Source organism: Chrysoperla carnea, chromosome 2 (assembly GCF_905475395.1).
Source record: "Chrysoperla carnea chromosome 2, inChrCarn1.1, whole genome shotgun sequence".
In the NCBI taxonomy this organism is placed as follows: Eukaryota; Metazoa; Arthropoda; class Insecta; order Neuroptera; family Chrysopidae; genus Chrysoperla; species Chrysoperla carnea.
The window spans coordinates 34,006,723-34,129,806 of NC_058338.1; the positions used below are offsets into that span (position 1 = coordinate 34,006,723).

Genomic DNA, 123,084 nt, shown 5'->3' on the forward strand with positions numbered 1-123,084 from the left:
CGATTCCCGCCGTCGCAACAAAATTAATTTAATTAATAGTTGTGATGAGCTGGTGTAGTGAATGGTATATGCATGAAGGAGGTGCACTCAGCCTCTGAAATTGAGGAGCTGATAAGTGAATATATGGTATCACAATGGCATCTATAGCCTGAGTGTGTGCTTCGTGGACAGCCAATATAACCTAACCTAACCTAACCTAACCCAATTAGGAGTTTTCATATTTTGCTTATTTCTAAAGATTTACAAAAAACAAATTTAGTTTCATATCCGTGTAGTGATAGCTCTACACTGCACTTATCTTTGTTTCATCTGAAGTGATAAAATAAACTTAGTCATCATCTCAATTTGAAAATTAATCAACAAAGTAGAATTATTATTTTTGATTTTACGATTGAACAGATTCAAGGACTGTTCAAATAATTTAAATATGCTCTATTTCTTGGAGTCCCAGTGTATTTAATAAAAGTGTACATATGGATAAATCAAAACGAAACAATTATTTTCTCTTGATAAGTACTTAAAGTTAGAATCATCAATATTTGATTGAATTATAATAATATTTTAAATTTATTATTATTTATTATTTAATTTAAAAAGTTTCATAAAATAAATAAACACAATTATTATTATTGTATCAATTTTATAAATCTTTATTTATTATTTTCTTAGTTTTTAATTTTCTTTTTTGTAATGGGTTATACTGAGCAATTCACAAATTGGTAAGAAGGTTATATAATAATTTATACAGGTTTATAAAATTGACGAACAGATGTCCATTGCCAAATTATTGAAGCTATTATTAACCCTCAGGCATCACGTCAGAAATAAGGATAATTTAACCCGGTAGTACTCCCGTCAACCGTTTGGTAGTCATCGTTTGGCACATGCGTCAAATATTTTTCACGATAATGTTTTTTAATTTAATGAGTAAGAAACAGAACATATCGGAAACAGAAGGAACTTGAATACGATACGCATTCCAGTTTTGACAAAATTAATTATTATTGAAAGTATAATGTAACAGTCCAAGGTCCCTAAATGTATTGAGCAGAGAAAAACAACATGGTTGCTGTATTGTAATTGAAACAATAAAAGTATAGTATTTGATCGTCTGGAGTTCGTGAAGGAAAATTTTTTAAGCTTTCTTTATGAATTGAAAAAATCAGAGCTAGGAGTTTTGGGATTCTAGAAATGTCTGGCAATTTTAGTTTCAGTAAGGCAAAGGGGGAGAAAGTGATTTATCTCTATATTCGTTTCAAGAATACTAATTTTGATTCTCAGGTAGGGCAACCCGTTGGAATGGTGGTTTTCAAAATAAAGGTAAGTTCCATTATTGTTATTTATTTCAAGATATTAGAAACCCTAAAAGCAACGTTGAAATTAAAAATAGTTTTTATAAATAAATCATCAAATGAGTAATTATAAATAATAGTTTAAAAAAAAACTTAAAAACATGCTTTTGTAACTAGTTGAACTAAAAGATAAAAAATGATTTCTTTAAATTCAAAAAATCATTTTATCGTAAAAAAGACTGGGGTACCACATTTCAATTCTTGTAAATATTTTATAGGCAAATGTCGGTAAAAGTAAAGCCATTATAAAATATCTTAATAAGCATTCCACGCTTTTTAGTTAAAAAAGCATGATTTTTAGTTTTTTTAAATTATTATTTATTTTGTGTTTTTTATTATTTATTTATCAAAAATTCAGTATAAATATGGTGGGAGCGCAAGTAAATATATATTCAGATATGAAAATCGTTAATCCTGAAAATTCTGATCAAGATAATCAAATAAAATTATTAAATTATTCTATTTTCATCTGTCCTTGATAAATATGTAAAATTTTGAGTTTATCCGACGTTTTGAAGGGGGTCAAAATTATGTTCAAAGTTTTCGTTACATACGAACATATTAACATATTTATGAAGCTAATGAAAGCGTGTTAAAATTATATACTTTTTTTGTTTGCATACATTGCTAACATAATTCAAAATAAACTGAAAAATAAAAAGTTAATTTCAATGAATCCCATCACTAAAAGTCTTTTTCGTTTCGTGATAGATGTATCTAAACACAGACTTCTAAATTTTTATCGTTTAATTTTATAGTCCAAGTGAAGTGAATATGTCAATCAGTATCCATTAATAATAATATTATCGTAAGAATAGATTTTGTTTATATTTCAATTATAATTTTGATCATTAAAAATTATGATTGATGTTTTTAAAAATATTCAACTTTAAAATTTTAAAATAATATATTCTTTTTTATTTTTATTTGTTTATAAATAAGTCAGTCCTTCATTCAAACATCATAATGAAGCTAGTTGAATATTATTGTATAAATAAAAAAAATTAAAACATTTCACTGTTTATGTAAATTTCCGCAAAAATAATTTCAACTTCCTGCATACAGAGAAATTTTTTTCTACAAAATACCATAGTGATTGTGTACAGTTTTTTTTTTTAAATACAAATTTTATGTTATTTTTTTATTAATCTTAAAAAAACTCGCGTGATCTTTTTGCCTTTCGCTTAGTTTTCTAGATAACTGTGAAGTCGGTTTTATTTTGTTAAAAGCTTTTTTTAATTTTTGATAATATTTATAATATAATTAGAGCAAAAGATATAATCAGGATTTTCAATGCACTTATGTTAAATAATACCAATAATTGGCAGTTTATAGGCTTTGACACAATGTAAAGTTAATTTGAGGTAAATATCCTACTTTTAAACCTATCAATATGTATATTCACTTGATATAATTATCTATATTTCTAAGCCATGTGAATTAAAACTAATTAAATATTCCAAATCTAATAACTAGAATGATAGATATACAGAATGTACCGAAATATCTCAGTTTTGTTTTTAGTTTATGTTAAAAGAAAAGTTGACAGGGAAAAATTACTTTTTACTTTTCAGATATTGAAAATTTTAAGTACTTCCAATCCTCGAAGAAAGTTGAAAAACTTCAACCACCAAGAAGAAAAGTTTATTTGTATTTTCATATTTAATATGTGTAAGGTCTTGAATATTGTATTGTTCAGAAAGTTAATTTAGAAAAAGTGACAAGATATCAAAAAATACCAATATTTTTCAAAAAAATGACCATTTTTTGTAAAAATTATCGAAAAACGAATACTGCAGAAATTGAGTGAAAAGTACTTGTATTGAGTTCCTTTTGCTAACAATATTAGATGAAGGGGGGAATGTACCTGTGGTACTACAAGACAGATATGGTCTGAGTACAATCGCTGGCGTTCCGAAGATCTTATATCACTTCCAAGGGCCTCTGTTCGCAAAGCTGTTGCGGCTATTACAGGACACTGGTTGGGCGGCAGGCATGCCTGTGGTGAGTGGTAAGGAGGAGGAGACGACAATATCTCATCTTCTCTGTCACTGCCCAGCTCTTTTCATGAGGAGATGGACTTACTCAAGCCAACCTCTCTTTGACGACCTCTCCGACCTAAAGTCCGTCGACGTTAAAGTTCTCCTCGTGTTCTTAAACAGCTCCAAATGAATCATGGAGTAGTGGCCGGGACCCTATGGTTTAAGTGTGTCACACCCCAGGACAGTCATTCTAACCTAATCTAACCTAGTTACTTTTAAGATGCTTTTATAGCTTTTTATTTCTGTTGTTTTATTACACCCGGTATATTTTGTTAAATTTGAATATTCAATCTCCCATATTTATAATTTGTAACAATTTTTTACTTTACGTTTATAAAGCCAATTATGTATTATTTAATATTTTGTGAGAACAAAATTGAAAAAGAAACCAAGAAGTAGTGCTTATTTATAATCGCATGATGTTAAGTATTTCAAAAATATCAATTTGGTTTCTATTTAAAGCCTTTTTTTGTATTCTCTTTACCTACATTTCTTGATATTGTAGTATTTAACATCATGAATTTACTCAAAGAGAACAAATCCCTTTAATTTCTACGAGGTTTCGTTGAAACTTCAACTTTGGTATGAAAAATAAAAAAACACTGTAAATATCGAGGAAAACACGAGGAACAGCTGTTAAAGTTATCAGCGCTATTGTACTGAGTAAAGTATTTATCACTAAATAGCGAAAGATAAGGATTTTTGGAAGGTTTCATCATATTTTTACGAATCCATTGGTATGGATTTTTAATGCAATGAAGTATTAAAAATTGAAAATGTCTTCCAGTTGAAAGCTATCTATAATTTTGCCCCCTTGGACCAATTATATTTACCATATTAAATTGGAGTTTTTGTTAAGAATTTTCTTCAAAAATAATCAAGCAAAAGTCTTTGTTCCCAAAACTAACTTAACATACTACAGCGTACGTATGCAACTTTACAAACCTTGCAGTGGCACAATAAGCAAGAATCTTGAGTGGATACCTTTTATTATTCCTTTTTGGATCAAACAATGAGATTTTTCTCGCTTTAAAAGTTTAAGCAAAAGAAAAGAAATAAGTCAAAGTTCAGTAACGCGAAAAAAAGAAATTCGATAGAAAAAACTGCACATTGCCAACAGCACAATGAAAGTCCCGATTCCATATATCCGAGAAGAATTTACATCAAAAAGAATGTTTCCAATAAGCTTCATAATTACTTTGTTTGTACTTACAAGCCAGTAAATACCCAACTTTTCTTCAGCCTTAATACCCAAATTTTACAATTCCCTTTAACGTTAAAACAATATGTTCATTATGAACAGCATAAAAATGAATTTCTTTCAAAATTAATTGTTTAATTTGAATCTATATATATTAAAAAATAAATTTTGTTACAACTCAATATATGTTTAATATAGTTCACAAATAGAATAGCAAAATATTTTTCGGAAGAAACGTATTTGCTAAAATCGGTAAAACAGACTTAAACCAATTTTGTATTTAAATATAATTGTTTTTGAATACGAAATTTTAATACATATGTACTTAATAATAGCGTAACACGCACGTAGTTAAAATAAACAATAATATTTCGGTTCCTTTTTTTTCTTTTTGGAGATTCATTTTGCAGGTGAAACTGATACAATTCAGTCTTCAATTATGTATAAAATGACTCTCAACCAATTTTATGAAGATAATTTTCTATTATTTATAATGTTAATATTTGTAAATATGTGTTTTTGTGCATTTATAAAATAACTGTTAGATTTGCATATTTAAAAAGATAAAACACAATACGCATTGATCTAAATAAACTAGAAATTTTTTCATTTTATTTGACTAACCTGTGAAAAGGAGTTTCATCCAACTTCCGTTTTTCAATAGTCGACATCCCAAAGCAGAGATTCGAAACAAAAAAAATTCGAAAATTTGAAATGGATGCCTTAATACCTATATAAATTTAAAAAAATAAAATCGAAAATAATGCTTCAATTTTTTACTTTTTTATGGCAGTATTTAGATATCCCAATAATACATAATATTTGGGGAAAACATTACCTTTTGATAGCGTACCCAATAACTTTTGTAAAACTGACTGAAAAAGTACAACAAAGCTCTCACAAAATTTAAAAATCAAATAAAAAAATAAAAAATTGAAGCCAGTAAGATTAATTCCCTTTTGCTCACCACTAAAGAAATATATAGTAAACTAGTGGACGGTCAAAACAGAAATTTGAGAAAATATGTTTCCCTATTTTTTCTATTACTGTATGTTTTTTTTTATTATTGTTCATTTAAAAACTGTTTTTCTTAGCTCTCATTTATATTTATTTACTAATTTATTTGCCGTTCTTTTCCAAGTGAATTGCGATAGATGGTTAAGTTACACTAGTAATATTTTTTGACCAAGACTTAAAATTTCAGTCATCAAAATTTATAAAAAATTAAACAATAATATAATCGAATAATTTTCAGCACTAACATTTTTTAATAATTTATGTATGCAACACTCATTGTATTAGTGTAAAACAAATAGTTCGACTTAACAAGATTGACTATGTCTATAAAGTTTGAGTAATTTTAATGCACGTACAAAAGTGAGACAAAATATTGCTTTAGGGAAAACTTTGTGTTTGCTTTAGGGAAAACTACAAAATTATTACTTGTGTAGGTACTTGGACAAAATAAATGTTTATCCAAGAAATAATTAAGTAATATATTTGATCATGGATGAGAACATCAATGAATTATTTAAAAAAAAACTTTATTCTAGTACAAAAGACGATATAAGGTAGATCGGCTTGCCTGAAAGAACCGTTCATGGAAAAAAATTGTTTAAAATTAATTTAATTAAAAATATTTATGAACATTTTTCGATTAAAAAAACTATGATAGGAGTGTTTAAAAATCAAGAAAATTTCATAAAAAATATGTCTCATCTGGTTATCAGACGTTGAAGATCGACCTTATACCGTCTCATAGACCATTTATACATTTTTTTACAAATAAATACAAAATAATTGCAAGTACAATTTTGGTTTTGATTATAATATACCATTAAGACTGTTTATATTACTTTAAAATTTAACTAAAAAGGCTACGTAATGGAATATGGTGGAAGCGCAGTGAAAAATGAGTTTGTTGGCTTTTAGAATACCAATTTTTTTAGAATACCATATTAGAATACCAATAAACATCAATGATTTTTTGAGTAACAATTAATAGACCATTGAAAATGTATATGATTATGTTTTGTAGCATCGGTGATGAAGTTTTACAAAATTTGTCTGTGCCGCTCTAACAGCCTTATTTTTAATTCGATCGAAATAAAATTTGATCATTTGATATGTTATAATTAGCAATTTTTTTATGCTAATTAGCGATTTGATGTTTATTTTTTATATTAGAAAATTTTTATAACGATTCAATTACAAGGATAAGTTTTGATATTAAATGTATAAATAGAAAAACACGGCGAAAAATCATCAAAATTAAGACCGCAAATGCTCATGGTTCTTTCTCAGCTGTAGAAAGGAAAAGTGTCAACGCATTGAATTTTTCATTACATTCAATTTATAGATTTTAAACCAAATAAGTCTTTATTACTAAAGTTAACTTTAGAATATTCGTCAAATGAATCTATTAAAATTCGTCAAACATATTAACTATACTTTCATTTTAACTTAAAATGTTTTTATGTTTGACGCAATTTTTATTTGGAACAAAAATATAACAACAAATTGAATTAAACGTGAACAAAGACAATAATAAAATAAAAATAACCATAAAACAAACACCAAGGTCTTTTATTTTATGTAAATAATAGCTCTGTCTGTCTGTACGAATGAACGCATGTTTGTTTATGTATTTAATACACTTGGTTAATTCGATTAACATTTATCACTGAACAATAATCATAATTATAAAATAACGATTTCTATTTTTCTAGATAATTTGTCAAACGTTTAATTTTGTATGAAAACAATTTTCATATCCCTTTTTTTCAATATGAAAAATTTTTCCAAGAAATTCACTTTTTTGCTTTTTTTACTAATAAATATTTTGGATATACTTCTCGAATCAATCAAATTTAGCGCAAAAATTCCCACCAAAACGCTTTTTTTCGAAAATCTTTTAACAAAACAAACAAAAAGAAAGATCCTTTAAACATATGTGTTCAACCATAAAATTTCCCGAAAAATATTTTTCTGGTCGTAAATTTCGAAAATGGAAAGTCTTCGACCATATAAGTTTATAGGATTATCATATATTTGTGCTACTTTGTTATTTTTATGCAAGGAATCTAAAAAAATAATAATTTATTTACTATTACCAAGTTAATTAAAAATTTCCCTTAACTTTAAAAAAATTTCGTAGCGCAGGAGCTGCGTTTGTTAACCAAATTCCTCAGGGATTGAATAAAAACCACATTTTTCTTAAAATCGAATACTGCATTCAAACTTTTAGATTCATTCTCTACCTAATTTTTGATATGTGAATAATTTCAAACTTATATAGGCCAATAAAATGAAATTTCAGCCTATCAAGGCTCTGCAGAAGAAGACATCTGTATTGTCTTCTATTGCCGATTTTGCAAAAAAAAATATATATATATAAATAAATACAAGTTATGGGTATCGAGCTGTGGCTTGTGGCTTAATGTTTGAGAGTACGTTAATTCCAAAAAGTTTCAGTCACACTCGATCTTATCAAATCAAGTGGATATGAAATTAGGAACTATAAATCTATAACTTGCCTTTTATCTCTTATAGTTTCTAGAAATCTCTTATAGTTTCTAGAAAAATCAGGGCATTCAAGTGCGTGATTTAGTTTCAATGGGTTTTTCGAAATAATGAAATATAGGCGGTTGCCAATTGGTATCTAGCTTTCAGTTGGTCGATTGTGTCTTATTCCAAACCATCTCTTTCTGATAATATTAAGAAGGTGGAACGGAGTGATTTTCCTATGATTATTTTCCAGTTGTTTTGTGCAGCTATAAAAAATAGATGGCTGAAAATTTGTGGATAGCTTCAAACCAACCCCATCTAAAAATCTTAAGGGGGTATCAAAAGGGGATATCAATAAATTTTTATGCTTTCATATGGCATAAATTTGATTTTCCAGTTTACTAAAACAATTTTCTTCCCTTGGCAACAAATTTTTGAAGTGAAAACTTCAAAAACTTCTGTTTTCACTTTCGTCCCCATGACTATCTTTTGTTTTATGTGTTTTGTAGTAATAGCAAAACAGTAATCTTGAGAATGTGTTTTGCAAATAGCAAAAGCGTAAACTTGCCGATGTCTTTTGGAATCTGGAACTTGCTTTGGTCGGAAATCTATATTGGACCGAAAAATTTTATAAAATCCCGAAACTTTACTTTTTTAGTGATATTTAAAATATGCAAAACGGAGATAGCAATTTAATGAAATAGCCGCGTTTTTAGTAATTTATCTAAACTGTAGTCGTGGTTTTTCTAATTCATCTATAATATTTGTATCTGGAACAATTCTCTTAGTCATCAGCTTCATTTATGTATCCAGCAGCTATATAAAAATATACATATTGTTTATTGAAAAAGAGGAGGTGGTAAATATTATTATAGCTACACTATAGCTACACAATGGAAGGTAACAGCAGCTAAGTACCATAGGTAAGCGCGATATGCTGAGGTAAGTCAACTATGCAATACAAAAGGTGAGTTTAGTTTGTGTTGAACAAATATCTTGTGTAGTACATAGGTAATCGCATTCTGTTTTCATATCCATCCGATTGCTTAATAGTTCTCTGATTGGTGACTTTTAAATTTGGTATTCGAAAACATTACATGTGTTTTATTTTGTAATAAACGAAAAGTGTAATTTTTTTGGAAAGTGAATTTTGGTGCTAATTTTTAACACTTTTTAATATCAATGTTGTGTTTTTATTTTTGAGGAGATATACCAAGGTTTTATTTAAATTATTGTGAATTATTAAATAAAAATTGTTATTTTATTTTTGGAGCCTAATGTTCAAAGGTAAAATTTATTATTTGTTGTTAATCATATAATTTTTAATTAACCTTTTATTATAATATGGAAAAATAATTATTAAAATTTTCAATTTACATATGACCGTGAAACTGTTGAGTAAACTTAAATTCTTTGAAACTTGCTTACATCTTTTTCTGCTGAAAAAAGTATTATATTGGTAAAAAAGGGAAAAACTACATAAAGCATGGATCAAACGTTTATAGTTTATATGTAGGTATTTTCATACACGCGTATGCGTTAACTTTTTTCAAATTTCGAAATAATGTCTCACCATTCTCGTCGATCTATCACATTTCGAGATAGAAGAAACAACTATGAATTTTCCGGCTATTTACGAAAAATTTAAAAAAAGTCTGATTCACACTGTTGTCCGTCTTTTCTCGTAAGTTTTCGAGATTAAAAATTATAAGTAACTTTTCAACATTTATTGAATAGTCTGACCCTCATCTTTTTTTCCCTCAAAATTCTCGTTTTTAGCGACAGCACTATCTAAATGTAAAGATTTCTTAGTATATACTTTGTGATTATTTAAGTCTGACTTTGTCTAGCCAAAAGAATATCCATTGATATAATTTTGGAAGCCGAAGAATAAAATCTTTAAGCGAATAAACAATCGGCTATGAGCGTAAAACCACAAACTAATGGTCTAATAATTAAATTATAGTCCTAAAAAATTTGTCAAAGGACTCCGTACTAATCTTATTAGAATTTGATCTCAGTCAAATTTGCTCGTAAAGCAATGTTTTTGTGCTGTTGTGTGTGTAGCAACAAAATATTTTTACTTAGAGATTATTGGCATCCCCCCTGCAGCTCAGAATCAATAGGATGCCAACATTTAGAAAATTTCATTATAAGTAGCTTTGACCAAAAATTAATTCCCATAAGATTAGTGCGAGGTTCTTTAAATTTTGTAAGAACAGAGCTTTTGAAATTTTCTGGCTGTTCCAAAGGTATTAAATGTGTATTGAGTACACAGGCTGAGTTATCAATTATGAAATTTTGGATCAATGCATCTTCGTAAACAATATATGAATCGATGAAGTTTCAAATTTTCCTTTAAATAACTATATATTAACTTTAAATGGGTATGGCAGTACTACCTTGCGAAATGTATGTATTTCAATAATAACAAGGTTTAGAAAGGTATATAATTAATTTATTACAAAAAAAGTCAAAAATAGAACCGACTTTAAAAATAAGTTTTAAAGAATACAAATAGCTAAATAATCAGACAACAATCATTAAAAATAAATTATAAAACAAAACAGCCCAACACTGGCGTGGTTTTTTGCCGAAGACAAAAAGACTTATTTAAGACGGAAAATAAATTTTGGTTTTAATAAAATTTTGAGTAAATAACCAATTTTTTTTAACAGTAAAGTGCGTGCCGTCTTTTCTTAAAAGCTTTAAAATGTTCCAGAATATAAAATAACAGTTTTATTTCTAAATAGCATGTTTGTGATATATGATTGGCTTGTAATTAGTTTGCCTTTAATACCCTATTTAAATAGACCTTCTTTCCTTAAGATGAATTTCTTGGGTTTCATTTTCATTATCCAAGTAATTATGGAAACGGGTTCAAGTCCCTTTTTGTGATTCATTCATGAGGTTAGGTTAGGTTAGGATAAGTTATATTGACTGTCCACGAAGTACACACTAAGGCTATAGAGCCCATTGTGATACCATATATGTGTTTTACCGCCCTTCTGCTGATAATTTACATTTATCAGCTCCTCAATTTCAAAGGCTGAGTGCACCTCCTTCATGTATATAAACCATGCACTACACCAGAACCCGCTACCCTTAGCATACCGCGGATGGAATTGGTTACGCCTTAACCAACTGAGCTAATAGGACGACGATCTATTCATTGGTACGGTAAATAATATACCGCCGACTTAATTACACACCAGTGCTGCGTACACTTTAGTATAAATGAACTATCCTAAAAGTTTATGAGTGCCTAAAATGACATTTATTCTATTATAATTATGTCTATAGGATATGTTACAGTTAAAGCTCTTAATCGGTAAAATTTAATTTTAATCGGACATAACATATTTGGATACTTTGTATATATAATTAAGTGCGGATTGGAATTACTACGACGAAAAGAGGTCCAAAAAAATTCCTCATATCTCAAACTTTTTAGATTTTGCAAAGTCAAAATTTATTCGCTCTAACTTTGCCATATTTATCAGCAAAAAATCGATAATGTTCGATAAATGCTGTATGCGTCATTTTAGATTCTATTTTTAAAATATTTCGGTTATGTATTCTTTGTGGTTGTTATGAATGGTGGCAGATCCAATATATCTAATTCACAAAAAACGTCGGGGTTGTAGTTTTTTTAACTTTATCTGATGAAAGAAATTGCCGAGGAACTGCAAGTTAAATTATAAAATATAAAAGCCCAATATCAACAAGATTATTTGAAAGGTATAATTTGATCCACACTGCTTGCTTCTACACATTGTATCTATATGTTATGAATACGTCATTTTTATGTAATATGTAAGAAGTATGAATATTATAATAATAATTAATAGGTTTGAAAAAAATATATACATTTAAAAAAACCTTGGACAAAGTAGAATTGCATTTAATTATAGAAATAGTTATAATGATTATCAGTATTTTTTATGGAATTTCCGTTATTTTTATATTTTAATAAAAAAATTGAAAAAAAAAAACTACAATGTTATTATAAAATAAAATAATAGCTGTGCACACCGTCAAAGTTACTTAATACTTTGATAGACAATAAAGGTTGATATTTATATATGCTGCCCTAAATATCTAAACCAACTTTTAAAAAAAAACCATTTAAATGAAAATATCGAACCCATTTCAAAACTGTTTACCGCATATTTGTAAAATCCTTTAGAAACAATGAAACCTGTTTCTTTAGAATGAATTTATCTTTGACTATTTGGTGCCGATTTCTTTTAAAATCGTTTTAAAGAAATTTGTAAACTAATATACAATTATTGTTGTTGTTATTTCTAGATAAATAGGAGTTAAATGGTAAAAGTTATCATAAACAGTAATCATAGAAAATATTGCCACAAATGAAAGTTTTCTCGCTCGAAGGATATGTTTTTCTTTTTTCTCCAATTTTTAGTTCAAGAAGAAATTTATATCTAAATCTGCGTATTTTGAGGCTCAGTAAGCATCATAGAGCGTTGTACATACATTTCAGAAATACCACAAAAGTATATAAAAAAAAATTAAGAAATGGTTTTTATAGCGCCCCAGGTTGAAATCTCGCGATTGGAGGAAGTTAACTATAAATGATTGTTTTGTTTTGTTAGAAATAAGTAAGTAAGTAAGTGTGCCTTATGAAATTGTCACGACTTTAGTGTCATGATAATATTCCATATCAATATAGAATCATATATTATTTACATGTAGATGATTTTTTATTTTTAATGTATGTACACTCACTGTCAAAAAAAGTGCCATGTTATGTTATAATAGTAACACTTAGAATGTTTTAAAACGAGCATTTTTTGTGACATTGAGTATACATGTACGTTACGATACGGTACGATATCATGTATTCAATTTTTATACCATGTTTATATGAAATATTTCAAGGTATAATAAATTTAGTCCCAAGTTTGTAATGCTTAAAAATATTGATGCTACCAACAAAATTTTGGTATAGGTGTTCATAAAATCACCTAATTAATTAATCCCTTTCCGATTGTATGTCTGCAAACACGATAACTCAAAAATTGAAAATATATCAAGCTGAAATTTTTATAGCGTGCTCAGGGCGTAAATGAGCAATATAGGTAAATTGGGTGGTCCAAGAGTCGTCTTGTAAACCGTTATAGATAGAATAAAAGTTTAAATGTAAAAAATGTGCCTTATAAAAAAAAAAGAAAACAAATTTTGTTTGACAATTTTTTACGTAAACATCAGTGTTTATCTGTGAGGGCGTAAATTAGGTTAGAAACATAGTATGTATTTAATGGGAATATCAGTTATGTATGTGTGACACCACAGTCGCGTTATATATACAAGGCTGTAATCTGGGGTGGCTATCTTTCTTCACTTACATGACGTAAAAAATAAATGATAGCATAATTAACACTATCTATACACAGTATTTCAACAATTAACTCAGTCAATTGTTTGTTTTCACTTGTTATTTTTGATGTTAAGTATTTAGTTTCTAAACATGACAAACACACATAATATTAATGGTTTTGAAGTTAAAATTCTCACCTCGACAAAGACTTTAAAGTTGCAATACACAAAAATTCTCATGATTAAACTGGAAATTATATTAAAAGAACAAGGACAGAGTAACATTTTTTTATCAATTTTTTTTTTAAATTTCATTAGTAAGTGTATTTGCATTTCTATTTTAACCAAAAAATAGTCAAACCTGAACTCTATTTTAAATTTCAGATTTTGTTGTTTTAATTTTATAGCCAAATAAAGTACAAATTCAATTTGCTTTGCCTTAATTCGAAAGTCTCGACTCGAAGTGTTAATTATCCGATTAATGATTAAGACTAGCACAGCCAAACTAAGAGTATCATAAATTCTTGTATGGATCAAAAATTTTCTTTAGATGCACAACGCTGTTATACGATCAAATTTCCCAAACATATTAAACGTTAACAGCTTAAAGTTTCATTTGAAAAAATTTTACAATTAAAGTCCGAAATACAGAGTGAGTACTTATTGTCAGGGACAAATGCATAATAATAAAGATTAAATCACCTTACTGAGGTAAAACTTAGCAATGTTGAGATGAAGTTCGAGGAAACTGGAAACATTGGAGATATAAAAAGGCGTGTGTAATCATTCTAGCGTACGTTAAGACGAGAATATTGCTTCTGTGAGCGAAAGCTTATCGGAAGATTCGGAATTATCGGTTCGCTGTCGGTCATAAGTTTGGAGTCTTTCATATAGATACCTTTGTCACATTTTCCATTGGGATTTGAACTTAAGCCCATATAAATAATCAAGAATAATATGAAAAGAATCCATTTCTGCTGTCCATAGATGGCCATTTGACTGAGATCATTTAATAAAAACTAATATTACATTTTGCGTGTTTTATTTTAAATTTTAGCACTGAGTTAAGAAACCAAAATTGGATCCCCCTATATAATAATGTTTTTAAGTAAATAGTAGATGTCTACTTGATATAATAAAGCCAAGTTAAATTAAAAATACATTATTATTAAAATGTTAATACGATGTTATATTTTATACCTATTTTGTTATTAAAAATGCATTATAGATCAAAATATAATGTATATTGTTCTGTCAAAATTAAAATTTACAATTTTATTTATAATACACGATACACCGTTAATTCAAATCATTTTTATCAAATACGAATTCACTTTAAAATGCTTATTTGCTAATTTTTAATCTCAAAAATTTCGGCTGCTAGCTTTGGCGCCTAGGCGGAAAAGACACTGTTTTTTCGTTTTAAGAAGAGCAATTGCGTCAATTTATTGGTCAAATTATTTTATTTAGTGATCTTGAAATCCAAAATGTAACTAAGAGAGGAGCTGGAATTTTATAAAACCAAAAATTCCCGTCAAATTTGTTTTGATTTCATCGTAGTAAATTTCAATAAACATATTTGGATTTTGATTGCTGTTTAATTTAATGCCAACAGTCAGTCATTTCTTGAATAATAAATCAGTATAAAGTTTTTTTTTAATTTGAGAGTAGGTACTATTGTAACTTAAAGTTTACATCACATAAGATTAATATTTTAAGACATGATTTCCACATACTGTCTAAGAGAAAGGCAAATTTTCCAGAAAAACAGTAAAAAATAGTTCCAATAATTTTGGAGAAAAAGACGGGAGCTTTGAGACATTTTATTTTACCTTTAAAATATCAAATATATTTAAAATAAAATATTTCATCACATCATTGATTTTATAAAGCACTTGATTATCCGTGAGAAATTTTCGCATCCAAATGTGGAGACCACCAACTATTCACCCGGTTTACTACCAAACAAGAATAAGGCCCACAGAATTTTTTATATACAGACAATAAAAGAACGGACTAAATTTTTTGTTTATCATTTCAGATGAAGAATTTTCACTTCACGAAGAGAAGTGAAATAAACGACAGATATAAACGTTTACAATTTCTAATTAAAAAAAGAGGAAGATGCCAACTCTTGACGTCATACGTGGGTATCGCCTTAGAGATTACATATAAAACATTGTTTTGATAAAAGAAGATGGTTGTTGAAAGCTTTGAAAGAAATTTTTGATTACTTATAGCTTCTTCGTTTTTTTATCAATTTTGATATCAATTTCAAATTTTGCATTATATCAAGTTTAGTTTTATATTTTTATGCGTAATATGGCCAATTCGGCATCAGTATTATCCCCTATTTCTTACATTAAAAAAATTGAAAATTTTCAATACAAATATGTTACAAGTAGCAAGAAAAAATCAAGATTTTAGAATATATTCACTTTTCGCCGCTAGAGGGGAAAATAATCTTCAAAATAACTGTATATTCATTAAAATTTATGAAGTATCAAGGAAGATATTTCATTGATAAAAAATATATTTGAGAAATAATGGAGAGATGCTTAACCAAATCGATTATCAATCGACTATCAATAAAAATTAATTTCATTAGAAAAATATTCAAATATTTTCACACAATTTAAAATTCTAAAAAAGAAAAACATAAAAATGATTTCTTTTAAATACCACCTATCTCAAAAACATTTACTTAACTGTAAACTCGAAAAAAATATAAATAACAATACAAAAATTATCTATGTTATACTTTTATGCGTCGCTTTAAATTTTTTTAAATACAATAATTTTTATTTGCTAAATAATTATAATTATGGAATCTAGTTCATATAATCATCACCGTCCATCAAAAAATACATAAAAAAATATACATATTATTGTTATTATGTAACTTAAGTAGGTTATATTTGACTTTAATATTATAAATATATAACTGTTTGTAGCAGCAGAACGCAGCTAATATTATATACCTACAAAACAAAACTTTAAAATAATTTGTTATGCAATATCATGATTTTATTTAAGTAATTATAAATTATAATCATTCATTTTATTATTTAAATAAATATATAATATCATATATTTGTACAAAATGATTTATAACATGTGATAAATAATATTACTTTTATAGCAAGTAATATCTTAACAATGACATATCGCTAACAATTTTATAAGAAATCCATTGGAAATTTATCATGTAAATAAACTTTCAAGATTGGTATTGGTGTTGACTTCTGACAAAAATTTTCTTTAGACAAATCAATAACTTAAGACCTGAGAACGACTTTTTATAGAACTAAAATGTTGAAAATCCTGTACTTAGGGATGATTGTGAAATATCTGCAATAGTTAAAAATTATCATCCTTCCTTCATACCATGAGTTTCTCAATTTCAAAATATGAAAATGCACGTCGAATAGTAGAAACGTTGCGTTGTTGATCGAACGAATAAAAAATTCAGATATGATGCCATTTGCCCAAGCTACGCTCATGTGTTATTCTGAAATATGAGCTATATTGCTGTACAGTTTCATTAAAAACCATTCGCTTGTTTTAGCGTGAAAGCGTAACAAACAAACAAACAAACACCCCTACTTTCGCATTTATAATATATTGAGATTTTTGGATGTTTCAAATTTTATTTAATAGCGTGAATTTTTTTATTTATATAAAGCCTTTATTGTCTATTTTTGGATACATTCTTCCCTAAGTACCTATATGCCTAAGAAATTTTTGTTCCAAAAATAAGTTTCTTAAATCATGAAAAACTCTCGTGATTATATCTCAGAGAAAGTTAAACGGGCTTTGATATGAACCTTTCAATGCTTCAAATGTTTGTATCCTTAAATTTTGCGCTTTTTAAAACCTTGCAATACTTCAAATAATGATAATTTCAACAAAAGTTAACGAATTACCGTAATATTTTGGTCCATATCCAAAATGAAGATTAATGGTCAACCTGTTTCTTGTTTTACATCGTTGTTTTCGTTCTAATACATTTGATCATTTATGATGTTAGATGAATCATCTTGTACTTATAACAAAAAACAATTTGTTACTATATTTTAATTTATAAGAATCTTTTTCTATTTATCTAAGGTATTATTTTCAATCAAATAACTGTTCAATCTTCAATTATAAAATTATATCAGTAACCTCATTATTATATCATCTGCAGTATTTACATCTATTTTGAGTTATAAATCTTGTTATTTCACACAATTTCAAATTATAATCAATTTCCAACAAAGTTTTATTCTTTGTAACTCTTAAATTAAGTGTCTACTAATTTTGGTGTTAATGGTCATAAATTCAAGCCCTATATATGGGGAGGATATATGTTCGGTTACAAAAAGTCTTAATTATTTGGATCAGGAACAATGAAAAAGTTTTTTTTTCATGTTAAAGGTATGAAACTATCGTGCATTAAGTCAAGAATTTCTGTGGGCGTAGTCTTTATAAACACTAGAGTTAGGGCAATATTCAGAAAGCTGCTATTTTCAAATTAAAATTGGGAAAAAATTTTTTATTCTAATAAGAACATTAATCGAAACTCCGACCCTGTAGTCCAACAAATAGATATAAATAATTTTGTTTTAGGTTCAAATAGCTTAGTTCTAGATTGAGTAAATGAAAAAAATAAAAATGGTCTTTTTTTTCTTGGTCTTTCTTACAAAATTTCTTAGTAGTTTCAAATTTTCATGCAAAATTGTATATAGAATATTATAGAAAAATAAACATGATACAAAGAACTTAAGTATAATCTGAAACGAAATATCACATTGATTATCGATTTGACGCTAGTGTCGTTGATTTGCTGAATCCATTCAAGTGTGTTTTTAATTGATAGACAAAAAAAAGTATGTCTGGTGGTTCCATGAACTGTCACAAATCAAAGATTTTTACTTCATATTTTTTATTTTAATTATCTTTTGTTTCAATTCAAACAAAAGCAATGCAGCAAAATAATTACTGAAATATTTGAAGGTAACGTGATTATATAATCAATATTTAATATTTAATTATTATAAAAAAATTCAATAATGTTATAATAATATTAGCGCAAAGTACAAAATTATTATTTTGAAAAAATTCGAATTTTTTGATCAGCTTTAAGTACTTTTGAGATTTTATCTCTAGACGCTTAGTTTTCGAAAAAAAAATTGAAAAAAAATGCAATATTCGATTTTGAGAAAATCAATCTCTGAGGGAATTTGCTTAGCTAACGCAGCTCCTGCGCTACGAATTTTTCTTTTCTTCATAGCCGATTGTAGGAGTTCAAGTCTCATATGCACTACCAAAGCAAACACACTTTACCCAAAATAAACTAATAAAAGACAATCTTTTCTAATTTATACTAGGTAATAAAATTTAAACACATGACATTACACATCACCTACATTTTTGAATATTGCTGTATATTATTAGTCAATAAGTTTAAATATACGAATATAACGAAATCTTTATACCTACTATACGCTATTTGAAGCAGATACGTTCTTGAAAGATTAATTACAGGGTTAGTTAATAATATTTATAAATTATCATTTCGTTCTTTTAAATAAGTAGAACAATTTGTGAATTAAATGTTAAATATTTCAAAAATTAAATTAAGAAATTTTTGTCGGTTCTTTAATTTTTAATACATAATGTTTATATTAAATTAAGTTTTCAAACAAAAGTTATTTTTTTATAAGAAACATTTTTTATGCTAAAATATTTGTTCTATCTCAAACGGTTTACAAGATGGGTCTCACGGACCCAAGAACCAATTGGCCCAATTAACCTATGTTGCTCATTTACGAATTCAAACTCACCTTTTACGTCTTTACTACTTTATTCAAATTTCAACTTGATGCCTCGTTTCGTTTTTGAATTATTTTCCTGACAGATAGACATACAACCAGAAATGGGATAATTAGGTAATTTTATGAACGCCTGTACCAAAATTTTGATCGTACCATTAATATTTTAAAGCATTATAAACTTGAGACTAAAATTATTATACCTTGATATATATTTCACATATACAGACTATAAAATTCTCATGGGTTTTAGAAGTACTAGTAGACCACAAATTATTCCAAACATGGTGGAAAAATAAAGTTGAACCGTATATGTGGGATCTAGACTAATGCGTTTGCAAGTATTAAGACGAAGAAAATTGTTTCATTAAAACTTTTTGATGGCATGTATGAGAGACTAATGAAAACTAGAAGCTTTAGTAGCATGAGCGACACTAGTAAACTTTATATTAGCTCCTATTTTTTGTATCCTGACATCAAAATAATCCTCATCTATAAGAATTCTCAAGCCAGCTATAAGCTTTACATTGTAATCTTGAAATAAATTAGCCTTTCAAATAGTAAAAATTCAGAATTTTTGTCTAAAGGTTTTTGAAGTTATTTTTGTAGAGATATCCACAGTGTATGTATTTTGGACATCCATAAACTTTTTTTTTAACTTTACGATAAAAGTTTTATTTTTACTAAAAACATAACGGTGAATTCTACCAGTTGTTTGTTGTATTTGATGCATGTTGCGCGCATTCATTGTTTAAAGTGAGCTAAGTAAAGAAGACTGCTATTTTTAATAACATTATATGGTATAATACTTGACTTAAAAGACTTGTCGTCTGTATAGTAGGCATTTCTTTATTATTACCTCCATATATAAATTATAAGGTGGTTTTTTAATACATCATAAATTAGTTCCAAAAATACAAGCTATAATGAATTTCGAATAATAGAAAAATGAATGGTTTAAATAAACCTGGCTCAATTCATTTAGAAAAATGAAATGGTAAAATAATTGGGGAATTCAAAAGAACAAGGTCAACTCAAATATTTCAATTTCAATTAAAATATTTCCAAAAATTTGTTCCAAAAATGATAGCTCTCTAAGTATCCTTTTCATTTCATCTGATGTCCTTAACCATCACTTTGATATTGATTTAAGAAGGAGTGTTATAAGTTTAAAGTGTTTATCTGTGCGTTTGTGTGTTTCTCAGTGGAATCGTAGCCCCGAAACGGTCGAACTGAATTGATTGGAAATATTTTATAGCCAAGTTTCGAAAAATCGGTTCACAAGGAACAAGTCGCATTTGTCGGGGGTTTTTTAAATTTTGTAATTTTCGCTTGCTGTATTATCTGCCATTTGCTGAAGTCCTACTCTTATAGCTTGAAACATCCTGTATATGGAGGTGTGGTGACGTTCACACTTCATTTTATAAATATATATATAAACTACCTTACACACTACACTACATTATAAGTATTTTAGTTAAGCTTCGTTGAACGTAAGTTAATAATAACTGATGTAAATAACTATAAGAGTAACAATGGTAGGTAGTGTAGTAATGGTAATGGAAGGTATTACAAGTAGGTACAACAAAAACAAAGCAACATTACATAAAAATACCTACTATACTTGTACCTACCTGATCCATTGGTAAAATAATAACTTTATAATTACGTTTATTATAATTACGAATAATTATCTTAACTGTAGATTATAATATTATTTATTTTATATCAGCGCGGTTGTGTGAAAAAATCAACATTGTGACACTCAAGAATGTACCTACTACAATCAATAAATAGCTTTTGAAACTTTGTTCCTTATCGCACGATATTTGTTTGCTGGTCGAGAGTTAAAACCAAAAACCGGCATCTAGGTTACCTACGAAACCAAAATTTTTTCAATCGATTCAGGTTGCTAAGAATTTTGAGAAAATGCAAAAGTCTTTTTATAGCTGTCAATTTGTATTTTTGATCAAAATTTTATGTTTTATCATTTAAAAAAATTGGGTTGTAAAAGTTATCAGAAGTTTGCATTTTTTATGTTATGTCATAATAAATATCCCAATCGCTTAGTAATGAACTCACATATTGTGTTGACTACTAAAACAGAAATATATCTTTTTTAAACTAATACTACAATTATTTCATATAGTAAAAACTAAAAATAGCTATAAAATTAAATTTTTTAAAGAATCGAAGAAGTATTTGACTTCTAAAATTAATACCTTAAATTTTCAGAAAATCATCTTGTAAATAAAAAAAGTAAGCGCTACATTTAAAAGTACGAAAGGAATATAGTTCCTACCGGATGTAGAAACCCATTGCAAGTAGCTTCAACTAGTAGTTTTGTGAAACATTTTCAAAAAAAGAAAAACCAAAATTAAGGAAAACACTTTCGAGAATTTTCGAGATATATAAAAACGTGGACGTTAAAAACGAAAAATAACTTTCGTTGGTAAAACGAACTAAACAAAAATAAAAACAAGCTGTCAAATTGTAATTTTTAGTTTCAAAACACATTTTTAGGAAAGCGAGTAATTTTTTTAAATCAAACTATAAAAGTTTTTCCCGTAAATCAATAAATCTTTCTATATTTTAAATTAAATTTCTCCGTTATTTAAAATAGTTTAGAAATAAACTGCTATCAATTTTTCATTGATCTAATATTAATGATATATAAGGAAATTAAATTAGATAAACACTTTTCAACAAAAAACAAATCAGTCCTATGGCTATTTGTAGTATAATTAACTTTTTTATAAAGTTGTTTTAAAGTAGTTATTACTTATAACCAATAATAATTATTATTATTAATATTAATATAATAATAAATATGTATTTAATTTATTGTGTTTAACATTTGCATATCGTGTCATCGGATGTGTCATCAATGTAATCACGTATTACAAGTAATTCTTTTTACTTGTAAGTACTTATTGTCAATATTATCATTATTTTATATTTAAATTGCTATAAGGTAGATAAATATTGCTAATTTTAATTCAAACCATTTATTTATAAAACCACAATTATTCACTCATATAGTTGCACATTTTTCACGTATTTAACACTTTACGTTTTGCATAACTCTTATTTTATTTATAAAAGAGGATTCGCAAAATAATGAAAACAAAATTATTGTTTCTTTTAAGTATATTATATCTTTTATCCTGATTATAAGCCAAATTTCGAAAACCATTTTAAACAATGTAGATTTTTTTGATGATTTTTGAAAAAAGTAATCCAAGTAAAATTGATCTATTTGAAGGCGGGGGGGAGGCATCTCATGAGGTCATTAATTTGCAAGATCTTTTGGTCATCAACATAAAAGTTTTTCTATAATAAATAAATTCGCAATACATAGTCGGTGTGGTACTGAAGCCGTGCGAGTGTGACCCCTGTAGTCCACATGACTAACAAAAGTCTTGTTAGTCTTCATAGATTATTCTTCGAACATGTAATGCACTTTATGCTGAAGTTATCTCCATAGATAAATGATGTGTTTTATCTACTTTTCAGATTCTGTTTATTTAGTTTTTTCAGTTTTTCTATTATCATTAAAAAACGACTCAACTAATTCTAAGCGATTACTCGTCGAAAAAGCTCGGTCATGTGTTAATGTCATAACTGGTTCGTGAGATAATCGAGGCGAAAGAATCCGAACGAACATACGAACATACGAACATACGCACATACGTACACACACACACACACAGACATCACATTGAAAAGGTTTGATTCGGATATCGCGGCCTTGAAATCGACCCCATTACATTAACTTCTCCTGAGAAGTTAAAAACAACTTTTTGCGGAATCATTTGTTCATCAATCTTACAATTTCCATAGAAATATAAGTGCAAAAATTTACCTGTACTGGTTTGAATCTAATGAATTATGTAGAGATTTGACGATGAATAACAGTAAGCACCGGGAAATATAAAAGATACGATTTTCTATATTATAAATAAGTCTATCACCCTTATTAATACGTACGCTTCGATTCTTTAGTTTTCATTTTGGACTGCTTAATTTAATTCATCAAAATTTTGTCTGAGATTTAAATATTAAGTTATCAATAAAATATGGTATCGTAACATAATTTAAATAACCATGGAATGTGTGCATTCGAAAAAGAAAAGTGTTTCAATATTTAACAACATCCTTTTATTTTAAATAAATCCGCTAAAGATTAAATATTAACAAAATGAATATTATATTTAAATTTTTGTTCACTTCACAAAATTTAATAATATATTTTCAAGAATATTTAAATATTTTCAAGTATAAGGTATTCATGTCAGATTGTATGACAAAGTAACTAAAAATAACAATGATTAATGAATAAACTTGCGGATTAAAGTAATTTTTTTTTTCTTTAAACATAAAATTTAATTTTAAAGTTAAGATCGTACAATATCTACATAATATTCAGTTTAAGGCCAATATAATCTACTAAAAATAGAATGTACTAAACCATAGCCTCGTTAAGTTGTAATCCTATAAGTAAGTCAAAAGCAGACTCCATAAGTCGTTTTGTTTGTAAAATATGATCACGCCTTTCTAAGTCAAAATTTACGAAATTAAATCCTCTGTATCTTGAACTACTTGTTAAGTCAAAAAGTCATGAGCTCGAAATTTTTGCATTTCTTTTGAAGTTTAACCTGTCGAAAAAAATCATAGTGAATTGAAAAAGGAGTCAATCAAATGAGTTACCACTCGACTAAACCATATACAGCAAATCAATAATAATTTCTTACAAAAGATCAATAAAAGGATAATTCAATGATAAATTAAATTTTAAAATTTTTTATATTGAGTTCAATTTTATAGCTTAACATATGGGGGAATTATGTGGTTTGCGCACTAGACTATTTTAATCATATACGCAATACAAATTACAGATTTAAAAGAAAGTTATTTTTTAAATTTTATATATAAAAAGACTTAAATTTGACTAGATGTAATAATTAAATGCATTTTATGTATATAAATATACCTATATTATATAATGCCAGGTAATCGTTATATATTAATATTTATAATATTACCTATGAACTTACCTGATTGTGTTTTATAAAATACCACAAAAACCACAAAATAGAAAATATTCTTTATCTACCTACTTAAATGAGTTTGAAGTCTGGACAGTGTTTTATAAACAATAAAGAAATATTTATTATTTGTTTGAATATTTATAATATTATAGAATGTTATAATATTCAATTTCGATCATTTGCCATAATTCAAAGCGTTGTTGTGCCTTTTGTTGCCCAATAATTTGCCATTCTTTTCATTATTATACAGATAAATGCTTATATAAGTCAATATTTCATATATCAGCATTTTATGTTGCCCCAAATGCGTTATTAGAGCTAACCTTGACTAAAAATACTATAATTATTACACTTTTCTAATAATTACACAGGCAGCTTCTGTTTTTATTATACCTTTCTCGCTAGGAGTAGAAATAAAAAGGTAGTATCTGCTAAAAATTAAGCTTGTAATCTGTAACAAATTAAGTCGGAAACATATGGAAAACTTTCTTATTATTTGTTTTATGGAAGAAAAGTTATTCTGGATAAAAAGTTCTGCATGGCCTAAGAAGCAAAATGAAATAATAAGATACCAATTTTTTTACTTTACTTTTATTCGAACACGAGGTTAGCCGAAAGAATTCAATTTTGCTCAGTAGTTCTATTATCTTGTACAATATTGACATCCTTTATTAATAAAAATTTATCTTAATTGAAAATTACGATCAGATATCCAATATTATCATGATCAACCATTGATCATAAAAAACAGATTTTGTTATTTTTACTAAATTTTTTCTTGACATTTTTCTGTGTATTAGCATTGAAAATTTATGCCTACAGGTCGATATTTAATCTAGGATGCATTGACAAATTCTGTGAAGTATCAATAGACCTTTTAATCGATTTGTTTTTTTCTTTCGGACAGTTGTAAAAAAACTATTCAACCTAAGAAAGTTAAGTATATTTTATCTTTTTCAAGCAGCGCTTTTCAGCGCAACTATTACATTGTAATCATCCTTTAAGTTTCTTGTATTTATTTTACCAAGAACGGCATTTGTATAAGTAAATTTCTATAATCCATAAAAATTAATTGCAAATAAGTAAGAATATCGTATTGCATGTAAGTAGATTAATATCTGAGATGAAAGTGCAATTTTTATAGATATTTAATTACAAAAAAGTCATCAATTCTTACTATTAAAATGGAAAAGTAAGATCATTAATAATTTGCTTTTAATAACATTCAATGTAGTTTTCTACATATAAGCATATACAGGGTACGTCCTTTTATCAAGTATCATCTTTCATGAAGGAGAGAAAAATATATTCAACAAATTTTAATATTTACCATCTAAAATTACAAGTGAAAACAAACAATTGACTGAGTTAATTTTTGAAATACCATGTATAGACAGTGTTGATGACGTTTGTTTTTTTATGTCACGTAAGTAAAGAAATATAGCCACTCTTATAGCCGCACACACATAAATGATAATATCTGGATGACCAAGCTCTGCTCGGTATTCTTAAAAAGACACAAATTTTATCACTAATAGAAGACCGTTTTAAATGTCTCCACACAAATACCAATTTGAATGTCCCGGTAATGTATTTTATTTCATTAACTACGATATACACCAATAGATGTCAGGAAGAGTTATAATTTGCATTGTATTTCATTAACTACGATATACACCAATAGATGTCAGGAAGAGTCATATTTTGCGATGTATGTTTCAGTTTTTCATGAAAAAACAAATAAAACGACGTTTTTTTTTAAAATGAAACCTTGTTAGATCGACTTATCGCCCCAAAAAACCCCTACATACTCATTTTCATGAAAATCGATGGAGCCATTTCCAAGATCGTTGATATATATATATATATATATATATATATATATATATATATATATATATATATATATATACAAGAATTGCTCGTTTAAATATATAAGATTCCGATATAATACATACTATAAAATTTGCGCCTTCGCGGGTGAAAAGCGGGTAATCAGTTTTCGGGTAATAACATCTATATCTCCGTGGTATAAACAAGCAAAAAACCATAGAACATAAAACTTTAGCCTAGTTTAACTCTAGTTTATAAATCAATTAATAAATTTTCCTTTTTTGAAATAAAAACCTCGTGTCCAAGCTTGTAGATTCCAAAAAACAAAAAAAATTCCTAGAAAAAATTTCGGAAAAAAATGCCCGCCTTTTTCTGATACACGAATCTTTATATTTTTTTTAAACGTATCTTATTTATAAAAATAATACAAGCACTGATATTCAACACTCTCTATATAGGGTATCTCAATATCCCAAGTCAATTATTGTTTATTTTCACTTCTTTAGTTTTTCTAATAAATTTTTTTCATGCTATCAAAAACTTGGAGAAAACTTCTTATACTCATTTCTTATATGCAAATATTGACAATAATGACCGCGTAGATCGAATCACTGCGGAGATATTTGAAGATAAGTTCCATCAAAATATAAAATGACTGAGAGGTATTTCAATGTGTCTACGTATAATAAAAGCTGAAAACCATTATTTACTCATACCATTTGCGACATGCGGTAAAATCCTCTTTTCCTGATAATTTTGTAACAATATGCCTAAATTTTACAAATACATTTTTAAACGAAAGGCATTTAGTCAAAAATTAATAAAATTTGAAGGTAGGTATAGACGAAAAAAAAAAAGATCTCCACTCAAGTTTTTACTTTGGAGGGAACCAAGATGCCAATAATGGTAAATCAATGCAATGTGAGATTGTGGCGTTCACACCAGTTTTTGATTTTTTTTCATGAACATATTGGAATTCCATCAAATATAATAAAGAAATATTTATAAATATTTTATATAAACTTTATATAATGCATTTAAATGTTTCTATTGAAACGTGTCCGGTATATTTAATTACAATTTGTGTATAAAACACATTTTTTTCTTATTAAGTACCTACAATAACTGCTATTTATTATTCATACGACATTTTTTATTCATAAAGGTATTGTTTAAGTTTATTATGATGAATCATAAGTTGAATATGTTCAAGTGTTGCTTGCATTTGCTATGACAATAATATAATAATATGAGGCACGTTAAGAAAATCCCAAAATATTTTTTCTTATTTGTTAAGAAAAAATTGAAATCTTTGAACCTGTTCGGCATAATAAATAGAAATGACTCAAGTTTGTGGTAGGCTTACATTTGGAAAGAATAACAAATTAATTAAGATTAAAAGAGTAAAAGATATGAGAAAGACTGAAATCCGTTTCTTATAAATAAAACTTCTAGATGTTATAAAAAGTCGAATAATATGAAAAGAAACACTTGAATTCGAGCTATGAATTTGTTTTTAAATAATAAAAATAATTTATAATTTATTTTATATTATGACTATAAAATGCCAAAGTTACACTTCATGAATAAAATTTTATTTTAATTTTACTTTTTAAAAACATGCTGGTGCAGAAAGTATTTTGTAACCTTGGCCATTCGACATGTATGGTTATTTAAATAAAAAAGTCAATTGACAACAACAAAAAATATTATTTTAAATATTCAATCTATCCTTGGATACTAATCAACTATTAATCTAACGGTGTATTTATTATTATTAGTTAATTCTGTATGTCACATTCTAAAAATATTGATTAGAATGAATGTCTTTTTAAAAAAATTATTTTTCTAAAACAAAATTATTACAAGGTATTATTTTTTGTTGTTGTGATTTTATCTTTTTTTTTCTTGGTCATGGTTCGGAAAAATTAAGATTTTTTTTTATAGAGTTATGAATGCTGATCAAAGTGAAAGGTATCACTGTTCTTAAAATATCAAAGTTTGGTCAATCGAAAATGATAGTCTAATAGATACAGAAAGAAATTTTTAAATACGAGATTGTATTTTTCCATTACTTTTGTAAGGGCGAATTCAGATATTTGTTAATTAAAAAAAAGCTGTCTTTGTTGTTTAAAAAAACGTATGTTTGGTTCCACACCAATTAGAAAGCTAAATAGAAAAGTTTCAAGATTGAAAAAGTTTTATTCGTTTATAAAAATAAAAATCGAAAATATTGGTAAATAAACGTTAAAATTAATAGAAATATTACTAACTCATAAATCAGGAAAATTAATAAGCTAATGCCGACTTTATTAAGCTATTTCAATTATCAAATATTTCACGCTTTAAATATTCTTCAACTTTGTAAATCATAGCCTCTACGTGATTATTGAATGATGTTTGAGAGTAAAAATATTAGAGCAAAGAAATAATCTTAGTAAGTTTCATCATATTATCTATCACAAGTTATTTTAATTGACTGAGTACGACTTATAAAAAAGTATACGAAAATTTACAAAGTTTACATTTTTTTGCTCACACCCTTACTCTCGATAATGAGAGAAATTCACACAATTTCTGAAGGGCTTGAAAAAAAATATATTAAAAAAAACTGTAGATATGTTGGAAGTTCATAGTTCGAAAATAGATAGAATTATATGAAGGTAGAAAAAGTTACAACCGCATATATGATTTGAAAAATAAAAGTTATTTATTAAAGAAAATTGAAAAAAATACACTCGAACCCGGACTTCTTGGATTCATGTCAAGAAGTCCGGGTTGGAGTCCTGATTCGAGTTTTTCAATTCTCTTTAATTATGATTACTAGACAAGATATTTGTCAATATTTAGTTGACGCTGTATGTATCATATTAAAAATCATCAATTATAATCGAGAGACCATGATGTAAATGAATATCGTATACATGATTAAAAGTAAAGAAAAACAAAAAGTAATAAAATTTATTTATGTTTTTAATCGATCGTGAGGAAAATGTTTATAACTCGAATGCTGACGGTTTAATCACAGACATCAAATATAAATTATTTGTTGAATTACCTAAAAATAATTTCATCGCTTTCATCGGCAACTATTTTTGAATTTTTCAAGGTGTTGGGCAGAGGCCATTTATTTCACATGCAACAAATGAAAAGCACTTTCTACAAGGATACATTCAAATAACAACTGATGAAATTAATCAACGATTTTAATCATTTCCTGGTGATGTTGTTATATCTTGAAACAATAAGAAATAATATCTTAATTTCTCATCAAAAATTTGAATTAAAAAACTACTAAAAAAAACAACTACATTTATTAATTTAGAAGATAATTCTTTTTGTTTTCCCAAATTAAATATGTATAATAATTTTTATAATTTCTTTTTTACTGTCTGTTTTGTGCAAGAAAATTAATAAATTTTTAACAATAGTCATTAATATAATTAATAAATTAAATTAATTTTTCATATTAAAACAATAGCTTTAAATTGTTTAATAGCTTAAGATTGTTTAAATTATTTAAATACTTATTTTTTACTGCGTATTTCGAAAGTAAAATTAAAATTCAATAGATTTCAAAAAAACAATTTTTTTTAAATGTCTACGAGATTGGTTGTCTTCTGGTTTTGCTAATAAATAATTTTTTTTTTTGCTATCTAGCTAAACTTGAATAAAATAATCTTCTTCTTTTTCCATTAGAAACAAGTTTTTACAAAAATATAATGACCATGAGATAATATTGTTATTTCTGAGCGAATTTGAGTTAGTTTAAAAATACAGTATACTTAGAACGTAGTGCGTAGGTTTACTAAATTGTAGACGTGAATTATAACAAAGTTTTTAAAGAATTTTGTGTCAATCTATGTTTTAAACTGCTGGCGTAGACGTTGAAAGGTAATTATAAAAATTAAAGTTTCTTGATTTATGTTTGGAGGAATTATGACTTTATAATCCAAATTAATCGAAACTAAGTTAACCTTTCGACCAAAAATTTTCAATTAATAACCATGAAAATTTAACAAAATTCGAATCGGAAAATAAAGAGTATAGCAAGATAGTATTCGTTTCATCACTTTTACCTAGCTGAAGGTATTTTATCTACGCCCGTGAGGTAAGAAGTACTTTTCTCACTTTTCTCACGCATTGGAAAAATTATTCATTACCGAACGAGTGTGGTAATAATTTTTCTTAGAATTCATCCTTCTATCGATTTCCGTTGCCATTTTCAACATAAATTTTTCCACCCCCGAGAAGGTGTGGCTCCCACCTCTTGGGCAAGATCGCACTTTTGTTTTTAACTTTAAGTATGCTTTAAACAAAGCAGTCGAACAGTTTTTAAAAAGATTCGTTGACTATCCCTGGAATTAGAGGTATAATTCTAACGGATCTCCACTATTAGTAAACAGAATATTTTTCTAGAATAAATTCATTTATTTCGCATAAATCAATTATTAAGTTTAGGGTAAAGTCTAATTTTCATGAATGTTCACATGCACAATGTGTCATAGATATTTTTTTAAATGAATAATAATAAAACGTCGCGTCGGTATTCTATGAAATAATATTGATGAATGATGAGTAATGATTTTACCAACCATTAAATTTTACGTATTAAGAAGTGAAGTATTTACTTTTCTTAATTACTAATAATAATTCATATTAGGTATATGTAATGAAATGTATTCTACGAAGTCGCACCTGTGTTTTCAAGTTGAATTTTATGTGGAATATTTAAAATTCTTTGTCGAATAACTCTAATTCTGTCAATCTCTCATATTTAGTTACTGAATATTTTTATGGTAACTATAAACTTAGTCTACTTTAACACACTTTTATTATACCATGTATAAGAAATATACCAAGGTATACTAAGTTTAGTCCCAAGTTTGTAACGCTTGAAAATATTGATACTATGAACAAAATTTAGGTACAGGTGTTCATAAAATCACCTAAATAGCCCATTTCTGGTTGTCTGTCTGTCTGTCTGTCATCACGATTGCTAAAAAACGAAAATAGATATCAAATTTTTATAGCGTGCTTAGGAAGTAAAAAGTGAGGTCGAGTTCGTAAATGAACAACATAGGCCAATCGGGTCTTGGGTCCATAGGACCCATCTTGTAAACCGTTAGAGATAGAACAAAAGTTTAAATGTAAAAAATGTGCCTTATAAAAAAATAAACAACTTATATTTTTTCGTAAACATCACTGTTTAGCCGTGAGGGCGCAAATTAGGCATAAATTGTATAGTATGTTTTATATGGGAATATCAGTTATGTATGTGTGACATTTATGTATGTATAATGTGATAGAGTAATCAACATTGCTATACATGGTATTTAAACAATTTACTCAGTCAATTGTTTGTTTGCACTTGTTAAGTTTTAAATTAAGTTTTCGCCTGCTTTCGTGTAGCAAATTTTACATTATTACGATAATAAGTACATTCTTACTGTATCGTCTACATGATTTCATTTTCTTGAGCGGTTTTCTTCATAATTTTAAAATTTAGTATTAAAAAACGAAGAAAAGCCAATTTATTAACATGTGTTTAACATTGAATTTTACCGTAAAATTAAAAAATTACAACATGCTCGAATAAATGATGAAATTTGTTCATTCCATAATATAATTGAACCCAAAGTCGAAAATCGGTAATCTCGAATTTTCCAAAAAATTAATACTTTTCTAAATGTGACAAACAGACCATATAAAGAGAAAACAAGTCAGTTTCTCCCTCGAATTATAAAATATATTGAACATTGAAGAACGGAGAAAACAAGTACTCTCCTTCCTTAGGTTATAAAACATATCGAGCATTGAAGTCTCCATGCTAAGGATATAGGTATTTGATAGATTTTTAACAATACTCAAAAATAAGGTGGTAGCTTCATATATTTCTTTATAGATCTTGTAATTTTAACTGATACTCGAACTTTAAAGATATACTTTTGTTCTCATAATCAGGAATATGCCGTAGGATTTTCCGTGGAAATAATATTGAAAATGAAGAAATGTTGCTCTTTGGAAAATTCATTTCAATATTACACTTCATTTTATGGTAAAGGTGTTACAAATGGAACAATTTTAAAATAATAGAAGCGATATCATTAATGAAATTTTAAGATATTTCGATACTGTAAAAATGAAAATAATACCAAAAATTTGAAACTTATTTATCAATTAATAATCTTTTTATACGCCTTATGTGAAAAATTCATATCGATTCTCTGTACTGTTTAGGAGAAATTAACTAATTCAATGTTTTTACAAAAAAAAAGTTTTATCATTTTTATGCACAGTTCTTAATTTTGGTATGATTTTAAAGCTTAAAACTTGAAGAATGATAAAAGTTTTTTTATGTAAATGGTAAAATTTTAAAAAGGACTTATTGACTAAAAAGCCAACGTTTATTACGAATTCTTCATATACGACCATGTAAAATTGGCTGTTTTAAATAGTAAATTTATTGTAAACAGTATGGAAAATCGACTTGAAATTTTTTATAAAGAATAAATATTAAATACTTATTAATTGACACATAAAATTTCAGTTTTTTTATGATACTCTCGTGTTGGTATCGAAACACCTTAAATGGCAGGGTGAATTTTTCTTACTGACTTAATTACGGTATTCATTTGATAACTATCTAAAACAACACTCGATCAAAATTCTCTTTTAAATCTCTCGAGCGGTCGCAATTTAAGAGTTGAATAAAATTTGGTAAGAAGAAGAGTTTTGATATTTTAAAAGTCAAGGTCGTTAATGAGAAAAATCGAACTATAAACCAGTGGGAAGGTGCACAATGCACAAAATTTTAAATTTAAAAAAAAAAAAATATTTTTGTATTTTTTATTCAGTTCTAAGCAAAAAGGTACTATTATGATTTTTTCTCTGGGCGATTAGTTTTCGAAATATTAATTCTTGAAAAATTAAAAATGCAATATTCGATTTTAAGAAAAAAAAAAATTTTTTTTTTCAATCTTGAATGAATTCCCTTAGCTAACGCAGCTCCTGTGCTACGAATGTTTTTTTATTCATGTTTACATATTATACATTTACAAACCTAATATCCATCCATAATCTTTATAACACACATTTGTGTTGTTTTTGTTGTATTTATTTTATAAATAAACGGAAATGAGGTAATTTTTGTTCATTGTGTGTAGGTTACATATATGTACATTTACAGGAAATACAGTATATTTGTATTAAAAAATCTGTATATGTAATATATGCTGTAGTACCTACTCTTAACTCAAATTTCATTAACCGACTTCTAACAAAAAAGGAGGAGGTTATCAATTCGACTGTATTTTTTTTAAATGTTTGTTACTTCAGAATTTTCAACTGGGTGAACCGTTTTTGATGATTCTTTATCTATTTGAAAGCTGGTGCTTCTCGTGTAGTCCAATTATTTTGGTCCAGTTCTGGCAACGGCATCCATAATAAAGCCATAAAAGTCTTAAAATTGCATTGCATTTGCAAGTATGCACAACAAGAGGACGAATAACTCAGTATCACGCCAACCGATTTCGATGATTCTTTTTTTAGTGACAAATAAGTAAGTGTACTTCAGATTCACTGAAAATCACAAAATAAAAAAAAAAACTTTTAACAGAAAGAAAACCGACTTCAGAAGAAAAACTTTTCCAAAACAAATTTATATGCACTAAGATGTAAAAAACTAACATATAATGTAGTAAAATTATTGTTATTTTTGGAGTCAGTGTCAGCCAAGCTAATGTAGCAACCTGTTCTGTCAGAGTTGTTTTCTTGCTGACACCGTCTTCAAAAATAACAATAATTTTAACTACATCATGATCCTTATTTTTTTACATTTTAGTGCATATTAAATTGTTTTGGAAGTTTTTCTTTTGAAGTCGGTGTTCTTTTTGTTAAAAGGTTTTTTTTTAATATTATTATTATATGTTTTTAAAAACGGTAGTTTTTTTTTATATGAACGGGATGGGGACGAACCGTTTGTTTATTTATTCTCTAAATACGACAATCAAGTCTAACCTAACATATTGTTTGTATCAATTTTATTTTAGTATTCTGAAAAAATATTTTTTATTGCAGTCAATAAATATTTAGAGAGATATAAGCAAAAATAAAATTATTTGTTTAAATATTTAAAAATAATCAATTTGAGATGCAAAATATTTAAGTAATGTTTGTTTTGTAATAAAAATTTAGAAACTCTAGCCGGGCATGTGCAAACGTGACTTACAGAAGTCCCTCGGACTCCTAGCCTAACATAAGAGTAAGACAGGGACAATCTAACCAGTGAAAACTAAAAATACGAGTAAATAGAGAGACAACATTTTTTTTCTACCTATCTCATTGCTATTAGAGAAACTGAGATAGGTAGAAGAGTCGTATACCCGTCTCAACAAATACACCGCTGGAAATTATTGTTTGACTTCATTACGCTTAGTCTTATGACTGTTTTTCTTCTCGAAAATGGTCGTTAGTCAGACTTTGTATTTCAGGGGGTACGGACTATTTCATGAATGAGCCTTAAATTGACGGATTTCTGTTTCTTGTTATTTTAACTGGATAAATGATTTAGATAAGAAATACAAAAACTATTTTTCTCGACGATTTGATTTAATAAAAGACAATTTTTAGACTCCCATATATCATATCATTCTATTTAGGGTTTTCCTTGTTTATGTTCTTATCTTTTTTATCCGACTCCAAAAATAACAATAATTTTAACTACATTATATTAGTCTTATTTTTTACTTTTTAGTGCATAGATGAATTTGTTTAGGAATAGGAATGATTGTTTTTTTAAGTCGGTTTTCTTTTTGTTAAAAGTTTTTTTTAATTTGCGTTTTTTAGTGAATCTGAAGTACACTAACTAATTTATCACTAAAAAAAGATCGAAATCGATTGATATTCTTTTGAGTTATTCGTCCATTTGACGCAAACATACTAAATGCAAATTTAAGACTTATATGGTTTTCTCATGGATTCCATTGTACGAACTGGACCAAATTGTAATGGGACCACACGAGAGCACCAGCTTTCAAATAAAAATGAATCATCAAAATCGGTTCACCCAGTTGAAAGTTCTGAGGAAAGAAACATAAAAAAATATAGTCGAAGCAAGAACCTTCTCCTTTTTTGAAGTTGGTTGAAAATATGATAAAAACTACTTTGAATTTGGTATTTATATAAATGAAATATTAGTTCAAATTAGGAAGATTAATTTATTTAATTTTAACATTGATTAATTGTATTTAACTTTGATTAATTTTATTTATTTAATTTAACTTTGATTAAAACATAATAATATTAATAATACTTTTATGTAAATGATTCACAGCCATTATCTAAAAACATATTGCAAAATTTAAAAATACATTAGTAAAAAAAGGTAATAATAATTACCATAATTATATTTTAACCAGATAAAATCATTAAATTAACACTTTCGTTAGTTCAAATATCCGTTGACAATAATTATACTTATTTATTATTACAAAAATTCATAGACATTGTATATTTTAATAGAGAGTTTTAACACTATTCAAAATATAATCCTGAAAATTGTCTTCATTTTCCTTCTTTTCTTAATTTAGTGAATTGTAAAAGATGAGAGCTTTACTGATACAATTTGGAGGGTTTTCGTGGGATAATTGTTTTGCTCAAAGTCAAAAACAGTTACAGGGATTGCATCCATAGAGGTGCCGCTATACTTATAAGATGTAGCTTTTTGTCGATATTTCGACTTTTGAAATTATGTTGAAGACAAAAAAAAAAATGCACCGATCGAAAATTTTTTATAGTTTATTATCTTGAAATGTTTATAGTATTTTCAATGAGGCTACGTCTTGTGCTTGCGGTGCTCGATCCTCATGTAGAAGGGAGTCAGGTCCAAACCCACCCACCCACGATATTACATTTTTTTAAATTTTTTGCTTAAAAACAAAAATTAATTTTCATAAATATCTGTATAATTTATGGCGGAAATAACCTAGTTCCTACCGGGTTTCCCACGATACTTTTTGCTGTGTTACTTGAATTAGTTTGATTATGCTTTTGCTATTAAAATCAGGGATATTATGTTAAATTAGTGTCGATTAATGAATGGATTTCGTTGCTATATTTCAAACGAATGGATGATATATTTTAGGCAAATTCCATCGACATAGGATTCGCAACTACATTTGAAAAAAAATTTGATTAGACCTTTGAAGATCATTAGTTTTTTATGATCGTGCTGAGATATGATGAATGATAAAAATGTGAAAATGTTGATAAAAAACCGAAAAAGTTTCGGTTTTATAACAGAAATTTCTGGAATTTTGCAAATTAAACATATTCTTCAGTATAATAATTATTAAATCTTTACATATACAAGTTATGATAATAATATTTTTCCATGGTTTTACCACTATTTTTGAACTCTGTACAAAAAGTTGATACTCATTGATATCAGAATAAATAATATAAATCCAATAAGACATTAACTAACCTTCAAAATGACGCAAGTTTTAAAATCCATAAAAATTTACATAGAATTTTTTTTCATTACAGGTTTTTCAACTTAAATAATAATAATTATTTTTTCAAATGAAATAAATCACGTCACCAAAACTTTAAGCGACAAGAAGAGGACAGAAAACAGAATGATGTATAAACTAATATTTGCCAAAAAATAATCCAGTTTTTTTTGTATATATTTAGTTCTTCGACAAACTCACTTAATTGAGAAATAGAGATAGAGATACATCGTATAGATAATTTATTCATACTATTTATACAGCGAACAAGGTAAGCCCACTTAAAATTGATTTTTTTATTAAATAATTATATTCATTTGTTATAAATCGTAACAGACAGTTCGTTAAAACACTTTTATTCTACTTAGTTCAGTTAATAGACTAGACGTCATGTAATTGTGTTTGAGATTATTACTTCCATTACTATATCAATCGGTCAATTAACTATTTATTGGTTCAGGAAAATTTAAAATAAATATATCAAGTTTAAATTATTAAATTGTCTGTATAAAATAATTAACAACTTGGAAATGTTGGAAATATTTTTTCGTTAACCATATACTTTTGGCGCAAATCGGATGTAAACATTTATCGACACATAGTTTTTTATTCGATTTTTTCAGATTATGTTTGTTTTATAAAATTTAACTTTGTATTTGAATTATTTCTCTATCTCTGATCATTACCCAGAATTTAAGCGCACTAAGAGTATATATTCTAATTTTTCCTTTCATTTTCTGCCGTATGTAATGGCTTCATGAAAAAAAGATTTTTATTTTAAAAATAATAACTATTTTACAATTTTTTATATCTTTAATCAATTAAGACCATTTTAAACCTTACTTGAGAGGTCACATCAAATTCTAGGGTGCCTTCCTCCAAGAAGAACAACTTTTACTCATTTTTTTCTAAAAAGTTTTTTCAGCTGGATTGTTAAAATGTGATACTATGATCAGTCATTTGAAAAATTTTATACAGACAGAAAGTTAATAACACAAGTCATTAACGAGATGTAAAAAAGAAAAAATGAAACATTTTCAAAATTAACTGCTAGTTTATTCAGAGCTACAGCCAAAAATATAAAAATCTGCCCCTTTTTTTTGCTATTTGCTAATAGGTATAAATAAGTAAATAAGTTTTGGGATAATTGCACTTCAAGCATCAAATTGATGACTTTTTTCTTATTTTTATAAGAAAATAATTGACTCTCCTGCACCATTTATTTTTGCCTGACACTGATATTAATTTTAAGTTAAAAATTTTACGCCAAATCTAAAATAGGGAAATTTTTCAATTTGCTCAGCGTAGTCAGCTTCCACACATATTTTTTACTTGTTGTAATTTGCAGTAAGCAAGTCCAAAAAATTTTCCATTTTCTTCATGCTTATATGGTTAGAAAAGAGTTTTTAGAATGGCACATTTGTTAGAACTTCGAAAAAGTAAATTTTTAAGCAGTATCAGTACCTTTAGTCTGACGGTATTCAAGAATTACAATTTGAAAAAATTACATTCTAATAAATTAAATAATACCTGCTTGTAATAAATAAAATAAAAGTTTGATTAATCGTTCATCTGAGGTTACGAACCGACACGACAACCAGCGCTGTGTCTATCATTTCCGTTTCAATACTTGACTTAAGCATATGATTAACATTTTTTGTGTCATTGTCTCCTATCCTATAATACAATTCAAAAAAATTTCAATATAAAAGAAAATAAAATTTACTGTATTATATCAGGGGTTTTGTAAAGTTAAAATCGACTTCTGTCGATTAAAAAACAACTTGATTGGGATTTTGGGTTTTTACACGTTCGAAAATAATTTGACGTTATTATCAATTTTTATGAATTATTTATCAAGAATTTCATTTCACATTTGGTAATAGTTTTTTTTTTATTCGTAAATCTTTTGAATGACTCATAGGAGTAGCCAGTCATTGGATCAATTAATTAATAACGGAAGTCATCTGATACATCAATTAAATGAACTTGTTTTTTTTTTATTGCAGATAATACTTAAGTAATAGACAGGCATGAGTCTTGTATATATCGGGTTTATATAAAAAATGTCAACATTATTATTAAATAAAAATTGAAAACTTGTCATAAAGATTTAAAACTGAAACTTGATATACAAATATTCTAATCACGTGCCAAAACTTTTATTACTAAAGTTACATATCACATTTTATATTGGAAGTATTAAAATGAATACGTAGGTAATCCGTACGTCATGATTAGATTCCAGACAACTAAATCTTATTATCCATAAAAAATGTTTCAGTTCACTACATATAAGGTAGAGCATAAACAAGATATATGTATTATGAAATGGGTGGTCATTGTGATATTTTAATAGTGTGTGGTCTATAAAATGGCAGAATCTAAATCGATTGTTAGTACGAGAAACAATCACTCTATATTCTTCTAAAAACAAATGAACTACGATTTAAAACACACCATGAGATCAGATTACAGGCCTTCGGACTTATTTATTTTAGAATTTACTAAAAATCTGGTCGAATTTTTAGTCTAGTCGGATTTGTTTTAAATTATTATAAAATAATGGTATCAATTAAATACAAAAGCACAAGAGCATACTTTAGTTTTTGCCAGGGATATCTAATCGAATGGTGTATGTTACAACACTGAAGACTTTTATGAAGTTGTGTTTTAAATTAAATTGATAGTAATCTTTGGAATTGAATCTTTATTAATAAGAAGTAAAATAAAGAAAAAAAAAAATCTTCAGATACTGCAGAACATAAAACGGTCTTGACTATATGATATGCATTTAAATTTCATTCATCGAATTATATTAACGATCTTTTAAGTTCAAAAACCGAATTATTATTCAATATTATTTATACCGCGTTGTTCAAACATTATTTTGTTATATCATCAATATTATTTCAAAATTGTCCATCACAAATTATTACACCATTTTAGTTCAGCTACAATTTAAAATATTATATATTAATATAATAGAATGTTATTTGCGCTTCCACCAGAATTATATGAATTTTTTAAATTGTAAAATCGTTAACTTGAAGATCCTGATTAGAATAATCTTCGATAAGTGCAAAGTCTCAATTAAATCCGATGTTTTGAAGTAACGATTCATAGATTCCGTTACATACCGAGATACTAAAAGCGTGTTAAAAAAATCTAAAATGCTCGTCTTGGTCATCGTATAGTCCATTTTATTATGAATTACGTAATATTTTGTGGCACATAAATTTTAGTTTTTTATAAACTGAGAAGCTGCTTGAATTGGTAAAATATAAAAATTACACTGTACAAATTTATATGCATTTATAATAATTATGCCTTCAAGTAATAAGCTTCATTGAAATAATAACAACACAAAATGAATTGGCAAATGTTGTTTTTATTTTTACCGACCGACCGACACTCACACAGAAGTATGGATAAAACACCTAACAGACCACAAAAAAAAATACATGTTTTCTATACAGGCAATAAAAAACTGTTTTTCATTCAGTTTGGCAATGCAAAATAAAAAATGTCTATATATAGCTGTTACTGAATACACAGTTTTTTTTTTTTAAATACAAATAAAAGGTATCATTCTGTCTGCTTGACTTTTACCACCGACCGACTGATTTCTTCTTAATCCTTTTAATTTAATAATACAAAAGATGTGATTTCATTCTTGGAATCTTAACTGCATTATGGGTTGTTCTACAGTGTAGAATCTACACTGTTTAATGAATATATAATTATAACACCATATATCCAAGTCAAAAAAGGTCGTTAAAAATTACTCCAAATCTTAGTGATAGATCTCCTTTTTGGAATTTTAGTACTAAGGCAATAAAAAAAATAAAGCATGTCTCAAGGACCCGCGCTATCGTAATGTAACATGACTTCCAGTAATTGAACTTTATGAAACCAGAAACCACGGTTTGAGTTTAGTGAAAAAATTTAAAATCTCCGCAGAGAAATTATGAGAAAGTACTCGGCATCAAGAATTTATTTGCCGTAATATTCATCTTATCTAACCTATACAAAAATACACTAGACAATTGGGTGAGGGAAAGTAAATTTGATCCCTTCACGAACGACGAACAAAAATGTCTTCATAAAATTGTGGAATGCCTAGCTTTCTCGTGTCTACCTTCGTGAGGTGTCGTTACAGCTGCTCTCTGCTGCTGCTCTAATCATATTTGTGGTCCTAGAAGAAAGACAGAAATAAGAAGAAAAATTTATCAGAGTGTAATGAGAAAGTATAATATTATTTGTCTTCGTAGGACCTTTAGTAGACCGTATAGATTTAATAATTTAACCCTTAGTTCTATAATTTTTTTCGTATTCAGAATAGGAGCGGAGAAAAAGGTTGCAAATAGGGATGAAGTAAAACGTCTACGCATATGCCATTTACTTCAACAGGTGTGATTGTCAACATGACTGATTTTCAACCGAAAATAACAACACAACTTATAATAATTAAGAATCCAACAATTGGATTCTCTCAAATATATTTGCCGACTTGGAATAACTATAAGTACATTAATAATCTATAGTAGTAACCTTTATGTGCTTGTGTTACAAATGCGGTTCATCTCACAAATTGTATTTATATTAATGTGGATCCATGTACCAAATTTACATAAAACAAGTTTAACAAAACTAATTATGTAATGAAGATGAGAAATTGAAATTAAATCATTAAAAAAAAAATAATTAAATTTTTAATACTCAACACATAAATGTATACCACTTTCGCCTCGAAGTTCTTGTGTAATACACCTACAGCTAAATAGCAGTTGATATTTATTAAATGCTGTTCTTTGTACACGTAAGATGAGAAAATTATATAGCTACTGGTGTGTATGAGTAAAAAATTTCCCATAATGTAATTCATTCTTCAAACTTTGCTTCTTTTTCCTTGTATAACAAAATTGTTCTGATATAATTGGCAACAATATTATTTTAAAACATTCTTTATTGAATATTTATTGGAAAACTTAAATTCCATTAGTTATAAACATGCATAAGTCTGTTTAACTTTATAGAAAAAGTAATGGAATCTAAAACTTTCTTTTTAAATTATGTACTTCCTAATAGTTTCTGAAAAGTAATCGCGTTGTTCAATATCGATTTACGTTAATTATATTCGGTAATCAAAAAACTTATAAACGAAATTTCAAAGAGCTTTTGTAAGGAATATATTTTTATACCCTGTAAATATGTGATATATATCAAGGTATATTAAGTTTAGGCCCAAGTTTGTATCGCTTAGAAATATTCATGCTATAAACAAATGTTTGGTATAGGTGTTCATAAAATCACCTAATAAGTCAATTTCCGGATGTCTGTCTGTCCGTCTGTGGGTACGGTAATTCAAAAACAAGAAAAGATGTATAGCTGAAATTTTATATCGTGTTCAGGGCGTAAAAATTGAGATCAAGTTCGTAAATGAACAACAATAGACCAACCAATTGGGTTTTGGATCCGTAGGACCCATCTTATAAATCGTTAGAGATAGAACAAAAGTTTGAATCTAAAAAATAAACAACTTTTGTTTGAAACATTTTTTCGTAAACATCACTGTGTATCCGTGAAGGCCAAATTAGGACAATTTGGTGTCCATTTTCTCCAAAAATATAAAAAATAGGAAGCTTACAATTTGTAAGAAACTTCAACTATCGGTCCTGTGAAGTATTTTTGAAAAACGAAAAAAAAGTGTTGAAATTGTTTTCGAAAAGTTTCGAAAACCAAATAAGCTGTGTTGATTTTTTAAACTCTTCTTTCGGTGTAAGTTGCAGAGCACCTAATTTCTGACTCTGGTGCCTAATTGGCACCTAAAAATTACCTAATTTTGGAATTTTTTTAATGCGATTTCCGTACTATGATTCGCTGGCGTAACAGAGCTGAAATTATGCAAATTTGTTCACAAAAACCGGTTACCGATGTAAATATTTAATCGCCAGGACTAGCTTTTCGGCAAATTTGAAAAACATGTATAAATAACTATATGAAATTAATTGAAATAAAATTGATTCAAAATATTTTGTTGTTGAATTATTAAAGTAAATTGATGTTCGTTGATCATCCTCCATATTAAATAAACTGAGTGGGATCTTTGTCATCAGCGTTATCCTAAGTCTCTTTGACTATATATGTATATGTGTACAGGTATTGCATGTAGTTATGTTGGTTACTTCTTACTCCACAAAGTCCATCCACATACAACTTATACTGTTTGGTTGATATTCATAGGTAAAAGGTAAACGAACTTTTATGTATAAGAATGAAGCAACAAACAACATATAAGCATTAAAAAACAAAACGAAAGAATTGAAGACGATATATAATATAAACGAAGTAAATATCTATAAAAAAAATACCTAAATATACATACATAATCATTGTTTGTGGAGTTTTTTAAATATTGAAGAAATGTTCCTTATTACTCATTTTGAGATAAACAAATTTTGGGGAGTCTGCCCAGCGAATAAAATAGCCAAATAATATATTTTGGTGGTATCTCATTAATTTGCAAAGAGTTTTCTTAAATGATTGTCGCAATTTCACTGGGCAGCGCCATTTGAAAAAAATCATTACAAACAGGGGCGTAGGAACGAAATTTTTGCTGGGTGGGCAGGTTCGAAATTTTTTTTTTGCTGGGTGGGCAGAAAGGTCAATTGTTAGTGAAAAACTATTGTTTTGCCCTTAAAATTATCCTACACGAAATTTTAATAGAGCAATAAAATTTTTAATCTCTTCAACAAAGGGGCATGGCCCACCCAGGGAAATTCCTGGGTGGGCAGCTGCCCACCCTGCCCATACGGCTCCTACGCCCCTGATTACAAATAAAAACTGAAGTAGCTACTTGAACACATATCTTGATCGAATCACATAATCCACTGCTTGTAAGATCACAAAAATAGGCTTTTATCCTTAATTTGAAAAATTGGTTTATACGTTACATTAGTATCTGATTTACCTCAAAAGAGAATTATTTAAAAAAAAAAAAAAAACAACAATTTGCATTACGTATTTTGCATTTTCAAAAACCAATTCAAATTTACTCCGAAAACATCATGGTGTCTTGAATGGCATCAGTACTTGTCATACAAGCATTTTTATGTATGCAAGTTTAATCAGTGTTAATCAAATAATCTACTTCATTCTAAGGCTTAATCTTTTATGAAAAATTGAAAAATAATTTTGTGTTTTGTTAGAAACTTTTATTGACTCGATTTATTCTTAGTGGACAAAATCCTGAAGGACAACTGAAATGTCTTATTCTGAAAGTTTGTTTTAAGTTGTTCTATAGAATTCTATAGAATTAATAATTAGAGTTCTATCAAAACTAAGTGGCACTGAACAAGAGAGAGTATAAATACGAGTGCACATACATATACATCATACACTCTCTCTTGCTCGGTGCCACTTAGTTTTGATAGAACTACCACAATTTACAGAGTTGTTTAGACATTAATTTAGAATCAGGCCTGATACAAACGGATATGGTAAAAACAGTGTACATTACCAAATATGGCCAACCCATCAAAATAAACTGCTTTGCCAAACGCAATAATGTTTATATAATGTTTTCAACCAAGAACTATGTTATACTTTTTGATAAAATCTTTTTGATTGATCAGAGTGCAGAGGGCTTTGCACGGCGGCGACAGCTATGAATGATCAGGGTATATGAAATTGTATTTAGCGTTAGTGTGCTGGCTGGATCTACAATATAGGCTATATTTTTTTTAAATTTAAAATCAAATGAAAATCAATACAAATATTTAAAAAAAATTATTCTACCAATGATTTACCCTACCTTTAAATATTTTACAAATTCTCCTTACGTTTTATTTATATGTTCGATTATATTTATTAAAAGTTATTATAGAAACGCCTAGTGGCAAATATATTGGCTATATTTTTTAAACTTATAACAAAGGATTTGTTATAAGATCGCATTCAACATAAATTATTATCAATAATATAATTTGCATTTTTTAGTACGTAAAGGGATATCGATTTTATATTTAATGCTAATTGAAGTTATATTCGGTAATAATAAATTATTTTTACATGTCTATCTTAGTAATATGAATACCTACTCTCTTATATAGATTCTGTCTACTTCAGTTAAATCCCAAAGAATTAAATGACAACAAATTACTTATATAAAGCTTTAAAAAAAGGTTAAATTTTAAAATTTGACCATCATTTTTCTTAATGCAATTTTAACAAATATAGAGAGCTTTTAACCTCCGGGAATAGCCAATCTTTCTGATTGTTTATCTGTATTTTTGCGTCGAGCAAAACGATATTCGTTTCTCCTATATTTATCTTGAATAATGTAATAGCCAGAAAACTTTTTCTAGCTTTTAAATAAGAAATTACTAAAAAAATAATCAAAGAAATCAAACGATCCTTGTCCCTGTGTGAATTGATTTCAATTGTAAAACTGAAAAATTCTGATAGTTCTGGTTAGTAGATAAAAAAATTTCCAGGGCGCAAAGTTGTAAATTAAATTTTTTTCGAAACCAACCAATAAAATGGGGTGAGTCAAATGAAAGTCACCGCTAAATTTCATTCACAAAAACATTCTGACCATAAAATTGGTGTAAATAACTTTTATTTTATTGTTAGCCCACTCCAGTGATTAGCGTATCGTTAATATAGATTTTTAAAAATTGAACAGTTTTCCATAAGATTATATGAATGTTATGTTATACATCGGCCTTCCAAATCTTAAAAAACCCCAGATTATAGGCCATTTGTACGTGAAGACTTTTGATCTACTACGATCAGATCTAAAACTGTCAGATATTAAAAATTTCAAAAAGTTTGACTTTAAAAACCAAAGCCGATGTATACAAATAAACAAGCACAGGTTTTTTCGACGGGGTTTTTATATCAAATAAGAAGGTTGGAGAAAGCAAAAACTAACCCAATTTTTAAAGTTTAGAGGTTAATTTGTGTAATATGATTCCTTAAAAATAAAAAATTAATTGATAATTCATGGCGAATTTGACATACAAACTGAAATGTTAATGTTTTTTCTCTTAATTTTATTTAATTATAGTAATTTTTTTAATTAACTGTTATCTAAACTATTAATAATATACTTTTTTTTTATCCAAAGGTATTATTAATTAATATGCTATAAAAATAAAACTTATTTTTATGATGATAAGATGATCTATTTAGGTTGGTTCATTCGAGAGATTCTTCACTTAAATTACTGTATTAAAAAAACGGGTAAGGAAATTTTCTACGTATTCTAATGAATGCGATCAAAACTGATTTAGAAAGAATTAAGAGAACATTTTTTGCATAGGAAAAATTGCAAATTAAAATCACCTGTCAGGCAATTTTAGCCCCCACCAAATTATGTCAGGCGAAGATATTTCGTTGGATTAAATATTAGACTTTAAAATGGTGTAGGTTTCAAAGTGCCTCAAGAACATTTTTTACATAGGAAAAATTGCAAATTAAAAATTTCATATCTCACTAACCCCAACCTCCCAGCCAGGCTGTCAATTTTACCATCCACACATTCGCAAGTTATCAACTTTAATATTTTCAATGTGCTTCAAATATGTACTTAAAAAAGCCACTAAGCCTTCCAGCTAAAAATGTTGTGTACAAAAAACTATTGTTAAATTTCCTATTTGCGTGTAAGAAATGTAAATTATCATGCTAGCATGTGACTAGACACATACATAGGTACTAAACATTTTAAAAATGCATTTTTCATGTTTTTTCATAATAAAATAATTATAGTGTACACAGACTTATAGTTGATATATCGTGAACAGTTTTATTTGAAGTTAATTATAATTTTTTTAGTAGACATAACCTTATTAGCCATATTGGTTATTAAAAATATTTCCATATTTGATATTTTATTACCTACATTCATACAAGGCGCCACAAAAATAATTACTGATTTATTAACCCGATCTGAGGATTTTATGTAGATATCCGTAAATTAAATCACAAATCACACCCTTGAAACATGGAACGTGAAATCGAATTACAAATTGAACCATGTACGCGAATACATGGTTCAAGGCCAAATGAATATAAGAAAAATTTAAAGCAGCGTAAAACCATTAACTTGCGTAAATTACGTATCCTTTAATCGTCAATTTCTGCCACAATAGCTCGATCTCAACGAATACATACGAACACGCTTTTACTAGCTTCAAACGCATGCTAGTATGTTAGTATGTTAGTATGTAACGGAAACTTTGAACATGATTTTGACCCCCTCCAAACCTGGATTTTTTCGAAATACTTATTAAGGACCAATGACAACCCAACTTGATCGGGATAAACTATTTCCATATCTAAAAGTATATACATTTATTTGCGCTCCCACCATATTTACACTGAATTTTTGATAAATAAATAATAGTCTATAAAACGAAATAAATAATAGTTTAAAAAAACTAAAAAACAAGTTGTAGCTGGCTGAACTAAAAGGTAGAAAATAATTTCGTTAAATTCAAAAAAATCATTTTATCGTAAAAAAGCGTGTGGCGCTTTTTGAGATATTTTATAATGACTTTCCTTTTACCAATATCTGTCTATAAAATATTTACAATAATTGAAATTTAGCAACCCCCGCTTTTTTGCGATAAAATAATTTTTTTGAATTTAAAGAAATTATTTTCTGCCTTTTAATTCAGTTACAAAAGCGTTTTTTAAAGTTTTTTTTAAACTATTATAGCAAAAACCGTGAGGTTAGCTTTTAGAAAAAAACGAAAACATAAACATTCGTAAAACTGTTATCCTTTCTAGGTATATCGAAATTTTTTTTTAATTAGTTAGGAATTTTTCTGGATTTATCAATTTATAAATTGACTAAGTTCTCGATAAACAGAATCAAAGATATTCACATCAAAATTTTGTAATGCTCGAGCTAAAATTTTGCTGTAGATATTAAAAATTATGCTTATCTTCATGCAGCATTCAATACAGAAACATCGATATTTAGTAATTTGAAGGGCAATTGAATCAAGGCATAATTGTATCTAACACTCGTTCCAATAAGGGAATCTAGTTCTGACTATTCAAGTGTTTAAAAACCAAGCATTAATTTCTGATACACCTTGTCCATGGATATATGTTACATTATCAGCATTATATTACATGCAGTTTGACTTTCTCTTTTTTCATAATAATAATAATCATCATCATAATCATAATTGTATCAACTTATTTGATATTTTATAAAAATAAATTATTAATAGACATATTATTTTAATTTATGTGTTTTAATATTGTATGTAACTGGTTTTTTTTAAACATGTTTATTTTTTAAAAACTGATTTATTAACCTTTTTTTAATGTTATAGTTAGTTTTGATTTTAAATATCAAAAAAATTGTATTGCATAAGGGATCAAGAATTTAAATATTGATTGCTTATTATATGTACTAAAAATTTATTATATATCCTGTAAAAATTTAATATATTTAAAGGTATAAAAATATATATAATAAAATAAAAAAATTTTTAATGTACCATGTTTTTTAAAACGGACTAAAAAGTATAAAATAATAAATTGCTATTCAAATAGTTGTAAGATTGGAAACGAAAAACATGGGGCACATGCATCAGACACTACCACACTATTTTTAGTTATACCATGTTTTTCGTTTCCAATCTTACAAATATTTTATTAACTATTTATTATTTTATACTTTTTAGTCCGTTTTAAAAGCATTGGTAAATACAGCGGCTTGTAGTTCAATTTTTCATATATAAAAATAAATATCACGTGTCGATACTATAGTTCATTAACCAAGTAAAATCGTTACAAATTTTTTTGATATGTAGTAGTTTCGAACATCCAATTACCTCTATATAGAATGTAGATTCCTTTATTATACCTATTTATAAACAATTAAAACTGTATATGCAATAAAATGAACAAATATAAAAAACTCCCGACAATTTTTTCGAATACGTAACCCTAAACTCCCACTTCAAACATACCTATGAATACTCTCCATTAAATTACAGGAAAAATAAAAATATGTTCTTAAGCTTAGGCGCTACGATGCCACAGCGGTAAAACTTAAAATACCCCTTTCTTGAGTCTAAAATTTAAAGAAATTACTACTCCACTTTTGCAAATTGAACATGTATTGATTAAACTTTTCCATCCTGAAGATTATTAACCTGGGTTCTTTTCATCATATACTGTGTAGGGTGTAACATATACATAGAGGTACAAAATTTGCTTCAGGTTAAATAAATGAATGCCATAAATACCATATTATATTATAGACATGTTTTCTAAAGGTTCAAAAATATTTTGAAATTATTTGTTCGTTTACTATCTATTATTTATTAACCTTGAGAAATATTTGAAGTGAAATAAATAATAAACTTCATATACATACATATATTATTTATTTATTAATCAATTGATTTTATCATTTTAATTTTAATGTGACCTTTAAAAACCTTTAAATACTGGAATAGAATCTTTAATTTCAAAATAATAACAATAACAATTAAATAAAAATTACGATTGTAATAACAATTGCAAAACAGTAATTATGATATATTTATTTAAAACTAGAGTGATACCAACCCGCTTCGCTAGGTTTAAAAGTGAAAATTGATAGAGATTGCTCTCGCTTATACCCTTTCTATAACACTCGAAATAATTGTAAGGATTGTTTTACACAGGTAAAATATATGTATAGTTTTCTATTTTTTTAAATGTATAATTATTCTTTGTGTATATCAGAAAAGCTGACCATGAAATATTTTATATTGACTATTTTTACAGAAATCTGTAATTTATGGTAATGTCAATTTAAATTTATTTTTGAATTTTTTATTTTTATTAATATCTTTATAAATTATATCTCATGTGTTATTCTGAAGTATGAGCTATATTGCTGTACAATTTCATCAAAAACCATTCACTAGTTTTAGCGTGCAAGCGTAACAAATAAACAAACAAACAAACAAACATGCTTACTTTTGCATTTATAATATATAAAGATAATAAGGTAAAAATTTGGAACGAAATTTACTGACAGGGTAAAACTGTTTTTGTGATTACATGTTATTTTCAATTTGAATTATTTTTAATCCATTTATGTAGTGATGTTTACGACTGATTTTACGTAGATTTTCTTTAATTAAACCAAGCTCTGCTGCTGCACAAATTAAGTACGTAGAAATAGTTTAAAGAGATGTTTTAAGTACCTTTTTTTGGGACTAAAATCTTATTCGCACTTGTGCATGAGTATCTTCAATGTATGCTAGCTTAAAAATTGCTTCAGGAAAAAAATTAAGAAAAGTCATAAGATTATTGATTACTAATTTATAGTAGAAATTCGTACTTATAATGCAAAATTTAACGTTAACATTAAATTTGTGACTATGTGATATTTAATTCTAAATATTATCTTTAACAGGGTTGTCCAAAAAGATGTTTCCACTTAAATGGTGAAGACTTGTATGTTAAGAACATTTAATAAAACTGATATTTTATTATATGTAACTAATATTAAATTAATGTATAACACTTATATTATGTTCTTAAAATACACGTTTCCCTTATGTAGAAGCAACGTATTTTTTGATACAATTTTTTTATTGAATAACCCTGTATTATAAGTAAAATTAAGGAAGCTGAAATGACTAAAGTTTTTGTTGATTATTTCAAAAAAGGGGGTAATGACTTTCCATAAAAGTTGCTAGAGTACCAATAAATAATTTCTATAAAATCGTGATGCAAAATAAATCAAAAAAATGCAATTTACTCACCTGTAACCTGTAAAGTGAAACTATTAAAAGAAAATGTTTTATTAATTATTGAACATTATTATTAATAACAGTATTTATAATATATGTAAGTTAAGTATAATATGTATGAAATTATGTAGGATGTATGACCGTGTAAAGAGTTAAGTGACGAGGCTGAGGCTGATTGGTATGTGAGTAATAAAAAAAGCCTACATGAAACTGTACCTAAATAGTTTTTTTTTTTCTTTTTTTTTTCTTTATTTTTGATTTAGTATTTATTATTAAGCAATAATACATTTATTCTTCCTACTTACAATAATCCTAACAAGAAAACACACACACTTGGCGCAAATGAAAGTTGAAGTTATTTGGGCGTTTATCTATACGGCTTTTTTTAGTAAACAGTGGCATCCTTATGTTTAAAACAAAACATTAATACGAACTCTGGAACTGGTACTTATTGGATGCGTATTATATAATATTTCATTAAAACTTATAAAGATGATTAATTGCTTATAACTTCTTCGTTTTTTAATCAATTTTAATCTCACTTTCAAATTTTGTCATGGTATAAAGTATAGCTTCACATTTATATGGGTAACATGGCCAATTCGACATCAGGGATATCCCCTATAGCCCATTTGCTCACCCAAAATCGTATGCATATGTGAAATACGTATACATGAATACATCTTTCCCTGTATGAATGCATAGAGAATAAAGGTTTTAGCCAATCTTTATTAAAAACAGTTCAAAAATTGTTACCAACTCAGTACATACCGCGTATATTTAAGCAATTTTGCTGGTTACTATATGTCTTTATCTATAATTTTAAAGAACTTAAAAGACATCTTTAATTCGATGAAATTTGATCATTTTAAGGTAGTACGAGCGCCAAGGCAAGTTTAGACTTGCCTTGTTTTTCGAAATATTGAAAGCTAAATAATTAAATGATGTTTTGAAAATCAATACAAATGTTTTCAATCAGTTAATACAAAGAGCTGACGTTTAAAGATTCCAGGACTACAACAATCATTTACCGTCTTTTCCAAATAAATCATAACAAGAAAAGCTTTCTTTTAGAACTAATTAAATAATTTACATGAATATGTTTTCAGGTAATATTTTTAAGATATTTATATGCACGACACTGATACTGATGATGTAAATATTTTTTAAAGAATAACGATGACATAATATTTATTTTAAAGTAAGAGTTTATTTATTAAATTTGTTTGTTTGGGTTTTACAAATTTAATACTGTTAGTTTTAGTTTTTATCTTAAAAATTATTATTTAGTATTTACCAAACTATTAAAACAATACTGTAGGTGTTTTTTTAAGATATCATGGACATTTTAAAATATTAGTTCCATAATTGACGTTTACAATAACATTCAACAGTAAAATAAGCTAAAATTTTTGTTTCATTTAAAATTTACAATTAAACAAGTGAAAACAAACAATTGACTGAGTTAATTGTTGAAATACCATGTATAGACAGTGTTGATTTCTCTGTCACATTACACATACATACATGTCACACATATATAACTGATACACCCATATAATACATACTATAAAATTTGCGCTCTCACGGGTAAATTATGATGTTTACGAAAAAATGTTTCAAACAAAAGTTTTTTTTTTTTTTTTTATAAGAAACATTTTTTATATTTAAACTTTTGTTCTATCTCTAACGTTTTACAAGATGGGTCCTACGGACCCAAGACCCAATTGACTTATGTTGCTTATTTACGAACTCGACTTTCCTTTTTACGTTCTGAGTACGCTGAAAAAATTTCAGCGTGATATCTTTTTTCGTTTTTGAATTATCGTGTTGATAGACAGACGGACGGACGGACAGACGGACAAACAGACAGACAACCGGAAATTGACTAATTAGGTGATAGTATGCCTTGCATATTACATATATTCATGGTATAAAAATTACAAAAGACTTTTTAACTGCTTCTTAAAGATTTGTATACACTAGTCAGGTCAGATTTTTACACAGTATTAAGATTTTCTTGAAAATCTCGTTTGAAAAGTTGTAATTACTTTCGGAGAATTCAGGGGAAATCATAGGAAAGACGCTGACTCAAGAAGGAACCGCGTAGTCTTGGACATTGTTTTTTAATTAGATCTCAAAAAGTTAACGAAATCAGTTTGACATAGCCTAGGTGGGAAACAGAAGATCAAAAGTGAAAACGTACTCGAAGGAGCTTCAAGAAGAAGAAGATAATGTTTCAAAGAGAGAAAATGTAAACTTGTTTCAAAGACAAAAATGATAAACAGACATATTATCCCTAGTATCATCCAATTTCATGGGTTAGTATAATTCCTTCAAATAACCCAATTTCCCCTTTCTGGCTTTTTTAAATGTGTGCTGAAAATAAATCTGACGTGACAGAAATAAATGGATATAATTTTACAATTCAGCACTTGTACCCACCTGGTGATTCTTATTTCTTTTTTATTTTAAAATCGACTCTATTAACAATTTCTAGAGTTTGTGTCTTTACCATCCGTTGGAATCTTTTTATTTATAAACTGAGGTTGTAGTTACATCAGGTATTACAGTCTTTGTAATAATCTAAATATATATATGTTTTAATGGTAGGACAAAATTGTTTTAGTCCTGTATTCATAGAAGTGAGCTCACTTTGCGGTATCCTAACTAACTATGTCAGGCGTATGTACATGTGAATATGAAAATTCACCTGTAAACTGTTGTTATACATATGTTTTATAAAGATTTGATTTGAGTAACCCGAAATAAGTCTGCGAGGGATAATTATAAACACATGAGAAACTTTATCCTTGCATTCGCAGAAAAGTCCGGTATTACAATATACAAGTAGACTTAAAATTTCTTCATATGGGAAAAAAACGCGATTGATGATTGACGTTTGGGCTTAATTACTTTATTTTCTTGAGGTTTACTTGTCAGTCAAAAACTATATTTAATTTCATACATGAATTCGGCTATAAGTCTAACTGACAGTACAAGTGAGTTTAAAGAAGTAAAAAAAGAGCGAAAGAAGTTGTGAGCGCCCGGTAGGAACTATGATCTTTTAACTATAATTTAGGTGTTAACAAAAACAGTATGAAAATTTTTTTAATTAAATTTTTATATAAATTTTTGACGTGGATGGGCTTGCGATCTGATGACGTGGTCTCTTAGTATAGAGTAAAGATATTCGATTAATTGACTTCGTACACTCTTTCCAAATTTTTCTTTATGTATTATTATTTTAGAAATAGGCCAGTTTTATTCAGTGAATATTTTAAAACATAAATAAAATTGCAATGTAAATACAAGGTTGCATTTAATTATTTTTACAATATTGCCATAATAAAATTTACTTCTTTGTTGGATTGTATCTTTGTTTGTACCATTATAACAATTTTATGACTAAAATTAAATTTTATTCATAAAGAAATTAAAACAAGTGTAATTAGTATGAATATGTGCAAAAAAACCAAATAGTTAAACAATTTCTGTAAAGCTAGCAGAATACAAAAACAAAAAAAATTTAATCAAAAACGACTGTCGCTTATACAGTTTTTTGTTTCTCACTTATAAAGGTTTTTGAGAGGTCAAAGTCCGGGACCTGAGAAATATTCTCACTTATACAGTTTTCTCGCTCACCCAGTTCTCTCATACACAGGTTTGACTGCACTATAAAAGGTGTATGATATACTTTTTTTTCAAATCAGTTATTTAACGATAAATACTCCGAATTTCAATCGCCAATAACTCAGAAGTTTTATCAATTTTTGTTTCCATTTTCAACATATATTTTCCCACCCCAGGAGTGAGTTACACCTCCTGGGCAAAAGCACCACAAGGCACCATAAAACGTTTGATCTAGAGGGTGAACAAAGCTTTATCCAAAATTTTCAAGGAAAATGGTGCTATAGAAAATTCCTTATATTTCACATATTTGAAAGCCATCAATTCCATGGTTTAATTGTGTTTAAGAAATAACGACTTTTATTTATACGTATGATTAAATCTTAAATACCTGCTAAGACTTAACGAAATAAAAAATTAAAAAAAAAATTTATCAAAGGCAGTTTTCGATTACGATCAAAGCGATACATAAATTATTAAAAATGAAACAAAGATATCATATAACTGGTGTTATATTTACTCATATGCAATTCCATTCGTTTTATATTAATGAACAGGACATGGAGAATATGACTATTAGAAACAAGGCCAGCAAATAACTTTATAATTAATTGTATTCCTAATTAATAAAGTAGAGTAAAATTTATTTTACTTAAATTTGTTTATAGTAAATAATAATAGTTTACCTCTTTAAAATAGGGGTTTACCTCCATTTTTCAGATATCTGTCTATAACAAAGGCCACCCACATCATTATTTTTAATCTTTATTTATTATCGACTCCACCCACATATATATTTAATTTTCGGATGTTGGTGGAGTCGATTGCTTCGTTCTTAGAAAAGCGACGACAAGTGATCAATTTACCACCCCATTAATTATAATTATAATTGATCACCTTCCAATCAATAGCCTAAAGAGTCAAGTTCATTGTGACTTAGCCCTAAGCTAACGAGTCAAGTCCATTGTGACTTAGCTAGCATGGCTACTGAGCCGGTTTTTATGGTATATAGTTAAAGAGTTGAAACTTTTTTCTATACTCCACGACAATACACTAGATATACATTTGGTTCTAAAGGCGTAAATTGCTTATTTATATGAAATTCGACCTCTCAGAGCTCGAGAATTCGAGCAACTAGGAGTTGTGTCATTCGAAATTTATCAAGAAGTACTAGTAGTTGCAAGCAATTTCAGAAATTTTGAGTGAAACTCAATGAGTGAATGATTGAAATTACATATAAACTGTGGTAACCTTTACCTCAAAATTTTTCCGAAAATTAAATTTCCGAAGTACTGTGCGAAAAATATTAGATCGCAGAGCTGCCAGTGATTGCTAAAGAGTGCTTGCTATAAGATTGATGTATGGTATAAGATTGATTGATATATGATCTCATAAACATTTTAATTTTAATTATCAAGATGAGATTAGGTTAGGTTAGAGTAGCTGTCCTGGGACGGGACACACTTAGACCATAGGGTCCGTTGTGATACCGAAAAAGGGTTGGACCATCCCCATTCATGAACCATTTGGAGCTGTTTAAGAATAGCAGGAGTGCTTTGACGTCGAAGGATTTAAGATCGGAGAGGTTGTCAAAGAAAAGCTGGCTCAAGTACGTCCATCTTCTCATGGCAAGAGCTGGGCAGTGACAGGGAAGATGAGACCCAGTGTCCTCATCCTCCCCACCACTGTGACAGCTCCTGCAGTAGTCGTGATACACTGCCAGGCTCAGGCTTTCTGCATGCCTGCCTCCCAACCTGTCCTGTAATAGTCGCAACAACTTTGCTTACAGAGGCCTTTGGAAGTGATATAAGATCTTCGGAACGCCTACGATTGTTATTATCGAGATGAGAACAACTGATGAGATCGTTGAATTATCGAGATGAAAACAATAATTTTCTATCAGAATATTTAACAAGGCGTTTCTCGCCTTTATGTATTAATAAAAACAGCTAGCTATCTATACCTATAGTCTTTCCATAAATGACCTCGCCAGTTCACAAACTACCTTGATCTGTGTGCCCACATGCTCTCATAACAACCTACACAATCACATACACTTTAATAGAATATCATACACATTAACTAATGAATTTATTATGGTAGTCATTATTGTGTAGGAGACATAATATGAAAATTTAACAAAAGTATGCAATATTTTATGTGTAATAAACAAGTTACTAAAAAGAGATAGATGTATTGCAAATTATGTGCGATTATAAAATGAGTACGAATCATTTAGTTTATTGTGCATCGATTTTTTATTCTTTTCGTATGAAAAATATGTTAATTAATTTTAAATCTTAAAACTGTTTTGTTAGAGGTTTTTATTTAATGATTCACTGACCAACCGATAAGAATTCTTTATTCACAGTATTCGTATTTCGAGCTCAAATTACGAATTTTGTAAACTATAAAAGAATGTAGGCCTATCCTATTTTCATTATGTATGCATACAAGAATACTGAAAGGTATTAAAAGCTAGTATTATTGGTGGAAAATTTAAGTAACTGCTGCATGGCTATAATATTGAAAATTTCGTTTTTAATTTTACACCAGTCCTGAGCCATTTTATCCGTTGACTACCAGTATGCACTTAAATAGCGAAAACCAACGGCCATAAAGCGGTATATATAAGTGTCCAAAAACTTTTTTCATCTATTGAACTATTTAACAGATTGTAGAATTTATACCTACCAATTTCCACAGCTATCACCATCTTCCAATTAAATATCTTAAATCGTATTTTCTCTATGCACTTTTCTGTGCTGTATAAATATTTTAACGCCAATAAAATCTTACGAAAAAAAATATTCGAAAACTTATACAAACTGCGGCCGGAAGGCGATGTAAATCTGCTTTTTAGGTATGTTATTTATGTGCATGTCTAGGGGAGTGTGAAACTATATTTTTGCAAGCAAAAATAAGCTATGTTACCTATATAATAATTTAAAAAAACAAAAAAAAGTCCAAAAATTTTGAGCACACCGTTTTTTGTTTGCAAATCGTAGTTTCACACTCACCTAAGTGATTCAAATAACATACCAAATACGGAGCTTTACATCGCGTTTTGCAATTTTAATGTTGAATTCGACTGGCGTATTTATTTCACAGCCATGTGCATTTGAATATATACACAGAATTTATTTTGTTTTACTCATGAAAAATTATCCAAAATAAATGCTTGTTATCTACTAAACGACTCAGAGAACCATTTCTTGACGTGCCAAAAATTTCAATAATAACTAAAATAATAGTTTGGGTGATACACGAGTCCGCTCATGGACCGCTCATGGACAAACACGCATGGCTAAAACCGTAAAAAGGCTCTTCTTGGAAAAAAAGCCTTAGAACGTTTGAAACTGTGACAGAATAATGAGGATCATTTAACAAAAAGGGTGCTATCCCGAGTACTATTTTTATTTATATTCTCCTACATTCAAACCAATATCAATAACAACTGGAAATAATAATTTTACCTATATCGAAAGTAATCCATAAATCACATGAACAACAAACTGTTAAATTGTAAAATATGGCAATATTTCACAACTAGTCTTAAAAGGCATATAATACTGTTTGATTGATTGGTTTGATTATAAAATAACATGTTATTCTTATAACAAGCCATTCATAAAAATATTTTTAACTTTCAATTTCAATACAATGCGCAATGTATGTACATAATATTATTATTTTTAAATATTTATTTTATACATACATTGTGGCCCAAATATTTAAATATATTCAGTGTTTGCTAAGGAAGGGTACAGGAGGAAGAACAAACGATGCCATTTTGTATTTTAGACTACTGCAAATGCCATTTTGTAGTGAACAGATAGTAGAAGTATATAGAGAAGAAGGATAAAAAAGGAGTAGAAGGATATGGTGAAATCCGTTTTGGGATTTCGAAAATCTACAAAAAACGGAAGATGATAAAATAACCCCCCCTCAGATTGAATTCCTGGATTCGCCACTGGTATCATTATTATTTCATTTGTTTGGAAATGACTGGGCGAACATTCGATAAAACCAAGACACAAACCTTGTTTATTTCGGAAATATTTCAGAAATCGAGTAACTGCTTATTATTATCAATTATTATTCATCTTTCAGCAACAACCATTTATCAAACAAACGTTGCATAGCGTAGTAACTGGTTTTAAATTTTTTTTTACATAGTCGCTTCTAAAATCGCATGGTTTATATAAAAAGAACTTCAACAATGACATCAAAATCAGTGCCTAGCCCACACGAACCTCGCTTCGTCCCCTCAAACATCATGAATATTATACAATTGAGTATAATTTCAATAAAGGTTAAAAATAATGATATGGGTAGCCACTGTTATTTGTATAAAGACAAACTCCCCACACTTTAAAAAAAAATTAACTTTTAACTTTCAGTTTCAATAAAATATTTTTAAATATTGTGTTCCAAATATTTAAATACTTACATATTCAGATGTTTTTAAGAGATCAATAACCAGAAACACAATTGGTTTAATATTTTATCTTCATTTATTTCATTTGTATAGTACATAATAATAAATAATGGTATTAAATTTAGGTTAACCACAATAATAATACCATCATATTTAAATCGGTGTATTTATAACACTCGAATTGTTATTATTTTCTTGTATCATTACAATCAATCATTAATTAGTTTACATCATCATCTATAAGTTATTGTTCTTTTTAACTAGATATTTAGACCTTTATACCAGGCATGGGCAAGTCATTTTAGGTCGAAGTCACCCTTGTTATAACTTTATTGTGTGCCATAAACTTTATTGTGTGTCTCTTTATCCAAGTCCGCATTGCTCACAGAGAAGGAAGCGGTAAGGGTATACGACTCTTCTACCTATCTCAGTTTTTCTAATAGTAATGAGATAGGTAGAAAAAAAATGTTGTCTCTATGTCTTGCTCGTATTTTTGGTTGGCACTGGATAGGTTGTCACTGTCTTTCTCCTACTTTAGTTACAGAAGTCCGAGGTACTTCTGTGATTCCCGTTTGCTCATTCCTGCTGTATACTTATACAATAGGAATGGGTTACAACTATGTTTTATTTAAAGACATTTTCTGGCTACAGTATTGTCCAAAAGTTTTTGATTATTTGAGCAGTAAGAGTATTTAATTTTAAAGTGAAACAAGCCGTTGGTAGAGTCTGGGGCGACTCTTGAGGTTCGTACTAATAACTTCTTCCCAGCATAATAAAAGGTTATAGAATATTTAAAAAAAAGGTGAAACGACTCTGACGAATGTTATGAAATTCTTTTGGGATATTGCTCTACGCTTCGATCGACATCTCAACGTAATCGATATCATCTTTTGTTAAAGCGTACGTCGTGCATTCCGCCACCAAATTAATGAACGAACGAACTCTATCAGATACTTTTGAAATATCAATCCCTCAACCATACCAACATTGTAATAAACACCATTTCTTACCATGAAATTAATGGTGGAAGCGACGATAAAAATTATTTAGAATTTTTTCTTTTTCAATAATCGTTTTGGTGGGTTTTAAATCCAAGAAATGAATTGTTCACTATATTTACTCATTATTGATCCACAACAATTTCATTAAAGATAACTTAATTTTCGTGTTATTGGGTGTGCAAAGAATAGGTGTTTAGTAAGTAAAATTATTATTTAACATAGAGTATAGGTACTTTATTTGCCATTCATATCAGAATATTTCAAAGAAAAATTAAATTTCCGAGAATAAACCACTTGATTGACAAGGATATTAATTTTAATATTCCTAGGATATTGAATTTATAAAAAATGAATTAAAATTATGATTATTGAAGTTGTAATACTTATTTTATGTATACAATAAGAAGTTATTAAAGTAGCACTTAACATAGTTTAATGTAGAATACTAATTATTTATATTCAAATTATTTATTATTTTATTTTGATTTCAAGTTTTATATGCATTTAATCAGAGAAGTCCTCATTTAATTCACATGTCAAACATAGTGTACATTGCACATACATCACATGCATGAACTATTGGCTTTACATACAAGAAACGTGTTGTTGGAGATTTTATAAAAATTGGTATTTATGTTCATAATTTACAGCTTCTTTAACAAATATCTATTTTCTATTTAAATGATTTTATGACACAAGAGAATTTATTTAAAAACAATTGAAAACAAACAATTGACTGAGTTAATTGTTGAAATACCATGTATAGATAATGTTGATGACGCAATCGTTTGTTTTTGACGTCACGTAAATAAAAACAGATATCCACTTTCAAATAGCCACACACACATAACATATATTCCCATATTAATACATACTATAAAATTTTCTCCTAATTAGCACCCTCGTGGGTAAACAGTGATGTTTACAAAAAAATATTTTAGACAAAAGTTGTTTATTTTTTTATAAGGAACATTTTTTACATTTAAACTTTTGTTCTATCTCTAACGGTTTACAAGATGGGTTCTACGGACCCAAAACCCAACTGAACTATATTGCTCATTTACGAACTCGACCTCACTTTTTACGTCCTGAGAAAAAATTTCATCTTGATTTCTCTTTTCGTTTTTGAGTTACCGGGTTGACAGACAGACGAACAGACAACCGGAAATGGGCTAATTAGGTGATTCTATGAACACCTATACCAAAACTTTTTTCGTAGTATCAATATTTTTAAGCGTTAAAAACTTTGGACTAAACTTAATATACCATGCATATTTCATATATACATGGTATAAAAACTTTTAACAAAAAGAAAAACGACTTCAAAAGGAAAACTTTTCCAAAACAAATAAATATGCACTAAAACGTAAAAAAATAACGATAAGATATTGTAGCTAAAATGATTGTTATATTTGGAGTCAGTGTTAGCCAAGGAAACAACTCTGACAGAACAGTTTTCTACATTAGCTTGGCTGACAATGACTTCAAGAAAAACAATAATCTTAGCTACATTATATTATCGTTATTTTTTCACTTTTTAGTGCAACGCCACTGTTTTAAATATAGATTAAGATAAAGTTTGAAACCACAAAATTGCATATTGAATATTTAAATATATGTATCATCTTTATCTCATACAAATAATAACAATAATAATCTCTAATATAATATCTTTAATATAATATATAATATAATATATAGGGTAAGATACAGTACCTTAATTTAAAGTTACCTTCAATAATTCTTGTGTTTCTTGGCAAAAGATTGGTATTTTATCAAAATGCAGGCAGGTTAAATATTTTCGAAGTGGTTTTATTTTCGAATAAACTAAAAATAAGAATTTTTTGAGAATAAAGTAAACAAATTTGATTCTTCTGATTGTATATTTACAAGATGCTAATCGCATAATATTTTTTAAATAGCACTTAACTTAAATCATTGCTTATTTGGTGAATAAATTGTTAAATCATATTTCAATTTCAAACTTAAACTTTAATTTTGACGAAGAAAAGTTTCTAAGACGTAAAATGATGTACCGTAGAACATAATTTGTGCATAGAAATATATTTGCATTAAATACTAAAATTGTCGTCTTAAGTTTTACGTGGAAAAAAGTTATCGTCATCCTGAGAAGAATAGTGGATGCCTGTTAGAAAAAGAAATAGGGTTTTCAATGTTTCAATCACATACATTCTATAATGGTGTTCGTTAGAGTGAACTTTAACGATGTAGACGAACTTTGCAGATTTTGTCTTCAAGTACAATCAGTGCGGATGCTTTTAAGGTGTGATGTACATTAGGGTGTGAGGATGTACTATGGTTCACACGTTTTTATCGATAGTTGTTCACAAAGATTCTCAAAAACCATCATATTTTAATGCATTGCTTTAAAAACAAAAGCTTAAATGTAAATTTTGATTCTGGGTACTATACTTTGCCCTATTATGTTCTTGTGTTTATTTATCTTTGATTATTAAATTAAATACACGATTATAAACGCAAAATTTTTATTTAAAACTTTCACAGTTACCTGTGTGTAAAAATATATTACTTATTATTTGATTTAAAATAATGTTTATTGGTACTTTGTAGAATAATTTTTATGAAAACTTTATTCAGTCAATTTTATTGTTATTGTAGTTTTATTGAACAATACAAATAATAAAATTATTCTTCATTCAAATTTGCAGCAAAAATTGAATTAAATATTTAGGATAACAACCAATTGACGATTATGATTAATGCATTAAGGAGGGTGACTCACCAGTAATAGAAAAAAATAAATTAGTAGATAATATTCTCAATTTTTAGTATGTTATCGTTAGCGAAACTTATTATTATATTAAAAAATATTGGGGCACCTTATCGATCAATAAAGAGAGTAATTAATTAAATAAAAATATACTAAATATCATAACCTGTTATGAGTATGTTTATGTTATTTTGTGTATTTTTTATTAATTAAATTTCTTAATTGATCGGTAAGTTACCTAAATTTTTGTTTTATACAGTGTGTCACATTTAAGATGAAGACACAATCACACTCTCGTCATTTATAGGCATATCAATTTGAAAATTTGCACAGTTATACCGGGGTATGGGTTACATTTTTTTAAGTTAATTTTGAGAGTATTGAGAGAGTAGGTAGTTTTTGAGATATTCGCCCTATATTTGAGGCCATATTTTCAAAAATATTTATCCAATCATCAAATGAACCCAATTTTTGTATTTTTGGGTCACTTTTACCTTATAAACCAAGTTTTATCCAATTCTGAGAGTAAACAGTTTTTTCGATTTTTTTGAAGGGGTACACCCCTTAAGAAAATTGCAAAAAATTGAGAAAAAAATATAATTACCGATTTTGACAAAACTAAGTTTATAAGCTAATTTTGACCCAAAAACTTCAAAAATCACGTTCATTTCACGATTGGGGCAGCAGTTTTCGAGTTATTGCAAATTTGCCCTATATTTTTGGCCATATTTCCAAAACTACTTATCCGATTGTTAAATGAACCCGATTTTTAGATTTTTTGGGTCATTTTTACCTTTTAAACCAAGTTTTATCCAATTCTGAGAGTAAACAGTTTTTTCGGTTTTTTCGATTTTTTTGAAGGGGTACCCCTTAAGAAAATTGAAAAAAATTGAGAAAAAAATATAATTACCGATTTTGACAAAACTCAGTTTATAAGCTAATTTTGACCCAAAAACTTCAAAAATCACGTTCATTTCACGATTGGGGCAGCAGTTTTCGAGTTATTGCAAATTTGTCCTATATTTTTTTGCCATATTTCTAAAATTACTAATCCGATTGTTAAATGAACCCGATTTTTGGATTTTTTGGGTCATTTTTACCTTATAAACCAAGTTTTATCCAATTCTGAGAGTAAACAGTTTTTTCGGTTTTTTCGATTTTTTTGAAGGGGTACCCCTTAAGAAAATTACAAAAAATTGAGAAAAAAATATTATTACCGATTTTGACAAAACTCAGTTTATAAGCTAATTTTGACCCAAAAACTTCAAAAATCACGCTAATTTCACGATTGGGACGGTAGTTTTCGAGATATTTCAAATTCACCCTATATTTCTGGCCATATTTCCAAAACTACTTATCCGATTGTTAAATGAACCCGATTTTTGGATTTTTTGGGTCATATTTACTTTATAAACCAAGTTTTATCCATTTCTGAGAGTACAAATTTTTTTCGGTTTTTTCGATTTTTTTGAAGGAGTGTCCCCTTCAGTGACGAAAGTGTGAAGGTTTCTTCATCTTAAATGCGTGCACTGTATAATAATATGTTTCATTAATTATAATATATTAAAAATTCGTATCATTATCCACTAATTAATTATTTTTCTTTTATTGGCGAGTCACCCTCCTTATTTAATTAATTAGTGTTTTTCAATAATTTTAATTTGACACTCACTACAACATTTACATGTAAAGAATTGCAAATTAGTCATAACAGCCTCCTTTAACGCCAAAATTTTTCACTGGAAGCGCTGGCATCGATTTTATTGTCCCTACCATGACTACACACAAAACGAATAGAAAGCCCAACCTTTGACAATTTTGTTCATTAATCATCAACGCTTTCAAAAGTTTGGAGTCATTACATAAAAATATTATATAAATAAACAATAACACACATATTGTTCATTATTCTTTTCACTCAATTGTTACCATCAATTGGAAAGTAATGTTTAATAATTGGCCACAAAAAAAAAACAAGTTCACAAAATAATAACAATATTTTTTTTTTATGAATAGGTGTGGAGATCTATCTCCATTTATATCTGCAATCTAATAAAATTAATTTTTTTTTTGTTACAGGTGTGGTTTCTTTTTTTCACTCAATCAACCTTTTGTTAAATCATGGTAATTGTTATTAAATATTAAGTCACGTATATGTAATCGGTTAATGATATTGAATTTTTGCGGTTAGACTAAATTTTTGTTCATCTCCAAATTGCATCCAAGTAACTACATGTATCTCATATGTCATCATTTGAATCTTTTGCATTATTTTGAAACCAAATACTCGATTTATATTAAAATTTGTGGTTATGACCTTAAGATTAATATGTTAATAAATAGAACTGTTTATTCACCAATATATCACTGATACCGTTTATGGAATGAATGCTGACTTTATTTCATTGCCGTATATTTGAACATCTGTATTAAAATCTCTATATTTTATAAATATGAAAGTAAGAATGTTTGTTTGTTTGTTACGCTTAGAGTCTAAAACTACCCAATTTATTTGAATGAAACTGTACAAGAATATAGCTAATACATCAGAATAACACATATGGTATTATTTATGAAGATATATTCAAAAAATTAAATTTAATCTGACATTTTAATGCTCCGTCTATGATCACCATTTTGAACCATAAATTAAAGATTTCTGTAATAATTTTAAAGAGTAAATGTAAAACAATTCATGGCCTTCTTTTCTGATTTACTCAATGAACTATGACTATTTTACACTTAAAAAAAATTCAACTGTGTATATATTTTAATTGTGTAAAACAATCTTTCGAGTGTTATGGAGTGTTTCATTTTTTTCGGGTACAGAGCCCTAAACTCGCAATTGAAACATAGCTAAGGACACTCCCCATTAAATTATCTTTCAAACGAACCAAAAAAATGGATATTGATTAATCCGTTTAGGCGCTACGATGCCACAGACAGACATTGAGAAATTAGTATTTTTCTCAATTATTAATTTATTGGAAAATGTATAATTATCAAATGATTACAAATATATGGTAATGATTTATTTTCAGAAATATTACCTAATTTTTACCATATAATAACATATTGAAATATTGATTTAAGGTGACTCAACAAATTGATTGACGTATTTATTTAAAAATTTCATAGGTCTCATGTAACTTCTATAAACGTTTTTCTTAAAAATTGTGATGCCGTGAAATGAAAAAAGAAGGGACATTGGCTTGTTGTGGAAATGGCAAGTACATTGTCTTGCCTTTGAATTCTTATAATTTTTTTTCGTTTCGTCTAATTTTGTCATCATTTTTCGTGCATGAGGGATGAAAGAAGTTAACTACTATACGCGAAGATACCATTTCATTCCCGCAGCTTGAAATATAGTATACTTATCACGAGATCAACTTGAACTAAGTTTCAAATGTCATGTTTGGCACCCTCGGGAGACAAAGATCATAAGATCTATAACATTCTCTAAGTTGGTTAAAAATATTTTAAACAAAAATTGTTTTAAATGTTTAATTGTTTTTTATAAGGATAAACTTTCTAATTTAAAGTGTTATTCTATATCTTACCGTTTAGGATCAAAATTAGCTATTAAAGAAACCCGAAGAACTAGATCCAATCTGATGTCTAAAAATGTTGTCCCCCATCAAACTCTGCAACTTTTGTTTAAGTTATTTTTTGATTGATTAATTACAAAACTAGATATTTGGGTGTATAAATTAAAATGACCCACCATGTATATTTCATATACATGCATAGCATAAAAATCGCTGCATGTTAAAAATCCATATGAATCATTTTCGAGAAAATCCCAAAAAATCGACCAAAAGTTCACATACCTTTATTATGCTCAACTTCAGTGCCAATTCAATAATCGAGTACTTTTCAAAGAGGAGCGCGTTTAAATGACTAATTATCGTCTCGTTTCGTTGAATTCGTTTCATGTGACACCTCATTTAGCTTAGACCGTTGTTTCATTTATCTTAAACAATTGGAAATACATTATTAAATGGGTTTCATCATATATTGCAAGTTCAAATTTTTTTTTATAAATCTCATGAAGGTAACAAAAATCATTTTCTTAAAGTCAATCGAACTAAATATCAATTATAGACAATAATTAAATAGATTTAAATGTTGAATCAGATAAAAAAATTGTATCGATCCATATACGTATAATTATTAATTTTTAGATTATAATGTTATAAGTATAATAAAATATTATAAATACGAAATGACAGGTTATGAATAATTATTATCTATTATTATAGTTGATTCCATATCTGTAAAGTTTATTTAACTATTATCATATTTTATTAATTTAATGATTTCTTATAATAAAAATCATTTAGAAAAAAAAAATATTCTAATGATTTAATCAAATAAAAATCTCAATTTATGAAATGGTTGTCAAATATATAACTTAGAAATAAAATAGACATAAATTAATCATGACGATAGTATTTGTACTGTAACTCCTCCATTAAGTTATCGGAAAACTCTTAAATTACTCTGATAAAAGATGCTCATATCGAGACCTGTGAAAACTCAAGAATGTAAAAGCGTGTATCATCAAATAATTTCAAATACATAAATAAAAAGTATTTTTTTTTCAATTTTGAAATATATTATAACTTGACGATATAGGACGAAAAATAAGAATAAAATTTTTAATATTTGGCTTAATTTTTCAAAATATTGAAAATTTTCTTTAATTATTCAGCTATCGATATTTTGACAAGCGCGGCAGATATCAAAAAATTATATTCTTATTTTTCGTCTACATTCATGAAGGAATAATAAAATTCATCACTGTTTAAAATAAGACAAAAATAATTTCAATCCTAAATCTTCCCTGCTCATACATCCCGTATACAGACGGAGACACTTGATTTTTTATTTTCTATGTTAAGGCTAAATATGTTTACTTTCTCTTAAAAAGGTTATATTTTATTTGTTTTCATTCGTTCCAAGTGAAAATTATCAAAAACTTTCAAAATATGTCGTTTTTTGAGATTTCTCCATAAGAGCAATGTATTTTATATCGATATTCAATTACAATTTTCTTAAAAATTTGCACATGGATACCTAAGCTGAAATTTTATCCACATAAATTTTGAGTAGAAGTATTTGAGCCTTAAAATGAGACATTGTGTTCATACTCATACATTCTTAAATGCCTTGAATTTGTATATTTGAATATAAAAAATAATGATATCGGGGCTCAGAGATAGATAATGTTTCTTTCAAGTAAGAATCTTTCAGAAAATTTACTAAAATTGATTAATTCCCAATATTTTTCTCTGTTTTTTATTCAATGGTTTTATCAAAAAACATACTGAAAAACCCTTCCACCCAAATACTAAAATGATTCAATGATTCAATTAATATTATAATATAATGTCCACACCTTGTACATAAACAAACACTTGTGACGATTAAATGTTAGAAAAAAAAATTGTAGGTTCCTAATTATAATTATAAATAATTATTTTATGCAAATATTCCATGTGATTATGATTATGTTTGAAACACTGTCATAGCTTCTGTGTGTAATGAATGATACATAAAGTACATAAAAAAGCCATGAGTTTTGTTTACACCTGGTAAGTTAATCCAGACCTTTTAACTAAGCAAGCTGATCCAGCAAATATATACAGCAGTGTTCGGCATTCGACTCGATGGAGCGTCAGGAAGTTTTGTGACCTAAATTTATTTATAGAAAATGACAATTTGCATAAATAATATGCAAATTATAATTTGAATTTAAATTAACCATAAATATACTAAATTTACAATTTGGTTAATAGTGATGACAATGATTCCAAACTTGTCACTCGGGTGTTTTTGAACACGAATATTGCGTTAAAATTGATCTCTGAGGTACATGGTGCCAAGGATAAACGGTACCTCGTCGTTTCCTGAAATTTTCGGAAAGTTTTTGAAGCTATAAGATATGTAGAAGGGAGAATCTTGAGGAAGAATCGGGGGGGGGGGGGGTCCTAGGTACATTATATAGTGATGGTACATTACGACATTGTACTATGGTTCACACGTTTTGAAGCATACGGTCGTCATATTGATAATTTTGTAACGTCAACTATCCTATACTCCCGTACACTCCCCACACTCTATTCCATTATAATCAGGTACAGAGGTAAAAATACATAAACAAAACTCAATTACCTGGATGATGACTGATGGCTAAAAGAAAATTAAAAATTTAATTGTACAATCTATAACAAACAATATGATGAATTCATTCACCTAAATATCTATGTACCATAAACAATGTACCATGTTTGTAATTTTTTATTCATTGTTACCAGATGTTTTACATTATTGGATAATTAGGTAATTCTTACTACACAGTATAAGAATATCCATAATGTTCCATATCCTCCAAAGCATTTCAAAGAGAACGAGAAAAATCATAGCTCATGAATGAGATGTCTTCGTGGGCGATAGCATTCATTATTTGCTACACAACTTTAAAAATTCTTTTATTCTTAAAAGCTCTTGTATTCTGGTAACAGTTATTATTAAGCGGGTACTTCCAGTAACACTCAGCGTTTAATGGTACTTCCAGTAACACAAAACTAGAAGTACACGCGAATTCATAAAATTAGGGATCTAGCTCCACACAGCTGCACTTATATTTTTATTTTGTAAACTAGAGTGATACCCATCCGCTTCGCTGGTTTAAAAGTAAAGATTGATAAAGATTGCTCTCGCTTATCCCCTTTCTATAACATTTGAAATAATGGTAAGGATTGTTTTACACAGGTAAAATATATGTATGGCTTTCTATTTTTTAAATGAAAAATATGTCATTCATTGAGTATATCAGAAAAGATGGCCGTGAAATATTTTATATTGACTATTTTTACAGAAATCTGTAATATATGGTAATGTTAAATGACTACTTTTACAGATATCTGTATTTATAGTAATGACAAATTAAATTTTTTTTTGTATTAATATTTTTTTATAAATATATTTCTTGTTTTATTCTGAAGTATGAGCTATGCTTTATTCGCTTGTTTTAGCGTGAAAGCGTAACAAACAAACAAACAAGTTTACTTTCGCATTGATAATATATAGAGATAAACTAAACAATATTGTATATTTGTATCAATATGTATTGACAAATATATTAAATTTTAAGTATTAGATTTTAAAACATTTAATGTTCTGTCTTTTGTCACTTCGTTACTTAAGTAACTTTCAATTAAACAAAAAGGACAAAATAAAATAATTATAAATGGAGATTTATACTTTGTTTATCCATTTGTTTATTTTATTTGATGAGTACTAAAAAAATTACATAGGTATTATGTTATTGAAAAAAAACAGAATTGAAAATGAAAGTTGTTCTGATATTTTGTTTATTTAGTGAATAGCGGTGGGTCACACAATCATTAAATAGTGTTTGTTGTACCATTGGTTTTGTATTTATAAATTACTAGCAGTTACCTACCATCTGCGTTTGATTCTACATTTTTTTTAGAGAAAAAAATTTCCAACAATTTTTGTTTGAAATTATTTTTCATAAAGTTGATGGTTTACGATATATTGACCAAAAATAGTTTTTTTATGTATACATAGCGTTAACTAACGCAACCATAGCACTATTGAGACTGCGCGTTAGTAAGGTCTTAAATTAGATGCCTAAACCTCTTTTTTTTTTTTCTTTTTTTTTTTTTTTTGTCTTTGAATAAATTTACGTAAAAACTTTACATGACCAATTTTATTCTTTGAAAGAAACAAAAAATTTCTTGAATTGTAAAATATCAAGTAATATCTATCCATAATAATTAATTGTCCTAGAAATTCCAGCCCTTTGGTTTCCCAGGGAATGCAAAAAGAAATTGAATTATGATAAAAGTTTATTTCTTCCAATGAAATTCCTTCGCATAAAATATTTCGTCTATAAAACCATAGGCTTTATAAGCTAACAAATAAGTATGCTAAAAAAGAACAACAAAACTCATTGAAATAAGAATGTAAAATTAAACTCCAAGGCTAACTACATAATTTTTTTAAGCTGAATAATAGCTGCATAGTTTATAAATATTATATTATTTACAGTTGTGTACAATTAATTTGGACCAACTTAAATTTAGGAGTTTATTTTTTCAGAAGCTATATTTTTAACTCCCGAACTAAAAAAAGGGGTGTCTGTGTGTTTGTCTGTCTGAGGCATCGTAGCGCCTGAACAGATGAACGTTTGAAAGGAAATTTAACGGAGAGTTTTCTTAGCTATGTTTAAGTGCGAGCTTAGGTTTCCGTACCCGAAAAAACTTAAAAATTGGCGATGATATTCAAAATCGATTCAGTTTGGAAAAGGCATGACATATAAATAATTACTATGAAATTGAATGGTCAAATAAACCTGGTTCAATTCATTTCCAAAATTGAAATGGTAAAATAATTAAGTAATTCAAAATAATAATTCAAAAGACCAAAGTCAACTCAAATATTTCCATTTCAATTAAAATATTTCCAAAAATATGTCCCAAAAATGATAGCTCTCTAAGTATCCTTTTCATCTCATCTGATGTCTTTGACCATCACTTTGATATTGATTTAAGAGTGTTATAAGTTTAAAGTGTTTATCTGTACGTCTGTGTTTTTCTCAGTGGCATCGTAATCCCTAAACGGTCTAACCGACTCGACTCAGAACATTTTATAGCAAAGTTTCCAAAAATCGGTTTACAAGGAATAAATCGCATTTTTCGGGGATTTTTTAAATTTTGTAATTTTCACTTGTTATCAATTATATAGTAGCTTTAGCTCTTACTATTATTAGAGTTTTATGCTGCAATTTCCAGGTCTGGCGTCTCTCATGTTTAAAGTATCTATGATCCTTCTGTACTAACCATTCTATAATTGGAATCGAATGAATTTCTATAGCTGATATACTGGTGACATTAGAATAGTCAAAATTTATCCCGAAGTAAGAAGTGTACCGGTAGAGAAGAATATGCAATCTTGAAAGTGATTCTGGATATTATAAAACAGGAGACATTAATTAATATCAAAGCTGAACATAAACGCTTAAAAAATTTTTTTAAACCTAACCAAGTGCAAGGGTTTCCTGGTGTTCTCGAAAGATTTGCTTCCGACCTTTTAATATCCTCTCATTTTTCAAACGAGATCGACACAAGACCAATGCACTTATCAGACTCATGATAATTTGATCATTTCTATTTTAGTTCAGAAAAAAACATTTTAATTTTTGTCATCAACAAAAATTCTTAAACAAATTACGCCCGGCTATCTGAAAATTCATTAAGTTGTTAAGAAATATTTTTCTATTGAATATACTTGATGTGTTTCATTCTTAACCTGCCACGATTTAAATTATGTTTTTTATAATCTTTGCTGCTCAATTTACAATTACATTAACTTGTTTTTTTTAGACCATGTATAAAAATTGTCGATACGTTTATGATTGAAATGTATTACAGATTGGATCATTTATATCTAACTCGAATGTACTCTTTACGTATCTATACTAAGTACAGACACAAGATACTTATATTATGTACCTACATTATCGAGAAATACTTTTAAAATATATATTTTATTATTATAGCTTTAAAGATATACTTTTATATTTTAGTATAACTTTAGCGGTTTATAATTTACTTTCAAATTTTTATTTATATGCATACAACACATTTATATGTTATGCAAGAGTTGTTAAATTGTTAATGAATTATTATTAATTAAAAATTATTACCAACTGTTTTTAATTTATTTAATTTAATATTATTTAATTTCATTATGCAGACCGTGAGTTCATAATGAAGCGAAATCCCTGTATGATTCTTTTTATTTCTGATTTGATGAGATGTAGATTAACGAAGTCAATTTTCGCGTTTTCAGTTTCGTATTTCAACTATATTTTTGTCCATCGTATAGAGTTTATCCGCGATCAAGTTACCAAGAAAACAGTAGGTCCTTTTTTTTTAAATTGTACGGCAGTTTCATTCTTAACTGCTTGTCGTTTTTTGTAATCAAACTGATATCAATCCACCAAATAGCAGATAATAAGAATTATAGCAATTTTGTTTCACAATGGGCTCACAGTCTAATAATAGTCATTGAAGTTTCATTGAATTAAATTATTTTAGAAATTATTAAACATAGAATGCAACGGAAATATCGCAATTATTGCCTTTTAATAATTCATCAAAAGTACACATTAAACATTTGGCATCCTACCAAAAATTTGACATATTGCGTTTTTGTTTTATCCTTGTAGTTATGTGAAGTAATGTAAGTGTGAATTGCAAAATTTAATATTTCAAGTAACGTTAGATCTGGAGGGGATTTTTAGGATTCATGGAAATGGGAGTTTAATTTGGCAAATGTTTTAATCCTTTGGAAAGCTATACAAAGTTTTTATAACAAATGTCATTTGTTTTCTTTAAAATATTTTGATAAAAATTAATTAAGCATGTTTCATTTTAAAAAAAATCAATGTCAAGCAATGGATTAGAATGGCTGATTTAATTTTAATAATTACCTTACCTCGATGTGGGTATTTAATTTTTATTCAAAGCATTTCAATGAACTATTAAATACTTTTTTTTAAACTAGATGTAATAAATTTAAGATCGCTCACAAAAAGTAATTAAATATAAGAGAGAGTGTTATACCTTGGATCATAATTAATATTTATATGGTTTAAAAAAGTCATTTTTGAAGAGAAAACTTCTTTATCCGAGTTGAACGATTTTATCATAATAGTAGCTTTTAGTAGGGGGTAAAAATTGCACTTTAGTTAAACAACATTGAGCACAGTCAGTACTTGGATGAGAACATTGAACGCTGTTGCCTTTTTCTTATATCTAATACTTTTTATATCCACTGTATTTCTCGTATGTAAAAATTTAGCTTCCGTATGTTTGTGGCCGCAAAAACTTGAAAAGTAGGTAGTCGATGGATTGACTTGAACTTTTGACAGATTATATGAATTTATACCCAAGACTGCTTGCTTATACTTCGTATCGGAGAACAATAAAGAAAGCCTTCTAGCTTTGTTTGTATATAGTTGCTGTCTCATACATAATATCTTTGAAGAAACTGAAAAGTGATCCCATAAGATTCATTTTCGTGAAGGTGCGTGACTCTACCCTTTCTGATATTGAAGGATCATTAAAATCATTTTTTCTGTGCTTTGTGTAAAAAAATATAACAAAATAAAACAATTATATCAACACCTGAATTATGTCTGAATTAATTTGGAACTAATATAAATTAATTCTTGTATTTTTCCAAATTAAAATTGTTCAGATAAAAAAGTTAAATCATTTTTTCACTTATATTTTCAGTAAATTATATTATTTTCTATAATTATTTTAATGTTTTTTTAAAGTAATATTTATTTATTGATTCAATTCTCCCTTTCGAAGGAAGTGGGTAAAATTTGACTAATATCCGTCTAAAGATAAATAATATTGATCTACATTTTAACAGATTAAAATATTACTACAATGTTATATAAAATAAAAACAAAAAGAAAACCGACCTTTTTTAATAAAAAGAAAACCGACTTCAAAAAAAAAACTTTTCCAAAACAAATTAATATGCACTAAAAAGTAAAAAAATAACGATAATTTAATGTAGTTAAAATAATTGTTATTTTTGGAGTCGGTGTAAGCCAAGCTAATGTAGCAAACTATTCTGTCAGAATTGTTTCTTGGCTGACACCGACTCCAAAATTAACAATAATTTTAACTACATAATATTATCGTTATTTTTTTACTTTTTAGTGCAATATGTTTTGGAAAAGTTTTTCTTTTGAAGTCGGTTTTCTTTTTGTTAAAAGTTTTCTTATTATTTTGTGATTTTTAGTGAATCTGAACTACACTTAATTGTCACTAAAAAAAGAATCATCGAAATCGTTTGACGTCATATTGAGTTATTAGTCCTTTTCTTGCATAGTTAATGCAACTTTAAGACTTTTATGGGTTTCTCATGGATGCCGTTGTCAGAACTGAACCAAAATGAAATGGCATCACACAGGAAGCACCAGCTTTCAAATAGATAAAAATAGATAAGAATCATCAAAATTGGTTCACCCAGTCGAAAGTTCTGAGTTAACACACATAAAAAAACAGTACAGTCGAATTGATAACCTCCTCCTTTTTGTTTGATGTCGGTTAAAAAATCACATTATCACAAGGATTCATCCCAGTTTTTCATACATGAAAAATAACTTCAGCACCCAAAATATTACATTTGAAAATATTAATGCTAATCATAAAATGGTTCTTAAACATTTTTTAACAAAACCGTTTACCTTAGCTATTTTCTAATACTTTTCGCAATTTTATACATTTCGTATCTCAACCCCAATTAAACAATTTTTAAGACAACTCGTCTTAACTAACTCGTTCGGCTGACCTCGTCTGCAAAAAAGACGATTAAAGATATTAAATACATAATAAGAAACTCCTGTTTAAGATGTTGGTATTGATGATTATTTGAATGTCAGTAGATCTTGAAAATATAAATTCAAAAGACTTATTTTTGTAAAAATTTATTTATTATAAAATGTTCCTTTTAAATTTATTGATAAGGATTCAATATAAATTTTGTAAGCAATTTCCGCATTCATTATAACAATTTTAATAAGTTTGAATACCTAAATCTGTATATTTTTTTCAATTCAATAAGCATTTTATTTTATACCTTTAATGATGAAAGCAGAAAAACTGTTTGGAATTCGTAATTGTTTTTTATGCTGTCAGTTAGAGTAAGAAATGAAGAAAGCGTATAAAATAAATAACTAAACTTACTTTGTAATAAATAAATACTAACACAATAAAAATTTGTATTATAATTTTAATGAAAAATTGTTTCAATTATATTATTGTTTTAAACAATTATAAATATTTGAATTGAAATGTTAAAATGGATAATTTAATGGTTTCACTGTCACCAAAGATGATACCGTAGCTTAATCTAAAATGTATAAAAATTCCACATTATAATTTATCTTAATTATATACATAGTCGTCTTCTATAATATAAAAATGAATCGCTGAATGTTTTGCTAAACGCAAATCTCGAGAGCAGCTGAACCGATTTCGCTAATTCTTTTTTACAATATTCCTTAAAGTACGAGAATGGTTCTTACGGAGAGAAAAATTATAAAAATTGTCTGAAAAAGTCTTAAAACAACACTTTTCTATATTCCCATACAGAAAATTCGTAATAATAATTAAAAGTCAATTTGAACTTCAATACCACACCGTTTAAAAGTATTAGTAAAGGGATTCCGGAAAAGCAAAACAATTGAGTGACGTTAGTATCGTATTGTATCGTTAATGTCAATATTTATCACAAAAACAAATTGTCTGCGGTAAAATGTAAATTGTGTGTGGTAAAATGTCAATTGAAATGATTTGCACCATTATTAGTCGAATATCGCGCTCCACGAGTCTGTCTTAACCGAATTCTTTCACGTTCATTGCGATCTTCACATTCCTGGGCAATGCGATTTGATTGATTATTAAAATTTGTCCGCCACCTTATAGGAAGCATATTTAGTAAGTCACAAACACACAACACTTAAAAAAAAAAAAAAGAATCGATTGTTAGGCGATACGAAGTTCGCCGGGTCAGCTAGTTTGTTATAAAAGTAGTAGGGAAGGGTATTGACCAAAACCCTGGAGAGACGGCTATATGTAATTGCCAAATTCTTTTTTGTAAAACTAATTTAAATAATTTATAGATTTTAAGCTGTTAAAATTTGGATATTCATCTGTGAAAATGTTGAAAAAATATCTTAAAAAGCATCTCACCCTTTTTTATGATAAAATTATTTATTTTATAATCTCTCAATTTTTTTCGTTCAGCTGGTTTCTACTTTTTAGTTCAGCTTGCTACAAGAGCGTGTTTTTTAGTCTTAAAATTATTTATTAATTTTATGTAATGTTATCTGCGCTTCCACCATAATTATATGAATTATTTATATTATAAATAATTCATAGTTAATCCTGGAGATCCAGATCATATTAATCGGACTATTCAATTATTGTATTGTCATCGGTCCTTGATAAGTATGCAAAGTTTCAAAAATAAAATTCAATCCGACGCTTTGAAGTTTGTCAAAATCACGTTCAAAGATTCCATTCCATAGATACATCGATACATAGATATAGATACATACCAAGCTAATAAAAGCATCAATACATACTGATTTGGTCGTTTTTGTGCTTACTGTTTATCTTTTTTAAATCAATGGAGTTTTATGATTAAACGAATGTAAATTAATTCAAATATATTAATAGTAATATTTATTATATAAAGCAAATCACAAAGTGTATTTTTCTATAAATTAAAGCTAGGAAACTCAAATTAAATCACCCTTTGAAAGAAGCGGCCAAATTTCGCCTATTACACAATTTTCAATTTTAATTATATTTGATTCATACTTTATTAAACAAAAACTTTTCCTATATTTTAAACCTATAATAAAAGACATATAAATATTTTTAATAATACCAATTTCATATCTACGGGTGATTATACCTGGGTCAGTCAAGGATCAAAACTATCAAAGTATATAGGAATTTTTTTTTTAATAATAGAAAAATTTACATAAACATAGGTTTTATTTGAACAAAGAAAATAAAAAGTAATTCGTTTTCAAACCACCTTAAACAACTTGATAATTATTAAATTACATAGGAAGAAGATTTTGATGATACCTACTGAAATAATCACATCTATCAGTCCATGGTAGGTGTAGTACATGGGTATTAAGTTTAATTGGTTTTATATTAAATCACAAAATAACAAAATATGTTTATTTATAAAATGAAAAGTTTATTGAACTTTTTTTTTATAAATAATAAAAAAAATTTCTACACATTCTTTAATTATCAATTTTATCAATCACGGTTTGATTATAATTCAATTATACATTTTTCATAACATTCGTATTTCAATTATTTCTGTCGATTTTAATTTTATGTTTATTTAATACAAAATTTTTTAATTTAATTTTGATATTAAAAATTTCACATTATTCAAAAACTGATTTCGACATTAAATTAATATAAGTTTATTGTTTTTTCAACTCATTACTTTTGTTAATCATGTAATCATTTCAGTTGAAATATTAACAAAATTATTGACATTTCTTGAGGATATTACTATCGATAACGTTATAAGAAGAAAATATGAAAATCTTAAACCCGGATTGCACTCTTACTACCATAGTTTTCGCTTGTTTTTTTTCGAAAAAAATCAGAACATTCTTAATCAAATATGAAATTCAATTCTAAACAAGTTTAATTGTTTGGTGTCGGACATCACCCTTGAAATCCTAAATAGAAATAGTTTATGGTTAGTTTTAAGACACATTCGTGGCTCTCGCCAACTTTTATGGTCCGAATCCAAAATTTACCTAAAATAGACAAAACAAAAATACTTCAATTTATTTTCTGCATAAAAGGACCTTAACCACACATCTGCTTGCTGTATTTGACCCATTGCTTGGCCTTGAAATCAAACATGATTTTTAAGAACTGAATTGTTTCTTTAACGTGTCTTTAACACACTATTTTTTAAATAGATTTTCTGAAAAAGACACTATCTGCGGCATAAAAACCTGCACTACTTTTTCTATCAAATTTGATGTTTTACGGCAGAGGTTTTATTATATTTCGAAAATCTCACTCATTTCTGTATTTGTAAAGATATCACATAGGGAAAGGATAGTGCCTAGAATACAAATTTAAATTTAAAGCATATACATTAAAATACCATGGAAATTATCTCTGTTTATAGCACTGTTATTCCTCAACATTATAAATTTTTGTTAAGAATTTAAATATTTAACAACAATCAATAAAAAAGAATTAACTACGGTACAAAATCATAATATACCATAGCTCACACTCTAATGTACCTAGAATCACCCCCACCGATTATGCTTGAAGACGCTCTTTTCAACATATAGGTAACAGTATTGTTCACAGGCATCCACTACATTCAGAGTCACGTTCCGACTTCACCTGGTATTTTAATTGCTTGGAGTGTGTGAGACTTAAAAACAATAATACAATTGTAAAATTTACTGCATACATATTACTATGTATCAAAGTACATCATGTTGTTTGATTCAAGATACATCGCATTACATATTGGAAACTTTATCTCTAGAAAATTGAAAAAAAAAACTTACTTATCAATAGCCCAACTATTTATGTTGTTAATTATTTTTAAAATAAAAACAAGAAAAACTCAATTTATAACTAGTCGCCTGCCTACCTGTAGTCTAAAAAAATACCCTCATTTCAATACAAATACTGTTCAGATATTACCAATATCTGTAGAGAAACACAAAATAATTCTCGCTACATTTGACTCTAGGTATTACACCTTACCCTATTCTACAAATATTTCTTAAGTCAATTTTTTTTTCTTTTCAAAATGATTGCATAAGAATTTGTGTAGGTTATTTTATTATAGATATTAACAAATGTACATATGTCATAAAAATTGATTACACGTAACTATCTTTATCTATAATTTATTTAATTGTATTATTATTATCATTGGTGATATTTTTTTCTCAACATAAGTAAGAATATTAATAATAATTTATTTAATATTACTGTGAGGACATCACAAACTTTACCATAATAAGAATAATACACACGGAAATGCTTTAAACAATTGTATGTATGAACTCAAATTATAACTGACTACTTGACATGTTTCAAGTGACAAGTTGAAATAAATCCTGATATTAATATTAATTATTAATTTCTGATAAAACAGCTATTGTTTTCAGCTAGAAAATCAAAATGAAACATTTTACGATGTGTTTAGATTTAGTAAGTCTAAATCAATTCTGAAAATTTTTGGGGGAGCGAGGGTTGCCCCATTATTTAAATAAATAATTGACTTCAAAAGTAGATTTCTTTAACATCTGTTTTATAGTAAAACGGTAGACGGAAGATATTTTTTCATAGATTTCTCGAAAACTAATCAACGGAATTAAAAAAAAAAACTATTAAAATTAAAATTAAAACCTTAATAAATTCGTCGTACCTTACTAATTAAAGATGTATGAGCACGGAAGTGGGGAAACAAATTTAAAAAAAAAGTTTTTTCAATTTTGATGGTGAATTATGTTATCACTTGACAATATAAGACAAAAAGTAAGAATCAAATTTTTCGATATCTGAAGAAATTTTCAAAACATCGAAAATTGTAAATTTTATTAAGCTAAATAATCTTTCGATATTTCGAAAACCAAGGCAGATATCGAACAATTTGTATTCTTATTTTTCCTAAAATCGTAAAATTGATTAATTTTTCTCAAGTACGTAAGTACCATAAATTTGCGATTATGATGAAAAGCAAAATTAGTTAGTTCATTTTTATATTTAGAGTCTGCTTGAATCTACCATCTTATCCTGTGTTTTACAAGTCCAATGTTTTAAATATATTTTATATTGATGCTTTTAAACACAAATTTTGTCAAATAATTACAATACTATTTTTAATTAAAGGAGTAAAGTTTAATATTTTATCATTAACTAATAAAGTTTTGTCTTTTATTTTCACTGATATACTTCACCCGAAAGTCTTTAAACTGGACTCTAAAGGCCCTACTCATCACGAATTGTTACAAACTATAATGTTTTGTGCAATTTAAGAATTGAATTCTTTATTTATTTTAAAATAATTAATCTAAACATATGTGAGAATTTCAGGAGGTTTTGTTGGTAAATATTTGAGATAGTTTAATAATCAATATTGATATTTATACCTAATAATTATATCGATTACGAAGTATTTATTATTTTGAAATTTTGTTTAAATTTATCTACGATCCTGGAATGTCGCAGTATTGGCTACTGTCAAAGAAAGATACTGAAATGAAACAAATCCACAAATTTTTTATTTTTGAGCAAATAATTTTGTATGTATTTTGAAAAATTTGTATATTCAGAAAGAAAACATTTTCTATATGGTTATTTGTTGCTGAATTGAAGTTTAGCCTAGTGTTCCCCAGTATCATAAAGGAACCAAAAGCTCTCTAACAAATTAAATGCAAGAAATGAATTTAAAAAGCAAAGCATGCTATCAAAAATTAGCGGGAAATGCAAAACTGTGTTAACAAAGAGATGGTGGTAAAGAAGGAACATATGGAATCTTCACATTTCCGGCTTATAGTACAGTTATTTCGAAACAAGAATAGCCGCATATTTCCGCCCAATAAATAGACTGAAAGAAGTCTCAGAGTACTTTAAAATCTATATAACCGAAATACCACTGACTGACTGATCACGATATCGATGTGGGTATATACTTTGATTGAGAACGGATTTTTGGAATTTAACTCCTAAGGTGGGGATGAAAGGGAATAAAAATGCGCCATTTTTTAATCCTCTACTTAACCGATTAAAAAAATTATTTCATTTATAGATTGCTACACTTTCAGCAAGTATCATCACCTTGTTTTCAAAAATATTCAAACTCATGAAATTGTGAACAAAAGGGGAAGTAAGTCAGGACAAGGGAAGTGAAGGCTATAACAAAGTTGCCCCAGCTGCACGGGCGGATAATTACTAGTTAGAGTGTTCCTCCGAGTGTTAAGAAGAGATACACCTGCGAGAAAATATTAAAAAATCAGGAAGCACTTGACAACAAAACTGAAACATAAATGACACACCTTATAATATGTAAATTATGTATTTAAAAAAAAAATATATATTTACTCTATTTTATTCTAATCCATTTCATTTAAATATTCAACAAATAGAAGAATAAATAAATATAATATAAAACTCCTGTACTAATTATAATAATTTACAATTGAATATAATAAATAATAATAAATACATTACCAATACCTATTTAGATGAATTTATTTATTCACATTTGTTTGCAAAAATATCTTCCGGTATCTTAGAGAACAAAGATATATGTATGTACTATTATATTATATTATACATATATTTTATAAGTAATATTTAATGTTATTATATAAAGCTCTCTCTATGAGAATGAAAGTAATGTTTTTTATACCATGCATATATGAAATATACATAGTATATTAAATTTAGTCCCAAGTTTGTAACGCTTAAAAATAATGATGCTAGGAAAAAAATTTTGTCATAGCTGTTCATAAAATCACCTAATTAGTCCATTTCCGGTTGTCCGTCCGTCCGTCCGTCTGTGGACACGATAACTCAAAAACGAAAAAAGATATCGAGCTGAAATTATTACAGCGTACTCAGGACGTAAAAAGTGAGGTCAAGTTAGTAAATGAGCATCATAGGTCTATTGGTTCTTGGGTCCGTAGGGCCCATCTTGTAAACCGTTAGAGATAGAACAAAAGTTTAAATGTAAAAAATGTTCCTTATAAAAAAATAAAAAACTTTTGTTTGAAACATTTTTTTGTAAACATCACTGTTTACCCACGAGGGCGTTAATTAGGTGCAAATTTTATAGCATGTATTAATATAGGAATATCAGTTGTGTGTGTGTCTATTTAAAAGTGAATATCTTTTGTTATTTACGTGACGTCAAAAAAACAAACGATTGCGCATCAACACTGTCTATACATTTTTGTATGTGTTATGTGATAAAGAAATCAACACTGACTATGCATGGTATTTCAACAATTAACTCAGTCAAATGTTTCTTTTCACCTGTTTTTTATTTATATTACACCACGTGCCCATAATGAAGCGAAATTTTTCGATTCAAGCTTTATAATTTTGGTATTTTTAATCCCCAAACTAAGAAAAGGGGTGTTCTAAGTTTGACCGCTATGTGTGTGTATGGCTGTGGCATCGTAGCGCCTAAACGGATTAACCAATTTTAAGTATTTTGGTTTTATTTGAAAGGTAATTTAACGGAGAGTGTTCTTAGCTATGTTTCAAGAACGAGCTTAGGTTTCCGTACCCGAAAAAATTAAAAAAATGGAGATGATCTTCAAAATTGATTCAATTTGGAAAATACCTGACAGATAATTTTAACATATAAATAATTACCATTGAAATGAATTGTCAAATAAGCCTGGCTCAATTCATTTCGAAAAGTGAAATGGTAAAATAATTAGGTAATTTAAAACAATAATTCAAAATAACAATGTCAGCTCAAATATTTCAATTTCAATTGAAATATTTCAAAAAATTTGTCTAATAGCTTTCTTAGTATCCTTTTCATCTCATCTGATGTCCTTGACCATCACTTTGATATTGATTTAAGAAGGAGTGAAATAAGTGTTTATCTGTACGTCTGTGTATTTCTCAGTGGAATCGTAACCTCTATATACTTTATAAAGCGTGATTTTCTTGTCATCGAGGTTTTAGTTTATGAACTTTATTCCATACTAGCAAATTTATCTATACCAATCCTCTAAATGGCAGACGAAGGAATCACGAAAATTTATATTGGATTTTTATATAGGCTCGCGGTCTCTTTGCACAAGAGTAAAAATAATTCACAATATACATTATTTTACTCATTACTGTTTATTATTACAGTAGAATCTCGATAAGTTAAAGTCCAAGGGAAACACAAAATATTTTAAGTTATAGAGGTTTTAAGTTATCAAGTGTCTATGTTAGGTAAAGGTTAATATAGAGGTATGTACATGTTTCTATGTACGCTAGTTAATATAGAGGTGTGTACATGTTTCTATGTAGGTACTGAGGGCCTATACAGAGATTATTTATTTAAGTTATAGAGGTTGCGTCTTTTAAGTTATAGGGGTTTTGGGCTCTGATGGGAAGGGAACATAGTATTTTTTGAAGTAACAGAGGTTTTTATGTTACCGAGGTTTAAGTTATCGAGATTCTACTGTATTACCTTGTAAACAAGGTGTCCCGCTTAAAATATCGATATTCTTAAAAACATTGAGAAAAAGAATAAGAAAAGTTTTCCTCTTTAATTATACCCATATATTTTTTTACCGTGTTCAGATCGTAAAAAGTTACTTTGGGTTCGTAAACGAGCAATATATAGTTTAGGTCATTATTAATCCGTAATTCGTAATCAGTAAGACTCACCTTTTAAGCGGAGTCTTATTTCCTTATCTAAAAATAAACAACTTTTTTTTTGAAACCCATTTTGTAAACAGCTTTTTTTTCTACTCAAGTCATTATCTAAATACCGTTTATAACTTAAAAAATAGAATTTTTTGCTTATAAAAGAGGTCCATTAGAAGTTGCTGTACAAAAAACGCAAAGGTATTCGAAATTTATTACTAGAATCGTTTTCAATTTATCGCTTTCTATCTACTTAAAGAAATAAGTTTTTAATTTTGATTTAACAAAATACTTCCGTCAAAAATTTGTTGATCTTTGGGTCTATAATTTTTTGTTAGGGCCATCCTGTAATCAATAACATATAGATATATTTTTATATATTATAACATATGTTTAATAATTTGATGTGAATTACTATTTTTATTTTATTATCTTTATTACTTTTCACTTTGGATAAAAGTACAATTTCCTATAAATCACAGTGTGAATCAATAATATTTTACTTATTATTTTGTCTTTATTCTTGTATTTTCTTTTGTTTACTCTAACTATTTCTGAAAACACTTTTCAATTTTTTCATAAATTTCAATCTGGTTTTTACTTTTTTTAGTTTTAGCCCTTTTGATGTGGACGGCTGCTCATTTCATTTGATTATTAATCCTATCGTATTAATCTATTAATTAACGTATTGAATATTTTCTATCTGAACTCCCAGTTAATTATTATCTTTATCATAATAAAATTTCAAAAAATTAAAGTAAAATTTTAGACAACATTTCTTATTTGAATGTCCTTATCCAAGTCAATGATTAATTGAATCGTGAAGTCTCATTCATTAATTAAAATCAAGTTTTTTTTGTTTCTTTTTAATTGATAGATATTTAAATGATCCAATATTTAAAACAACAAAAATACATAATATTTACATCACACGCCTTTGAATATAAACCAGTACTTAATATAAATAGTAATATTCATACATTTTATGTATATTGGTTAATATATACCTGTTATTTAATTCTCTATAATACTTCAGTCATTTAAACACTTTCACTTTCCCCAGAGAAAGTTTCATGATGATAATATTTAAACAATTTTTGTGTTTTTTGATATTTTTTTAGGTAATATCTTGTCTTTCTTTAACCTTCAACCCACATTTACAGTATTTTTGATAGTTTATAAATATTAAAATGAAACCATATATGTTGAAAAACCAGAATATTAAATAATAGATAGATAATCAATAAATTTTGCTACATATTTTATGCAAATTCTGATGTAATTATGGTAATTTTATTTTTATTGTTTAATGCAAATAAATTGTTTTATTGTTTGATTCAAAATTAATTTGTTAGTTTTAAAAAATTATGTGAGGATTAATATTTTTGTATTTTGTTTCAACCCTTTAATATTCTTTGTATTCTATTTTAATTCTTTCCACCCTTAATATACTGCATGAATATGATTGTTTATAAGTCCAGTTTGATAATTATTTAGAAGAATAATCTAAATGCTCACTCACCTCCAACAAGAAATTTATTGGTCAAATAGAAAAAAAAACCAGCAGTGGGTAAATTTTGGTGCGACCCTTGAGGTTCACACGAATAACTTCCCATCTTAATCAGCTGATTAATTGGTAATTAATCAGCTGTCCAATGGATTCGCTTTTGATCAAAGCAATATCTACAATAGAATATGTAGATATAAGTATTTTTATTAAATATTTGTATTATAATGTCTTACCGTCCGATTTACAGTCGAAAACTTAAAAGAAAACCCAATGAACGGTCATCCTTTGATTTCTTTAAAATTATTGAATAAGATGATACGAATCGACTGGAATCGTCGTGATACCTCTCTTAAGCTTCCATTTTGAACAAAAAATTAAATAATGTATAAGAAGTAAAAAAAAATTAGTTTTCCAACCGTTATAATCAAAATTGGCAAAAAATGATAAATAGAATTAAAACATGCAGCCTTATTTCTAGCTTTTTAATGTTTGGCGTTTTACGGCTTTCTTAGAAACTTGTAATGGGAAAAAAATTTAATGCATTTCGACATTCATTCAGTTTCGAGTAATGTCGAATAATTGTTGAGCAGTACATTCATAAATCATATAATTATTAAGACTATAATGGTAATCATTTGTCAATTAAACTAATTACATGTTACGTAAAAATATAATTTTTGTTTACTTTCGTATACAAAAATCATAAATATGAAGGAAGGTCTATTAAAAAAATTATCGTTGAAAATATGGTGTTTTTAATTAAATTTTTTGTTAAATGAGTTCGAAATTAAAATTTAATTAAAAATTTTTCACAGATAAAATATATAACATTTTTCCCTACTAAATCATTTTTAACAAGTGAAAACAAACAATTGACTGAGTTAATTGTTGAAATACCATGTATAGACAGTGTTGATGAAGCAATCGTTTGTTTTTTGACGTCACGTTAATAAAAACAGATATCCACTTTTAAATAGCTACACACACACTGATATTCCCATATTAATGCATACTATAAAATTTGCACCTAATAAGCGCCCTCGTGGGTAAACAGTGATGTTTACAAAAAAAATTTCGAAACAAAAGTTGTTTATTTTTTTATAAAAAACATTTTTTACATTTAAACTTTTGTTCTATCTCTAACGGTTTACAAGATGGGTCCTACGGACCCAAGACGCAATTGACCCATATTGCTCATTTACGAACTTGATCTCAGTTTTTAGGTCCTGAATACGCTATAAAAATTACATCTTGATATCTCTTTTCGTTTTTGATTTATCGTGTCCACAGACGGACGAACGGACGGACGGACGGACAACCGGAAATGGACTAATTAGGTGATTCTATGAACACCTATACCAAAATTTTTTTCGTAGCATGAATATTTTTAGGCGTTACAAACTTTGGACTAAACTTAATATACTATGTATATTTCATATATACATGGTATAAAAATAATTGTATAATACATAATACACGCATGTTAAATGAAGATTTAAATAACATTTGTTTTTTGGTCAAGGTGTTAACTTAAAAAAAAACAGGTTAATACACTTCATAATTAATATCTAATTACACCCGTCTTCAAATGTCTATTCATTACGTTTGTTTTTAATCGTGACTTAAAAAATTATAATGAAAAAAAATAAATAGATTATATCATCTTTAGTTTCTATCAATTGATTGATTTTATTATTAAAAAGTTCATTAACTTTTGTTTTGTGTCAAAACTTTCGAAAAAGGTTTAATGACTTTTTTTAAGTATAAACTAAGCACTTGAAAAATTTAAGTACAAAATTGCTTTTTATTACCCGACCCTATAAATTCATCACCTGAACTCATTCACAGTACACAGTACAGCGACCATGTAGGTCGAAAGGACGGCTCAATCGAGTGCAGAGCTGCTATCTTATTTAATTTGCAAAAAACCATGCGTTTTATAAAAAATGTTTAATAAATGTCAAATTAGAAATTGTAAAAATATGAGGCGAAATTTATTTTCTAAAAATTTATATTTAAAACATTTATATATTTATTTCAATTTTTAGAAAATAGTATTAAGTTTTTAATATATAACATATATACAAATCTTAAATATATATGTCCACATCCATACAATTATATTAAAACTAGTGTTTCATTACTTTGGTAACTCGCTTAAATTCATGCACGAAGCGAATAGTTTATTAATGCAATTTGTACGCTGTGTAGATGTTTATTCAGTCACGGCATACAAAGTGTGGCACTCACCAAAAACCTGCGTTGACCAAAACCTCGTATGTAGATTTGTTATTGCGATTTTTATGATTTTCTTTCATCGGACCTAGAAATTCTCTAAATAAGTCAGAAAATTCAAATTGATTTATAACCATTTTTTATTCTTAGAAGAATATAAACAAATAACAATCGAAAAGTGATTTAACTCGATAACGACTTTGCATTGCAATTTCACATAATTCCTACAAAATTACTGACTTATTATGTGTAAAAAACTCTAGTATTTATTGTAAGTATGATAAGTTTTTCCATTTTTAAAGTATGCATAAAAAACTCAAAAACTTTCTTTCGTAAATATCAAAACTTTAACAGATCCCAAATTATATAATTTTTGGAAGTTATTTCATAATTACCAACTATTCTAAAATTAATTTTTTTTTTTTTTTTGAAATTGTTACAGATGGGCCTGAAGCACATAATATTTGTGACAATCGTAACTTGCTGTTATTTGCAACAATATAATTGCCAAAGTAATTATGCGTCACAAGCAAATAATATCGAATATCAAGGCAATGGTCTTCCAGAGCAAACAATTCTCGATGGAAAAGTAAGTAAAGAAAAAGATTTACGCATACAGAATCTTCAATAATCAAACATCAAAAACATAAAAACCTCTATTACTATGATTTAAAATTTATTATGATTCAAAAACATGATTATTTTGTTATATTTCGAGCTTTTGATAAAATTGTTCTCCTTATAATATTCAACGTTCAATAAAAATTATATACCATATTTCTAAAAGTTTTTTATAGGCTTACAAAAAACTAGAATAGGTTTCTGGCTTCAAGGAAAAGTTATGGCAATTTTTATCAAATTGATTATACCCTTTTTATTGCTTTCTTAACAAAAAACTGCTATAACTTTTCAATGTTTGAAGCGAAACTAGAAGCTGTATCCTAAATTATTTACGAGGTTTTGAGAAATTTGAGAAAATATTCTATAAAAAGTTATAAGTGTGTAAGAATGTACATCAGGATATAAGGATAATATGAATTCCGATACCTTTCAGGAGATGTGGAGGAATACTACGTTTTTCTCGATATCATATGAAAACTAAACATATCCAGAACTTTATTAAGCTTAAAAATTTCTAAGTCAAACTTTTTATCATTTTCCTTGCAGCTTAGGTTACTGAAGTTTTGTATATGAGTTTTTTAAAATATTTCCCTGTTTTAGGTTACAAAATTAGATGATCTAAGTCCTGTAATATTTTTAAATCGAACAAAGGCAGCTTTAAATTGTGCAGCTGGAAGTATGCAAGTTGAATTGAAATTTAATGATAAATTTTATGGTATTGCATACGCAGATTTTGATCGAAACTCAGCATGTCGTGTGTCTGGTAGCGGTGATATTAGTTACAAATTAGAATTACCCTTAAAAGGATGTGGTACAAGACAGGTAAGGACTACACACCTACTTCTAAAAGAAAATCAAAATAATAACGTAAATAATAACATATTTACGTATTTTACTGTTTTGTATAGGACCCTCAACGTGTTTTTACCAACAATATTGTTGTCCGATTCCATCCTGGATTAGAAATGGATGGTGACGAAGTTATAACAATTGTTTGTAGATATCCACCACCAGTAGCACCAATTCCAGCTCCATTACCAATGTAAGTTAATATAATAAGAAATATTAATAATTAAAAATCTACCAATTATTTAATCTATACCACTTAGGGTGAAAGACTTCGTTCGTACTTGTTTTAATTTAATTAAATAAATGTTTTTTCACCATATTTAAAGCCAAAACATTTTCGTCAAACTTTTTTTTTGTCCGTACAATAAATGTATACACAAATAATTGCCCAAAAATACACCAACCATTTATAGAAGAAACAAACTGCCTGCAACATTAGCATTAAAAATGCCAATCTATAATAAAGAGTATATGAATCACATGAAAATAATACAGGTTGTTTTTAAATACAATTATATATCTAAGTAATTTCATGCAATTTATCGGACGATTCTTTAAGATCTCTTTCTTCAAAATCCCAGCATTTCTACTACGGTAACTACACTGGCAAAAGTTGTATTATGGCTCCAATGAGAGCACTTGATGTTTACGGTTAAAATTGGTTTGAAGGAAGATCTGACACCCGACCGGTATTATTTATGTATTCTATAAATTAATTTTTAAATATTTATAAGTATTTACAAAGAAAGTGTCATACAGCGTCAATGCCTCGTTATAAGTTAACTCAATATGCCAGGCACTGGTAAAGCTAAATGAATAAAAATATTAAAAATTGACCCTATCCGGGATCCTGCCCATAACCAACTTCTTAAGCTTTGTAAAACATGGTTAATAAAACAGTTAGTCAATGATGAACCGAACTTTCGAACATAAATCTTCAAAGTCTTTTAAACAGTATTATTTATTGACCGCCTTTTTGAAACACATTCATAAAGAAAACAATAGGCATACCCTTGACGTAGTTTGACGTTCTCTTTTCGGTAATAAACTTACGTTAGTGATTTGAAGTCACTAATAACCCTTTTCTAAGATTCACAGTAAATTCTTTACTGGCTACTAATAAACTGAATGACATATCAGGTTTATTTAACCAAGAATTACTGAATTATGAAACAATAGTTTGATCATTGCTGCCGTCTTACAAAATTATATATTTCTGCTACTTTTTTTGATAGCATGTTTTGATAGCAGTATATACTACATATATGGAAAAATTTGGGATTAAGCTTTGTTTACCCTCTAGATCAAAAGTTATAAGGTGCCTAGTGGTGCTTTTGCTCAGGGAGTGGCAACCACCCAGGGAGTAGAAAACTATATTTCAGGTCAATGGTAGCTATGGGAAAGAATTTAGAAGTTTAAGCCTCTTTTATTAGAGTATTATTAATTCTACAATTAATTTTTTGACTTTTTTATAATGTTCAAAAACTTCCTCTAAAGTCACTGTTCATAATTGAAAAATAAAAATATATTAAATGTATTTAGAATCATACTGTATGTACAAAGAAATAACAACCAATGATTTAAAATGAAAATAAAAAAAACTTTGATATCCTTACAAGTCGTTGATATAGAAATTTCAAAATATCAATTGTTGTAAAACCACTTTTATCGTTTTTCGATAAAACGGCACTATGTTTTTCCAAATATGGACACAGTTGTCAGACCACACTATTATATTTATTTTGCCTGCCAATTTTTTTTTATTGATTCTTTATTTTTATTTGTTTTTTTTTTTTTGCGTGTGTAATGTTATAAAACTTAAAACTGATTATATTTGAAATTATATTTGAAATCTTTGAGAACAGAAGATCAAATTTTTAAATTTTAATTGAAAAGGACCATAAAAAATCTAATTTATGGGATGTAAGTTTGGCTATAAATTCTTAGAACATCACATCAATTCAAAAATTATTTTTTATGATAAAAGCTTGGGTCAACTTGCTTTGTCTGTCTATTCAAATGCCTGGTTGCATTTATAAATCATGAAAATCAAAATTTCGGCTATTCTAAAGACACAACCACACTCATCGCAAATATTTCTTGTTTGGCTAACATTCAACAAATGTTTTAAAAACGGCATAGAGGTACTATGTGATTGAGATGATTAGTATTTTGATTATTATATGCGATAAATCATTCAAGTTATTTAAAAAACCACATGTGTTTGACATGTTGATTCCGAATCTAAGCTCAAAATTGCTATGTTGCATCAAGTTTTTGAGAAATGCGATTCTAAATATGGAAGAAAACCTCCTATTTCCTATATTCAAAGCCTTGTGACATCGGAATGTAATAATTTTAACCCAAATTTTAAAAATAATTTTAGTTTTGGTTGTAAAAAAAAAGTCTTAAAAGATTTTTTAAACTAATATAATTGTTCTAATTTATTCTTATATAATATAAATTTTCAATATAACAAAAAATATAATCATATTATCACGGCCCTTTTGTGGAAAACATATTTTTATAAACTGTAGTTTACATTGCCATAACATCTAAACCAAGTTTATCACGATTTTCATGCGTACACAAAACAATCATTTTTGCTGTAACACATGGATCAGAATCACCAGCTCCAACAACTTCCGCACAATGATCAGCTACCGTATTGACTTTGTCGATTTTTGCTTGATCCTCACCAACGACTTGTTTTGCGGCAGCAATTAAACCATCCCTTGATATTTTACCATCTTTCATTATACCAAAGCCTTCTAACATACATTTGTAAAAGCATAAACCATTATGACTCTCAGGCATTTTATGGCTTTTTAATATTTCAACATCTTCTGGTGTTACTTTTTCTTGCTCAATGCATTCTTTACCAACTTCCATTATCATTTCTGTAAAGAAAAATTTTTAATTAAATTTGGTCAAATTCTAAAAATTAAAACTATAAACTATGTCTTTAAAGAAAAACTATTGATTCATGTTTGTTTTTTCTACATTAAATCGGTCGATGTTTAAAGTAAGTACTAGAAAAGAGCAAAAAGTTCACCATAAAACAATTCCGTAAAACCATGCCCTTATATTTCTGCACTACTTGTGACAACAGTATACAGTGTACTGAGACATTGTAATATAGATACATATTCGCTCCGAGAGTGAATTTCGTTTCCATGACAACGATACACTACTTTAATTATAGAATTAATGGATGCATATATAATTGTGTGGATTGCATTGAAAACTTACATTTAAAATTTAATATTCTTGTTTCACAAATTTAAATAAATAATTACGATAATTAACATTTGAAAAATAATATTTGTACAATTTGATTTCTTATTTTCACAATTTTTAATGCATTAAGTTTAATTAATTAGTGTTTTTCAATCATTTTAATTTGACAGTTTCTATATCATTAACATGTAAATAATTGCAAATTAGTCATAACAGCCCACTTTATCTCCAAAATTTTTCACTTAAAGCGCTGGCATCGATTTTATTATCCCTACCATGACTACGCACACAACGAATAGTCAATAAACCGTTTTCCAAGCTTAGACTTGCGGTTGAAATTATTTGTACTTTATTTTCAACTTTGATGATTTTGTTATAACTTCATGAATGTAGAGGAAAAATAAGAATAAAATTTTTCGATATCTGCCTTGGTTTTCGTTCTATCAAAAGCTAAAAAATTAAACAAAATTTTCAATTTTCGATATTTTGAAAATTACTCCAGATATCGAAAAATATAATTCCAACTTTTCGTCTTATATTGTCAAGTTATAACATTATTCATAATCAAAATTGAAAATATATAGCTCAACCCTAGTTGCTCAGTTGTTTGAGTCGTAACTAGAACCGTTCGTGGTATGCCTAAGGTAGCGGGTTCGATTCCCGCCATCACAACAAAAATTAATTTAATTAATAGATGTGATGGGCTGGTGTAAAGCATGGTATATGCATGAAGGAGGTACAACTCTGTTTCCGAAAATAATTGAGGAGCTGATAAATGAAATTGTCAGCGGAAAAGGTGGTAAAACACATATATGATACCACAATGGGCTCCATAGCCTAACTGACAACCAATATAACCTAACCTAACCTAGAGTATTGGTTTAATATTAATAAACTGAAAACGATAACATCAGCTTTGCGCTTCCACCAACCAGAAGTTGATGATCTTTGATGGTTGAATAAATTGCCTTCAAACGTACGTACATGTAATGTATATTGTTTGAGAAACATCATTATTAAACCATCTTCAAAAACACCACATTACTGGTACACCCGCTGAAGAAATAAAATTCAATACTCGATTCAGAAACAGACAGACAGACAGGCAAAAGCTTCGAACTTGTCAAACTTGCGGCATTCGTTTTTATTGAGAGATTAAACTTTGGAAACATTTTTCTTTTTGTTAGGAAATCAATAGAACAAACTTTTCACAATGTTTAACTCAATTACCTTTTATTTTCGCTTTATCTTCATCACTAAAGCCGCGAACTACTAAAACTGACACAAACACGCAAAATAATGTTGTATAAATTTTCATCATTTTGAAAAAATTTTCACTGCAGTATATAATCCACTAAAACTTTAACTGATAGAATCGTTAGAACAATTGTACTGAATTAAAATGATTGGCGATGTCTTTATATATAAAAATTGAAAATTAAAAAAAAATCAGAAAATTAAATATAATTAATCTATAATTATGAAAATAAATAATAGGATGAATATTAGTTATAGGTCCAAGGTAAATCTAGATTTAAAAAAATGATAAATTATGTGTCGTTATTAAAAAAAATAAATATTATTTCTGACTATAAATTTTCTGCTTAATAAGCGCACTAATATTATATAGATTTTTTTTTTGTGAACTGAAATGAAACAATGTGAAATGAAAAAAATTTCCCCATCTCAGATTTATTAAAAAAAAAAAAACTCAATTAATTTTTTAAAAACTGATGATTATATTTTTAATGGATTGTCTGAAATTTGATTAATATTAGTAATTAAATACTTCACACTGAGATAAAAATGTTTCATGGAATTACGTCTAATTTTTTTTTTACGGAATATAAGGCCGTTGGAAAATAAAACTATGCAAACATACTTTTAAAACTATTTTAAAGTTTTTATTTTACTAAAAAGTTCAAAATAATTTTTTTTTGAGTCACTAATGCTTGACTTTATAGTAAAGCTCAGGAATATTAATTTTTTGCTTTAAAAGGACAGTCATTGTTCAAGTCTAACAGAAAAGCTCAGGTTTAAAACGTTCAGAAAATTACGTGCCTCAAATTATAGTTTTGTATTTACTTTGATCCCTATCATTTGAATGCCCCAAGTCATTATATCTATAGGGTGTCCTTCATCAACCGTATCCATTTTTCCTTGGTGGGATGGGAGTTTCACGCCAGGAGTGAATTTGTAGGTAGAAATTTTTCAACTCAATGGCGAATATAATTTGTTGTCAACATTCATCAATTTTTAAACTTATTATTTTTGGTGATATATGAATTGTTTTTGGTTAGCCCACGAACCAAAAAAAGGAAGTAATAAGTTTGGCCGCTATGTGTGTCTGTCTATGTGACTGTCTGTGGCATCGTAGCGCCTAAACGGATGAATCGATTTGGTTTTTTTTGTTTCGTTTGAAGAGTTATTTAATGAGGAGTGTTCTTGGCTATGTTTCAAGTACGAGTTTAGATTTGCGTACCCGGAACAACTAAAAAATAGGGGATGATCTCAAAATCGGTTCAGTTTGAAGAAGGCTCTCAGGAAAAAGGTAATTTAACGGAAAGTGTTCTTAAATACGTTTCAAGTGCGAGTTTAGGGTTCTATACCCAAAAAAATTCTCAGAGGTTTTATAAATTTTGTAAATTTGACTTGTTATACAAAAACATTAAGAGTTATTATTCGATTATTCTTAATAATATTTATGATAGGTATAGGTATGCACACCACTATAAAGACAAACAACTCTTGTCGAGTAATTAACGAGTATTTATTGTTACAGTATCAGATTGTATCCGTAAAAATAACAAACGTTTGTCCCATAAAAAATTTATTATATATTATTACTAAGATTTAATCCTGAACGATTAAATTTTTAGATTTTCAAAAAATTAATTTTCATTTTTGTAATTATTTCTCAATAAAAAGGACCAACTCATAATAAGTAACCACACTACAGAAAACATCATTTTAGAAAAAATTACTTGTCAATAAGTACCGAGAATGAAGAATAACGTAATAAGCATAATTCCAAAGAATACGAAAAAATAAAATTTCCATTAGAATGGTATAAAATTTTCCATTTATGGTGGTAACTTTATAATGAACCACAATAATCGTGTACCTATAATAAATAATAAATAAAAAATATTTTTGAATGAATAGTGGTATCATTTTATTACAAAGCATTTTAATAAAATTATATATATTTATATCAAAATTTAATAGTTTTGCCCTTTGTTTTCGTATAAAGATATTAATTTTCAAATAACTTAATAAAATGTCATACTATATTATTACCCTATTCTATAGGTGATTTAATATTTTAATTTTATCATCATTTATATTATTTACTATTTTACTTATAAATATTTACTTAACTTTATTTAAAATAGTATTTATATTATAGGTTTTATCTTATTAGCTACTTGTATATTATAAGAATGAGGTATATTATTATATACCCTGTATCTTTGGACTTTGCTACCTTGCATCTTTCGAAATCGCACATCTTATATGTAATCTGCATTTCGGTCAAAGTTTTTCAAATTTTTGGGGAATGATAGTTTAAGTCATTCTGAATAAAAGTTCCCATGGTCACCAGACATGAATTTCAAGTTAACGCTATATTAAAATTGGAAAATGTACTCATTTATATTAAAAAAAAATAGTGGAATTTAATTGTCAAAAATCAAGTACGTATATATGTAGCTGAAAATGTTGATCTTAACAATTCATATTATTGATCCACTGAACATTTAACACTTCTTCTTTGAATTTCGTAACATATTCTTAAAAAAAAAAAAAGAATTAAAAAACAACACCCTTACATTAAAAAACACACGTATGCATGTAGTTATACATATCTGTATATGTATTGCCTATACACACATAGGCATATATTATACAAATAAGCACATTTTCCAACTTTAATTCGGCTATAACATGAAATCCTGTCATTTTCATTACTTGTAATCATGGGAAATGCAGATTACATCAAATTTGTGCGTGGTATAATATGTATAAAGGAATGTATAAATAGAGAATCCTATTAATATCCTTACCCTATTATTCCCTATAAAAACAGAATCCTATTATATTTATATTTATAGAGCATCCTATTATTCCCTATAAATAGAGAATTTGAAAATAAGCAGTTTTTAATTTTGCATAATATTCTGATAATGTTAATTAGATGATTTAATACTTGTGAAAGACTATAGGGAAACAGTGGTACTCACTGGCTTAAAATGACCACTAGAAGTATATTGCAATCATTGGATCTATACTATTTTTTGGGTCGGCTAAAAAAAACTAAATAAAGTCAAAATTGAAAGCGCTCGAGGTAATTCTACACACAATGCCAATTAATTTCTTAAAAGAGAACTATCCAGCATTCATGGTTCTCTTGCCAAGTCTAGTCTCGAACTTCAAAAAGACGCGTTACAACAATGTTCATTTTTAAGATCTACTGTCTTCTCTATCAATTTAAGAAAACGCTTTCAAAAAATCATCCTATAAAAAACTTTATAAATTAATTTGTATATGCACAAGCTTCCATTTTCAATTGAATAGGTATTGACATAATTAATATTTAATTTATTGTTGACAAATTAGGTTTATAGATAACAATATACATGTCCATTGTTTATTTGCATTATTATTTAAATAATTATGTATAATTATTAATTACATATGGAGTTTTAATGATAAGTTAATTAAGAATAATGGATTGTGATTCATTTATATAATTTTTATTAGCATCTCATCTAACAAAAAATCAAAAATATTTTAAAACACGAAAATGTCCATTCAACTAACGTTGTTTCGTATGTCCTTGATTGTACCGTTTCCTGCACGACATACTAAATAATTAATTCAAATTTTTTTCGAATTTTCCATTAATTTAAACTAATTTTATCATTTTGTTTTAAATAAAACTTTACCATTGTTGGTTTATTTGATCCTTTTTGAGTAGCTTCAGTTTTTTCTATAATACTTTTATTATAGAAAAGCAAAAGTTTTGTATATTCTTCTAGTTCAAATAGTAAACAAAGTGTTCATCACAGAATTATTCGAATTATTTTGAAATATGAGCTCAAATAGGTTACTAGAAGCTTGAAATTAGAAAGTTGTTCTTTATAAAAGGGTAACATTTTTTATTGAAAAATTATTTTGTTCTATCTTTTACTACTTAACAAGCAAAGTGAGCTTTTAATTGAATCTGAGATCTCAAAGATTTTCGTGCCTGTGTAAAACATGCGCCAATATGAACCCAATTTCATGTTTAATTGTAAAGCCTCTAAAATAAAACAATATTATTTTATTTATTTCGTATAGGTTCCAAAATTAATGCTTAAAATTGTTAATTATATTTTTGCTTCTTTTTGTTACATATTAAACGATTTTTTTTTCTTTTTCAGTCGAGAAGATTTAGTACCCGCACCAATTTTAGAACCTCCATTGAATGGTTTACAAATTTTACTCATAATATGCGCCATTTTGTTCTTATCACTAGTCCTTCTAGGACTTGGTGTTTCATATTATTGCTTAAGGCGAAGACATTTGACAGTAGTTCGTCGACATCCATTCTCTGTTGGAAGTGGTTCCGAAATTACCAAATTATCAGGCAGTTCATTAGGTAAGAGTTTTCTTTTGGGGACACAATGTACGATTTAATTTACACTTTTTTTATTTGCAGGAAATATTTCAATGTTTGAAGGTTTGAAGATCCCACGTGCTCAATGTCCTGGAACTGCTACAGCCAGTAGTTCTGGCAGTGAAGGTCCCTTAATAAGTGATACATTACCATCTGATTATCCATCAGAATCACACAGTGAAATTGAAGATGTTGATACGCGGTCTTTACCAGTCTCATCAGCTGGTAGCTTTGAAAATAAAGGATACGTTCAAGAAACAAGCTCGTTTTATAGTGACAGCTATGGTCACACACAAGAAGTACAAAGTGCTTTGGCGACAGCAACAATTGTGCCCCGATTGCCATTGGCTGTTAAAGATCAACCTAAATTCGATATTCAAGTACGTGTAAAACGTGCTCCGCCATCACCTCCTTCAATTGCCTCAACATCAGATACAGAGAGCTCCGTAGCTAGAACAGAACGTAACTTGACAACAATATTAGAGCAACGTGAAGATACAAGTACTGTACGGACAGTTGACACACAAAATAAGAGTACCCACTTCACATATGTCCCAGAAATTCATCCAGTACCCAAATACATTCAACAGCCTCCCGTATATTCAAGAATTTTACGCCGTCAACAAGAACTTCAGGAATCATCCGAATATAGAGAAGCCCCACCTGTACCTGAATGGGATGAAATTGATCAACCACCACGCTTACAATCGGCTCGATCAATGACTTCATTAAACACCGAAATGACTGACACACATTCAATGACTGAAATTATTGATAGTAGTCATAACAAATTTGTAGCTCCAGCTCCCCCACCACCTCCTCCAATTGTCCCAACCAAGCATTATGAAAGTACTATCGAAATGGAACGGCATGAAATCTTACAAGAACCACCAATAACTGCATATCGTCAACCAGAAATCACATCACATACTGTAGACGATGTATTTTTGAAAACAATAACAGAGAAGAGGACAATTGAGGATATTGAGAAACATAAACGTTTGATCACTGAGTATTACACACGAGCTAAGCCACAAATACAAGAGCCTGAACGTAAATGGGATGTTACCATACGTAACATACCCACTGAAGGTCAAGATGCACCTGATTGGGAAAATTTCTCTGATATATCATCAGCATCCAATTTGACTTTAACTCCAAAACCAGAACGGGCACAAATCAGTTTACCCCCACAAAGCTTTGTCACTGATAAAGATATTCATCTATTTTCACCAGAACTAGTAGCGAGTACTCAATCACCACCTACTGCTGAACGGATAATTCCAGAAACCTATATTTCAACTTTAGAAATACCTATTGTGAATGAAGAAGTTCCAAACTGGAATGTTCTAATACGTGTAATTAAACCAGAGGATGATCCACAAGAAGAAGCTTTGGTAAATCAATTAACAATGGCAGATAAGGTAAAATGGCGTCAAATTATTACAACTGAATCGACATTACGAACATTGTTATCTGAAGCAGTTGTTCGTGAAGATTTTGAACGTATACGTTTCGATCAACGTTACGAACGATTATTCGAACCACCAAAATGGGATGTAATTATACGAATTTTAAGTCCTCCCGAACGACCGAAAAATAGTAATCGATACCGAAAGAAATCCGATTGGGATTCACGTAGCCGACGAAGCAGTCTACCTACATTATACGAATATGATTCAGATGGTGGAAGTTCCATTCGTACGCTCACCAATGAACCTCCAGTACACAGTGGTTACATACCACGTACTCGAAGAAGTTCACGATCAAGCTATCGTAGCGAAGCTGATTTACGATCAATGAGTGAAGTAATGGTTGATTTTGCAAGACCTGAACATATTGATAATCAATCAGAAGCTTCGAGTTATTATCATCCATCAAGATACTACGAAGATTCTGAACCTGACAATGATTATTTACGACGCTCCTCAAGTCAACCATCCTTAGTACGCTCTTTGAGTCAACCAAGTTTGGCACGATCAGCCAGTGAATTTACAGAACGATGGATTGCCCCTGTACGTTATGATACCGCCAGCGAATTCACATCACCAGAAACTACACCGAAATCGCAAAGAAGTACACGAATGCAACAAGTATTATCATCACGATATCCTTCTGGAGATGATCAAATCCATGCGATGGAACGTAGTTGGCAGCAAGCTTCGTCAAGTAGACAATTATCAAGTCAACCTCGAGGTGGTGATGTTTTAACATCATCACAAGTTGTCCGAGAAGAATACATCAATGAAACAACAAGTTTCCAATCAAAATCGGGCGGTTGGTTTGGCGATAATAATAGTGACACTCGTTTTAAATAGTTTTAATATAGATGTAAAGTTTTCAAAACAAGTTCCTAGGCGTAAGTATGAATCAATATTTTTTACTTAGGCGAGGTGAATAAATTCTACGTCACTATTATAGCAACATATAGAAAAAACTGCCAAAAACATAAAAGAACTGCCATTTTTTCCTTAGATGAGAAACATTTGTATCAAAGCTGTTTAAGAAACTCCAAAAAGAACCTGCCAGCAGCGATTTTGTAGCATCTTGATTTTGTCCTGATTTTAAACGAATAGGCCCGATTCCATTACCATGGAAACTTCGATACTATATTATCTGTTTCTATACCATACCATCATTGTAGTAAACGCTATACATTTCTTATATATATCTCTCATAAGTGCAACTCGTCTCATTGCACCGTACTTTGGCAATTTGTTTTATAAATCAAAAAACGTCATATCGCAGAGACCGGCTCAGCACAAAATGAATCTGGGAATAGAGACTAAATCTGTTAAAACTAAGAGAAATTTTCGAAGAAAAGCAAAAATTACAAGAGAGACAGCAATCGTTCTTGTTTATGAAGAACTTATTCAAAGGATAGTCGGTATGTTAGAAAAAAGTACAGGTAGGTTAGAAAAGTTCATCGATTAATAAAGTAGTCCATGGTAATGGAATCAGTCCTCCATCGAGAAGACGTCTAGGAATTTATTCAAAGAAAACCAACTACCATCGATTAATATATTGAAAGTAATTGTACTATCAATATAATTAATTCCAATAAAAAATATTTTGGATTGATCAAAATTTTTAATAATTAAATATTTGTTTACAAACAAATTTTTTAATCACCTTTTGTAAATAGAATTTTTTTTTTAATTTAAGGCAATTCGAATATCTTCATTATTTTATCTATTTCAAAGTGGAAAAATTATTATTTAATTAAATGTAAAAAAAAATAAAAATTATGCTAATTCGTATCAATTCTCAAAAATTCAATTGAAATGTCAAGGAAAATTCAAAATAAATTGAGTTTTATCACGTTTTAGTGATTAAAAAAAAAATTATAAAATATATTTTCGAATTAAAAATAATGAACAAGTTCGTTTTGCCAATGGGTTAAAAGATTTGTTCTTTACAATATTTTAATTAATATTCAAATTAAGATCAATTAAAAATATAAATTCATTAAAAAAAATATAGTGCCAATAATTGTTTAAAATTAAATTTAAAACAAAAAAAATTAAAACTATGAATAATATTAATAATAATTAATAATAATATGCTTACGATTTTTTTATAAATTTTTACTAGCAATCTGTGATAACAAAATAAGTACTGGAGAATATTTTTTTTTTAATAATTTTGTATTCTGATTAAAATATTATAATTATTTTGGTATGAAATGAAATTTCTATTAAATATTATTTAAAAAAAATTAAAATTACATATTTATAAATAAGTCACAAATGTAAACTTGTTTTTCTCAAATGTTTATAGTTTAAATTCTTCTATTATTTCTTTCAAAATTCGAAATTATATTTCATTTGCAATAAAAAAACCCATTTTTAACTAAAATGATCCATCTATTAATTCACAAAAATTTTAATTTAAACAAGTGAAAACAAACAATTGACTGAATTAATTGTTGAAATACCATGTATAGGTAGTGTTAATATCTCTATCATATAGGAGAACTTAAAGAATTCTGTAGTTTATAATCTGTACCTATAAGTCAAAATAAACGCACGACTTGAACTTTTTTGTGACACAGAGTATAGACATGATAAAAACGAAGTAAATCTAGGCAATTGCTTACTTAACACTGAACTTTTAAGGATAAACAGGACTAGAACAATATTTCCAATTTTTATAATTTTTTTTTTATTACAAATGAAATAATGTTAAATTTATTCTAATATTTGATTTCAAACAGTACATTTTAATTTGTTATAAACGTAAAATTGTATTTTATTTTTCACCCATTTTTATTGATGTATTTTTTATAATGCATATATTTTCATACTTTAGGTGCTGGGAATAACGGGAATTTTGCAATAAGAATTTTATATTTTCATTCTATCTCTCAATTTACTCTTTTTTCTTTGAAAATACTACTAATTTAAGTTTAAACATGAATATAAGGTAGATTCAATTTGTATTAAAGTGGTAGAACTATATTTGATATAATAATATCGTTTGAAAAACTACTATAAAAATTATAAACTGAAAAATGTTAATATACTTAAATTTTGGGTGCTAAAAAATTTTTTTGTATAGAAATATTTTACTAACCATTTACAAATAATTTTAAACTTTTGTAATTTTTTTAATTATTCCTAAAATATATACAAGCTTCTTTTACTATTTTTTGGTACAATTTTTTTTTAAATCTTTTAATCCGTCTCTCTTTTCAGCTTTCTGAATAGCAAGTAGCCACCAATGCCAATTTTCTGGCAGTTTCCATGGATTTTATTTATCCAAGTGATAACTATTTTTTATCACTTAATTTTATTTTTATCTGAGGATAGAAGTTAAAGACAAATTTTTTAATAATAAAAATACTTCAGAGAAATATGGAGAAACAAATTAAATAAAAAAAAAGCTCATATCTTAGTAAAATATACAACCTTTAAAAATTTTAAGACTTTCTTTTTTAAGGAAAATGAAACAACAAAAATTTTCTTCATGCTCACATGCGAATTGCGAGCAGGACTAGGTTGTTTAACTGAAATTAATACTAAAATTTCCAAATATCCATAAAAGAGAAGTAATTGTATGACGTAATGTATTCATAGGGGTAATTGGAAAAATAGACCGAAAATTTTAGGTACCCGGATTATTGTCATAATTACGAATTAGTTGGGTTGAGTTTGCTGACTATAGAGGAGTTTGTTATGTTCTGAAATTTTTAACAATGGTCAAAAATAGGACACTATTGCATACATTTTTTTCGGTATATTTTTTCCCAAAATTCATTCTTGAATGAATGTTGAAGACTGTATCCTCAGATATTATGAACGTTATTAAACGCATATAGGCAACGATTTGATATATTTGTCATGTAAATAGCATATCTAAAACCAATTATCGGTACATTTTAAATATTCAAGAAGTTACAAAACATTTTTTTTGTTCACATTTTTATAACTGTCCTAAATAATTATTTTTTAATTTTGAAAAACCTTTTGTAACAATTATTTCCAATAAAATATAAATTATTTTATTATATATTTGTTGTAATGCCAGGAGTTGTCCGGAACAGTTCCATAACTTTCAAAAATATCCTGTATTTTTCCTAAAAAGGATAACGTGATCCATTCATTGGCGAAACATTTATCGCCTGATCGAAGCTGATTGGCCAACGATACAATCTGTTAGATACATTCCTATTCCATTAAAAACATTCCTAACATACTGCTTAGAAGAGGAATATTTAGAATTCTCTTTCGTAAATATTATAAACCACATGAAACTAAGAAAACCTTAGTAACATTGACATTTTAGCAAGCATTGATTCATATTTGTCAACAAAATATCTTAGAGTGGAGGTAGAGGAGTGAAAAATACTTGACAACCAATTCTCATACATACAGAATGTACAAAATAAATTTTATTAAAGTCGGTCGAGCTGTTGCGGAGGAGTTCAAACACAAACACCGTTTCACGAGATTTTTATATATTAGAATTATAATAACATATTTTGTACTGTTTGGTCGACATATTAATAAGGCATGTTTTTAAGAAGTATATTTTTTATTTAAGAATAAAAACTATCGGTTTTTCTAACCAAATTATGTGTCTTCCTTGCACCTCCACCATTCGAATTTATGTTTTCATATTTTATTTTCGGATTCTACTATGGTAAAAGGTAAATAATGTACAGAATTATTACATTGTCGTCGGTTCTAATCAAATAAATGGTTGAAAACTGAAATAAAAAATTCGTTTTCACACCTACATACAGGTTAAGCTACTAACATTAAAATCATGTTAAAAAAGGTACCACCTGCATTGTTACTCAAACATACTGATTTAGACGTTTGCTTCCCAGAACAACACTTACAAATATCTTCGAAAATGACCAAAATACCAGAGAAATCTCTACAAAATTGTTCTTGCTAAAATAATTTGGTGTTCTATGTATTTTTACCAACATGACTTTCATCTTAAAATGGTTACTGAAATTGTACTATTTTGGCCTACAGAAGCATGCATGGCTTGGGAGCGAAACATTAGGCCGCTATACCGTATCGAATTGAAGGAAAAAATATATGCCAAGTGTAAATGGTACATTCAAGGGACATCAAAATATAACTGTAAGTTATTAAAAATGAATTTGGCATGGAATATGGTTATTCTCATCAATAACCAATGGTTTGAGTACAATTTATGAAACAATATTCATTGGACTATAGTTTGAAAGTAGACAGCCAGAAGAATCAAAATAGCTTATTTGTTTTCCGAAAATAAAACCACATTGACAATCAGTCTTCATCCTACTTGCATCCGCATAAAAATTCAAATTCTGTGTAGCAAATAAGAATATATATCGAGAAACTACAGAAGATTCAAGGTACGTTTTTACTCTAGGTATTACATCTTACCCTAAATGTAAAATGTGATCCATGGTACAGCACTCTCACATAGTGTGTACATTCGGCTACTAAAAAAGAGTTTATTTATTTAAACAATTTTGTCGTTGGTAAAAAACAAATTAAAAATGTTAATTTCTCATAATAAATCAAAAAATATAATAAAAATGCATTTATAAAAATAATATGTATTTTGACATATGCATTTAATTATATTATATCCGTAGTTGGTACATAAACATACAATTGTTGAATAATTGGAACTGACATACACGCATACGCATGCATACGAATGTACTCAAAATAAGATGAAGCGCTGTTAGTAGCATTAGCGTAAAATTAATATACATATTATTATGATATGATTATCATCATTGTATTTGATATTGAAATATTTATAATTTAAATATGTTATATTTTTATGTTTATACTTTATACATATGTTTAGTTATGTGTTAAACATTTTATACTTAAATTACTAGAAATCATTTGGTTTTTGTTAAAAATGTAATTAAAAACTTCTCCTGAATAACCATATAAATATTATATTTTATACCGTTCACTAAATTTACAATGTGTTCCAAAAAATATATGCATACTTTAAAGTTTCCATAAACCAGCTTTTTTCACATATCACGTTTCCTCCCTCACTGCTACGCAACTTCCTACAGTTTAATAAATATGAATGGAATTTCCAAGATATTTTCCTTAAATTTGGACACGCTGCTAAAGTTGAAGCGATACGAAATGATATTGCTCAGTTCAAAGTTGCGAGAATAAAAAAGGTTTAAAATTTAATTTTATGGCAAACTAGTGAAAACAAGCAGTTGACTGAGTTAATTGTTGAAATACCATTTATAGACAGTGTTGATTATTCTGTCACATTACGCATACATACATGTCACACATATATAACTGATATACCCATATAATACGTTCTATACAATTTGCGCATAATTTGCGCTTTCACGGGTAAACAGTGATGTTTACGAAAAAATGTTTCAAACAAAAGTTTTTTCTTTTTTTATAAGATACATTTTTTACATTTAAACTTTTGTTCTATCTCTAACGGTCACGCTATAAAATTTCAGCTTGATATCCTTTTCGTTTTTGGGTAATCGTGATGACAGACGGGCAGACGACAGACGACAGACAGGCAACCGGAAATGGACTAATTAAGTGATTTTATGAACACCTATACCAAAATTTTGTTCATAGCATCAATATTTTTAAGCGTTACAAACTTGGGACTAAACTTAGTATACCTTGGTATATTTCATATACATGGTATAAAAAGCGTTTTTATTTTGTTCAAATATATTTTTTTGTGGCTTTTTATTAGGCAAATGAACATTTTGAAGTTATTTTTCAAATATAGTAGAATAAGCTAATCAGTAAATAGTAATTTAAATTAGAAAAAAAAACTTGAGGTTTTATAAAGTAAAAAAAATGCGTGCTATAAAAATTTAAGACTATAGAGGCGGTATTAGTTTCATAAAAAAAATTCTAGGCTACTGTAAAACCAAAATATCGAAACTAACTAGAATTTGTTTCAACTTATTGCTTTCGGATAATTTTAAATTTTAGGTTCACTATATATTGCAACTATATGTCTCTCTGCGTGTGTGTACATTTTTGCGGTATTTAAATCAAGATCCATTTAAAATCGATATTTGTAATCCTCAACCAAATAAGTTTCAAGTTTATTTGGAAACCTAATAAATACACATTCTCCATGATGAGCATTTAAAAGATTTACTTATTATTCTCAAGGAAAATTATTTAAATATTGTCACATACGGTGCCATATAAATGGGTATCAACTTTCAAAACATACCGTGATTTAGTGTAAAAATCTTTAAAAAAGTCTAAAAGTATTTTGTTTTGAACTCAGTTTTTTGAATTATTATTATGTACTACGATTATAATGACTCATGTCAAAATTTTTGATACAAAATATGACGCAGCAGTCAGTAGTGGTTTTATTAATAATTTCAAAAATTGTATTTATGATAATGGAATGAAAAAAATTCAAAAACATGTGTTTAGTAAACGATCCACTTTCAATGTATAGTCAGTCCTTGCTCCCATTGCTTGCATTACTCGAACATCCTCAAAGTAAACTGTCAAATACGATTAAAATTGGAAAAATATTTTATGTCCAATCGATTTAACTCGAAATTTTATACCACTGTAGGAATAAATCAAACATCGGACTCTCTAACTATTCATTAAGTAATTGTAAACGTCAAACTAATAGCGGATTAATTTAATAATACCATGCATTTACTTAATGTAGGAAGTAATTTATAATTAATTTGCAAGATAATTAACCATTATGAAATATTAAGTATATGGAATTAATAATCAAATACTACTTAAAATAATTTTCTCTTTTGTTTTACATTTCAGTAATTTGAGATATAAACAATAAGGGATCGGACTTTTTTATCACTTCAGATGAAGAATTCTCACTTACGAATAGAAAAGTGAAATTGTTTTTTAAAAATTTTTACCAACATGCAAGATATAAACGTTTAAAATTCCTAATTAAACAAAGGGGAAGATACCACAAGTGACGTCATACGTGGGTATCGCCATAGAGATTACTAATAGTATATTTGTTTTGCTAATAGGAGATGGGCAACCTTTGATTGCTTTTAACTTCTTCGTTTTTTAATCAATTTTAATTTCATTTTCAAATTTTGTCATGGTATCATGTATAGTTTTATATTTTTATGGGCAATATGGCCAATTCGACATCAGGATTATCCTCTATTGCATGTATTATTAAATTAAAGGTTTTTACTTCAATTCTTTTCTTGATGCGGGTTATATTTCTTGTCAATGAACATGAATTTCCAATGTATTTAGCTAGTTTTGTGTGTGTTAATGCCTAAATACTATTATTTTAGGAAATTTAATTCCCTAAAATTAAGTTCCTATATTGAGTATACTTTTCACTCGCTTGAGTATATATAGTACCTATACTTTTCACTCTTTAGTACCGTTCTTCTTATTTTGTACTAACTCCACTGCATTGGTATATTTAACTGTCCGACTTTATTTACCCATCAGTGGAATAATTTGCAATAACTAAATTAATATTATATGAATAAAAAATTTATAATTTTTATTTTAGTGTATGAATTTTATTTAAAATTTTAAATGACATTTAACATATGCAATAATATATCGAGATTATGTGTACTTGAAATGTGAAAAAATGTAAAAACGAATTCAAAAAAACTGAATCGTTCTTAGTTAATAAGCTTGGACAAAAAAAAATTATGTCGTTCGAACGATGTAATATTACGTATAAACTTATTTTAGTATAGTTTTGGTTGGCAAATGAAATTTTATTATTTAAGAATAAATAGTAGATAAATATATTCCTGTTTTGTACATTGTTTGAGTAAACATGTATACGTAAAAATAACTAAAAATATCAAGATGCCGTTTTCATCTATTTTCTTTATCATAATTCAGTAATATTAAGACATATTTAAGACAATGTAGTTTTTGAAAGTAGCTCAAACTGAAAAAAGCTAAAACCTAACAGTATAATTAATTATGCACATCAATCTACTTGTTTCGTGTCTTATTATTTCGTTAACCACTTTCAATTGTAAAATTTAATTACAATATGATAATGGCAATGGATAAATAACTTATGTATCACAGAACCTACAGATATAAAATTGTCCAGGATAATGGACAAACAAAAAATAGTAGTTTATTAAAGTGTAATTCCTTCCTCGGATATGAAAAAAAAATGCAAACCTATAATTTTTTATACACATATAACTAAATATGTCCTTTACGATATATTTTTGTTCAAAAGAAAACTGCTTCAGTATGACATCAACGCTTTTAAGTGTCTGCTAACTAATTAAGCAAACCATTAAAAACATATAAAAATACTCGCTGGCCATAAACATGCCAAATAGTTGAGTAAGCAAAAGTAGTCTTTCGGATATTTAATTTTTTTCTATTGAAGACTTTAAACTAACACGATTTTTGCATTATTATTTTTCAATTCAAGAATAAATTTTATATAATTATTAATTCTAAAATAATGAATATGAAATGTTTTATTTCCATTGGTTCAATTTTAATGAACATCGCTGTAAATTTTGACATTAATAAGACACTTATTGTCTGGGAATATTTTAAAAGAAGTTTTTGAATCAATCAATGATTTTCTTAAGTGATTTTCGCATAATGAATTACGCAAATAAATTGATGGGAAAATTAAAATCGAATAAACAAAATGATTTTTATATTTAATTTAGCTGACCATAAGTAGTGAATTTTCGTAGGGCACCTAATTCTTTTAAACCAGTATCTCTAATCCACATTCTAGAAATAAAGTGACTATAAAGCCCTATGCCTTCGTAAATATTATAGATACTATCAAACTTCCTCTTTTTATGTTTCTATATTTATAAACTACTAACTAGTCAAATTTTTTTTTATTTGTCTACTTCGATAGACATTTTAAGGAATTTTTTTAGAAAAATTCCATTATAAAATAATAGCTTATTTTATATTTTTGTTAAAAACCAATGATTTTGAAATTCTAATAAAAACATCCTTTCTAATTTTAATATTTAAATAAAAGTTCTTTCAAGTAGAACGTTTGTATTTGCAAATTAAATAAAATAATTTTTTCCACTCATGTTAAACTCACAACATTGTCAACCTTTTCACACATTAGTAATGAAAATAATTGTTTGTTTTAATTGACTTGGTAAATATTGATATGTGCTAATGAGATATGCTAATTCATTATATTATTAGATACAATCATATTATACATAATAACATTAGGCACAGCACACAAATAGAGATGGGTATTGTCAGCTTCAATCCGCTTACAAAAGATTCAAGTGAAACGGGATAGTAAAATATTTTTAAATAACTATCTGCTGAAAAGATGAAACCGGCATCCTGTTTCGCTTATCGAGTGGACAAGTAGTCTAAGCTATACCTGAGAAATGACTATTTCTTACCAAAGAAATATCGAGTTACTCAAGTTTGTATGGAAACATTTGGAAATTTTGAAGTTATAAATGTAAAAAATGATATATAAGCATGGTTTATTACAAAAGTTTTCTGTATTACTATTTTCAAAAAACTCATTCCTCAAAGGGGTGAAAGTTTATGCGAAACTATGTCATTTTTGAAGTTAGAAATATAAAACTTGATATATGAGCTCATGGTTTGAGACAGAAGTTTATTTTACTTTCTTCATAAAAATTCATTCTTTAAGAAGGTCAAATTGGAGATGAAAGTTTATATGAAACTCTGTAATTTGGTGATGATAGTTTGTATGAAAATTCGTCATTTTTGAATTAACTACTACCGATTTTAAGAATTATTTCATTTATAATAAGTTACAATGCAGAGTTTCTGAGATATCGCAATTAGTAATGTTTTTTTCGATACCGTTCAATGACGTCACTTTTAAAAGATCTTCCTTATTGTTTAATTAAGAGTTTAAAAAGTCCATATTATGCATACTTCCTTAAAGTTTTTCAAAAATCAACTTCACTTTTCTGTCCGTGCAGTAAATTTATTCATCTGTGATAAAAAAAATAAAAGTGATAAAACAAATTTAGTCAACATTCTTATTGTATGATTAAAGATAACGCGCCCAGCACGGTTTATAAGTATATGTAGGAATAATACATACAAATACATACTTAGAACAACTGCTGTTTATACATAGTAGGTATATACATATGTATTTTATATATCTCTATTTAGATTTAGATTCTATATATCTATTTGTATAAATAGGCAACAGATTGTACATAAACAACGTAGGTATATAATAATTTTCGAGTACAAATTAACTAAAGGATGGTTGAAAAATTTTCAGATTTTAAAATTAGTATAGTTTACACTTGCTAAGATCAATAAGTACTTACACCTATCCAAAGATTAAGATGAAAAAGTATTTGAAATTATGCGGGCATTACCTTGCTTTTCAAACCGCCCCCAAAATATTCTTCAGATCGTTCTGACCAGAAACTCTCACGCCTACAGTAGTTTTTGAGCAACGGATGACCAAAGCTACATATATATTATATTTATTGTACCTAAATGACTAGGGAAATGGTTTTCTATGAAATTTTTTCAAACCACCTCCAAAATGTTCTTCAGAATGATCCAAAGAACATTTTAGGGTGAGTTAGAACAAATTTCACCGAACGCCATTTGCCTATCTAATATTGCGGAGTGTTTTAGAGACACGATCAAAAATTTGTCGATTCCCGTGAAAATGTCTCAAAGGTGATGTAATCAATAACTTTAGGTGGAGGTTTCAAAACATTAAAACATTTAAAACATTATTTGATCTATTTAAGAGTATTTATACAATTTAAAATGTAGAATTCAAATAAGAAATTAAAATCATTCATATCTAGAAAATTATTTAACAAGAGGTCTTTGATTACTATTCTGAACTTGCCATTTATTTTAATTTTCTGAATAAAAAATTAAGTAAAAATAACTACTCGCCCAATTGACAAATTAACTCGTTATTTTAATTTTTTATGTCAAAATTATCTTATAAACTGAGTTTTATCAAATACCGCAATAAAATTTTTTTCTTGATTTTTCGATTTATTTCTAAGGGTTACTCCTTAAAAATTGCAAGAAAATTAAAAAGTGGTTCATTTAACACTTAGGCGGATAGTTTTCGAGATAACTTCAAAAACCGATACGGAATATCGTTTTTCTCAAAAACTATTCGCCCAATAGTCAAATGAACACGATTTTTGGGTCAAACGTACTAAAGTATATAATTCGAAAATATACAAATATTTTAAGTTTAGAAGTCTTACTATCGCTCACAATAAATAATAGGCAAAATTAAATTACAAAATTGATAGAAAACAATTAAGATAAAACGTACGAACTGCGTATTTATAATTTTCTTTGGATTTCATTTCATTTCCTATTCACTAAACAGTCGCAAATTGGACATTCTTTAGTATATAAATCATCAAAGTTAAATTTCTGAATTGTCTAGCCATCGAAGTATGAGTACAAAACATGGTTTATAGTATATACAATAAAACGAAGGATTAATGACTTTTTAGACAGCAATATTATATTGTTTTGAATAGTTTTAAATATGTGTACATCCATACATACACTTCAGTGAAATGCAAACGTCCATTTATTTTTAGACATGGCAAAAAAATAAAAAAAATACATATAAAATAAAACTGTTCCCGAGAGAAGTACATGTGATATAGGCTTAACTGAATCCACATTTAAATTACTATGTGTATATTAATAAACAGATACACTACTAAACACTGTATAATATAAAGTATTCAAATATTATATTATTTGAGTTCCAATGAAGCACTACTACACGGGGGCAAGAGTATAACATCAAATGAGAACATACAAATAAATTTAAAAAATTTGAACCGATCTCAGAAAAACTTAATTACCTAAAAAATTTATCAATATTTTTTCGGACGAGCCACGATGATACTTTATTTAGTAAGTACCTGATCCGTGTAATTTCTTCATATGTTTAGAAATTATGTGATTTTTTTACATAGGAGAAGGTAGTAGTATAACCCCTCTAAGAAAAGATGTAATTTATAGCCAAGCTATGCGACATATGTACAACGTCGAAATATTTTCGAGTTCTTTATTCAAATGTTACAATATTGGTGTGTAAATTTCTTTTGATCTGTTCAATTTTTTTAACCTATTCAATATTTCTCAAAAGGGATCGTTTCGACCGACCTTTTAAGGATAGTGGCTAAAATGATCCCATAGCATTTTTTATCAAACAGTTCACAGAAAATATTAACTATTTTTTATATTGCATCAACGATTAGTATGAAAACAAAAATCACTGGTAATTTCATCTAAATCAACACATTCAAGACCCGTCACATGATGGGGGATCATTTTATCTATTATAATTATACACAAAAAATAGGGATCATTTTAGTCTATATAAAGGGGATCATTTTACCCGTAACGACATATTTGAATTTCGTCATAAAAACTAACGTTAAAGTTTATTATACGCCTATGAAAATGTGTTATAGTAGTATTAAAATTCAACAAAAAGAAATTTTACGTACAAATTTGCTGTACCATAAATCATAAGCAGTAAAATTTTTGCTGCGAAACACAAATTAGCTTATATATCACCATAAGTCTTTGTTAAACGATTAATTTAGACTTTAATTTTTTAGAAGGCTTTATATACTAGAAGGCTTCATATACAAAATGTCAAGAAAAACACAACCTTGACATCAAGGCTATCAATTTCGAGTCTGAAATGACAAATACTACACCTGAATCTAGACCTAATATATTCAACTGGTACTGGGAAATTGACATTAATACGTGATTATCAAAAATTTTCGTTGGTTTTTTTAACGATATGTAGTGGGTGATTTGAATGAAACCTATGCTATAGCATAAATTTCCTGTATCATGTATTTGCAAAAAATCAAAATATGCATTGTGTCAGCTGTGAATGTGCTTCAATGACTCAATTATATTTAAAATTTTCTTTGAATGAAACTTAAGATCCAACGAAATTTTTGATCAAACATATAAACAAAATTGTATTAATTGATTAATTAAAAATTGTGGATTTATAAAACAGATATGTATGATTTACCTTTAGTCTAACTTTAATTTTTATGTGCTGATTGAGAAGTTATGGAAATACTTATATTTTTAGCACAAACTTTTTTTATTTTTGGCATGTTTTTATGAACTTTTATCTATTAATTAAATAATATAAAACTGGAATTGAGAAGTGCAAAAAATGGTGGAAGCGACGTGAAAAAATTATCTTTCAAAGGAATTGTATTATAGAAATGTTTCATTTTTTAATTTTAATTGAAAGTGAAAATGATTGAAAAAAAGAAGCAGGTTGTTATGTAAGTAAACATTTATTTTTAACTAGCTGATTTAAAAATTAAATTAAGAATTTAAAAAAAATAAAAATTAAAAAACTATGAAATAGAATATTTGGTAGGAATTTCTATTACTATTTCAACGAAAAAAAATCCAATTAAAACAATGTTAAAAGCATAATAAGCTGCTTATAGAATATTTATAATTTGTATTTATATTGTATTTTCCAATTCTATTACTATTTCAACAAAAAAAGTCAATTAAAACATTGTTAAAAGCTTAATAAGCTGCTAATTGAATATTTATTATTAGATTTTCGTTCGAGCTTTAAAGTTCATTCGACGACAACCAAGTGTAAACATGCCCTTGACTTGAGTACAACCCTCAGTGGTCAACATTCATCGTTAACTTATCTTGTCATCTTATATATGTTCATATATATGTAGGTATATTATAACTTAAAAAACTGTAGTAAAATTTACTTTCGAAATGTTATAAGTTTTTTTGATTTCGTCCTCCTCAAAATATAAAAACATGTAACAAAAATGCCAGAAATTAAAAAATGGTTTGCTTCTTTCCAGTGCTAAAGTGCTTCGCTAACAAAAAATTCTCATGTCTACATATATGCACTTATTTGCGACAATATATTATTTCGGTTAAAAACGCACTGGAAGTGAGGAGCAAGATGATAAGCGAAAAAGCTATATGTAACTATGGTTACAGGTCTTCAAAAATTCAATCCCAAACCAAATATTTTCAATAGAACTCGATGAGACAAAATCATCAAAAAGCTGGAGCATTTTTACAGATACCAAGCAATCTTCACAAAAATTTGATATTGTTTTGAATTTCTTTTTAACCATTTTTCATCCAATAAAAGAGTTACGAAAACTTTTTAGTGTATTGGTGGTCCACAAATTTTCGATTCACTTGATTTCTAAATTGTGATTATTGCAAAAATATTTGTTTTCAGGTTTTCAGCGTTTTTTTTTCAACAAATAAATAAATATTTACCAAAAAAATTGAGAAAAACTTTTTTTGAGGCCATTAATGGGGCATAACATAGCAAACATAAAGAGTAGGTGCTCTAAAGTTTTTCATGTTATAACAAAGAGTCTGGAATCTACAATTTAAGTCGAAAACGGCTTAAAGTTTATCAATGTCAACGTGTAAAATGATGACTTTTCTTACATAAAATTGCAACAGCAATAACCTTTATTTATTGTTACGATTTTCTCATCAAAATTTTGCTATTTTTGGGGTCATTAAATTTCCAAAACTAAACAAAAGCCTTGTTTCTCCAAATTTGATCAGTAATGTGTTTGGGTTAACGAAATTAATCAAAATTTTGCTATTTTTGGGATCATTAAATTTCCAAAACTAAGCAAAAGCCTTGTTTTTTCAAATCCGATCAGTAATGTGTTTGAGTTAACGACATTATTTTATATGGGTGATTTTGACAAAAGTAAATATGGCCAACTGAAACGACAACCTTCTGCTAGTTTTTCTCCAAACTGTGATTGCTTCATTGCGTGCGCAGAAAACATATTAGATTTACATAAATAGTTCAATTTTTTATTGTCGAAAGCGTACATAAACACACACATATCCTACATACATAGTCACATCTGTGAGTGAAAAGAGACATAAATTTAAAACTATATACATAGTACACAACATACACGCGCGCTTGTTTTGTCATTTTGTGTCGAATTCTAAAATAGCTAAGATTATCTAAGAATATCTTTCTTAAAATCTGTTAAAAAACTTTTTCAGAAAGTTTTTGGATAACTAACAAACATACATACAAATATTATTGAGAGAATATTTTTCATTATTTTATTTCAATGGTGTGTTCTTCTTTTTTAACTATAAATATTTTATAAACAAAGTGTTATTGTTTATTAAAAAAATTAAAGAAAATATGTAAAATAATTATTCGTTTGATCGGAAAATTTTTGTAGTGTATAAATAGATTATATAAAATTGTGGATAAAACATGTGTCACTCTAATTTTTTTAATATTCGTGATAATATGTGTTGAAATATTTTTTGATGTATTTATTCAAATATTTATTAATTTTTTTTAATTCGTTTATCGTTTACGAATAAAAAAGAAACTGTTATTTTTCGTTGAAAATTATTTTTGGTATGACATATTTTTTTTATTTTCACTTTGTATGACATATTTTATAGAAGTTTATTTTTAACATTTTTTTCATTAAAAAAAAATTTTACCAAACAGAAAGTCATTTTTTAATAATTTCGTAAATTTAAATGTTAATTGTACTACAAACTAAAATAATATAAAATTAAAAAAAAAAAATAATAATAAAATTATAAAAAAAAATTAAATACATTCATTAAATTTATCAAATAAATCGGTTCAATTCAAGCGAGTGAGTCTGCTCTATCAGCATAAACTTTCAAATTCTAATATTTTTACCAAAACTTTAAATGTCAGAATCAAAATCCTTATTGATAAAAAAATTTGGATTATTTTGGCTTTTTTTATCCTTTTTTTTCGCCTTACCTTTGAAATTATAATTTCCAAAATTTATTTACAACCAAAAAAGTATTTTTGATCAATCAAAAGTAACATATAAAACTAATTTTTTGTCCTCAATGCCTAATGTCCTGTGCAAAACCAAATATCTCATATCAAACGAACTTTAGCTTTTCACGGCAAAGTACGCCCTTTCTGCTTCAATCGGGAGGCGGAAAGTCCGACATTTAGGTTTTGGTACCAAAACTTAAATGTCGGACTTTCGGCCTCCCAACAGAAACAACAGGTACGTACTTTTGGCCGAAAATAAAGAAAAATAGTATACATCCCACGGGCAGAAAGTTTGAGAGCCCTGATTTGCAGGAATCTCAAACTTTCTGCCCTTGTAATATACTATTATTTAAAAATAATAGTATACTCAGTCTCAGTTTACTATATCAGTCTCTTTGTAGATTTTAAAGGAATAAATTAATTGACCCTAAATCGTCTATAGACTTTTATACATTCTGAATCAACATTAATTACTAATTTATTACAAATAATTTTAATATCAACTATTTTTATTGTTCAAAATATTCAAAAATTTTTGGATATTATTCTAAATGCATTCGAACATAGTGGAATCGAACTGCAACACCTGAACAGAAATAAACTAAACATTTGAAATGTAGAAAGTAGTAATTGTATTTATAAAGTTTGGACTTTGAATCGAAGAAATCGTAGTAATATTACTGTATACTTATGATACCTCGAATAGTCGTTAGATTGTCAGATATCTAAAACAATCAGAATAAATTTAGTTTGCCTTTTTTACATTTCAAAATTTGTAGACATAATTTACAAAATAACCCTTTTTTCTAATTAGATAATTATGCTTTTTCAATTAGATTTTTCCCAAAAGACCTATATTATTTAATTTTTTTACGTAATTAAGCACATTGTGCATAATACAAAAATTTGATTTTTTTTGTTGTAATATTGATGCAAAAGAACATTTTTTATAGGTTTAGGATGTTGAATTTCTTTAATACATAACGTTTTCGAAATGTTTTTACCTCAAAAAGAGCAAAATTCGTTTTATGATTATATTAGAAATTCCGTAACACCACTGTATACGGATGTACTTCTCTTCTCATACAGAAATTGAAAACCTTTCTTTTTCTTCCCTCTCCCTTTAAAATACTTTTTGAATCCTTCAGATATCCTTTTTGCTGTTCGATAAATCCTATATTTTGAATAGTGTTAATGAAATACACATTGTTTTACTACTAATACGCCAATAAAAAAAACTTTAATCGCAAAACACGATGTAAAGCTACTTTTTTGGCATGTTAGTTGGATCCCTTAGAGTAGTGTGAAACTATGTTTTGAAAACAAGAAAAAGTTGTGCTATCTACACAATAGGTGAAAAACTGAAAAAACTTTTGAAGGCAAATTTTTTTACTTTCAAAACGTAATTTCACACTCCACCAAGGGGTCAAAATAACATACCAAAAAAGTAGCTTATCACGCTTTCCGATTTTAATGTAGAAATTGACTGGCGTATAATATGAATATTGAGGTAAAATTAATTAGTTCTTCTTAGATATTACCTATAGCGATGGCGATGACTTCAAATTTATAGGAAAATCATATTTTTTCCATATTAAAGGGAAAATTTCTCAAAAACGTGACGGACTGAAACAATTTTGCGCTCAGATTCGTATTGAGCATGTTAAAAATCTTTCAAAAGTCATGCTTCTGTGACAAAATTTGTGTTCACCGGTGTTATTAGAAAGTAAATGATTTTGAGGTCAACCGGAAACGGTAACTAACCTGAATATTGTTTACTATTCTAGAACACCTTCTACTTTACTAAGAATCCGCAACTTCAGGATATATAAACTGTAAAGCACTCTACTCCAGGTGCTGCTTATTAACACTGTAAGTTTAACTCGAAAGTATTTTTTATTTTTAGCCTGTTTGATAGTTTCAAATCAATCTGCTCGGTAAGTTTTCCGGAACCATTTCTAGTTTACGACTCTAAAAAAGTAGAAAATGACCTACATATTTAAAATATCTTTTTTGATACCCATAGAACCCACTGACAGCGCCTGTACTGCACACTCTATACAGAAAATCAAAACGAATTTGCAAACAGTTCAATTTATTTGTTAATATTTTATTAAAATAACAAACAAAATGCTGTCACAAAGGATTATTTAAATAAATTCTTTTCTATCATGTAGAGAAGAAATAATATGATTATTGTTGAAATAATAAAATATATATTATTTATATTCGAAATCAAATGAGATAATCGAGTTATTTAAATAAATTTAAATATAAATAATACACGATTACGCAAATAAGATTCAATAAATTTGGCTTTATTCATTTTATATTGTTCGTTCTGTCTTTAACAGAAAAAATAAAATAATATTCTCTAAATATAGCTTCTGGTTGTTTTTAAAGGCAAATGCATTATTATAAAACTTTTTGTTATGAATTAACTCAACTGTGTCAACTTTTGTTCTATCTCTAAAGGTTTACAAGATGGGTTCTACGGGCCCAGGAATCAATTGACTCATGTTGCTCATTTACGAACTGAAACTCACTCTTTACGTCCTGATCATGCTATAAAACGCGTCTATGAATGATAAAACTAATACACTTGTCTAGGAAAATGAAAACAAAAAAAAACTAACAAAAAATATGCTAGCTTCATGGAGGCAGTATAGTATGTTTTCATTTTTACACAGAAACTACTCATCTGTATTCTAGAAAATATGATTCTAAGTATTGTTTAGATGTACCTACAAATTACTTTTTCAAAGAACTTGTCTATAATAATTTTAAATATAATAAATTATATTAAATAATTTCTTCTATATAATCTACGAACTAAATACACGTTTTTATAAAATATATCAAATATCATGTTACATTATTATTTTCACGAATTAAAGAATTAATTAAACATTTAAAAGTAAAACCGCAACACTATTAAATTATTTTATTTTTAGAAAATACAATTTATTTAATTATATCCAATGAAAATTCTTTAAAGTTTAGATGAGGCGAAGATGTTGTTTGAGAATTTGTTATTAAACAAGTGAAATTTACAAAATTTAAAAACCCCCGACAAATGCGATTTATTCTTTGTAAACCGATTTTTGGAAACTTAGCTACAAAATGTTCTCAATCAAGTCGACCGTTTAGGAGCTACGATGCCACTGAGAAACACACAGACGCACAGATAAACACTTTAACACTCCTTCAAACTTATAACACTCCTTCTTAAATCAATATCAAAGTGATGGTGAAAGACATTAGATGAGATGAAAAGGATATTTAGAGAGCTATCATTTTTTGGGACAATTTTTTGGAAATTTTTTAATTGAAGTTGAAATATTTGAGTTGACTTTGTTCTTTTGAATTGCCTAATTATTTTAAGCTCGCACTTATAGCATAGCTAAGAACACTCTCAGTTAAAATACCTTTCAAATGAAACCAAATAATTAAAATCGATTCATCCGTTCAGACGCTACGATTCCACAGACAGGCACACACACATAGCGGTCTTATAACACCCCTTTTTTTAGTTCGGGGGTTAACAATAGAAAAGCATTGGTAGCTAGTAACAATAGGAGATCGGACTTTTTTATCACTTCAAATTAAGAATTTTCACTGAACGTGCAGAAAAGTGAAGTTGGTAACTAATCTTTACAAGTATGCAAGATATGAAAATTAAAATTCCTAATTAAACAAAGAGGAAGATTCCCACTATTGAGTCATACGTGGGTATTTCCATAGAGATTAAATATAATACTTTGCTTTGCTAAAAAGAGATGAGCAACCTTTGAAAGTAATCTTTGATTGCTTATAACTTCTTCGTTTTTTAATCAATTTTAATTTCACTTTCTAATTTTGTCATGGTGTTAAGGCTAGTTTTACATTTTTATGGGTAATATGGCCAATTCGACATCAAGATTATCCCTTATTTCGATTGTCGTATAAATTTATGTCTGTTATTGATTCATGCATTAAGTTACTGTAAAAGATGATAAATGACAGAAATTCCTACCCCGCTCATTGGATTACAAATTAGCTCATAATCGTAACCGGTAAGGAATACTATATCAATTAGCATGCTTTATAAAATAATCAACAACTTTTGTTCAAGTCATTTTTCTCTTAACTTAATTAATTCGAAAAGAGAAGTAGAGAAATTGAATGTAATCAATAGAACTCACATCTACTGTTTGCCTGTTGGGACAAATTAAGGAATTAAAACAATAGCAACTAGCAAATTGTAATTCAGGTCCGACGTAAGTTTGCTAAAGTTTATATGATGGAGAGAAATGATCCCGAAAGAAATATGGATGGATGGAATCGTAATGCAATTTCTCATTTGATCAAAAAAATTTTAATAAAATGTTATTCAGATTAAAAAAATATAACTTTCATTCAAAAAATGCAGTCGAATTGCCAAGAATTTCAGTAATATAAGGAATGTTGTGGTATATAGATATGTAACAAAGAATTAAGTAGATGAGAGAGGTTATTGAAAGCACAAGAATTTTTATACACTTAATTGATTTTATAATTATTAATAGCTCATTGAACATATAGCAAAATAGAATCGAATCATGTGAGTAATTAATTATTTCTATTTAATTAATTATTATTGGCATATATTTAATTATTTGCAATACATACATTATTTCCTTTCATCATTGAATCAATGAAATGATTTTGGCTTATTTCGAATTACATTATAATTAATTAAAACTATTCGTGGCTTCATGGCCGGAGTTTTAGTAAATGAAAAAATATTTTTCCTATTGTCTGCTATTTGTAGGATTTATTTATTTGATCTTCTGAATATAATACCAACACAAATTTGTTGAATTCATTTTAAAACTATTATTCAATCCTTCGACAATTATAAATCAACTGTCACTTCTTTTGTGTCTTATTTTCCTATTTTTTCAAGGGCTTTCATTTACCGATATGCCAGAAAAAAATCGAAACTCGAATACCGACAAAGCTCTTCCATAAATTCAACATTTAAGCCACGATTAATTCCATTTTTCTTCTTAACCAAATTTCAATTAATTAATTCTCAAAATGGTAGATAATATAATTTAATAATATCAAAGATTTTCCAAACTTCTTCGTTAGAATTATCCCGAAATAAAAATATAGACAGTGTAAATATTTTACTAGCGTATGTCTTTCAATATGTTAGTAATTAGTAGAAAATGAAAACCAATTAAGGTTGCTTCCCTGCGCCAACACCAACAACATATTACTTTTGCAACAAAAGACTCATAGACCGTGGCCTAGTTACAACAGAGTATCCTAAGCTGCCAAAACCCTGACATTGGCACATGTAACTTACATACAGACCACACCAGAATCACACTTTTCCATATCATTTTCAATCCCCCAAGGGGTTCTGGTGGTCTTTGCCACCTCCTATCAAAGTTTTTGAAAAATTTTCATGGTATATGAATTATACGAGCAGATAGCGACCTCCATCCAGTATCACTCGTGACATTGGAAATTATGTGGAAAAGTGTGATTCTGGGTTAATCTAAAAATCACACTGGTATCTGGTATTTGAGAGCTCCTTTAGGTCATATTTTCCTACAACTTTAACTAGGCTCTAGAGACTCCCTGCAGTACTACTTGAGGAATTGGAAATCATAAGGTAAAATGTTGTTTTGGTCTAATATACAACATAATGTGTCAATATCAGGTTTTTGGTAGCTGACACCATTCACGTGTTATAAGCTCACGGGATATCATGAAAAATAAGCAACTAAAAACAAAGATGTAAATATTTTACTTAACTTTAAAATACTTCTAATAATTGTGTATTTACTTTTACTGAATGTGAATTTTTTCTGTGAACCTTCTGCTATTTTTACAGAAGAAGAATTTTCACAGAAACAACTACATTCAATATTCTAAAATACAAAATTTGAAGTGTTGCTAAAAAAAAAAAAATTAAGTTGGTCGCCTTCCGTTTTTCTTAATATTTAAATAATTATCTTTCGAGTTATTTGTACCCGTTAATTGCTGAAATTTAAATTTTTGTGTGGTATTATGGAAGATATTAGAGCTTCTCATCAATTTTTTGTGTTTTATAGATTTTGTTAGATTCTATGTGAAAGGTCAACAAGGGTATTATAAAGGACGCTTTTCTACAAACATAACTCTGTTAATTTAGATATAAATAATTGATAAGAATAAGATATTTTATACTACTAAAAAATAAATTATATGTAATTTTCTAATAAAAAATACATTAATAGAATTTTTAATTTTTAATAATTTTACTCTTTATAAAACATTAAAATTTCACAGATGTAATTTTATAATATATTTTAATAAATTTTTTTGACATTGAAAACAAAGTAAAGGAAATATTTCTCTGAATGCAGTAGTCAAATATTAATTTAGTATTTCAGAGGAAGTTGACTCATCATTTATGTGTTTCGAAAGATTATAATTTTAAATTATATACTCAAATTTTGTTGGGAAATGTGGTTCATTTTCTAAGTGTATGTTTTTTGTATATTATTAGATGACCTGCGTTGGTCATTGCACATGCGGTTTGTATAAAATATGTGTTAAAGTCTTCTAAAGCTTAAATTTAAATTAAAATATTCGCCAATCCAATGTTTCTTATCACAATCTTTTTATCAACTTGCCTTATAGTCTGCCTTTTTGCCTGTTCAGTACAAGCCTTGTGTCTTGTATTTGAAAATTAGAATACTTGCTTAACTATTTTAAAATTATATATTTCCGGTAATTTTTTATTTTAATATATGATATCCTTTTAGTTTTAGCACTAATGTCGAACCTTTTTTAACTATCTAACAAAATAATTTGAAACAGAATTTTAATTGCATGTTTTAACTGTTATAAAGTTTTAAATCAGATGACTCCAATTTAGTAGGATTCCATACTTGGTTTATCAAAATTGGATAAAATTTGGATGTGATAGCTCAAAATTAAATTTTTTGGATTCTGATGACGTCATAAAGTTAATAAATTCGATTTATTTGTTATCACAGGCAAATTTAATAGGATCTTACTGGAAATTTTTTTGAAACCCTCTAATTTTGGGTCATTCTTTTCAGGTGTGATTGCAATTTTTCGCTAGCTATCACTTATGTGCTTAATTTCGGGACCAGGACCGCATATCCTACACTATCGTTCTAAAAGATCTCACAAACCTAATTCACGTAAAAATAACAATAAATTGTAGTAAGTGTGAATAAACTTAATGCAATAATATTATTTTGTTTTTAGTTTATTTATTAAATAACAATAATTATTATTATTGAATTCAACACTAATCAAACATTTCATATATAATTCATTAAA

The 123,084-nt window shown here is 27.7% G+C and overlaps 2 protein-coding genes across 3 annotated transcripts; one reads left to right on the forward strand and one right to left on the reverse strand.

Moving 5' to 3' along the window:
• Nucleotides 1-36,690: 36,690 nt before the first annotated feature.
• On the forward strand, nt 36,691-100,481 carry LOC123294034. Of its 2 annotated transcripts, XM_044875098.1 has the most exons (7): nt 36,691-36,927; nt 64,338-64,382; nt 87,478-87,624; nt 88,257-88,478; nt 88,565-88,698; nt 97,169-97,386; nt 97,447-100,481. In XM_044875098.1, exons 2-7 carry the CDS (start codon nt 64,380-64,382, stop codon nt 99,720-99,722), a joined length of 3,000 nt encoding a protein of 999 aa, XP_044731033.1. In that variant the 5' UTR covers nt 36,691-36,927; nt 64,338-64,379; the 3' UTR covers nt 99,723-100,481. The 2 variants fall into 2 exon arrangements, with proteins under 2 accessions (XP_044731033.1, XP_044731034.1); XM_044875099.1 differs by lacking the exon at nt 64,338-64,382.
• LOC123294035 lies at nt 90,990-93,127 on the reverse strand. Its single transcript, XM_044875100.1, has 2 exons — nt 92,976-93,127; nt 90,990-91,405 (listed from the first exon to the last, which is right to left on the reverse strand). Exons 1-2 carry the CDS (start codon nt 93,064-93,066, stop codon nt 91,044-91,046), a joined length of 453 nt encoding a protein of 150 aa, XP_044731035.1. The 5' UTR covers nt 93,067-93,127; the 3' UTR covers nt 90,990-91,043.
• Nucleotides 100,482-123,084: the final 22,603 nt, after the last annotated feature.

Coding starts and splice junctions, on each gene's coding strand:
- LOC123294034 (XM_044875098.1), top strand. Junction 87,625..88,256: donor AAACAATTCTCGATGGAAAA/GTAAGTAAAGAA, acceptor TCCCTGTTTTAG/GTTACAAAATTAGATGATCT. Junction 88,699..97,168: donor ATTCCAGCTCCATTACCAAT/GTAAGTTAATAT, acceptor TTTCTTTTTCAG/TCGAGAAGATTTAGTACCCG.
- LOC123294035 (XM_044875100.1), bottom strand. CDS start 93,066: ATGATGAAAATTTATACAACATTATTTTGCGTGTTTGTGTCAGTTTTA. Junction 91,406..92,975: donor AGATAAAGCGAAAATAAAAG/GTAATTGAGTTA, acceptor TTTTCTTTACAG/AAATGATAATGGAAGTTGGT.